Source organism: Lissotriton vulgaris, chromosome 2_1 (genome assembly GCF_964263255.1).
Source record: "Lissotriton vulgaris chromosome 2_1, aLisVul1.2, whole genome shotgun sequence".
In the NCBI taxonomy this organism is placed as follows: Eukaryota; Metazoa; Chordata; class Amphibia; order Caudata; family Salamandridae; genus Lissotriton; species Lissotriton vulgaris.
Genome location: NC_141687.1, coordinates 78,679,223 through 78,823,401, shown reverse-complemented (window position 1 = coordinate 78,823,401; position 144,179 = coordinate 78,679,223). Strand labels below are relative to the sequence as shown.

The window sequence follows — 144,179 nt, the reverse complement described above, 5'->3', positions numbered from 1 at the left end:
TTTATTCGGTTTGTTTGTACAAAACCATCAAAGTATACAAAGGATAAAAACATTGTCAATTCACAAGTTAAAAAAAGTAAAAACAAGTACATTTTCGGATAGCTTATTAAAAGGGGCGATTGAAATGGACAGTCAAACGTACATTATATTACATTAAGAGACAGATATGGGTACATAAGGTGCATATTCTACGAGGCAACTCATAATACAGTACAATCTATGATAAAAGCTCCAAATATCTCACATGAAGTGATTCTGATTCAAATGCCCAATTATTACACCCGCCAAAGCAGCAGGATGCCTTTAATATGTCAATAATGCCCACTATTATATTAGGGCCATCATTGTGCCTAGGCTGGACTCCATAGCAGCCAGAAAGCCCACCATATATCAGTCATGGCAATTATTATGTGAGGGGCGAACACTATTATATCAAGGATGGCTATAAATAGGGTGCTCATGCTCTTAATATGTCAATGATGTCTGCCTGTATGCCACAACTATCAACAAATGCCCGACATAGTCAGGGATGACAATTGTTATGCCATTGCCACTGTTAAGCCATAAACAAACACAAGCGCACCACAGTTGAACCCGTTATGATTCAGGAGTGCATTTACTATTAGTGGTCCTTGACACAGGCATCGTTTGCAAGGAGCTACACTGGTCATTAGGGAGGGAGGAAACCTTCTCTTTGTGCGGTTTTGTTTACATTAGTTCTAGGAACTGTTAGAACATTTGCCACGGGTGTTTGTGTATGTAAAAGTACCAAGCCAATTAAAACACGCACTTGCAAAGCCAATAAGTCTCAGCAGTGAAACCTATTGGCTTTGCCAATGCTTTTTTGCTAGCCAGCCGAGGCCGAGTAACAATATTAAAAGTGGTGGCTCTGCTGCCAGGCAGGAATAAAGCTGCCGAGAATGATTCATCACTGACTTTCATTCGGCTCACACACTAAGTACACATCGGCCTTTCTAAGCTTCAAGGATGGAGCCCACATGCAGAGCTCTCTTCTTCCCCTCATCCCAGCAAACTCTTCCACCTCCGAATCCTGGCAAGGCTGACTAAGCTGTTAATCCTTTGGGGGTCGCTATCATGAGTGCCATATCATGAGATGAATAAAAATATCACAAGGTGAATAATCCTATCATGAGATGAATACAAATATCATGTGAATAAATATGAGATGCACAAGGTGAGGTACTATGAGATTAATAAAAATGAACACATCAAATCATCATATTCAGATATACAGATCCCCTACGGGTAAGTGGCGTAACGATAGTCCCCGCGGTGCAGGGGGGTACCCTGAGCTCAAGGTGTCCAGGTTTGAATGGGTCCGGAGGATGGGGGCCCCCTCCATGTAACTTGCAGGGGGGCCCCCTCGAGTTTCGTTACGCCACTGCACTGAAGTACAATGAGATGAATGTATTTAAACTGTTGTGTCTGACCTGCTGATGAGGGAAGCCAAAAGAGATCACATTATCCCCTTTCACGTCTTTCCACTATTTCGAGGTGTCAGAAATAAGAGACTATTTTCAAACTCCTGGGGCCATATTGATGGCCAAATCACGCAGCGCAGCAGGAAAACTTGCTGAGCTGCCTGACTGGAAAAGATAGGAATATGCCGTATTTAAGTCAATATGGTGAATTCCTGCCTTTTGCACCTTCCTGCACAAAAACAATCCCTTCAGGCCTTTTTCCTCTTTCTATGTCTGCTGCGGAATGCACAAACATAGAAAGAGGAAAAAAGGAGGAAAAATAAACATATTTCTCCTTGTTACACCTCACCTGGGGTAGCGTAGGTTTTTGACGCATTCCCAGGTATACCACTTATGGAAAATCGTGGAGTGTGTCAAAATCCATGGATGTTGCATAGAAACACCCACCAACACCCACGGAAATGCCTCCCTGGTGCACAGTAATGCATAGTAGCGATTTGCGCTGTGTTGCATTAATTGAATTGTATAAAGCCACTCTGAGCTGCACTAGGTGGCCTTGCGCGGCTTTATAAATCTCATTTTTAGTTTGCAACGCACTCGCACCACGTTGTGGTGGTACAAGAGCGACGCAAAGGAGCTCATAAATATGCCCCTTAGTTTCTTTCACTGATCCATAAGTAGATTACCTCTATGCTCTGAACATCTACATTACAAGACGGAGAAGTGTGGAACAGCGGCCAGAGCGTCTGACTCCGGAGTGCGGGGCTCACAGTTCGATCGCCGGCAGCAGCTCAGCTCAGCATCATGTGACTCTGGGCAATAGCTCACATAATCTCCCTGGCGGCTACCCTGCACCAGGATACCCCAAGGGGTGATACATTTGCACTTTACAAATGTGGAATTATTAAGCTGAGGCAGTAAAAGCCAGCAGGTCTGTTGAAATTGATCAACAGTAGAATGTTAGGTCGTACCACATTTGAAAGAACATTAGAGGTGAAGACTCATCGCTAACTTTGTTCTTAACTCCTAGAACTCTCAGCAGAGAAGGACTAGAGGAAATGCTATCCGTAACTGAGAAAGTGCATTAGAACTCGTCGCCATATCTTAGTAAACATAGCTCACCGTTGATGGCTCATCGTAGCACAACACAGAAAGATGTGTGTATTTTCCGGAACTGATATCCTGATGAAGACAAGCGGTTGCAATTCTAACACACATTTGAAGCTTGATAGTTGAATAATAGTTCAAGGTGAGTTGGGTTGAGCTATTGCTGTGGTTATGTCCTTTGTGCCAGCCGGAGTGCAACACTTTGGCTGTTCATTCATTAGTTGAGGAGAAGGTATTTAATACTGATCAGTTTTTCAATGGCATTTCTGCTGGTAACCTTGCCAGAAATGCTTGGGTAATCACTAATGATAATTCTGGTTAGGTTGGTCATAGAGTAATGCTAGCAAATGTGCTCAGTATATTGAGGTGATTAAAATTTGCTAGTAGGGGGGAGTGCTAGCAAGAAGCACCGCTCTCGCTTATGTTACAGGGGGCCGGTATGGCAGCATTGTTGCTAAAGGGGGCCGGTATTGCAGCACATTTGCAAAATTAGCACCCAGTGACAAAACTGGCTCCCACCGGCCCAAAACCTGCCCCCATCCCTCCAGCCCACAAGGGAAATGCCCGGTGCCCGCTATGGCCAGTTCGGCCCTGATAGTGTGACATGAATTGCTATATAAAAATGGGCTTCTAATGTTATTTAGAATTATTAGGCGATAGTGTATGTCTGCCACTAGGCCAAAAAATAAGGTTCCACAATACTCACCGTTTTATGTTGGACAAAATATTTTAACTTAGTAAAATAGCCCTATGGATTTCACGTTTGTCAGACCCAGACACCGATCTATATTTGCAAGTATTGGGTTAGTGTGTTGCTTATGACAATAGGGTACTTCTCATTTGTTATCCCACATCGCGGTTCTCAGAAATCTTCAATATACTAATCACAATCATTTTGGGTAAATATTGAAGTTTTCCAATATATTACAGTGCAATCTTCACTAACTCTGCTGGTTTCTAGTTTTTGAATGAGCAGGTTTATTCCACCTATCTGAAGCCCTCCCTGATCTCTGACAAAACAGTCAAGTCTGTGATCTTGAGCATTTTTCAAATCAGAAACAAAACTCAGCTGAGTTGATGGCCATTCAGCTTTATGATTGTGCTACCTGTTCTTGGTCACTGACTCACAGACATGACAAAGCTTAGTCCACTGACTTCTTTTAAAGGGCTGGGTTAAGTAGAGAAGGTATTGACCTAGCCACAAACCACTGCATGACAGATCCCTTTAGGACTGTTTGATAGGTCTGTGATGAAGTTCTCGACTGGTGGATGAAAAGGGACAGTTAAACCTGCACACAACTACTTGTTCCTGAGGCTAGACACATCTCAAAGTGATAACATTTTAGTCTAAAAATTAAAGCAAACTATGAATTGGCCAGTGTTCTGTAAACGTTTTATGGGTTCTGGAATTGCCACTGAGAGCGAGGGGGGAGGATTCTCCCCTGAACAACACAGGCTCAAGACTTCCTTGATATTAGCTACAGTACGAAATGAGAATTACCCGATAACCCATTTGTTCTCATCTGTTTAAATATTATAGGAAGATCAAATATATCCACCCTGTTTCTATCTCCTGTCTGGCCTCATTCTACCTCACCTCCGAAGGACATAAAAACAGATCAAAAATGAAGTAGAGCCCTTACAAATTATGTGTTTGGCTTTATGTGTTACTGTCCGCTTTTTTCCAAAATTAGGAGCTCAACAATGTAATCTTATTCTTTTCAACTGGCCATTAGCGTAGTAGTTGCAATCACTCTTTTTCCACTTGTGTTTACCAAGCCTCCTAATCATCAAGCACTGTATCTTATCTTAAGATCTTTTATTCAATCCAAAACATCACTTTACTTTGGCAGACCCAGCCAACACGTTTCATCCCTTATAGGGACTTCATCAGGACCAATGTCTGAGGTTTCATTTCTCCATGGCCATTGTTTTAATTCCAGTCACTTTGATTAATTGATCTCACGTCTTGCTTGACGTGCTGCGGGTTCCTGTATTGCATCTGATAGCTCGAGCTACAGATCAGATACAACGCTTGATGATTTACGAAGAGGCTTGGTATACACATGTGGAAAAAGAGTGTTAATGTTCGCTATTTTTAAAGCTGTGATTTATTTTTAAAGTATGGATTGACAAGAATCTTTCAAAACTCCACTATTAAATCATTTGATAATGGAGCAGCTCGGGAGCATTAACCCCTTCCATGCTGATGACGGACCCCAGCCGTCATGCACTATGGTGCTCGTGTGCTGATGACGGCTGGGGCCATCATGAACCGGTCCACTCGCGATTCTGCCGCACAGGCGCAGAATCGCGGCCGCATGGAAGGCGTTAAGGCAACGCAAAAAAGATCTCCGGTGAAAGTTGCTTAAATTAATTTTATTAATCCTTGGCAGCTCTGGTATCTTAATTTACTTAATGTTTTATGAGCTCTTTCCAATTATTTTACCCTTTCCTGAAAGCTGTGGGCAAAAATGCCTGGGCAGCCTAAAGACGTCACACTTGACATGTGCGCCCTACAAGCATGGAAAACAAGACTATAATGAATGGATAGGAAGTTCAACCACAGTATTGATGTGACTTTGTCACGTCCTGTGCTCTCACCCTCCGAGTCTCCCCAAAATGGCTAGCCAAGGCTTAAATAAAGTACCCCTGACAAGCTCACTACTTCAAAACCAACAGCTGTATACAGAGATCAACCAAAACTAAGCACAGACTTGTCAATCTCCATCAACACAGCATCAGTGATATCCAGATGTGCCCATTACCTTAAGAAGACCTTTCTTGATACTTGTTCCCACTTTATTTTGAGAGCCTAGTAATTATGCACTGTTTTGTGTTTGGCTGCCAATCGGTTTAAACACACACTGATCCTCATTAGGTGCGATACAGTCAATTTTGGTATGTGTGTAACTGCTTCTACAAAACATATCTCAATTAACCGAAGGAAAATCGTGGCAATTTTTATGGGGCACAGAATGTCCTGTATTGACTGGATTATGCAGATTTTGTTGCCGTAGGCACCGAAATCGATTCAGAAAAGGGGGTGGTGATGAACAGAGTGTCTGAATTAAGCAGACCACTCTTACCCAGTCCAAAGATCAGGGCTTGATCCATCACCGTTATTTAGCTCACTGCACCATCCCAGCTCAGAACCTGGCTATATGCAAATTAGTCTGTCCCTGGCCCAGTGCATCTTGGGAACAGGGCAGACCAAACTACCAAGCCAATTCTTCACCAGAAAGGAGACAAGCTTCCGGGGACCGGTTTCTGGCATTTCAGCCGTCGTCGGCCCGGCTTGCTTGAATCCTGATGGCGCAGTGAGCAAGGGACTCATGTCTGAGTAGGCACCGAAATCTGCATGTTATTTTCCAAAGACTTATAAACAGGTGACATGTATTGCACCAGAAAAAGTCAGACTTTGCGGAGTCCGATTTTATCAGATGCAGTAAGTACCACACCATTTACTAGGCTGCTCATAATGAGCACCAATATGTATTCAAAAATATTAATGTACATTTAAAAGGGTGCTTCTGAAACGGATGATAGACTTACAGAGGAACGTTCTAGATGTGGGTGAGCCGCTGAAAACTCGAACTAGATGTCTGGCTCTGGTTTAGCTCAAGGTCCTTAGAGATTCTTGGTCCTCCAGCCCAAAGCAAGCCGAGCTTTCTTGCAGCTTTCGTTTGCCACCCATGCTCTAACCTCATGTGCCAAGAAGTAAAGAAAAAGTATTTACATTTCAGAAGTGAAAAAGAGATACCCATCTGGTGGCTGCATTGCACAATGTGAAAATACAACGTGTGGGATCAATTCTAGCTTCTCTACAAGACCAAAGTGTGTGATCCTAAGCAAATATTTTTTGGGGCCCTTTTCTTCATTATCACATATGAGAGCACCTTGAAATGTATAAAATCAGAATCCTTTTACGTGTTTGATTTAATGTATTATAATGTTGTTCCATTTATAATATGAATCTGTGGCACATGTAAGGTGCTTATCACAATTGACCTGTCTCTTAGGTTACTAACGGCATTGCCCTTGAGATGGAAAGTCATCAATGTTCCTAAATTCATGTTTAAAAACAATCAAATGCTCCTAAAGGCAGCGATATAATCCAATGTACTAACATGAAAGGCTTCTGCACGTTAAATACACTTTTTTGAACTTTAAAGAGTATCGTATTTTTACGTGATGTTTGTTGCACAGTTTACATGCTTCAGTCCCTGCATAATCTCGGAAGGCCATAACTAACCCTATGATCTGCTTTGGCTGGGCTGTCCTGTTCAACTTGAACCCGAGGGTGTCCAGTATTAGGCTTGTGCTCACATAACAGAGGACCAGAAATGATTCCTCAAAGGCAACAGACCCCAAAATAATTACGGCGTTATTGTGTTCTTTAAACATGAAAACGAAAGTAAGTTTCCATCAAGGTATTTCTGTCTAATTTGTCAGAAAAACAGACATACCTAATATGAAAGCCATGGCGTCCACTTGGAGCCAATTTAACATGCCACCAGATGCCATTATTTAATGCTAACCTATTTAGTATGTACAAAAGCTAGCGTTAGTTGGATTCGCTTACCTGTCTGTACTTAAAGGGCGGTCTAGGTTTGCTGCTTCAACTCTGCTGATATGGCAATGAACAAGATGCGAGCATGAAATATGCCAGTCCAGCGCTTGCACTTTGAATTTGCAGAGGTGGGCGTGCCCTTGAAAGCTCGATCTGGATGCCACTTTGACGGTCCTTCTTGTTGTGATGCTAAATGCCAATAAGGCGCTGCACTATGGTTGTGGATAAATGCTTCTTTATTGATAATTTATACTTTCCTAAAGAGCGCCGAGCCGGCGCTGATCTCCGTATGCGTTCGTGCCTCCTAATAAGCTGCGCGCGCATCCCGCCAACATGGCCGCCCGCAAGTCACGTAATGACGTGACGTGCAACAACTAGTGCGTGCCACTACATATCTCCCTTTTTTTCAAACAATGGATAAATCACTTACAGTTTGCTGTCCATATCGTAGTCTCGAAACCTAGAGGGTCTCACCACAGTCCTTCCGCTCCGGGTTACCCTGGGCGGGGTCACCGGGGCCCCCCTGCTCCGTATCTCTGTGCTTCTTCCCTCTCTCAGTGCAGCCGCGCTCTCATCAGTGCTCCTCCTTCGCATGTCCATTTCGGTTCCTTGGTCATTGTCAGTGCTTCTCTCCTCCGATCGTTCACTTCTCTCGCTTCTCTCTTCTTGCAGCTCTCCTGCCGGAGGTTCCAGGTCCACATTGGGTTCCTCCATGTCCTCCCATTCAGTTCCATCTTGCTGCCATCGCAAGATTTTGTTGCATCTGGCCATGCGATCTTGGGACCAGACGTTCCCATCACTCAGCAAGGCTGCTCGGTCGTACACTTCCTTAACTTGCATGGGTTTACTATATTTGCTGGCTCCTTTCTTCTGGAGTATAGCCAATTTTACTCGTACCCACTCGCCTTTTTCCAGCTCTGTCCCTTTAACGTTCCTGCGTTTGTTGTAGTGGTTGGCATAGATGGACTGTGCCCTTTCCAAGTTGGCTTGTACTACTGCGGGAGACCATTCACTAGTAATGATTTTTTCTTTCCAAACACGGTTGTCGTGCGTGAAGGGTTCACGGCCTCTCAATATCTGGAATGGGCTGTATCCTGTTCCGGTGGGGGCAATTCTGTTCGCCCATACCATGTTAAATATGGCTCTTTCCCAGTCCTTGTTGCTGAAGATCGCTGCTTGTACAGCTCCCATCACGACTCTATTAAATCGCTCCACTAAGCCGTTGCCAGCTGGATGGTAGATCGATGTATGTTTGACTGTGATACCATTCATCTGCATGAATTTGTTCCATCTTTCAGACGTAAATTGGGGCCCATTATCACTCAGGATGGACTCAGGGATGCCCTCTCTTACGAATGTGTCCGACAGAAATTTCAATATGTTTTCAGCATCCATAGCCTCATCTACTTTTACCTCCGGCCATTTGGAGTATCTATCTATGAGGACACATACGTACTTCTGGATGCCTTGGCCATCAAGGATTGGCCCCAAAATGTCTATCAACAGTTCTTCCCACGGGTTCTGCGGGGGGTCGAACTTTCCCAGAGCCGGGCGCAAGGGTTTGAGCGTCTTGTCGGCTCCTTGGCACTGTGGACAATCTCTGACGTGTCTCTCTGCCCGTATATCCATACCTGGCCACCAGTAGTTTTGTTTAGTTCTTAGCTTCATTTTTTCCTATACCCAGGTGGCCCTCATGTAGGATGTCTAGTAGCTTGGGGATGATGCTTCTTGGTGGGACAACTTTGTCTCCTCTGTACGTGAATACTCCCTTGTCACCTAACGATAATTCTTCCCTAACCTCATAGTAGGGCTTGAGGTTTTCACTCATTTGTCTTTTGTCTGGCCAACCCTTGACAATGTGCATCTTCACTTCCTGCATGACGCTGTCCTCTTTGTATGCCTCTGTCCACTCTTGTTATCTGATGGTTCTCTCTTGGTCCTCTATGAGAGCTACCATCTCCTCCTTACCGGTTGGGTCTTCCTCTCCTGGCTCCATGGCTGCTGCTCTGCTCAGGTAGTCTGCTACTCTGTTCCGATTTCCTGGAATGTACTCTACGTCGTACCTGAACTCGAGTAATTTCAGAGTCATTTGGGATATTCTGGGGGTGGCGTTGGCATGCACCTTCACCAAGGGCTTGTGATCTGTCTTTAGATGGAATCGGGTTCCCCACAGGAATTGTCGGAATCTGGTCATGGCCCACATTACAGCCAACATTTCCTTTTCGATTACACTGTATTTTCTTTCGGTGTCGTTCAATGCACGGGAGGCAAAACTGATCGTCTCCATCTTCCCTTGCCCCGATCTTGCATGAGCACCGCACCTAGCCCCTTGTCGCTGGCATCGGTCGTGAGCACTGTTGTGCCCTGTGGGTCATATCCTTGGAGCAGTACCGCTCCTGCGACATCTTTCTTGATTGTCTCGAATTCTCTTTGAGTCTCTGGTGTCCACTGGAAGGTGGTGCTCTCCCTAGTCAGCATCCTCATATGGTGTGTTTTTGAGGCGAAGTGTACCACAAATTTGCTGTAGTACTCCACCATGCCCAAAAATGACCTGACCTCCTCATTGTTGGTGGGGGGCGGAGCTTCGGATATTGCCTTCACATTTTCTGCCTTAGGTGTGATTCCTTGCACCCCTATCTCGTGGCCTAGGTGGGTCACTGACTCCAGGCCCAGTCGGCACTTTGTCCATTCTGCCGTGAGGCCCTTGACCTCCAGGGTTTCCAGAACTTTGCCAAGCTTCACGTCATGGTCCATTTTGTCACGCCCCATTACCAGGATGTCATCCTGGAAGTATTGGACGCCTTCCATGTACCTAAACAGCTTGTGCATTAGCTTCTGGAACACTGCGGCTGCCGAGGCCAGTCCAAACGGCATGCGGCAGAACTGATAGCATCCGAATGGGGTGATGAATGACGTGAGTTTTCTGCTGTCCGGGTGCAAGACTATTTGGTGGTAGGCAGAGGCTAAATCGATGGTGGAGTACCACTTGACTCCCAAGGTTTTCGCCAACATTTCGTCAATCCTTGGGAGAGGGAATTTCTCCACCACTATGTTCTTATTTAGTTCTCTCAGGTCAACACAGAGCCTGACCTTCCCGTTTGGCTTCATAACTACCACCAATGGCGCAAGCCACTCTGCACACGTGATGGGTTCAATTATCCCTTTTTTCTCCAAGTCTTGTAGTTCCGTTTGAACCGCCTCTTTCACCGCTATGGGCACGTTTCTTACTTTGTGGGCGATTGGAATTGCTCCCTCCTTAAGTACTATCTTATATAGGAATCTCTCCAGTTTTCCCGCTGTGCCTCCGAACACCTTTGGGTAGTCTTCTTTCCACTTGGCTAGATTTGGCCACACTTCTGGTTCCGTGAGCAGTATCTGTTCCTTTCCTCCTGGGTCCAATTTGATTCCCAGGTCGCCCTGGTCCAGCCATCCCAAGACTGACGGTCCCTTCTCTGAGATATACAGCTTGCAGAACGCTGACCGGCCTCTGAACTCGAACTTCAAGGGTCAGAATCCCGCCATTGGTATGCGGTCGCCGTTATATGTGACTGGTCGGATGTCCAGTTTCTCTAGTTCTGGCCCCAAGTGCAGTCTGAATGTTTCGTCCCACACCGCTCTCTGAACGATGGTGTAGGGAGAGCCAGTATCCGCTACAACACTTATGGGTATTCCGCCAATCGTCATTTCCAGAACAGGTTTAGTTGTCCTTTTTCCGTCCACACATAGCACCTGGTCGTATATGCACAGGACTGTGACTACCTCTTCTTCTGCGTTTTCTTCCTTGTCTTCCTCACCCTGGTCGATGTATTTCACCACGCTCTTGGACAATTTCTTCCGGCACACTTTCTCATAGTGGCCGATGATACCACAGTACATACATTTGGCCCGGAACGCTGGGCATTTCCTGTCGTGTGCCTCATGGGACCAACTTCCACATCTGTAGCAGGTTTTCTTATTGTCATTGCTTGCTTGTTTCCCTGGGGGTCCGGTGTTGCCTTGCCATTTGTTGGGTCCCTTTGGGGTGGAACCCTTGTACTTATGGTCTCTGCGCGGCTCCTCATCGTATACCCTGTTTACCATGGTATTAGGCGTCGTTTCTTTCTTGGTTGCGTCTGCGCACCTGCGCGCCAGTTCTGCCCTTTTGACGATGACCATTACTTCCTTGAGTGTGGTGTCCCCACTTGCCCACAGCTTGTCCTGAACGTTCGTGCTGGTAGTGTGCATCACTATCTGGTCTTTGATGAACTCCTCTTCCCATGCTCCGTACCTGTACTTGGTCGCCAGCTTCTTCAGGGCCGCCACATGCTCTTCTACCGACTCTCCCAGACGTTGTCTCCTCTGCTGGAAGTTGAATCTGTCGACTGACACACATACCGTGGGCCGGTAGTGTTCGTTCAGGTCATCAATGGCATGGGCATATACATCATCGTCTGTGCGTCCTCTTTGTTTGGGTACCAGGCTTTTGTATATTCTGAGTCCTTCTGGTCCCAGATTGAGTAGTAGTATGCGTTTTTTCCTTTTGGGGTTAAATTGTTCCTCATTCTCGTCTTCCAGAACCCCTATGAAATTGTCTATATATTCTCTCCAGTCTTCCCACTTCATTAGTGGTTCCCCTGGCTTGGGCAGGAATTGGACTGGCGCAATTGCGTATCCTGCTGGTGTGCTCATTTTCTCCTCCTTAACTGTGGGTGTTGTGTTCCCTTTGCTACTGGGGCTACCTGGGGTGCTGTCCGTTTCTTCTTTCCCTGGTTGCAATTGGGGACTCTCAGAGTCAGCCCCCTCCCCCTCCTTTATGGTAGCCAGCGTTATTTCTCACTTTAGTGTGGTCGATTTGTTTTGGCGCGCTTTTGTTTCCTGACTCCTCTTGGGTCTTTATGCCTCCTTGCCTGCTGCTTTCCCTTCCCAGGATGTCTATGGGCTCTGCTGCGCTCTTTAGGGTCCAGTACCTTAATTGGAGACTTCTGTGCGAGCTCTGTCCGCCTTGTGCTCTTCTTGGCCGCTTGTCCGTGCTGAACTGACCTCTGTCAGGGTCTGGGCACTGGGGTGCTGCTGTCTCCCTCAGTGTGCCCTCGTGGTGGGTCCGTTTTTTTTCCTTCTATTGGGTGCCTGGTGGTGGCTTCCCGACCTCGTCGCCACAGTTGTGATGCTAAATGCCAATAAGACGCTGCACTATGGTTGTGGGTAAATGCTTCTTTATTGATAATTTGTACTTTCCTAAAGAGCGCCGAGCCGGCGCTGATCTCCGTATGCGTTCGCGCATCCTAATGAGCTGCGCGTGCATCCCGCCAACATGGCCGCCCGCACGTCACGTAATGATGTGACGTGCAACAACTAGTGCGCGCCACTACACTTCTCAGTACTGTAGTTTCTGGCTGGGTCCTGGGATGCCTCACAAGGCAGGATAGTGAGTCCGGAAGTAGTGAAAGCTCACGCAAGGGGTAATAGTGTGTCTGGAACTAGTGAAAGCTTGCGCGAGGGCTCATAGTGAGACAGGTAAAAGTGAAAGCTCACGCGAGGGGTCACTTGTGTATCCGGAGCTACTGAAAGCTCACAGGGTCATAGTGAGTCCGGAAGTAGTGAAAGCTCAAGTGGTGAAGGCAAATGCGAAGGTTCCGAGTGTGACTGGAACTAGTGAAAGCTCACACGAGGGTAAGTCATAGTGAGCAGAGGCGCAACTAGAGCCAAATTTCGGGGGGGGGCTAAGAAAAAATTTCGGGGGGGGCTGAACCTTTAATCAGTAGGCAGAGTGGAGCTGCAGGGCCTCTTAGAAGGGGTGAAACAACTGCAAGGCCTAATTAACATTCAAATGGTCTTTTAAAGACCTGTGAAACGTTCGGGCGCGGCTCTGTGGGTGCCCGGGATCTGTCTCATCCCGGGCTGCCACACACGACGGGGGGGGGGCTGAAGCCCGGTGAGTCCAATGGGTGTTGCGCGTCTGATAGTGAGTCTGGGACTAGCAGAGAGGGTAAACCCGAAGGGCTATAGTGTGTCAAGAACTAGTGAAAGCTCGAGGGGGCCATAGTGAATCCTGAACTAGTAGTGAAGGCAAACGTGAGGTGAGGTGATCCTGTGGGGGAGGCCCCCCCTCCCCCGCAGGATCGGCGCCGGCGGCCGGAAGAGGCCCGCGGGGCGAGAGACGAGCCCCGGGCCTGGACAGTAAAGAGACGGTGACCGGGAGCCCACCCGCACCTCTCAAGCCTGCCAAACAAGAAGCTGACCGACCGGAGCCCATCCGCGTCGGCCGCCAGCAAGCCTGCACTGCCCCCATCGTGGATGAAGAGGTCTGAGAGAAGTGCGGACAGGCCAGAGCCCACCTGCGCCGGCCACGTCAAAGTGACCCCACCAGAGAGGAGTGCTGGCCGGGCGGAGCCCACTCGCCACGGCCGCAGCTAAGGGAGAGGCCCGTTGGCCAGAGGTGATCCCGGACGCTGAGGATTGCCAAGGGGGCCGCGCAAGCGAGAAGCGACCCCCTCATGACTGTCTACACAAGCGGAGCCCACCCGCATAGTCGTGGCGCCCTGCTGGGCGCGAGAAGGCCGACAATAAACATATAACAAAGCAAGGCCAGCGGAGCCCACCCGCGGCCTGCCAGCAGCGCCTCCTGTCCCCCGCTGCGCAGCATGTGTGTTGCGAGGCCGCCGGTAAAAGAACCTCTAAGGGGAGCGGAGCCCACCCGCACTGCAGCACCGACTCTTGCCCCCACCGCGCAGCGCGTCACCAAGGCAGCTGCGGCGGCGGGGCGAAAGTGCCTCAGAAGAGTGCCCGCAGCGTGTGGAGAGCTGCAGGGCATGAATAAGGAAGCGGAGCCCACCCGCGAACAACCGCAACCACTGCCCGAGAGAGACAGCAGTCTCCGGGAGCTGCATTGACCCCTCCCCCGCACCGCGCAGTTTGTGTGAATATAAAAGCTGCGGTGGCAGGGGTAGGCGAGAGGAGGAAGCGTGTGGCCCGGCGAAGCAGCACAAGCCCCCCCCCCCGAGCGCTGCACCGTGGGGCGGAGAGTGAATAAAAATGACCGCATGCGGCCAGCACCGTGAACTGCACTGCAAAGACCCCACCACTGACAGCACTGAACGTGCGCTGTGCCTCACTCCAACGGCCCAGGCAAAATAATTATAAGAAACTCACCGGGTTTGAGGAGGAGCCATTCGGTGGTGCTCGGGTGGGTCCCTGGGAGCTGACACCTCATCGCCTAGTCCTGACTCACTACATGAGTGTCACGAGCAGCAGCCACTGGGAAGGGAGCCCCGTCCACCGAGCAGGAGAGGTCCCAGAGGCCTACACGAGGCCTGGAGCACTACAAAACCCAGCGAGGTTCCAGTAGAAACTGTAAACCAAGCAAAGCAACGCTGCCACCTAGTGGCCAGTCCCCTGCATAGCAAAAAACAAAAAACAAATAAACAAGTCCCAGCAAGTCAAGGGAAGGGACGCCAGAGTACAACGAGATGGGGACACGTATTGGAAGTGAACAGGTCACAGCAGCCCAAAGGAAGTGTCAAGGGGATGCCTGCAACAACGCAGGGTCTGCAAGAGAGGCCTACCAAGACCGGGTAGCATGCACTAGCATCGTGAAAGGCAGGCGGCAAAAGACAGTGCAAGGACTCTACACAGGTACCCGGACTAGCACAGCACTGCGATGCACAGAAAGGCGCAAGGAGTGAAGGTACTCCACGCACCAGGAGAAACACGACGGAGCAGAAGCGCAGTCCGCCAGAAGCACTGAAGCCACACCGACGGAAAGCACGGTGACGCCTAGTGGCCACAGGCTGTCACCGCTGCCGGAACAAAGGAAAGGAGCACCACCACACAAAGGTACAGTGGTTCCAAGACTCCCCACCAGGCAAGTGCGACACTGAGGAAGCGCGACAACTGCAGACACTGCTCCAGTGTCCCAGAAAGAAAGCAAGCACACCCCGTGAAGCAACAGGAAGTGACCTGAACACAGAGAAACAAGAAGCACAGCCATCAGCACATGAAAAGAAAAGGTCAACGGAGCGGTGACGCAACCCTCCTGAAGCACCACATGGACACCAAAGCCTGGAACCCCATACGGAAACACCAGCGAAAGTCACAGGAGCGGTGGCGCAACCCTCCAGACACAGCGAAGCACATGGAGAGCGCAGACAAAAGCACGCCAACGTAGAAGCACTGCAACGGAATCAAGTGACGATCCGAGGGATCACGGACGGCATGAAGACGCAAGACCACGCAAAGCCAGAAGCGCGCAGGAGGTCGCGCCAGTGACCCTGACTGCACAGTCAGCACCCAGGAAAACCTCTCCACACAGAAACACGGCTGAACGCAGGTCGGAGAGCACACACATCTCCACCGCCACAGTGAAGCCCTACAGTAGGCCGAAGACCACCCATTGTGTCCTCCCTCACTCTGCCTTAAGACGGAGTCGGCCACAACCCAAGATCGGAAAGAGAGGAGTCACACACCCCACGTGGCAGACCGCCACAGCACCATGTGCTCCAACGAATAGCGACACAAGACCGGACGTCACGTCGCCCAGCAAGCAAGGAGCACCTCAGTAAGTGACTAGCCAGCCAAACACTCCCGAGCAAAGGCAGAAGCCAGCGCCGCCTCGAGGTCCAAACGCAACGCCCTCGAAGAAAAGAAGAGCACAGGTGGGCTGAACAAGCCAGCAAAGGGAGACGACCGAGGACTCACAGCCAGCCAAGAAGCACACCCTGACACGCCAGACAGCCACCAAGGCAGACCGACGTCCCAGGACACAGCCCCACAGATGAACCAAACATAAGCCGCAGCAAGCGCAGTCCACGTCTCATCCCAACGCTTCCCCAGGCGACCGTCCATCCCCGAGCGTCGGCAGTCTGAGTCAGTCAGCATCCCTGCTCCTGTCCACAGATGCCACGGGCGAAGATCAGCACTGAGTGGCCGCCCTCTCACCGCCTCAAGATGGAGTCGGCAGTGGCCCCACAACAAGCAAGAGAGGAACCGTACACTCTACGTGTCAAGCCGCCACCCAAGGTCAACATCAACAAAGCGGAGGCACATGGCTGCCAAATCTCTCCAAACATCCAACACTCCCAGCAAGTCACCAACACCTATCATCCCGAGTCTCTACATGGCTGGCAACCACCATCACCCCAGCCATCAGCACCTGCGCCAATCAACACCACTGCCAGAGATCGGCAGTGTGGACTGGCAAGAGGTTCAAGAAGTTCAAGTAAGACGTGGTCCGCGACCAAGAAACCAACGAACTTCGACACCCTCAAGAACCAGAAGTATAACCATTATCAGGAGAAAGACGCGGCGACTGGTCCAGTCACAGAGTGAAAAAGAAGACAGTGTCCTAGAGCCAGGACAAGACCAGAGGGAAACGGGCGGCCTGCACGCCGCTCGGAGAAGCCTGGTCAGGAGGCCAAGAGCAGCGAGATGACCAGACCACGTTGTGAAAAGGAAAACGGATAAGAAGGGCACGACGCCATGAAGAAAGGAGAAGAAGAAAAGTCATGTGGCACGACGCCAGCAAGAACAACAACATCCAGAAAGGTGAGGAGAGGTGTGACAAGTCTACACACCCACCAGAAGAAGAGGTGACACGCACCACAACACCGCGTACAGTGACCCACATGTCCAGGAGAACATTGGTGGCACGAGAAACAGAAGAGGCATCTACTTACAAGTTCCCCAAACAACCCGTCGACTGCAGGAATGGACAGGCTGGACCATTGGCAACACCCACCTTTGGGATTGAGCGGAAGCCTGGATGCAGAGAGTGTTCAGACGTCCGGCAGAAGGAGAACTGACCACTCCACACCAGCCTGTGGATATCCAAGGGGCAAAGGCCTCAGGGACCCCGGTGGCAGACGGTCCCGACACAAGAGATGGATCCGTCGCCGTCTGTTTACCTCAGACGCGGTCGCTCCTCCACGCTGCTCCCCGACCTGCCTCCCCTCACAGCCTGGTATCGTTGCACTCCCCAGCTGCTTGTACTCATCGCTATTAATAACTCATCTCGCATTGCAGGACCGCCTTAATTGTTTACATCGCTGCTATTTATTTAATTATCCCGCATTGTAGGACCGCTTTAATTGTATACATCGCTGCTATCTATTTAATTATACCGCATTGCAAGACCGCTTTAATTGTATACATCACTGCTATTTATTTAATTTTCTCGCATTGCAGGACCGCATTTATTGCAAACATCGGTGTTATTCATTTATTCTACTGACATAGCAGGATCGTTTTTTAATTAGTGTGCCTTATAGCGCTGAACCACCTCGCCTGCTAAGTAGCTGCTTATATTATTGTGCCATCGCTGTGTTGCCTTGACTGACATTTCATTCAGTGTTTTCTGCACACTTTGCATTACTTTGGCTGTTTGCTCCGTCCCGCGCTGCCGGCCATTTTGTTGTTGACATTGTTGTTGTGTCGCCCTGCACGAGTCTCCACCCCGCTCCCGCCTTCCTAGCTGACCCTCCCTCGCCCCTCCCCTTCCACTATCCACTTATGACAGATGCATTAGCGCGCAGCGGTTACGCGCAGCGGGCGCGTCCCATGCGCGCCGAAGGTGCGCCAAAGGTAAGCCCGTCTACGCCCGTCCGCGCCTGGACCGTGCCCAGCGCCATACCCCCTGCTTTCCGCCTCCCCCCACCCACTAGAGCCACATATGACGCCGCTACTCTCCTCGCCCTCAACCCCGGTCGCACAGAACTATGCTGCAAGGCTACCCCAGGACGTACCCACGGCCCATTCGCCTGCCTCTCCTGCAAGTTCAACTGCCTCAGGACCCTCACCAAATCCACTTCCTCCACACACAGATCCGACTCCAACCACTTAAAGTGCATCCTGTTGAACACCCGCTCGATCCATAGACACGCTACCGAACTCTGGAACCTACTCGACACTGCGTCACCGGACATCGCCTTCCTTACAGAAACATGGATGAACAAATCATCAGCACCCGACATCGCCATAGCCATACCAGACGCATACAAGATTATCCGGAAAGACCGCACCAATCAAACAGGAGGAGGAATCGCCATCATCCACAGGAACACCATCAAAATCACTACCAGCTCCGACGACAACCTTGCAACAGCCGAACATCTCCACTTTCAGATCCACACCGACCCCAGGACCACACTCAGAGGCACCCTCATCTACAGACCTCCAGGTACCCGCACTCATTTCAATGATGACATCACTGACTTCGTCAGCCCACATGCCCTCGCCTCAGAGAACTACATTCTTCTAGGAGACCTCAACTACCACCTGGAAAACAAACAAGACAACAACACCACCACCCTTCTGGACAACATGGCCAATTTCGGACTCAAACAACTTGTTGACACCCCCACCCACACAGCCGGACATACGCTCGATACTATCTTCACCTCCAGCAAGCACATCTCCTTTGATCGCACATCAGCTCTCCACTGGACAGACCACAGCTGCGTTCACTTCAGCTACAAAACCACCCTAACCCACAACCGTCCACAACCTATTCCTCGGAGAAACTGGAACAAAATCACCTCAGACCAACTCCTCACTTCACTCAGCCAAAACCCTCCCACCCTCTTAATGGACCCAAACCAAGCGGCCACCAACTTCAGGCAATGAATCACCCACAGTGCTGACGAATTAGCACCCCTGAAAAAGCACCAGATGAAATCAGCCAGCAAAAAGGCCCCCTGGTTCAACGACGAACTTAAAAAATCCAAGAAACTATGCCGATCCCTGGAGAAGATATGGAGAAAAAACCCAACTCCCGATAACATGGCCTCCCTCAAGACAGCCACCCGCAAACACCACCAACTGATTCGATCCGCCAAAAAATCAGCATTCAAAGATCGTCTCGACAACAACACCCATAACAGCAAGGAACTCTTCAACATCGTCAAAGAATTCACCAACCCCACCTCAGCATCCAACGACATCACGCCCTCCCAAGACCTCTGCGATGCGTTATCCTCCTTCTTCTACAAAAAAATTGCCGACATCCACAACAGCTTCGAGAATACCCCCAGCGATCAACACTCCCCACCGCCCTCAGATGCTACTCCACCAAAAAACAACCTCAGCGCCTGGAACCCAATCACCACTGAAGACACCATTCGCCTCATGAAATCAATCCACTCTGGTTCGCCAACTGACCCCTGCCCACACCACATCTTCAACAAAGCTGACTCCATCATCGCACCCCATCTCCGTGATGTCATCAACTGCTCATTCAACTCTGCCACTTTTCCAGAAAGCTGGAAACACGCCGAACTCAGCGCCCTTCTGAAGAAACCCACAGCAGATCCCTCTGAACTTAAAAACTACCGTCCCATATCCCTCCACCCATTCACGGCCAAAGTTATCGAGAAAGCCATCAACAGCCAGCTCGCCGCCTTCCTTGAATCCAACAACTCCCTTGATCCATCTCAATCCGGGTTTCAAGCCAAACACAGCACCGAAACCGCCCTCATTGCAGCGACCGACGACATCCGAACACTCCTGGACAACGGAGAAACAGTGGCCCTCATCCTACTCGACCTATCCGCCGCTTTCGACACAGTCTGCCACAGCACCCTTATACATCGCCTCAGAAACATCGGTATACAAGGAAAAGCCTTGAACTGGATCATCTCATTCCTCGCTGGGAGAACTCAAAGAGTCCGACTCCCCCCATTCACCTCTGAGGCCACTGAAGTCATCTGTGGCGTACCACAAGGATCTTCACTCAGTCCCACCCTTTTCAACGTTTACATGAGCCCACTCGCATCCATCGCGCGCCAACACAACCTCAACATCATCTCTTACGCCGACGACACCCAGTTAATCCTTTCCCTCACCAAAGACCCCTACACCGCCAAAACTAATCTTCACGAAGGCATGAAAGAAGTAGCTGAATGGATGAAACACAGCCGCCTAAAACTCAACTCAGACAAAACGGAGGTGCTCATCCTAGGATCTTCCCCCTCAGCTTGGGACGACTCCTGGTGGCCCTCCGCTCTGGGCTCAGCACCCACGACCACCGACCACGCACGCAACCTTGGCTTCATCCTGGACTCATCTCTCTCGATGTCCAGGCAGGTCAGCGCAGTCTCGTCCTCCTGCTTCAACATACTCCGCATTCTAAAAAAGATCTTCCGATGGATCCCCCTCGAAACAAGAAAGACTGTCACCCACGCACTAGTCACGAGTCGACTGGATTATGGTAACACACTATACGCCGGAATCGCAGCAAAATCACAGAAAAAACTCCAGCGCATCCAAAACGCGTCAGCAAGACTCATATTAGACATCCCTCGCCAAGATCACATCACCAGACATCTAAAAGACCTCCACTGGCTCCCCGTCAACAAAAGAATCACTTTCCGCCTTCTCACCCACGCACACAAAGCCCTCTACAACCTAGGACCCGAATGCCTCAACACTCGACTGTCCTTCTACAAACCCACCCGCCAACTGAGATCGTCCAACCAAGCCCTCGCCACAGTCCCGCGCATCTGAAAATCCAGCATGGGTGGCAGATCCTTCTCCTTCCTGGCTGCCAAGACCTGGAACTCACTCCCCACCCACCTGCGCCTCACTCAGAACCACATCTCCTTCAGAAAAGAACTTAAAACCTGGCTGTTCGACAAATAATGGACCCCTTCCCCCAGCGCCTTGAGACCCTCTGGGTGAGCAGTGCGCTATACAAATTCCCGAACTTGAACTTGCACGTCGCAGGAAGAAGAGGAACTTGTGCGCAAAGGAAAGAGTCAACAACCACCCTCCAGGCGGAGCTACGGATGCATGGTAGTAATCTCATCGCCTCCTCCATTCACACCGGCTTGTGGAGTTGGAGCAACGCTGCAGAGAACACCCTGCCCAGCGGAAACCTGAAGAAGAATGCCTCCAAGACAACTCGTGGCAGGAGAACACCCGCGAGAGGGGCGTCTCAGTGAGAGGGATACCCTTCAACCTCTCCCTCCTTTGCAATGTGAAGCCAAGCTGCCTACCGTGAAGAAAACAGACGGACTAGTAGAAGATAACATCCCTCATGGCTACCATCGGGTCATCCTGTTCGGCGTCAGCCCCAAGAGCAAGATCTCAGTGGACTGAAGAACACACTGCCATGGCGCAAGTCCAGAAGAGCATGCCCACTGAGGACCAGGATGCCGAGCCCAAGGGAACGAACACTTCAGCTGAAAAATTTCCACCTTCGTCATCTAGCAAGCAGCTGAAGAGACTACTTCCAAAGTTAGGAGATTGCATATTTTTGTATTTTCCTCCCACAGGTTCGGACTTTGTTTTGCCTCAGCTTTTATTAAGTTGGGGAGGAATGTAGTGTCCTGTTGGACACGTTCTAGTCTTTAATATTTTGTAACCCACACTGATACACCCACCCACCACTAGCGTCACGGGTCAGGTGACCTGGTTAATAAAGGGGGCCAAGCGCTCGTGCTCGAGGCCAATTTACCAAGCTACTACCCTGTGTCTGCGCCTCCATGGTTTAGCATAATGAGGGCCTAGGGCCCGACACCACAGGGGGTGGGAGGGGTTTTTGTTTGTCGCGGATTAGAGACACCTGTCTTCAGTGGAAACACCTTCCTGTGAAGGCTTGGAGTGCATGTGTGGGAGGGAAAGCTCTTCTTAGAGGAACCATCGGCCCCACAGGGGCATTTGTTTATCCAGTCTGGAGAGAACAGAGTGTGGTGAGAAAACTCCCGCCCACAGGATCTTGTATTGTGTCGAGGCCTCCAGAAAGCTGATTTCCGGTGACAGAAGCCATGTCTAGAACATTCGACATCCTTACCAGTACGGTGAAAGATATGTGGAGGTGGAAACGAAAATAGTGCGCTTCCTATGAGCCACCTCTGTAGTGTTGTGCCAGATTCTAGGGCCATTCTGCAAATGTGCACAGATAGTCCCGGTCGCTGCCCACAAGATAGGTGCCAAGCTGGTGCAGACAGAGGTGCAGGCAGGTAGATATTACTATAATCAGTTAAAATAGTTCTTCATTTTTAATCCATCTCTGCTTGGTTAGTCTTAAGCGCTGGGATGCTCCCGAGTGGCCATGCGCTATAGAAGAGCCTTTTAATAATAATAATAATAATAATCTGGAGAAACACTGGAGCACCCCAGGGGCAGAAGCGGTGAACATTTTCCAGGCTATAGGAGTCCATCCTCAGTGGTAAACGACGAACGTTCTTTATGGAAAGGGGGTAACCGGAGAGCCTGCCTCCTGCCTTTTGTTTCATTTCAACTGTTGAATTCATAATCTTGGCACTCGGCGCGTGCGGCAAGAAGTGAAAGTCCCTGGTGGCCCCACCCGGCCGGGGCCCGGGCGTGCGCACCAACACCCCCCCCCCCCCCCCCATTTCCAACCAATTGGAGGCCACAGCACCATTTAAATAATGAAGAGGCTGTGCGGCTGGCCATGCCGTGCACGGTGCACACCTTTTAGTTTAGGATTGAACTTCAATCATGAATTAAATGATGCGCGTGCACGCACACACTTGAGGCTTGCTTGGCGGAGTGAGGGGCCCTTGGAGCGCAGGAGCCCCCGCACTGCGGGGGTTGCAGGGGTCTGTGTAACGCCCCTGGTTCAACCACCAGAAAATTCACATAAGTTGTCACAAATAATTGCAAGATATACCAAACAAGCATTAAAAATGCAATAGGTCTCGCCTTAATTAAGTTAAAGCCATTTGCTTTGCTATACAATACCATTAGAAAAGCAAATGGCTTTAACTTAATCAAAGGCAAGACCTATTGCATTTTCAATGCTTGTTTTTTAAAGCCATGCTGCCGAGCAGCCGCGATACTGTACATCATCGCTAAAAAGCATTGCCAAAACCAATAGGTCTCATGGGTGAGACCTATTGGCTTTACCAATTCTTGTTTTTGAAGTGATCAGTAATTTTGCAAGCGGAATACGTTTAAGAGGTTCATTTGAGTGGTTTGTAGCTTTCAAGACCACAAAGGCTGCAGTCCTAAAACTGAATACGGAATAAATATTTTTTTAAGGCACTTCATATAAGTATCCCATATTTGCCCATTAATAGAAAGGAACTATGAGGGAAAACAATGTAATCTTCATTTTCTAAAGTGTTGCTGCCATCTCGTGTAAAGCAATGGCATAACCACTGCTGCCAGCGGCATTTTTAGGTCTCAGCTAGGCAGCACATTGCCTGTCTCTTCAAGACGTGTTCTTCACTGCAGCCAGCTGTATTTTTGAGGTCTTGGCGAGACAGAGCATGCGCTGGATCTTCAAGACATGCTGGTTATAGTTAGTGGGCCACAGCCGGCCCACATGCGTACCATTTCTTAGCTGCAATGTTGCTCTCCTATCCTTCCTTGTAGTTTGCCAAGAGATGCATGTTTCATGCCTCTGTTTTCTATGTTGCTTCCCTCAGCCCCCCGCCCTCCTTCCAATCGCTGCTGTTGTTTCCTTTCGAACGTGAAAGCGAGAGAAGCTGCAATGTTTTGCAGGCTGACTGAGCCACAGCAAAATCGTATGGCACGCTATATGAAGCCATAACTTGAAAAGTGTTTAAAGTGAGATTGGTTTTTAAAAAATAGGGCATACGGCCCATGCACTCTGCGCCGTGTACTGGTAACTTACAAACGTTTTGCTGGTGTGGCTAAAAGGCCATTAAAAAGGAGGAAGCTGCATAAATCGGCAATTAGAGCTCATGGCATTATGGGCCTGAAAATAAACCCTGGAACAGTTTCTCGACAATGCAGTTACGGACTAGTAAGAAATTCAACTGATCAGCAGTGAAACAGAATTTGTCAACGCTGCAGTTGTTCACCTGGAGTAATACAATGTTTATGCAGACAAAAAATGACACAAAACAAATGGTTTATTAACAAAATACCTACATTTAAAACAGCTCCCTAGTATCTGAAACTGAATAGTTTGGTTTTTCTTTGTGCACCTGCAATGGTGTAAATGAGTCCTGGGCCGGATAAGTCTTTTTTTCACTTTTCAAAACAAATTGCCTACACAGCTATTGATAATAGAGGGACGTGCACTTCCAGAATAATGCTCCCACTCCCTCATGGCACTGCTTCCCCTCACACTTCTTCGCACTACTGCTGCTGCCCTTTGCTCCACGTACTACTACTCCTCGTGTTCATTGCATTGCACTCCACCCCACTTCAATCTACTCTGCTCCACCCTACGTCAGTCTGTCTCCATCTAGCCCACTCCAATTCACCCCATCCATCCTACCCCAATCTACCCCACTCCAATATACCCCATCTATCCCACTCCAATCCACCACAATCTTCCCCACTCCAATATACCCCCATCTATCCCTCTCCAATCCACCACAATCTTCCCCATTCCAATGTACCCCAATCAACTGTACCCCGATTTTTACAACAATCTACCCCACTCCAATATACCCCATCTATCCCACTCCAATCCACCACAATCTTCCCCACTCCAATATACCCCATCTATCCCACTCCAATCCACCACAATCTTCCCCACTCCAATATACCCCATCTATCCCACTTAAATCCACCAATCTTCCCCACTCCAATCTACCCCATCTATCCCACTCCAATCCACCACAATCTTCCCCACTCCAATATACCCCATCTATCCCACTTAAATCCACCAATCTTCCCCACTCCAATCTACCCCATCTATCCCACTCCAATCCACCACAATCTTCCCCACTCCAATCTACCCCATTCAACTGTACCCCGCTTTTTTCAACAATCTACCCCACTCCAACGTAGCCCACCCATTCTACACTAATATACCCCACCTGAATCTACCTCCCAATATGTCCCAGTTTACAACACCCCAATCTGCCCACCCCACCTCCATCTACCCTAATCTACAACAATCCAATCTTGCCCACTCTAATCTACCCTAATCTAGCCCACTCATCTACTCCACTCCAATCTACCCCACTCCAATGTAACCCAATCTCCCCCACCCAAACTACTCCAATATACCCCACTCTAGTTTACCACACCAGATGTACCCTACTCCAATTTATCCCAACCTACCCCACTCCACTCAACCACACTCCAAAATACTCCACGACAATCTACCCAACTCACATCTAACCTTTTTTCAGAGACGATACAGGACCATTCAAATAGAGGAGTTTCACCTTTTTGGGGTTTTCTTCAAGGGTGAGCAGTTCCTTGGACTCGCCACACATTTTTATGCTTAGTACTTACAGGAGGGAAGCAGTTTTTCAACTGATTTTGCTTCGTGTTTCGAGTGCTGTTGACTCAATATTAGTTTTTGTTTATTATACTTTATTTTGCACGGATTTGCGAATCTTGTCTTCATTAATGTTTTGTTTTGGGCACTGCGAAAAGCTACTTTCATGACGCTGGGTTGCAGCCCCTTTGGGTAAGGATGGGACGAGGGAGACGAATGAAGAGGTAATCAACCTTTTATAGCTACCTGTGATCACCATTACTCCGAGTCCAAATCTTCCTCGTCACAGTTCTAAGTTTTGCTCCCTTCTCTCCAACTACAAACTTTGTTCAGGCCTCATTTTATGCTCGGTAGAACAGGAAGAGCCTCTGAATTACGCTTCTTTATGCTTGTGGCGTGATCAGTGTCATTGTTAGGCATCTAAAACAAATTATGTTTTTCTTTCAAAGTGGCATTTTTACCAGGGCAGGCAAACCTCAAAGCTGTGACCAAAGCCGGAACCTCTTCGGGTACGGTTTGTGACAAGGAAGGCTTGGACTCAAAGTAATCAAGATTACTGTTAAGTAACCAGGTCACTACAGTACTCTCCATCAATTCCAATGAAACATCTTCCACCTATATTATCTGTTTGTTGCTAATCTATACAGTCAAAGTGCTGCCTGTTTGAGCCGCTGTTGTTTCTAAAAGTCCACCTTCTGTATTTTCCAGTTCTGTTGTTATCTTTAGTTATTGATACTTATCCGCGCCCACGTGATGCGCCTTGCGTCTCCATTGTAGTGACCAACTTTCTTACCCCTCTATTAGGGCCACAACCACGTACTGTTGCCTTTCACCCAAACTTAAACCAACCCTTTCATGACTGTTCCTAAAAATGTCTTCAGTCCTGCTCCTAAAAGCTTCCTTTCTTTATTTTTGATGTTTTTCTTGGGTCTGGCTAGACAGCGCAGCTGGCTGCTCACCTATTGTTCCCAAGTCTTAAATATACTTCGATTGGGCTTCCTCCGCTCTGCCAAAAAAGTATCACCTTTTCACGTTATGCAACTGTTCGGCGTTTGCTACTGGTAGTTTTGCTTTGCAATCCATCAGCAGGGCTCGAGTCGGGGTACCACGCGGGTGGACGGCGTCCCCCCACTTATTTTACCGGGGGGACACCATCCCCCCTGCCAAACAGCTGGACTTCACTCTTTGGCCTCTCTGGGCCTTTCGTGACGTCACTTCCTGTCGTGACGTCACTCCCGGTGACAGCGTCCCCCCACTACTTTTTTTACGACTTGTGCCCTGTCCATGAGGGACTATTTTATATCTCAAAAATATACAGAATCATGCCACATTAAATGCATTACCCCGTAGATACATTGCATCCAGAAAGGAATCGTTTCCTTCACTGCAGCTGACTTTTTAAAAGAACACATTTTATCGAGGAGTTAAAATGCAAGCCAAGCCTACTGGCTTTGAAAGCTTATTTTAAACTTAAAAATAATAATCTATTTTAAATCTCGACAACTTCCTTTAGGGCAGCAACACATCCTCTTTCTGCAGGTGGTTTCCCTTTACAGATGTCCAGTCATCATTCCCCTCATGAGATGGACTTATTCCAGTCACGAGTTGCAATTCTAAATCAACTCATAATGGCAATAGGGTTCTAAAGGCAGAATCTGTATAGACAAAACAAAACTTCACCCCAAGAATAACTTGAATACATAAACTTTATTAAATAAATGCTTCGTCATGACAAAAAAGTCAAAGATCAGAGAGTAACATAAATTATAAGTTGAATAAATAGTTTACAACAATTCTCACTGTTTTAATAAAATGTGAGACTTACTTTCATAGTACAAAATGCTAAACAGAGCGCTACACTCTTCTGTGCTGATTTACACAAACTGCTTTTGTTTTTACCAGTAAGATATGAATAGTTGTCTTGCCCAGAAAAATAAAAAATAAAATTAAAATAAAAAAATACCAGGACTATGCGTGAAAAGCGATCATGATCTACTGTACAAATGTGTAGTGATTATTAGAACAAAACAAAAAATATCAGGCAGGAAATAATGAATTGAATACGATGTCAACTGCTCTAGAGTGGTGACTGATTGTAATGCAGACGGTGTGTACATAGTGAACGGATATGGTGTGTCTGGGTGGACGGCGTGGTGCGCATCCCGGCTGGAGGGTAAGCTTGGTTCCCTGGTACGGACACCAACTTGAGCTGCGAAGTGCTGCAATGTAGAGTTTACTTATGGAAGCAAAAATTCAAAACAAAAGTGGAGGAAATAGTGCAAATTGCTCCTGTAGTAGTGGTTTCAAAGCATGATGTGCGACACAGGGAGTCGTTAAACCTAGCTAGAACCCCCTTGTCCCCTCTTCTGAGGTTATGTTACAGTTTTAAGATGCAAATGGCCGCCCCCTTCCCACCAGGGGCCATATTATGTGCCGACATGTTTCTACTCTCTGGTAGGCCTTGGCACAGAGTCAGGCTTTTTATCAATCGTGGACGGAGAACTCTTTACAGCCAAATATGCCCTTTAGTGGTTGCCTGCTGCAGCTGCTATTCACAATGTAAAAAGGAGTTCTGAAAGAGAAGTGTGCCAACATATTTAAAGTGTGGTTTACCACGATAATATGGAGGGAGGAAACACCATTTTGGAATCCACAAATTCTAGCCATACATCGGTGGAAAGGAAAGATGGGTTAAAAAGGAATTTTCCAAAAGAATTATTCTTCGCAAGACAATGATAGCTCCTGGTTGGGTTTGAATGATGCACTTGGACCAACCACCTTATCCTGGATGATTTTAACTGGTAACAAGGCGTCCAACAGGAGTCGTAAATTAATTCTCCTATCAAAGTGTTATCCGTCAGAAATGCAGGGTACCTTCCTAGGTCATTAAGATGCCTCACAGTGAAACAACATTGTAGAACTGGAATTGGGTCCATCCAGTGTCAAAACCAGCAAGATTTTTTAAGGTATGTCATCTAAGAGCTCCCAGAAATTTAAGCTCACTAAATTAAACTCTCCTTTAAACAGGTCCAAGGACAACATGCCTAACCTTGCCAGATATTCAAGTAGTACAGACCATGACTAGAAGGTTTGCTGGAGGAAGTTTATTGAGAACATGAAGTTAGCCCCAGCCAATGGCAACCAGACCAAACCCTTTGGAACCAAGCATTGACCCCCACACTCTAAACAGAGGTCCTTCTAGTGAAACTGAGCAGGAAATAAACAAATGTTATAGACTTTACAGAGTGGATGGGCTGAGAGTCAACGAGTAAAACACCGCCAACGAGCAATACCAGTGTTCCACTGAGCCATCTCTTTAAACCTACACACACATCAACATGTGCAGTTGATGCATGCAGTGAATGTTCACAAACGTACACATTCAGCAAAGCCAAAATCTAGGACTGAAGATAGGCTGTGCCTGGAAGCAGCATGTAGCATTCACGTGGCACTTCTTTTCTAAAATGTACCTTTTTGATCAAGAGCACGACTTGGCATTTGGTAAGTGCAGGCACTTTGTAGACTGCAAATGTGTGACTTGTGTCGCTGCTTTGTTCATATAGACAGATCATTTGATAACACAACATGATTTGGACTTCACTGGTCCTGATGTGGTGAGGGTGATGGGGTTTAAACTGGAAGTATATGCAAACAGAAGCCTTTTACTGCTGGCGCTAAGATTGATGGATGCAGGACTTCCGCTTGGGCTGAAGAGGATTTGTTGATGGTAGGTAGCCACACTGCCTCCTCACTGCTGTAAACCTTTTATTAAAAAGTTGAAGTGAAGCAGTTGGGTTCCAGGATTCCAGCTATCAAATCCCTGCTTATCTTTCCCCCCCAAAGAATTAGAAAGGTCAGAAAAAGAAGGATCCATCATTTTGTTCTGGGTGGATAAAGGCAACAACGCTCCCCCGGCCCAATAACAACTCCAAAGATATCTTCAATTGCCTACTGATCTAATTTTTATTGAACAAGATCATTGCTTCGTTCCAACCCACTAGGCAGAATCTTTTGCCGCAGATATGTCAAAGATATGTTCATTGTTGTCCTCCAGTGGTCAATGGGACATGGCTGAGTACAGACAAGTCGTAGAGCAGACATTTTGCTCTCTCAATATATTGAGTAGTTTACAAATGGGGATGGTGACTCTTTAAGCAGGGTGCAATATCAGTATAGGCGAACAAAAGAGAGAGACATGCATGTAACTGCAGAACAGCAAGATGACAAGACATTAGTGCTGGAGAGTTGCGCGTTGTAGACAAAGCCTGTGACCTTGGAGTAGGATTGGAATTAAGGCATGGCTTGGGCTTAAAGTGCTTGATTGTTAAGCAAGAGCTTGACTACGTAGTCTTTTATGTGGGACAATTCATATTCCTTATTATGTAGGGTATATATGCCCCGACTGGTGCTTACCCCGGATTCTTCTCCATTTCCACACTTGTTCCAAACAGTCACCTGAGCTTTGCTGGTTGGTGCAAACTGAAGCAGCTCTACAGTTTCCTTCAGATCACCCTGAGCTCTATCAGCACAAGGCCACACGAGCAGGTCGAAGCGAGCAAGGGACTCCCAACAGGCTCGCCAACAATTCTACTCCAATGACCCATATCATGGTATCCATGTCTCAAAGTCTGCTCCTTGTGCATCTTGTCTCTGTTATGACTTTACAACGTCCACTACCACTATCTAAACATGCTTAGCAGCCGGAGCAAAGTAACAAACTCCTCACAAGCTTAGGGGGGTGAGTACACAATGCAGAAATTCAGCTCTCAGCCTGAAACTGTCAAACTTTGCTATGTGCTTTTTATGGGAGGTTCTTCAGAAGTTCTTTGAGAATACAAGTCAGGGATAGTACACATGGTATGCAGATAACCAAATGGATACATTCTTTTGCGTTAGAAAGACTTGCTGCGCGAGCAAGCATCATTTGCAATTGATTATGAAGGCATGTTCATGGTTGTTAGCCCAACTTCTCCTGAAATGCATCTCAGACCAGTACAAGCCGTTGCACATGGGCTTCTAACCATCTGTCGAGACTACAAATAAACTTGCACTTGTGCGTTTTACTCGGGTGATCGCTGAAATGAATCTGCAAACTTTTGTCAGGGGCAGACAACGCACACTGTCTCGACTGAGCCAATACCATTATATGGTTTGAGTGCGAGTCGGATTACTTTTCAAACTTCCTGAACATTTTCCGAGGCCACCTCCCATTACAGCGCTCAACTGACTAGCGCCCCTTTTCAAGAGATAACTTGCAATATTTCATCTAGGGGGAACAGCAGGTATTAGGAATAGTACACTCAGCCTGCTCCTCACGTGACCTGAGGCAAGACATTTTTCCTCCATGACACATCCTTATAACAGACACTACTTTCTCTAACCCATTCAGCAAGTCCTCGGCTGCGACTTTGTAGGCTTCCAACCTTCAACACTGGCTGACACCACTCATTCTGACGCGTTTACGGAGTCAGTAAGATGTGGTCGCACAACCATTGTTGAAGAAGATGGTCTTGCTTCCAGATGTGCCTGCATCGATCTTCAAAAGTTACCTCCCGCCTCTCCATAAAGAGAGCCGAAACCAATCCAAGCATTTGACACAAGTCCATTTTGCAGACATGCGCGCTAACACTTCCCAGGATTAAACTAAAGGAAGCTGTATCTGAAGAAACCCAGAAGTGGGTCATTGCATTGGGTGATTTGCTTCTCATCATGTGCTGGGACCATCAGAGAGTCAACAGGGCCTGTCAATCAAAGGGCTTTCATTGGCATAGAATAGTCACTTGGAAGGGGAAGCTCCCTCACGAATGCAAAGCAACTTTTAACATTTTTGGGAGGACTAAAAAAAGAGTAAGATTAAGAAGAAGAGATTAAGGCTCATTTACAGGACGATTTGCAGGCTAGTACACCCTCAACAAGTGGCAGATATGGCAGTGTCAGGAAAACAATCACTGTAACCCTGACACAAGAGCAATCAGCATCATCATTAGATCCTGGTCAGAGCTGCTGCTGCATACCTTTGCAGGGGTGATCGTACTCACGAGAGGGGTAACTTGCGCCTTACAACAGCAGAGAGTGTGCGACAAACACTGAAATTAATCATCAAAACAGAGAGCAGGCAAAGGAAAGCGTGACCTCAAAACAACACAAGCAGGAGCAACAATGGCTAGAACTTACAGAGCAAGAATGAAACCAATACGATCAAGAGGAGAGGCAGTAAGGCATTAGTACAGTTGATATTACCAAGCAGACCTGAAGTGTCCTAGACCTGTCTTAGTTAGTAGAGGAAATCTGAATATAAGGCAGATATTTGGGGCAACCATGTGGTAATACCAGATGACTTGTGTGGTAGTGGGCAGATCCGGTCTTTACAATTTTGACCAGGTACAGGGAGCAGGCATGGGTTTCCGTCAAGGCATATCATTTCCCACCTTCTTCTTTGCTAGTGGCAATGAGCTACAGGTACTGTTCCAGGAATGACCTTAGAAGGTTACTCCACGGTCAAAGCCCTTTGGCCTTTTCTTTCCAGGAAGGAATGGTCAAGCCCCACCTTCATATATACAGCAACTTCTTTTTTTTATAAAATAACAAAAATACGTACAAGTTTCTAAACTCTTTCCAAAGCAGGGATTGAACGCACGTTCCTTTGTCAGGCTCAGCCTGAACCAAGCTGACGCGAACTACAAAGACCTTTGTCCAGAACAAATAAAAATACAAAACTGCAAAGAGGGAGAAAGGTAGGACGAGGGCTCGAATGAGATCAATGCATTTTGAGAAAAAGGTCAACTGCTTAAGTAACTGGTACGTTTTTTTTAAACTTTTACACAGCTATAAGGGAACCCCTCACCCTCTATCTAGGGACAGGAGTTCACAAATTAATTTTGAAAAAACATTTCAACAAATATGAAAAGGAAACAAATATTTATTATCTTTTCTATAGCGCTGGCCAAGCTGCCAGAGAATTGTCAATAACTGGGCTGAAAAAACAAGGTGATGGGAGGTCACAATGGGAGTCCCTGATTGATCCCAAAGAGCAGAGGTTACAAGCCACCATTGTTTCAGAGGTCACGGAAGGGGGAGGGGGCAAGAAAAAGAGTGTTGCAAACAATGATGAAAATGTTGAACATTTCACACCCCTTTCCACCCTAGTGGTTTCTAAATGCCTTTTTAAAAATGTTCTGCAGTTGCGGATAAGGTAATATATTTAGGTATTTCTGTTTCAGCATTTCTATCTACATAGCATGTTTTTCTTTCAAAGATTTGTAAAAAAGAAAAAATGGTGAAGGTTTGCATTCATTTGTTTTAACATGAAACCTGATGGGTGGGGGAGACTGAAATTGTAGGACGGGTATTGCAAAAATTGCATTAACTAAATGCAAAAAATCATTGTCTTTGACAAAGTCGAGCAATAATCATATTAACACAAAACAAATATCTTACAGTCAGCCGTCGGCATGACAAAAATGGTCACATAAAACCTTCCAAAATGTGACTGCTACTTCCTGGCAAGTGGTCTGAGTTTGTGCACACCCAGAATACAATGGACGAAAAATCCTAGTTTATTTTCTATTTACATTGTAGTTTTTTGCAGACCGGATAGAGATAGTGACTGGAGTGGAAAGGGCGTGGCTTTCTGTGCGTATTCGTTTCCCTCAGTACAACCACCAAAGATTAAACACAGGTATTCAGACGACTTTTACAAGCCACAGTAAAAACCAGTTTACACGGGTGGACTTTTTTTTATATTAGACTGTTGGAGAACGGAAGGATACCGCTAATGGGTGATAGATAGGGTCACCGTGTGTCACTACCCCTTCTCGACTACCACAAAAATAAAAATAAAAGAAGATCGAATGTTTTGAAATCACAGCTTTTTAGCAAATAATACTCCAGACTTACTGTTTGGGCAGGCCCAACCGGATTTGAAGGTTTTTTTTTGCTCTGGAAAAATAAAAGATATGTGACCGGCATTTTTTGTCTACAGCGTTTTTGTGTGTTTGAAAGAAGACAAGGTATTGGCATTCCAGGCCAATGCCGATTCCTGCTTGTTTAAAGGACGCAAAAATTCCAAAGTTAATGCACACCATTAAAAAAAATATATTTATATACAAAACACTATCTATGCTTGCTTGCAGCACTGTATAAAAAAAAGGAACACGCATGTTCAGTGGACATCTTACAAAGACGGCCATGCAAAAAAAAAGGGAAAAATTAACTGAGGAATAAGCTTCAGCAATCACATTAACATCTGTAATTATCAGGGAGGTTTAGTAAGTGGGGAGGAGATTGGTTCCGTTTTGCGAAAACCAAGTGCCTGCAATGAATTCACATCCTGCCATCGTTAAAAGTCAAAGTAAAGTTTCACAGTTCCTCTGTGCACTTGCGATGTGGCTATGCTCAGTCCTCATTTTGTGTTTGTTTTTTGCATTTGTCAGTTTTTTTTACTCCTCTTTCCTTGTCCATTTCCTTTAGTTTAAATTTCTTTTTTCTCGGAAAGTTGAGAACTCGCTTAAAATTTCAAGGTCCTCTCAGTTGGTTTTTTATGAGATGAAAGAAAAGAAAAAAAATCCTTCCCACACGCATCAACCTTCTCCGTCCGCTGTTCAGGGCGACGATTCGCTCCTCATTCGGCATTACCGCTGTCGAAGTTGTGACACTGTACGTCACCGGATACAAACTCTGACCCTGGAAGCCTGGTTCCATAGCGATCCACGCACCAGCAGATGCCTCGCTTCCGGCCGCGGGAGGGTTTGCACTAGAGGGAAGGGGGGAGAAGCAAAATCAGTTTTGGTCACAGCTCAGGAAAAGCAGAAGATTACAGAAACAGCACAATTACAAGTACTAGCACTAACAGAACTAAAGATATTTATAAACTCTGCCATATTAACTTTATACACTTTAGAAGGATGATAGGTTGAGTCAGTCATACTGGAGCAAGCCCAATACATAAAGGTTGTGCACATGTCTCTACAGGGTCGGCTTTCAGGAAAAGACCAGCACCCATATCACCCCACTTCCTAGTATTTTTGACAGGCACATTTAAGTGGGAGGTGAAGTAGTGTGGCTCACTGGTTAGAGGCGGCAGACCCGAGAGCAGAGGACGGCCCGGGACCAGGGTTCGATTCCCGGCGTGGCAGGTTTCTGGACCAGGGTCAGCGGACTCGATAATTCTCTCGCCTCGGTGCCCACTCTGATCAGCGATCACACTCGGCAACTCTGGGCATTAGCTTGCCTCATCTTCACTAACGGCCCCACCAGACCGCCGGGGATGCCTGGTCTCACCCTGGAGATACCCATTAAGGGACCATCTCTCAGGAAAGCCAGGAAGGGTTTCGCAGCGGTCGAAGCGCCTTGGGACCCTACGGGTAAGTAGTGCGCTATATAAATGCCTATACATACATACATACATACGGAGGGTGTTACGGTCTGCTTAACATTTCAGAGTGTATAGGCCTATGGCACAGCTTTCCAAACGTTTCATGTTGGTGACACACTTTTTGGAGATGCATAATTTGGGACACAGTAAGACAGCGTAGCGAGCGGGCCCAAACCATCTAAGGGGGCTTCGGGGGGTTCTCCCCCCCCGGAAGAAAATTTGACACAAAGTGGGCAAATGGTGCATTTTCATGCAAATTTGAGAAAGCAGGATGGTTAGTTACTAAAGCAATTGTGAATCTGTTTTAACAAAGACAGTGACTGGCAAAACTAGGTGTAAGGTTAGGTTTGTGCCTGAAACAAGAATATAATCATGCACACCTTGACACATGCCCCAGGGATTTAGGGCACAAAGAAGGCTGGTTCACGCACTGCCAACCCTTTTAACCATGCACAAAGTCCACCTGCTGGCGAGCGAGCCCAAACCACCCAAGAGGGGTTCGGGGGTGATCTCCTCCCGGAGAAAAATTTGGAAAAAAAGTGGACAAATGGTGCATTTTCAAGCAAATTTGAGAACGCAGCAAGGGTAATAAAGCAATTGTGAACCTGTTCTAACAAAGACAGTGACTGGCAAAACTAGGTGTAAGGTTAGGTTTGTGCCTGAAGCAAGAATATAATCATGCACACCTGGACAAGTGCCCCAAGGATTTAGTGAACCACCATTAATAAAACAAAATGGACTATTGCTGGGGACTTCTTCCTGGTGCTTGGTCTTTTGAAGTTGTGCAACCTCAATGGCTATGTGCCAAGCACATACAAACAGGTAGTAAGAATCATACTACAAGAGATTAAATTCCAGCAACTCACAAGTTGTATACTCTGTTAGAATATGTACATTTACAAGTACTTGACAGTTGCAGCAAACAAAATTGAGACCTGGATGTTGAGTCCCATATTACCTCTAATATTTAACCCCTGCTACTTTTAATGATCACTAATCAGGTTGTTCTGTTTGAAAATTGGAAGCCAAGGAGTTTTGATCTGGGTGGTTGGGACATATTTTTATGTTCTCCTTTCTTTGCGAGATTAAATGAGGGGCTTATCCCTGATGACTCTGAGAATGACATTCTAATTCCCCTGCGACTAAGGCTTTCATTAAATTATTTACAGCAACCAACTGCGAGGCGACGCGTTATCACAGAGCGCTGCCTGATCGTGGCCGGGACACACCGTCACAACAGCTACGCACTGTGTTGCGTTATAGCATGGGTACTCACAAACTTCTCGGGCCAAATTTGCAGTGTGGTTTGTGGCCGAGGGCCGCACTGGTAGGGGTGGGGTCAGTGGGGAGGGGGCGGAGCTAGCGCAAAAAAACTGTGACCATGAGGTTGAACACAGGCCCCTGAAGCTGATGCCATCATCCACTGAGCCACCAGACCCGGCATACACACATCTTTCTCTCTCTCTCGGTCTCCCTCCCTCTCTCTCTCCCTCTCTCTGTCTCTGTCTCCCTCTGTCTCACTCACTCTGTCTGTCTCCCTCGCGCTCTCTCACTGTCTCCCTCACTCGCTCTCCCTCCCCCTTTTTTCCCTCTCCCTCCCTGTCTCCCTCCCTCTGTCTGTCGCTCTTTGTCTCCATCTCTCTGCCTCTCTCTCGGTCTCCCTCTCTCTGTGTCTCCCTCCCTCTCTGTCTCTCTCGCTCGCTGTCTCCCTCTGTCTGTCTCCCACGGTTTCCCTCTCTCTGTCTCCCTCTTTCTCTGGCTTCCTCTGTCTCTCTCCCTTCCTCTGTCACCCTCCTGCCTCTGTCTGTTGCCCTTTGCCTCCCTCTCTGTCTCTGTCCCTCTGTCTCCCCCACTCTCTCCCACTGTCTCCCTCCCCCGTCTTCCTCTGTTTGTCTCTATTTCCCTCTACCTGTCTCCCTCCCTCTGTCTCTCTCCCTCTGTCTGTCTCCCTCTCCTTCCTGCTGTCTCTCCCTAACTCCCTCCCTCAGTCTCCATCTGCCTCCCTCCCTCTGTCCCTCTCTCACTCCTTCTCCCTCCCTCTGTCCATCCTGTCTCCCTCTCTCTCCCTCCCTCTCCCTCTCTGCCTCAGTCTCTGCCTCTATCGGTCTGTCCGTTTGTCCCTCTCCCTCTGTCTCTGCCTCTATCTGTCTCTGTCCCTGTCTCTATCTCGGGCTGTCTGTCTCCCTCCCTCTCTCTGTATCTCTCTCTCTGTCTCCCTCCCTCTCTCTGTGTCTCCCTCCCTCTCTCTGTCTCCCTCTGTCTCACTCACTCTGTCTCCCTCTGTCTCACTCACTCTGTCTCCCTCTCTCTCTTTCCCTCCCTCGTTCTGTCTCCGTCTGTCTCCCTCTTGTCTGTTTCCCTATGTCTCCCTCCATCTGTCTCCCTCCCTCTGTCTCCATCCCTCTGTCGCTCTCCTCCCTCTGTCTCCCTCTGTCGGTCTTCCTCCCTCTGTCTGTCTCCCTCGGTCGGTCTTCCTCCCTCTGTCTGTCGCCCTCTGGTTCCCTCTCTCTGTCTCCGTCCTTCTGTTTCCTTCCCTCTGTCTCCCTCCCTCTTTCTCCCTGCCTCTGTCTCCCTGCCTCTGTCTCCCTGCCTCTGTCTGTCTCCCTCTCTTTCTGTCTCCCTCCCTCCCACGGTTTCCTTCTCTCTGTCTCCCTCTCTCTGTATTCCTCTGTCTCTCTCCCTCCCTCTGTCTGTCTCCCTCACTCTGTCTGTCTCCCTCCCTCTGTCACCCTCCTCCCTCTGTCTGTCTCCCTCCCTTTGTTGCCCTCCTCCCTCTGGCTGTGGCCCTCTCCCACTCTCTGTCTCCCTCCCTCGATCGCCCTCTGCCTCCCTCCCTGTCTCCCTCCCTCTGTCTCCCTCCCTCTGTCTCTCTCCCTCCCTCTGTCTGTCTCCCTCACTCTGTCTGTCTCCCTCCCTCTATCACCCTCTTCCCTCTGTCGCCCTCCCTTTGTCACCCTCCTCCCTCTGGCTGTCGCCCTCTGCCTCTCTCTCTGTCTCCCTCCCTCTGTCTCCCTCCCTCTGTCACCTAACCTCAGCTTCCCGGGCACACACACAGCCACACCCGAGAACTTCACAGGTCTTTAAAAGACCATTTACTCATTACTGAGGCTTTGTTGTGAATCTTCCGGACCCCATAGACGAGAGTGTCTAGGAATGACTCGTAATTAGCAACAGTTATGTGCTAAGTGGCCGCGAGACACCCACCATTTGCAGGTGACACAGTACTGTGTTGGGACACACAGTTTGGAAAGCTCTGGCCTATGGGGACAGGGCCATTTTGGTTGCCGCTGAAGGTTGGCACTGTTTCCCCTTTTCTTTCCGGGCAGAGCAGCTGCAGGCACTCTGTAAGCGCAGAGGAGCGACGCCGAGGACAGCAGCAAGTATGAAGGAGGAGCACTGGGCACTGCAAGTGCGCATGACGGTTTGGCCGGTTGTATTAGGATGGCCATACCGACATGCGCACTTAGTTTACTCCAGACTCCAACCCGAGTTGTGGTGCACAGCCGGGTGGAGAACAGCAGGCCAAGGCTCTAATTCCGTGTGGGAACAACAAAATCCACATGCTCAGACCAATCCCGGCGCTTTTTTCATGCTGGGTAGCAGTATTACCAACATGAGAGCAGCGTCTGGATTGGCGCAGGAGAATCTGGGAGCCTGTGCACCAGGAGCAGAAGAGCACACAGGCGGCGGGTAGCAGGCTAGTTTTCTTTTATTTTTTTTCTTATTGCCCCCCCATGTTGCCCAGCCCTTTTCCCTGATTGCAGCAGCCGCCACTAGGGTAGAGAAAAGCTTGATCAGGTTCAGGAGAGGTATTAAATTCAGTTTTTTTTTAGTGTTTGCCTTTCCCTTGCCTTCCTCCTCCTGCACGGTTTGTGGTGACATCTTTCATACCTACATTTTGTCGCTATTTTGAGTTGCCCCACCACCTCCTCTAAATGTCTGATTAAAGACCTTCTATTACAGCCTTGAAAACAGTGGTAACAATGTATAAACATGAGACACCAACATTTCCTAGAACCAACTCATTTTACGTTCACCATAACCTAACCAGTGAACAAACACTGGAGCAACCACACATAACTAAACACCACCAGTAACATACACTTTAAAAAGCATTGGCAAAGCCAATATGCCTCAACTCACCCACATAATAGTTTTAATAAAGTTTTTGCCGATGCTGTTCAATATCAGAAAAAATAAATGCTTAATGCCTATGCTGCGTGTATCGTCAAAATAAAATGAAAGAAGATAGTGCAATGACTTGTTTGCACGCATGCATAATGACGCTTGTGTACATAAGCATCATGATCAGATCTGTGCAAAGGCACACATGACTTTTAATAGTGTTTGCTACAAAACATCTAAATAACCATTTAAAAAAAAAACTGACGCAATGAATTCACCCTCAGAATGCACATCAAAGTTTACAAACTGGTCTTCACAACTGCACTGAAAAACCACCACTTATTTAACATGCCGCCTCCTCTTCTTTATCTAGGTTTAAGGCAACTCAATCTCAGTTCGGCACTCCACTCAGAAATTTGTTTTTAATTAGGGTGAGCCCCTCACTCCAGCTCGTTTTGGACACTGCATCAAGACCTCAACTTTTCACTTAGAAGTTAATCATTTCTGGTGTAAAAGTCTAATTAATTCAAGGAAAGAAAAAAAAGACTACAATGCCCAGAATGCATTAGGATATCGCAGAAACGGCTGGAAACAGTGGCCCAAATTACTTAGAGCAGGGCTCGAAAAATCCAAAAAAATGGTACTTGTCCTGCAGGACTAATACCTTAAAAAATGTCCTCGACCTAACTTTCAGAGACCTCCGTCTCTGAAATCGGAGCAAATGTGACAAGATAACAAGATTTGAAGGCATCTTTATTGCTCATTTACTTTGTGAGCAATAAAAAGGCCTTTAAATCTTGTTATCTTGTCACATTTGCTATGTTTTCACAGACAGGGGACAAAAGTTGGTTTGCTTTCCTACTCGCCAGAAAAGGCCAGTAAGACCTAGAGACAGTTCGACCTAGTTGAATTTAGCTCGACTGACTACGCGAGCGGTCGAGTGGAATTTTCGAGCCCTGTAGAGGGAGGTGCTCACCCTTTTAAATAATGGCAACTGACTGAAACTGGTTCAGAAAGCTCAGAGTTGAGCGCCTGCTCCAGAGTTTGGTTGATGAAACCTAAATTGCAGTTCTGAATCCTGGTCGTGCTGGCTCAGCATTTCATCCTTTCAATATTGACCCTGGAGTACTTTTGAGCTAGGGAACAAATACTGTAATTTAAGCACAGGGCAACAAATTATGAAATGCATATGGGGACTGTATTATTATGACTGTCTGGAGCCCAAGGCCCTATATCGTCCAACCCACAGGGGCCTTGGCCTGCCTTGCAGGACCTGCTGTCTGCCTTGTTCACTCCTCTCACCTGCTTCCGCTTGTAGAACCCCTTCCGGTCGCAGTTGGGCAGATAGATCTTGCGGGTGATGATACGGTGTGTGGCTTTAATCTCCTGCAGCTGGGTCTCCATCTGTATGCGGCAGGGTCCCTGTGAAGAAGAGGAGGGACAGTCAAGAGCTGAAAAAAGGAGGAGGCGAGAAGGAAGAAAAAGCCAGAAGCGACCAGTTCCTCCCCTGCAACCTTCTAACTGGCAAGGCAGGGACATTCAAAAGGGAAGAGAGCAGCCATGGGTGGCCACACTGAAAACTTGCACCCAACCTCTTTATGACTCTGGAATTACCAAACTGGAACACAACACACAACAGGGAATGCAGTACAAACATGAGGAGTCTACTGGAAGTTCAACAGATCTCATGTTCATCAAGGGGTTTACTGATTCAGATGTTTATCCTTGTTGAACAAACAAATAGTTTCTTCCTTTTCAATCCATCATGAAGCGGGAGCCATAATGTAGTATCCAAAACAATTGAATCGTTGCCCTTTAGATATCACAATTCTGATCTACTGAACTTTGAGTAAGGCCCTCGTGTTCATACAGCCTTCCCTGGTGCGTTGTATTTGGCAAAGCAGGGAGGAGAAGGCTCACAGGACAGTAACTATCCCCCAGGTCTAATCAACAGAGTGATTTGTGGCAAGTCAGAAGACCTCTATTGCTTTTTGTGGCCCGGCTTCAAAAGAAAAAGATAGCATTGTTCTTTTCCCCTGTATCCTGTTTAGCAACTGTGCTAAAGTGTAAACAGAACAGCGAATGATATGATTTCTCAATCCAGAGAGAGCTGCACACAGGGAGAGAGCTGAAGGTAAAAATGTCTCTATTCAGGATTGATGGTGTCATATACCATGAAGAGAAAATTAAACCACATGTATGTCATCTTAAAACTAAGAGGTACTATCATAATAATAAAAGCTTCTTTAAATGTATGTGCGCATAACACTTTATTTTGTAGCCAATCAACCTCATTATTTATTCCCTTAATACGCCTTTGCGAAGATGAAGAGGAGAAGCTCCCATGGTATTTTGCCCCCTCAAGTACTTGTAGTTTGCATGTAAAACTTCAAATCGCAATCGTTCTCGAAAAGGGGATGACTGAAGGTTGACTTTAAACCTCATGGAGACATGGTGTGCTGTTGTTACAGGTGTGTAACCTTCCATGTCCAGCACAAGCATTCACTTGAATTCTGGAATCCAGTAGTGGAAACTGAAATAGCCTCTGTGGCCAGAGACAGTGGGAGCATCTTCATTCACCTGTAACCAAACCTTAAAAGGAACAGGTACCAATTCAGAGGGTGCGGCTTCAGATGCAAGGTGTGAAAGTTAAGAGTTCTGGTCTTCAGCGTAAGGCTGTGGGGCGCCTGCTGTGACTATTAAAAGAATGTGTACCCCTGTTCTCTAGAATGAAGATAAACTGAAGATTCGAGTCACAAGCAGTGTCTGCAGAAGTGGGCGAGGGACTGTGCTGACGCGGGACAGAGTGACGGTGAAAGAGGCGCATACACAGAGGGTCTACTCACCAGCTCCGACTCATGTCTGTGGTCTGGTGGCATCCGGGGGTGTGCTGTGTTTTCCACGGGGAAGACCTTGGATTTGGATTCCTTCTTTCGACGTTCCTTCTTCAGAGCCTCCGCCTTGTGGTCAGGAATGCGCGGAAACACTGGCCGGTACTTGGGGGCGTAGGCCTCATCCACCATCTCAGAAGTGGTTGGGTCTTCGAGCTCCTTGGATTCACGCTCTAAAAAGAGGATGGAGAGCGAGAGTCAGTTATGGTCAGTCTGAAGCGCCCTTGTAGCCGTCACCAAAAGAGACCCCAGCGTTCATACAGAAAGCAGCCGCGCGCGCCCTACATCTGGCAAAACTCTGACACGCTAGTTGCATCATGCATTATGCTGGTCTCCCAGCCGACTCAAAACTGAGCCTGTACCAACATCAACAGACATACAGGACTCTAAGAATACTTTGATGGTACACCTAGGTGCAAACACAAAAACTGTGACGGGGTAAAGATCCCAGTTGTTACAAGGCAACACAGGTACACCGAGTGTTAGAAAGGAGATCTGCATTCTGGGAGGTCTGTGACGAGGTACTCTTACCAGACTATTGTGCCATCAATACTGGCTACATACAAAAAAAGTGACGGATGGAATGCTTGAATCCAATTACTTGGGCTGCATCCATTGCATGGTTATTATGCGGTCTGTGCCCCCTCAGTTCCGACCTAGCCAAATGCAAACCGGTCTTCACCCTGCTCCAATGGAAACAGTCCAGCCTGATCTGTCAGGCCAAGTCCACCTTGAACGGAGACACAAGCCACGTAGGACTGGTTTCAGGAAACACAAGCCACGTAGGACTGGTTTCAGGAAACACAAGCCACTTAGGACTGGTTTCGCTCTAATCAGGACTCATCAGTCTTGTATAGCTTGGTTCCAGTAGCACAGTGTACAAATATTGTCTGACAAAAATCTAGTGTCCGAAATATCTTTAACAAAAATGTGTCTCTATTGGAGGTGATCCTAGAAAATCTACTCTTAATGGAGCAAGATTTTTGTCAACCATATTTAGGTCAAAACGACATTTTTGTTATCGATACTCTGAAGTGCAACCCTGTGAGGAGGTAAAAGGATGCGGGGATAATGGCCTCCCTCTGATAACCATTGCACGGCTGGAGGACAATATGGGGCTTTAACCAAAATCTATCAACCAATCAGCACCTGGAGACCACGCCAGCAGCCAATCCTCAGTTCTGAAGTTCAGCAGATAACCAATGCACGACTGGAGAGGATCATATGGTGCTTTAACCAAAATCTATTAACCAACCAGCCTCCGGAGCCCACGCCAACAACCAATCCTCCGTTCTGAAGTTCAGCAGATAACCAATGCACGACTGGAGAGGATCATATGGTACTTTAACCAAAATCTATTAACCAACCAGCCTCCGGAGCCCACGCCAGCAGCCAATCCTCAGTTCTGAAGTTCAGCAGATAACCAATGCACGACTGGAGAGGATCATATGGTGCTTTAACCAAAATCTATTAACCAACCAGCCTCCGGAGCCCACGCCAGCAGCCAATCCTCAGTTCTGAAGTTCAGCACATAACCACTCATCCTTCCGCAAAAAATATCTGAAATGGTGAGAATGAGCATAGCAGGCATAGCACGACTGTGATTTGGAGCAGTATGTGCTTAGCAGATGGCGCGCGTCTGCAGTTATATATATAGGCATGCGCTGTTGACAGCCTAAACTTAGCTGCCCGGTGACCTTTCCTGCAGCGAGGGGTGTGAACTATTTTATTTCCACTTCTTCCCGTCTGGTCTCAAAGCACTTCAAATCCCTGGGGAAAGCCCTGGCCGCGTGGCAGCCCGCGGTGACTAAGGGTATTTCTCTTGTGTAATGGAGGGGCCTTGGGTGGGGAAAACACCAAAGAACCCTGTTGTGGGGGTAATGGCCAAGACGCTTCCAAGAGTATGGAGCACTTTCACAAGTGCTCGTGGTTTGGTGAAGCACTGCTTCCTAGTACTCCGTGTAACGTGGGGAAAAATACAGGAAAATGCGGAGACAGCAGAGACCTCGTTTTCACAGCAGGAAGTGACATCACGATCAGCTACACACTGGGTGATTGGTTCGAAGATGTGTCGGCTCCGAGAAACAAGAAGCTTCTCCACTCGGCTATATCCCGTAGAAAATGAGATAGGGAAGTTTTCAGTTTCCTATTACCAAGACCTTTCAGCTGTACTGGTTGTGTGAAAGCTGTTAACTATCACATTGAAAGGATAGCATGGTGTGTTAAGCGCTTGCTGCAGTTTGTGTATGGGTAAACTACAAGTCATTGGTCGAATTCTTGTATAGCACTCAACTTTCATCCTTTTGAGGTCGACAATAAAGTAAATACCATCAGGATGACTATAACTAGCACAATTAGACACTTCTGCCTTACAGGCCGCTGGATAAATGGCGGCAATATATCTGAATACTTCTGGCCTTGTAGCCACGAGCCTTGAGCTTTATCCCCGCTTTGTTATTAGAGCTGCTCAGGACCCTGCTTCAGGTGACACGGACTGTCGTTTCTGGCGCCCTCTGCTGGTCGCTGCTCCCTTTGCGCTCTAGCACTCAAGACACATGGTGTGAACAGAGAGGTCCTCTTGTATTTCACACCTTCATTGGCTGAATGGAACAGCAGCGGCTTCCAATCATGTTGGGCCTTTCTATTAAGCAGACACATTCTTAAAGCTGGCCTCATCACTAATCGTAGGTCAAAACATAATAAGACCGGCCTAAGAGGGTGTAATGATCACAGGTAACCAGTAGGTGGTACTAAAGGATTATAATTGCATGGACAGTCAGTACAATCTAGCGTGACAGGCGGTTTGGCTAAATAATTTTGCATTGTCTGCATATTGACGAGGACTGTCCAGCGCCTAGAGAAGTCCTGGTGTTTAGTGCGCTAGGTAACTATCAATTCACGTCATATCGAAGACCAGGAGCACCATGCATCCATTCGAGAATGCAGACTGTGCAATTAATGTCTTCACGACCAAACCCAACTCAGCTAGCCTGTAAGATTCAGCACCTGTGTGTGCATGGGTGTGAATGCGGGCAAGGGGGCAATGCTTAATTTATATTAGAACATTGGAATATTGAGAGCTCAGGGCTAATAAAGGCTGGTATAAGCATTCCGCTCCAAAATTCAAATGTTGGTCTTTTTGCCAACCTCTTTTTAATTTAGAACATTTTACCCTAAGAAGGTGGAAAGTTCTAATAACCTTAGAGCCCTTCTGCCTCAGGCTATACCCGTTGTTAAAGACCTTCTATCTTGGTATAGGCCCTCGCCGGTGGCTTTGGGCTATAACTCTGGTTCAGGGCCTTTAACAACTGGTATAGCCCTCGGCAGCGGGCTATAAAATATATGTGCAGGGCACAAATTCTTTTTTACGCAGCTGCTGCTGAAGTCGACCACTTCCACTACTGACCCCTCCCGCTACCACTGCATACCGCGCCAGCACCCCAATACTCTCCAAGCAAATGAGATCGTACAGCCAATGTCTGTGAGGGTTGCAGGAATTCTGGCACGCAAACACACTTGCTGGTGAAAAGGGTCTGCAATCCCCTCTGCCTCACTAACTTTCCGCACCATTTAGCAGGCCAGACACAGAAGGACCTAGCCTGGTCTTTCAATGCCTAGAAAAATAGAGGATTGCAGCCAAGGTTGAGAATGTACGTATATTAAAAGCACATGACTGGAATCATGTCTGCAGAGGGAATGCCAGCTTCAGCACCAATGTGTTGGTTTTATGTGCACTGCACAGAAAATGGAAAATGTTTCTTCTCCCACTCGCATCACACGAGCTAGGCTGTGTTGTCAACCACAGTCTCCGATCAAGACTGTCTTTGTGCGATAAGAAAGTACAACCGAGTTTGGATAATAATATCGGACAGTGAAGCACACAATCATTTGGTGTATCACTGCCTTTCCTGGCAGAAAGAAACAGCCCTAACACTGGGTTGGTGCTATATTGAGGGTTTGTTGAGGCCCACAGTCATCTTTACCCTTCATAATACCAGTCATATGTTTTATACTGCACTCAATTCAGAAGTTTTAAGTAATGTAAATAACAGATAATAGTTTGTCGACCTTGGAAGGATGAAATACTTTGTAGGCCTTGCCACCATTTCAGTTGGCTGAAAGATCAAGAAAGTCAATAGATTCTCTTTTGGAGACTTTATAAACATGCTCACTGTAGTTAGAGCTAGACGTCTACATCGGAGTGATATATAAACACTTCTTGATGTTTGCACTGCCCACACGATAAACTAAATTGTCACTGCAATTAAATAATAGGTTTTATTATCTAGCTTATTTTATCAACCTCAGAAAGGTGCAAAGTTTGAGGTGGTGATGGAACTTGAGCCCAATAATGTTAGACAAAGATTTATAAAATAGAAACATCAGCTCACTGAGCTAACCTATTATTCATTGTAGGACTAAGAAAATAAATTAAAAGTAATAGAATACAAAGCAAAGAAGCATTGGCAAAGCCAACAGGTCTGGCATTGTTTTGTCATAGGCCTTTACCTATCTGAAGAAAGAAAAACTGCCTAAAAGTAACATTTTTATTTCAATAAGCACATAGTGCCAAAGTAACCTTTGACACGAAACTACTTTGTGACTGGGCTCCTTGCCTAAGGACAGAATGGAGCCACCCGCAGTGAAGCTAGTCAATAGCTGGGCTGAACCATTGCCCCACGCTGCAGTGAAATATGTGAACAATACAATAACAGACCAATAGATGAATAGGAATGGCTGAAAGCCTGTGTAAGTGAGTAAACATATTAAACATGCATCTTTAACAACGAAATAACATCAAGAGCGGGTGAACCCATCCATGCATGGAATGTGGAATGGGAGAAGTCGAAATGCATGCCACAAACGGATTTCAATACTGCAACTACTCCACAGCCGACCGAGCCCCGAGTATGAAATATTGTGATATATCCAAACAGTTTTGGTAGAACCTTACCACACAGTTTTACGCATTCGGCGGATTTTCAGAATAATCAAGACAGAGGACAAACGTTTAAAGGCTGTAGTACACGGTTTCTGCCACGAGGGAGCGCCAGTGGAGAAGATTTGGATCTCGGTGTAACGCCCTGTCCCTGCTGCTATGACTTATAAAGGAAGTGCGTTCTAAAACAAGTCGAGTGGAATGTAGGTGCTTCACAAAAAGGACATCACTGGAGTCAAACTCGGCGGTATTAAGGGATAGCTGCTTGGTGGGAACAAGCCGGCCACACCAAGAGTTAATTTTTAGACCTTCACGGTACACATCTATCTCTACCACTACCACTCAAACCACTGAGCTACCCGACTGGCTGCTTATGCCCAGTCCTAGCAGGCAGGGGAACTGCCTTGCTGCCACCTCCTACCGGAATGACATTAAATTCAGTACAGGAACCTGCTGAAAACTGAACTTTTCAAGTAGAGTGCCACATCTGTGGGAGTGAACACAAGTCAGATCTAGGTTCACCCCACACATGCAGCTGTGTTCTCTAACGCTCGCGTTTTCACAACTTTTGCTGACATTTGTTTACATGTTTTCCATTTCTTTCTTTGGTAAGGGTTCAGAAGTTGCCTAACTCGCATGCATCACTTATAAAACTCTTAACTAAATAAGTAAATGGCGCCCCTACGGTACATCCACAGGTTCTGGACACATGCCACCCCTCTGGTTTCTGCATCAGAGCAGAGACTGGAGCTCAGTACACTTGGAGCCAAGCAAATCCCCAAGGTCTGTTCCAACGAGAGATTTAATATCTGCTGGTCAGAATGCCCTCCAGGCGGGGCGGTATCCGGTGCCGCGCGTCCCCTTGGCCTTGACCGTCGCCGATACACCCCATGCTGCGTTATCCTGCCATGCCCTGTGCTTATTTCAGAGTTCGATGAGATGAACCCTCCCTTCATCGATTTAAACCTGGAAACCAGCTGGGACTCACTCCCTGCCAATAGACACACAGGCTGGCTGGTTGCAGGTTGCGCAGCCGTTTAATCCGATATCACCAAGGGGCTATTTCAGTCCGAGCAAGTGCACGCCCCATCAGCCAGCCACCATCATGGAGTCTGTTGTGACAAGAGCATTCTGGAATCCTGGAAGTAAGATGGAAGAACAAAATATTTACTTAAAGTTTCATATAGTGCTGTATGTCTTCAATGTGACTGCACAGCGCTAGAGAATGCAGACATGGGACTGAACATTGAGCAGTTATGAGTGCAGGTGGTTAGAGTCCAGACAGGTCTGACATGATTCAGTTGCTCCCATACAGCAATGAGAATTAGTCAAATGCCAATATAAAATGTTTTTCAGGAGTTTCCTGAGTCAACAGTTAAGGCTGTTCCACAGTCTCAGTCCATGGATCCGCGGGGACCTTTGCCCAAACTTTGTTCTCTTGAAAGGACGTTCTTGGGTCAAATTAGTGGAGCAGAAATGCAGAGTCCAGGCTGGAGCATAGTGCAATGCCAGTTTCTGAAGGTATATTAGTTATAATGGGGTGGCCCTGTGACCCTCAGAACCTGGGTTCTAAGATAGTATATACAACAGTTGTATATACATAGTTTCTTCAGGTAGCCAGGTCGTTTGGTCCATGACACTTTGTGCATAATGCATAGTGTTCTGGGTTGTAGCCTTAATTGTGTCTTAAAGCCAAACATAAGCTTACAGGGCTGGCTTAATACGGTCATGTTTTCGTAACTGCAAGCACCTTCTGGTCGCCTGATTCTGCATTTGTTGCAGTCTGGGTAGTTCTTTTTCTATCAAAAATTTGCATCTATCCTCCAAATCTTCCTACCTGGGCGAAGGTAGATGCGAAATATAGTCTGGTATTATTTTTTATGAAAAGAAATAGAATATGTTTGTCCTCTTAATGTACAGTAATTAATATGAGGCATTAGCTTATTTTTGAGTGCTCCTAATTTTGGCAAATCACAGAACAGCGCCACAGAGGGATGAACTCAGGTGATCAGAAATATAATCTTGTTGGGAAACTAGAATGAGAGATTTGGTTCCCTTCACTGTCAAAAGCTGAGCTCTTATACCATAATCCCTTCTTGTTTTTCTACCACTATGATGAGAGGAAGCAATAAGTGTTAGTAGCCCGACTCTAAATGAAAAGTATATTATTTCTGATTAACAAGATAAAAGGTGCAAAGTGTCGGAGGGCTGTGTTTAAGGGGCAGGTGTCAAAACAAAACGAGATCTGGAGGACAGAGCAGCAGATGAGTAAATGAAAGTGCAAAGGCATTCCAGAAGAGGGTGAAATGAAGTCACTGAGGGAAAGGTTGGGGTTAAACGAGGCAGCAAGCGGACGGAGACATGGAAGGCCAATCCAACTGTGGTAAATACATTTATGGGGGGAAAAGGCTTCTCCGTCTGCCTCTCACTATTTGGTTAAAACTTGGATGTCCCTGTCTATAGACAAATCAAGTGGCGAACATCCTATGCCCAGACTGTTCTCTCTGGCAACCTCAAATAAACGCCTCAAGTCTGTCTCTTCAAAAATACATGAGACAGCACAAAGAAGTCCTAACAGTTTAAATGGAAATAACAACTGAAGACAAAGCAGGGGTCATCAGGAGGAACATGGGCAGTTCAGGAAGGTGAATCATCTTTCCTAACTAATTATGTGTCTAAACTATGGCGGAGGGGACGGGCTAGTGAGTTGGAACATCAACTGCTTGAAGATATCAGACACATCCAATGTAGAGCCAGCTGAATTTGCTGACTGTTGCACTTGATGCTCACAGGGTTATGCGGGCACGTCATATTGACAGCACGTACAACATACCTGCACACCTCTGCAAGTGCCAACTATAGTAGTCAGCAGCCAACATCACACCTGCACAATGCAGGCTGGCATCTGTAGAGCGGTCGGGGGCGCGAGCCAACGAGTTGAGATGTTCCAAGATATGCTATTTTTGCTCTACCAGTGTTGTCATAAAAATGAAGGGTCAGCACGGGTATGCCTGGGCGCATTTTCCGATATGGGAGAAGCCAGCCCTCATGTTGTTCGCCCCTGAGATCTGCCATGCAAGCATCACACAAGGAGCTGATGGAAACAGGTGGTGAATATTAGATTCCTGATTTTGAGAGCATTTGTGGTGTATTAATTCAAGCACATTAGATCAGTATCTAAACCTGGGACAAGTGTGAATGGGCTGCTGCGTTTCTGGGAGAAATACCCCAGGTCTGGTTTTCCCCTTTAAATTCAACTAAATGAAAGTTTTGCAGTTATGATGGGAAAAAGCAAAACTATAAGTATACTGCGGGAGCACAGACTGATGTCTGCCTGTGTCGGAGTCACTGGAGGGGAGGGGGGGGGGGGGGGTGGGGGTCAGGCGGTCGAGGGGTAAAAAAGGGTGAGGATGCAAGTGATGTACTCATCATGCCTTGAGGATGAATGTGATGTTGTACTCCCACTCGTGCCTTGAGGATGCAGGCGTTGTTGTATATGTGCTCATGCCTCGAGGATGCAAGCGTTGCTGTTCATCTACTCCTGTCTCTGGTAAGCAAGTGATGTGCTCGTCTACTCATGGCACACGAGTAGCCTTAAGGTCTTATTAAAGGGCGTGTTACCATATGGGGAGCTAGAGGTTGTTGTGGTGTTAACCCTCTGAGCTATCTTGTGAACACCCTTCGGCCGTGGTTACACCTGGAGACACAGGCTCTGGCCGGGCTCGGGTGCAGCCGTCCCTCCGGGTGGAGGGCGCTGCCCCGCTCCGAGCCCCGACAGGTTTCCATCCAGCCTTGGAAGCCCCGCTTCCTGTAGGTGTCCACCGCAGCGCAGCCTCATAAAATATTTATAACGAGCCCCGGATGTTTCCACTCGGAAAAGGAAATCCCGTTTTATGGGAAGGCGCGGAGCCTTTGCACCTGCGGGACGCAGCCTCCGTGACGCCGCGCACCTGGGGTCACAGCCGCCCTGACCCCAAGCACCTGCGCAGCTGGAGTCACAGCCGCTATGACCCCTGGGTACAGCGCCTTCCTCTGCTGGTTTACCCCTGGCCGGCCGGCCGCCGCTTCCTCCCTGTCCACCGCAGGAGTCCTGGCTTGGAGAGGCCCTGGGCCTGTCGAGGAGGGGCAGATGCAAGGTCCAGCGCGAGGAAGCCTGGACATCGAGGCTCCCTCCAGGTGGTTTCGGGGGGCGAGGGTCCTGTATCTCAGTTAGCAGCTCTATGCATGCTAGGACTTGTAGTTTCACTTCTGTCACAAGTGGCGACCAATCGCCCCAGCATGCCTAGGGCAGCGGATGCTCAAGACTGGCCTACAAACCTCAGTTTTCAAGTCTTCCTGAACTTGGGGATGTTTCCCTGCCTGGTAATCAGGGCTTTAAGTAGGCCAGGTCTAACTGGTTTCGAGCACCGGCAGTTTTTTAAAGGGGGCCTCAAAACGGGTCTCTATCGGGCTCTGTTTTGTGACTTGGCACAGGCGGTCCTTTTTTTTCAAACTGCAGTGACCACAGGCACATCCATGTGCGCTGATCACACTGCTCACTAGTGGAGAAGTGAAGGCATGACGTCATGCCAGGTGAGTGTTGTAGGGGAAGGGAAATCCTCTAAAGAGAGTCATTTTCTCTCTGGATTTCTCTTCTATTTTTGAAACGCAGGAGCAGCAACATGGTTGTGGTGTCACCAGGGCTTCAAGTGGAAGCTTTTTTCAATATTATATATAACAAGCAATAGTTGCTACTTATTTATCTTACGCAACAAACAACCATTGACAAAGCCAATAGTCCTGACTTGAATGTATGATGGTGGGGCACTAAACCTGTTTTGCTGACCTGTGCACCCACATCAGTTTTCCATTTAGGGTGGTTTCCGCACGTGCCAGTGTTTTCCTGGCCCTTTACTCCTGGTGAATAATGGCAGGTTTGAGCACCCAGTCACTCGAGCAGCAATAAGCCACTGGAGGCCCAACCTATAAGTATTTTTTCCCAACACCTGCAAAAAGCAAGAAAAAATACAGGTGTTGGTGACTGCAAAATACCTTTTAGTAATGCACAGAAAAGCCTTTCTGACTTGCAACTAGGATGTGCATTTTTTTCGAATCATAAGTAGGAAACGGCATGAAAGCGGCGTTCGTCTCCTCTATTTGAATCGCAAATGTCTGCATTCGTGATACCGTCTCACTGATACGTCACCGCTGTTGCCTCCCACCGAGCCGATGACTGAGGTGACAAATATTCAGCAGACGAGAAGCTGCCTCAAAAAGGACAGCTTTCCCTCTGGGAATGATGTCTGGCAGCCTCAAGGGGAATAGACGGTGAGCTGAGGACCAATGGCTGCTCGCCTCCCCACACCCACCATCATGCTCTCCAAGTCAACATTTGTCTTTAAGAGCAGCCTGTGTTCCTTTAAGGAATGTGGGCTGCTTTAAAAAGACACTTGGAACTCGGGAAGCAATTCCACACTGTCCCTTGCAGGCCTCCATCCCTGAGTTCGAAGGCATTCATGGGGAAGCGGGTCGAAGAATGCCTGCAGCCTTATTAATTTACAGTAGGAAGGAGATTTTGCAAACTCCATAGACTTCATAGTCTGCACTGCGTCCTCTTTGTGCGTAGGTCGCATGATAAAAAGCAAGCCCAGGCCACACGCCAGCCAGCTTGCGACTGCCAATGCTTTTTTGCAACTTCGAACACGGAGCCCTAGATTATCATTCGTGGGCTTTCCTTTTATAAATCATTGTTTTTTTGGGCGGAAGCATAAAAAAAATAATGTTCAGTTAAGTGCATACCTTCTGTTACTTGAAACCAATGCTCTAAAGCAGTACTGTGGGCCTCTACAAGAATGGAAAAGGGTGCACGTTGATAAACAGCCCCCCACCCTCTCCTTTTCCCAGCCCCACTTGTCTGGCAGAAACGAACGCACAGCTTGGGGGCACTGGGAGAGAGTACAGATGTTGTCGAGTCACCTGTTGACCCCAGGGCTAGGCCCTGAGCTCTGTTTGTTCTGGCCTTCCCATGTTTACACTGGGAGTGCCTGGGCAGCCCTGGGGTAAACACAGATCGAGCCAGGTCTGGTGCGGGGTGACGAGAGCCACATCTGCCAGAAATGGGGTGCTGCTGGCCAGGAGGCAGGACTGCAGAAGTGTCACACATGATATGAATTAACAGGAAGCAAGAGAACCCCAGCTGCCTAATGGAGGCAAGGTGTGCAATACTAGCAAAGTAACAAAGAGCACTGAAGCTGGGTTAAAAAAGAGGGCTGTGGCCGAGCAGGGAGCCGCGGCCCGGCCTCTTTACAACACCCTGTGATTCTGGGCAAATCACTAGCAATATTATGGGTTTTAACCAGATCCGTGGGGGATGGGGAGGGAGGGATTTCAATCTGGTGTGGTCAGTTTTCCACCTTGAGTATTGCCGTTGCCCTTAAATTGGATTAAGCACTGAATGTTAGTGCCTCGAGGCCACTCTAGTGCCTAAGTGCACTCTTTAAGGTTAATATGAGACTGTTTAGCATAAATGAAAACACATGGTATGAGAAAGCTCTGCTGGAAGGCAGGCAGAACTCTTAGGGGCATATTTTCAGATAAATGTCGGAGCGCGGTGCTAGGCCAAGATAGGTAACGCCGCACTCTGACATTTTTTTTTAACCACAGGGATGCTCCGTATGTTGCACCCCTGTGTTTCCCCTAGCACTGGTGCAAATAAAGCTGTCTAGCGCCAGCGCAGACACCCTTCCGCCATGTTACAAGGGTGCCTGCGCTGCAGGGGCGATTGTTTATGTGCAGGGTGTAGAAGTAAATGTAAAAGTTTCCAAAGGTTTTATGTGCAGTGACTTCAAGGCTGCCTACCAGATGCAGAGGGTGGATGTTACCCTTCTACTGCTCACTGCTTTTGATGTTTAGACAGGACACACTCTCCATTTTCTGGGAATCAAGCTTGAACAGTTTCCTACAGACCAAAGTGCACATATATTCTGTGTTATTCTACATTCTACAGTGTTTTATTTCATTGACTAATTTATCAAATAGCCGCAGTAATTGTTTGCTGTTTCCATGTTTGGTCTATATACACTGTTAATGTTTAATTTTAATTCCGCTTCTTTTACAATGTTTATAGCTGGCAGTTCGAGTGCACAGCAGTGCTTATTTTGGGGGCGGTGGTTTCCAGTGCTCGGCACTTAGTTGTCAACATTGGCACTTCCAACATTCTACCACATGGTGGCGCTGTCAATCGAATTTAAATATCAATCAATCGCTGCATTTGTATGAGCACAACAGCAGTTGTTTATTAACCCCTTTGCTGCGGCCGCGATTTTGCGGCAATGCGGCACTTGTGCAAAATGGGCAGGGCCGCGTCGGCTGACGGCAGCACTAGCGAGGGGTTTGGAGGCCTGGAATAGTCTGAATTGTCACACTTGTAGGAGTGTGTTAGTATTTGTGTTGATACTGTCTTTGACAGCTCCGGCAGGGGCAATGGATGGTGCAAGGTGCAAAGGCCTCCTGACAAGGGCCCTGGCACTTATTGCTTTACAAATTAAGCTATGTCTGCACAGGTCTATGCAGTGGGTGCATTAACCTGTGTTACTTTACCATATTTACATGCTTTAATCTAAACGTCCTCATTGCACAGGCTTTGCAATGATATGAGCATGATGGCTTCGGGATAAAATCGGGTGTGGGGGAGGGGTGCGAAGAGAAGAAAAAAAACGTGAGTTCTAGCGGTTCCGCGTGTCAGATGCAGATGGCGGACACTAGGGGGAGCCCGAGACACACCATAACAGAGCCTCAGAGGGGGTGAGGCAACGCTTTTTTATTAATTAGGTAATTTTATAAAGGTGCCACAAGCTGCCATAGGCCGCTTCTGGGCGCAGGGATTGGCCGCCTTCCTGTGGCCTTTTCAGTTTACTGGGTTAACAGAAAGAGAAGACGAAGTGGCGACTTTAACCTCTTGGGGCTTTCATGACCTGTAGTTGCAGCATATGGATTTTGGACGCAGGAGAATGAAATAACAAATTCGCGCATTTCTGCTCGTAAAATGTAACCACTGAGTGGTTGCAGTGGCCAGCAACGACCAGTTCAAGGCGCAAGTGGAATCTGCTCCTCAGAAGCCCAGGAGATGCCATTCTAGTGTTCGCCATGTTTTGGGGTGCCCTCTTTCGCGCCCCTTGAACGGGATTTACAGGGTGGGGGGGGAATGCCGCAGCCGTGCCTGTGAACTTGGCACGCGTAAAGTGCCTGACGCCTGCCACACATTCCTTTATGAAATCCTGGCAGACATACAAAGGTAAATTTAGTCACAAGCTTACATTTGCTATCAAATTTGGTAATTGTGAATAGGGCCCTTGGTGCGTTTGCGTCGACTGCATGGCTTGGGGGTCTCTTAAAGCCAGCTTCAGCTGGGCCCAACACGGGCCCCTCTCTTAAAGGGCCACGAGTCCCATCCTGGCCGCGTGCCAGCTGGCGCCTGACACCTTGATACCAGTGCCCCCGGGGAACAGAGATACTCCGCTCGCTGTCAACTTCACAAGTGCTTAAACGTGAGTTGGAGGCAGGTTTTCGACTTTTCCAAGCTTTGTTTGTAAGAGAAATCAATGCACGCTCTGTAACAATGCCAGATGTACCGAGGCAATCACAGTAATAGCTCTATATAGAATACTTATTAATGTGTTTATTACTACCCAAAGCTATCCTTCCAGCAACCCTAGAGTAATTAAAGACTGAAAAAGAAACAGCAAGGCTGTACATCTGCGCCTGGTAGCTTGCACACTGCTCCCTGAGGGGGGTAATACCTCACTTAGAGATATCTGTGGGATTGTAGCGTGTGGCCTGCAACTAATGCAAAGATCCCCGAAACAAAATATTTAACCCACCAAACTTTCTAAATAAACTACAAATCTGTGACCTGCATGACACACGCTGTGGGTTACGGAAGGCCTGCTATCCCGCTAGGCTGCATTAAAATGAGTCTAGCATGTGGCTAGACTGCACACACCTCTCTGCAGCAAGTGCAACAACCACCAGAGTTATCTTACGGCTGTCACACCCTTCAGCTAGCTGGGTGCACAGTGGTCTCCGCAGCCATGCTGGCTGTACTTTTGGGGAAGAGTTCTTTACGTTGCAAATAAATGTATAGATTGAGACACTCGGTTTCTCAGGCCTGCACCTCGCGAACCCACCTTTCTGCTGCCACCCCTTTGACTCCCAATATATGGGGTCTTGGAGTTAGTCCTGGACAACTCACTCAGATGTGATTTTTTTGTGTGCGAGGTCTAGATTCTAGTTGTGTTTTCCAGGGCGACCCATAGTGAACATTCCCTGCTCGTGGCTGTGCGCAGCTCCTGCCTGCACAACCCCTCCCCCCGCCCTACCCCATAAAACCCCGCTGCTCTGGCTTGTATGTTATGCTCAAGTCTCAGATAACACACACTGCCCTCCAAATGCAGCAAGCAGAGTGCTGTGTAGTCCCATGACCCTTGCCCTCTGCCCTGCAACCTCTGCACCGACCCTAATTCACCCCAATTCTGCAGGTCACAGCTGCACACCTGACCCCCACCACCCTGCTTTCTACCCACACTCAAACCACTGTTAGCTAAAAAAAAAAAAAAAAGTCCAGGCTCAGGCAATAAAAGATAGCAGAGCTGAATGGTGGGCGGGGGGGGGGGGGGGAGGAGAGGCATAATGTGTGGGGGGAGGGAAAGGTAGGGTGACCAGATTCTCAAAACAAAAAACAGGGACCGGTCATAGACATAGAAGTAGGACTACAGTTTGCAGTAACCATCGACATAAAAGTACGATTATTTGACAGCTGTCATAGACATAGAAAAGGGACAACAACGACCGCTCCTTCCACAGATCGAGATGAAGCATTACAGACAACAAATCTGAGGTCTTTTATTGGCAACCCTCTCCTTTACACACAGCATTAGTACTTCTTATTACATTTACACTTGTAAGGACTACAGCATATATTTGCCAAAAATCCATAAAACATCACAGGCTAGCAAATGCTAGTGCAAAGAGAGCATGCGTGGGCATGCTCTACCTGAACAATGAAAAACAGGGACATTTCTGTGTTTACCTGGGACACTGGTTGAAAACGGGGACATTTGAGTCACTTGGAGAAAAGTGTCGGGACACGGGGACACTTCTCAAAAAACGGGGACCGTCCTGGGAAAACGGGGACGTCTGGTCACCCTAGGGAAAGGGAACAAGAGAGGTGGGGGACTGGGCTCGCAGCTCCCTGCAGCTCTCTGCCTGCAGCCGCCTCAGTTCTCTCGGCTGACACAGCAGATTTCAAGGCAGCCCACCCCATGCCTCGGGCTAAACATAGCACGGCCCTGCCTGTTTCTATAAGTATCAATAGTAATGAAAAAAATCTGCAAATGGGGAAAAAAGAGAGCTACTGTTTTTATTCGGTGGCTTCGCGAAGTTATTTATAACCTATAACTTCTCAGAAAGATACATAAACGTGAAAAAAAAATCCGAGGGCTTATAGGGAGCGAGAAGCCTGTCGCACTCACTACAGCGCACACAGAAAATGCCCTAGCGATAACACGTAATAAGAATCAAAGCAATGGTAGCGTATGTACCGCGAAAAGATGAACGGCTGAGTTGGCCCTCCGGGGTATACAAAGATGTCAAAGGGATAGCAAAAAACATGATGGCTGTAAAGGCACGAATCAATGATTTATAACTAGTCGGCAATCCACTGGCAGCATTCCGCTCCATCATTTTTAGCTCGAATGAGTCATTAAAGTAGGCTTGGAAGGAGAGAACCAATCATATGCAAATCAGCCGTGGCATCAAAAGTTTTGGTGCTGGCCCGGGTTGCTAGGAGCCATCCTCTGGGAAAAGAAACACGTTTTACTGGGCCCCCCATTCATTGGTGAAAAAGAAGGTCTGAGCACAGCAGAGCACACACCTGGCACTTAGGCAGACTCGCAGCAGGGCCAAGAATGGCGTGCCCGCGGGGCCTAGACAGGGCTACTGGAAAGAGGCACTGTGTGCAGCTGCGGCGTTTTCAACATAAAGACGAATTTACCACACTTAACTACAAAATCCAATTCCTACAATTAATTTGAAACTCACTATTTCCCTCGTTTTCTTGCACCCAGAACGCCACAGCCGGCACACTTCCTGCCACTTCCAATCATGATAAAGATGCCGATTGAGTCCCATTCGCTTTGTTGCCCCTCAACTGAGAGGCCAACAGGGGTTGCCTTTAAAAGTTAAGACACTGTGACGGTTGTATACTGTGATAATGCCCGCTTATATTACCCACCCCATTATGTGTCCATAAAGTTTAATCTTGGTGTTTTTGATGTAACTACCCATTTCAGTGACATGTGCGAGATAAGCCAGCATCAAGGAGGATTCTGGTCCTCCTGTGAGACTCCCAGGAGTGGAGGGAGAGGTGCGCCTGACAACACTGATGGACCTGCAGGAATGTGACAAAACTTATAAGCCCCAGAAACACCTCTGCAGCAGACGCGCAGCCGACTGAGTTATCAGGCCAAGGCCTGACATGGCCCCCACTAAATTCGGTAAAATTGAAAATTCACATTGTCTGGCTACTAAGTAGGAGGGGTTTTAGGATATAACCCCCTCTCTCAGTAACCCTTTACGCGTATTAACCCCTTCACTGCGGTTCTATCCAAGTCACACAGTATTTACCCGACAAAAGCAGTCCCTGGGAAGAAGCACACGCGAGCTGTCAGTTGTGGGGGCGCGGGGCACGGCGACTGACGTCAGACGAGGACCTGCATGGGAAATAGCGCGCGGGACGCGGCTGGTTTACTGCGAAAGGTGTGGAACTAAGGGCCTGGTTTAATAGCACCAGTGATACAATGCGATAGGACGGCGGGGGCAACTTGTCTAATGGCACACTTTGCTTAACTGCACCAGAGGGGGTGCTGTGTGAGAGTTAGGGGAGCACCTTGTTTATTGTACCAGACGGGGGTGCACGTTGTTTCTGCCATGGCAAGGGTACTGTTCGAGGTCAAGGGGTGCCACGTGTTTACCGATCTCTGTGCGGCACTGTAAGGGCGGAGCTAGCTGGCGGTGATCAGGGTGGCACTGTTGAGGAGGTACTGGCAGCGCGGAGGTAGTGGGCAGGAGGTGAAGACGTGACTTGTTTCGAGGCGCTGTGCAGTGCAAGAGATACGCGGCGATTGAGGGGCACAGTGCAAGAAATCCACTAGGGGTTGAGGGATCCCTACGTAGAGTGAGAAGGGGTGTGCAGGGTTCCGACACCGAGGGACCCAGAAGGGAGGCTGCACGTCATTTAGTGCCATAACTCCTGCACACTCTTGGGGTCTACAGTAGCTGCTGGCATCATAGGAGGTCTCGCTGAACAGAGCGCCCCTGGGAGGATCTAGGGAGGGACAGGCTGTCATAGGTGTGGACAGGTGGGCAGGGCAAAAGGTGGGTACAAAAAAAGGTGTGTGCAGGTGGGATAGAACAGAAAGTGAGTACAGTACAGGTGGGTAGAACAGAGAGCGAGTGCAGTTGGGTAGACTACGAGGCATACACAGGTGGGTAAAACAGAAAGTTGGTATAGGTAGGGAAGAACAGAAGGTGGGTACAGGTGGGACAGAACAGAAGGCATGTCAATATGTGGAAGAACAGAAGGCCTGTACAGATGGGATAGAACGTAAGGCTTATACAGGTGGATAGACCAGAAGGCATGTACAGGTGCGCAGAGCAGAAGCTGAGTACAGGTGGGTAGACTAGAAGGCGTGTCTAGGTGGAATAGAACAGAAGGCGTGTCCAGGTGGGTAGAACAGAAGGTGGGTATAGGTAGGATAGAACAGAAGGTTTATGCAGGTGGGTAGAACAGAAGGTGGGACAGGTGGATAGAGTAGAAGACATGAACAGGTGTGTAGAGCAGAAGACATGTACAGGGGGGATAAAACATAAGTTATGTACAGGTGGGTAGACCAGAAGGGTTTTACAGGTGGGTAGAGAAAAAGGTGTGTGCAGGTGATGGGTAAAAAAGAAGGTGGGTACAGGTGGGTAGAACACGCCCACTGCCCCAAGTAAAGTGCACGGGCAAGAAGCTAATGCACTGTTCTCCGGGGTGCAGTAGCAGACAGTCTTACACTGCCATCATATGAAGGGTACACACTGCCACCGTAAGAAGGGTACAGCAGAGACACTGTCATGACATGAGGCTACAGCAGAGACACTGTCATACACTGGCATATGAAGGGTACACACTGCCATCATATGAAGGGTACACACTGCCACCATATGAAGGGTACAGCAGAGACACTGTCATGACATGAGGCTACAGCAGAGACATTGTCATACACTGGCATATGAAGGGTACACACTGCCATCATATGAAGGGTACACACTGCCACCATATGAAGGGTACAGCAGACACTGTCATACACTGCCATCATATGAAGGGCACAGCAGCACACATTGCCCTCACATCACAGGTATCTCACTATAGCAACTCACTACTAATCCTTTAGGGGTTCCGGGGTAGCGTGCTACTCGCCGAAAAAGCGATTCGACGCCTCACCAGGGATAGTAAGTGCTATGTAGATGCAAATACAATACAATGCTGGGGCAGGGCACGCTAACATCACACCGAGGGCAGTCAGAATACAATAGCACACCCTGCCATCACAAGAAGGGTGCCATGTGTGCAACACACACTGCTATAACACACTGAGGGTTTAGCAGCAATACCGTGCTTTTTTTGCAAGCATGCTGTTGCAGAGGTGCACTTTATCACGAGATTGAAGGTTTTTGCTTGTAGAGGGACTCCGATGGGGCACTGTGTAAGAGGTGTGTCCTGATACAAACGGCGAACCACATTTAGCACAAGGAGAGCAGAGGAGTTTGCACGTACAAGAATGGAGGGAGCGCTGTATGATAAGCGCACAGGTGCCCGGTGACCACAAGATTAGTACAACACTTTGCTGCACTTTATGAACACGTTCTGTGTAGCCCAGATGTTCATGGGGATGGTTGTGGCGTGTGTTCACACGGGGGAAGGTTGAAGACGGACGGTGTTAATGGTGAGGGCTGAGATGTCAGCATGTGACACAGGGCAATGACAGTGTTTAATTCTCAGGGAGATAGGGGTGTGTGTAACAGGGAAGGGCGAAGTTAAAGATTGAGAGGAAAGGGTGAGGGAGTCGTCACTTCCTAAAGACCATTGCTTGGTGTTTTGGACTTTTCATGAATGCCAACATTTTATAACAGGAAAGTGGGGAATTTTCCCCCCAAAAATCGGAGGAATATATTTTCCACAATTAATTCTAGTGAAGCAGAAGCAGTTTTAGACCGGAGACAAGTAAAAAAAGAAGCCATTGTTTACTTTTAAGGTAGAGAGATCCCCGCCTGTTGGGATGTGTGACTTGTAGCGGAATTAATTTCTGGAATATGTAAGAACTTGAGGGTCAGGGATGGAGACAAAACAGGCAGAAGGTCACACGCAGGACATTTGGTAACGAGCACAGGGTGAGACAGTGGCACACAGGGAATAGAAACAATGTTTAACACACGGGATTGATACCATACACTGCCTAGGCATACCTCGCGCCTTCTGTGTTTATCGCACGGTAGTGACGTCACACCCAGCGCACGGAAGTTAAGCTCGCTCTGCGCTGGAGAGGTGAGTAGTGCAGAAGGCGCTGTGTTTAGCACAGTGACGCATCTCAAACTCACAGTCAGAGCATCCCTGTGCGTGATGTCACGCCCAACGCCTGTGACGTCACGCTTGCACAGCGCTTGGAAGGAGGGTACTGCCCTAGGCGCTGTCCTTAGCACAGTGGCGCGTCGCTCAAACTCTGTCGTAGCAACCCTGCGCGTGACGTAACGCTTGTAAAACGCTGGGGAGGAGGGTACTGCACTAGCGCTAGACTTAGCACAGTGGCGCGTACCTCAAAATCAGACAGAGCAACCCTGCGCGTGACGTCACCCCAACGCAGTGACGTCACGCTCACACAGCGCTGGGGAAGAGCGTAACGCACAGGAGTTTTGTTACGCACACAGCATCGCCTCTCACAATATTACATTCAGACAACAGCGTGGCACGCTTTAACGCACAGCGCGTGACGTCACACCCAACGCAATGACGCCACGCTCACAGCGCAGCCTGGCCAGGCGCTGCTTTGTTTTTAGGCAGTCATTCGCACTAGGGCAGCCAAGCACGTCCGCTTCCACAACGGTCGTGACGTCTCACCCAGCGCGATGACGGCACGCGTACACAGCGCAGCTGAGGCGCTTTGTTTAGCCAGTCGGACTGGGGCAGGCAGGAGAAGCAGCACGTCAGAATCAAGCACAGCGATGAGGTCGCACCCAACGCGATGACGCCACGCGCACCCTGGTGAGGCGTTCGCTTCAGTCGCAGCGGCGCTCGCTGGCCCGGCGGGGCCGTCACTCACCCTTGGTGGCCTCCCGGTAGCTCTTCTCGGGCAGACAGGCTCCTCGGCCGTGCAGCATGGCGTGCAGGGGCTTGTCCTCGCCCTGGCGGGGCAGGCAGCGCAGGCCCTGGGCGCAGCGCTCCGTGTAGACCCCGCAGGCTTGGCCCTCGGCCAGGGCGCAGGTCAGGCAGCAGCCGCAGCCCGGCTCCTTCACCAGCTCGCAGGCGTTGGGGGTGGGCGGGCACATGGACAGGGCCTTGTCGTCACACTGCTCGCAGTGCACGAAGGAGCCCAGGGCCCGGCACAGGCCCACGGTCAGGGAGAGCAGCAGGCAGAGTCCCGGCAGCATGGCTGCGGCCCGGGGTGCAGCGTGAGGTGGGGGGAAGTGCACACCGACAGATGAATGCCAAGCGAGATCTGAGCCCAAGAGCTGAGCGAAATGCACCCCAATAAATAAAGACCTACCCCCAAAGAACTGAGGGAACTGCGCCCCCAAAAGTTAGAAATATGTAATGTACCCCAAGAATGTTACTCCACAGTATTCTAACTGGAGCCCTTAGCTCAGAAGAGACCCCTGGACGTGCAGTTTCTTTTTTTGTGTGTCCCTGTCCCCCTGTTCCCTGAATACTCTGTGCAGAAAAGCCCGAACCTTATGTACCCCGAAAAAGTGTGCTGAATGTTTTAAAGAGACTCCCTGCTGTCAGAAGGCCAACAGCTGCCCAGAGGAGCCTTAAGCAGGGTCACATATGGGTAGTGCCTGTGTGCGGTCTTCAAGGCGCTCTTGGTGCTTTGCACCCCACAAAGTTTACAGGCGACCTCATGCACCGCCAGAAGACTTCAAACGTGCTCTTAGAACGAGAGTCCATGGGGCGCTGTATGCAGAAATCCTGTCTCTTGTTGCCCCAACACTGCTGCGTGGGTCAACCACACAATGTCTCGTCGCTTGTCCCTGCCGCAGCGGTGCCCTCCGCAACAGGTTGCACTAGGTGGTGGGGTCGAAAAGCCTTGGTTTCTTTATTTCTAGTCTTTGATTTTGAGGCAGAAGCCCCCTCCAACACTTATAATGTCCAGGCAATGAACAAATCCACCTGATTTGCACGTTCAGGAGTCGCAGAATAACTTCTTAATTCCCAAAGCTGTCTCGTTTGGAAACGGCACGGAAGGTCTGCAGCAAAACTTTCTGACGCACACAACAAAGTGCGCAGTTTTTCCTCTAAGCCTTTTGCAGAGATGTCGAAAATGAAAATTCGTCGTGGAAAAAAATTCACTCGTTTTTGCAAAAATCGCTGCTGTGAAAATAAGAATAGCAGGACGTGTCTCTGGTGCGAGCGAGGTGCTCAGAGGCGCTCTTCCCCCTGGAAAAGGTCCTGCAGAGACTGCTGGCTGCAGAGCTTGGGCTGTCTTTCTTAAATACACTGGCCCTGGCTGTCTGCCAGCCCTCCGAGCTCAGATGCAATCTGAGCTGTGAGTGACACCCCCCTTCTCTGGATGCCTGCAGTAACCAGGGCGATATCAGTGCACATTCAAACAAGTGGGGGCTGGGGCACCTCCCCGCCGCTCTTCCCCCACCACCTTCAGCATCAGCCAGCCCGCGTCCTAGGGTTCTGGCAGAGCAGGCGCTCGTCGCCGCCCCGAGTCCGTTTAAAGCACTATCCTCCCGAGTGGAGTATCGGGTGTTGCGACCAAGGGTTTGGGGTGGTCAGTGCGTTGGTGTGCAGGAGAGCCTGCGTGTGGATGGAAGCTTGCAGTAGTCTGGCACCACTGTGCAGCGAGATTAGGGACGTGTGTGGTAGAGCGCAGGAGTAATGAAGTTTCCAGTAGCTAAGCTTTCAACAAGAGTGCAAGCGAGCGTGCACCAGACAAGCTTTCAATCGGAGAGTGCAAGCAAACCTGCCCCACTTAAGGCTTTCGACCAGAGAGTGCAAGCTTGCAGCAGGCAAGCTTTCAATCAGCGAGTGCAAGCAAAGTAAAACTTGCAACAGCCAACCAGAGTGTAAGGAATTTGACGCTTGCAACAGGAAAGCTTTTACCAGCGAGTGCCAACAAAAGGAAGCTTGCAATGGCAACGTGTTTGCATATAGAGTGCAGGAGAAAGGGAGATCGCAGGTGCGAATATTCAATAAGGAGCGTGCAAGGTAGGAGCGCCCTTAATGCTAACACGCTAAAGGAAGCTTGTAGGAGGCTGGTCCCGTAGGCAGCGAGAAAACACGAGTCTTGCCTATAACCTGTTTCTTTCTGGAATAGAGTTTGGGGGAGGGGGGAGGCAGCTTCTTTGGGCCAGGTAGGCATGCTACGAGAGGGGAAATGTGACTCTGCAGATCGGGAGATGGCAGTACCCCGAGCTTCAAAAGTGTGGTTGGGGGAGAGGGAGGGGGATAACGGGTTGTACGTAAAAGGGGTACTTGAGCCTGTCAGACTCGTCCGATAAAAAAAGTATGAGGCAACGGAGACTGAGAAAAAAAACTCTGTAAACTCTGTAACCATTAGGGTTGTGGGGGGTGTTGGGTTCAGGGGAAGTGGGGAAAGGAAAAAGCTGCAACAAAGTATCCGCAGCTGGGAGGGTGGGGGAGGCGGCCGCAGACGCAATTAACTCAGACTTTCTGCCAGTGTGCACTGCAGGCTGGACCGCTGAATAGGACGAGCGTCCCTGGGCAGTGAGAGGCGCTCGGGTCGTTCTTTAACTCCTCTCCGAGCCCACACACTCCAGTGTCCACGTTTTCCTCTTGTAATTTTCTCAAACATTTCCGCCCAGTGCCTTGTCTTCGCCCGTGAGATGGCGGTTACACCCCATCACGCCATTTCCTTTCACCTGTGAGATGAAGCTTGCACCTCGTTCTGCCAATGCCTGTCACCTGCACCTCATCTTCACTTCTGAGATGAAGCTAGCAAATATCTGTCAGCTGCGAGTTCATTGCACCCCGGGGGGGGGGGGGGAATCTTGCATCTCATCCTGCCCATGCCTCTAACCTGGGGGGAGGGGGGAAATCTTGCATCTCATCCTGCCCATGCCTCTGACCTGGGAGTTGAAACGCTAAGATCATTCCGCCAAACTTTACCTGGGAAGTGAACTCTGTGCTTCGACCCTACCCTTTCAGCGGGCGAGGAAGCTTGCACCTCCTCCTGCCACTGCCTTTCAGCTGGGAGGTGAGGTCTATAGGAGTCTGCAGCTTGCACCTCAGCACCTCCATTCTGCCCGCGTATTTCAGCGGGGAAGTAAGAGCCCGTGCTGAGATTCACCCCGCCCAGTGTATTTCTGCCGGGGTTTGACCCCTGCCCCATCTTCTGTCCTACACTTTCAGCTGGGGTGTGAAGCTGCACCTCGTCCTGCCCAGCGTGTTTTAGTGGGAGGGGGGGGGGGGGAGAGCCTGCCCACCTTGTGTCAACTGCATTTGGATGGACAGAGGGCAATGTTGGATAAAATTCGCACATCAAGTACATATTTTTTCAGCTTGGGGGAGGGGGCGGGCGACCCTCTTTGGTCAACTTTATCTGTTTCCATATGGTGGGGGAGGGGCAGAGGTCGTCATCATGGCTACGTCCCATCCAAACTGTTGTTTTGATCTGTTAGTGTTACGATGTTTGCGTTGGATCAGGATATTGTATAGCGCCTAAAACTGCCAGGGTAGACACTTCAATGCGCTTTTGTAACCTTGTAGTGAGCTTCCTTGCGTGTCAATAATTACGTCTCTGATAACTGACGCAGCTCAAGTTCCCTGCGCGATATGATACAACCAGGGAACCAACGAAGGGTTAAAACCCACTCCTGGTTATTAATCATCCCATAATGCACTAGAGGTCAGGAGACTCTGGGATTCAGGAAGACTGGGGCTGCCGGTAGCTTTGGTGCAGCGTGTGCACACATGTACCGAGAAATCGTGTAAAACAAGGCGCAGGCCCGAGCGGGGCGCGCGCTGTGCCCGCGCGCCCGCCTCTGCTTCGGTTCATGTTGGAGTGCGCTGCTCTCTCCCTGTTGAAATAAAAATGCCAATCTCTAAACCATGGCAATGGAAAGCCTGGGACACGCCGCCCCAACATTATGTTCAAAAGACGCCAGGCTAAGACGGGGAGGCCATATGTTTCCCCAACGCCCTGCATTCCCCCACTCCTGAAAGAATGCCCAAATCTGCCTACAAATGCAGCAGACCGAGAGGGAAGAGTCGAATAAGCACATAGAAGTGTAAACCCGAAAGTGCAGGTCCTGCAACAAATAGCTGCAAAAACTCTCTCTAAAGAGACCTTTGCTACATTTAGCAAAGGTCTGCCCCATATACCCAAGCAGACCTTGCCTTGTGACCTTGGGGTTCTTAAGGGGTCTTGCAGGTCTGCGGCGTTACCACAGCTGTCGGTGTTTTTCCGCCAGCGAGATTTGCATGTGAGCGCGGGCTCCTAACCTGGGTTTCTGCTGGCTCATTCTCCCTGCCTGTGCGCCAGGCTGCAGTGCATCCAATCGGCCGCTAAGAGGCGCGCTGAGCTATGCTATAAATGTTGATCCTATTCTGGCTAAAATATTTTAACTGTTTCCTTCCCTCGGATACTGACTATTTCCCCAGAAAAGCTGAAGTTTGGAGCGCTGCCTTCACATTGTCTGACAGGGAAGGGTTACATTCTATTTTCAAACACTGTGTTGAGTTCTGTTCTCTTTTTATCTTGAGTTTGCGGGCGCTTTTAGTCTTTAAGCTTGCCCATCCCCTGGATAGTTCAGTAGGGTAATGCAACAGTTACGTGAATCTCTGCGAACTAAACCTTTTCTAGCGCTATAAATATTAAACTAGTACTGTTTAGTCGGACAATGGCTGCACACGTCATCTAAAGCGCCCTAAAGTTGCACGGCTGCATCTAACGATGACGGAACAGCTTTCTGTTTGGGGTATTATCTACATTTGCTACTGACTTTCTGTTATGATGTTGGTTTAATCTCGAGCAGGGGAGTTTGTCGAGCAGCCACAGAGGTTTTGTCTCTGGCAAAGTATTTCTGTAAAGGTTTTGCTGGTCGGAGGGAGGGGGCTGGGCGGGGGATCTTGTTACTCAAGGGGGCACACGGTCTATGCTTTCACGCCGTGGCAGCAGAGAAGTCACACCCTCAATTACACATTGAGTTGTCAGACACATGTCCTTTTCTCTGCCTATAATGCAGGCAGAGGTCTCCCAGCATTGAAGGGAGTCTCCGAGCCGGGACTCTTGGCTAACTTCGGAGACCGCTTTCAGTTCAGGTAGACGCTGCCCGGCTGCGCGCACCGTGTACCAGATTTACTGCTTCTGGCGCATCTCTGCTAATCAGCAGGGATGCGCTATAAGAGTGCGATGCATCTGCCCACCCGTGCGCCACCACTGATGCACCGCATTTACAATGCGGAGCACCGTGGCGCCCGGATAGGCAGATGCGTGTCGCATCCCACGTTGGAAAGCCGGCGCATTGCTGGAGTTGCGTCCCAAGCGCAACGCAGCTGCAGCAAGGCTCGGGGGTGCCCTAACCCTAACATGCTGCTTCAATCCCTACGACTGCTTCAAGCAGGCACAGGGTTTTGACTAAGCATGGCCTTAAAAGTGACTGAGTGAAATCTGGTACATTTCACTCAGCCACTTTTAGAGGCGTTCCTGTGCCGACACCACTCCTTCCCCCCTAGCCCCCCACGCCGCAACGCTTACATGTGGCGCCTGATTTTACAACATGATGCATCTCCCAGATGCAAAATACCCCGCAGCATGGCACTGGCTTTGCGCCGCCGCTGAGTCACAAAAGTGACGCAACATCGGCATAAAAGAGGCGCAAGGGGCTTGTAAATCTTCCCACTTGTGCAGACGCGGGCAGAGGAACATGGTGCACGTTTGTAAATGCCAGAAACTTAAACATGCCTCACATGTAGAGTAGCCCAGAGTCTGCCTGAACTGGACGAGTTCTCCCCGGTGGGCGAAGACCCTCCCCAGAGGTGGGTTTGAGGGGGTTGAAATGGAGGGTAAGCACAGCTGCACCGAAACCTCAAAACAGGGATCCGATTAACAGCATGATCATCAAGGCGTATGTATGCATCAATGGTGCAACGGGTGCTGTGACACCGAGACACAGTGGTCACTCACTGGCATATTCAGTACCAAGACAGCCGCTGGAGACTAATTCTGCTCAAGGCACCCTTGCTATACCATTTGTTGAACAGGAGACATTTTAGTGGGGGGTGCGCTTGGGAAATCTCAAACGTAGAATACATATGGAATAATTACATATGTTGTTATGCTGCACTTTCGGCATTCGTATAGCACGGAGCTTGCCATTAGTGTGACTTCTTAGCACTGTATATAGTATATATTTTCCTATCCGCTGTTTTTGAACCCGCCTCCAATTTTTTAAAAGCGGAGCAGATACTGTCAGTTGGGTCATTACCATGTGCCCTGCATAGCAGGGCGGGCCTGAGCCCACTCCGCTGCCTTATCAGCATGCCGTGCAAAGTCGTGCAAAGCATGAACATTACAGGAGCTCTAAATTAACAGACTGTCTCACCTTTGGAATTGGGGCCAGAAAGTCGAGCAAGCACAGTCCAGGGCAGAGCAAAGGCATCACCCGGTCTCCCTCCCGCCGCTGCAGCTTGTCATCAACGGCCGCCGAGCGGAGGGAGACTACAACTCCCAGCAAGCTTAGCGGCGGAAGCCGCTACGAGCAGTTCCGCGCCAGGAGGCGCCATGAAAAAAAACAGGCAAATTTGTAAAGCCCCGAAGTGGAGAGGAAACGTACTATAAGTTACGTATATTATATTAAAAGATACACAACTCCCTCCCATCCGTTCTGTACAGGATCCATTCTCTCGCAGTTTGGTTTCGGAGGGGGCTGGAGCCATTGCGTTTAGGGCCAGGCTTAAACTGAGATTTTGAACAGCGGTGTCTGAGCCTTGTGTGACAGGTTGGCTGGAGGTAGCATGACAACCACTCATTAAAAAAAGAGGGCATGGGTGGCGTCTTGAAAATGGGGCTTCCTGGCCATGAGCTAAGGTCTTAATGTTCATTTGTCCTTCACTCTCCAGGGGGCTGCAGGTCTGACCCCAGAACCCACCAGTGGTGCCCAGGGCGTCAGCAGTCACCCTCTGCTGCCCATTTTGACCCGAGGGGTTGCAGTCGGGCACACCCACCCACCGGTACCCAGCCCTACCACCGTCTAGCATCCATGCCTTAAAGCAAAGTCTAGGCCCACCAGTCATTAATACCCAGCCCCACTGCCCACTATTGCCCTTGGTTAGCAGAACAGTAAGGAACAATAGCACCCAGGAACCCTAGTGCAGTCTGGCTCCAGCACCCGCTAACCCAGATGCTGGAGTGCACCCAGGCCTATCGCCCATCAGGACCCAGGTCCAGGAGCACAGTCTGGGCTCATCACCTACTGTAACCAGGGCCACTGGAATTATGTAGCAGGAGACTGTCAAATTATTCGGCAGGGTTGAGTAAATGATGGGGTAAGAAAAGGCAAATAGTGTGGCACAATTTTTAGTAGTATTCATTATTGTGTCACTTGAAAACTTAGCAACACTGGGCATTGGTTGCACCTCATATGTACCAGTTTAATACCCAAATATAGCCAGAAGCAACAGATAGATGACAAGCCTAGCTTCGCAAATGGCCTGCCACTGCTTTATCAACAAGTATCGCTGCATTTTTAGTATCTTTTGAACCGTTTGAGCTAGAAACCTTTTTATGCTAATATCTGCAGATTATGTGGCATATGATGGATTATGTGGCAAATGCAACAAATATATAATCATGCGAAAATCACTGCAGCTGCGCAATCACGCAATTCCAATGGCCCTGATTATAGCCACCTTAGCTTTAGAGCAGTTCGGATCCATCATGCACAAGCACCCTAGGAATTGTGTGCAGTCTGAGGCAACTTTCCACTAGCCCTGAGGACGTTGAGTGCAGTCTTTACCCCTTCTACATTAGCATTTAAGAACTTGAGTGCATTCAGCAGTTCCAACCACCCCCTTCACATCCATGGGCTTCAGAACAGTCTGACTCTCAAACTCGTCAATGTGGTCTGTTGTCACTCTCCATTCATTAGCACCCAGGTGCTTGAGCAACATGTGCCCTAAGGTCTTAGGCACAGCTTACCTCCACCATCACCCATTGTCTAGCACTGCCTTCGCCCCCACACACTCATACAGCACCCACAGGATTGACACTAGGCTTTCTCCTTCCCACTAGCACTCAGGGACACTAGAACACATGAAACTAGAAGCAGACTAGTACTGCAACCCACAGAGAACGAGGCAGGTCCCAGCCACACTCTACCACCAAGGGATTAAGAGCAGCCTGCTCGACCACCAGTACTATTCAAGAAACCGAGAGCAGGCGAAAACACTCCCACCTAAAATAACCCATTTAAAAAAAAATGAATTTTAGACCGGTTCCCCCGGCACCTGTGTTCCTGCAATTTTTGAAAGAGGAGTGTATATCTTTTTATAGTAGGGTTTTTAAAAGCCGTGGTTAAATCTAGGAGTTGTATGGATGTGTAAAGATTGTTTCCTCAGTGTTTTTTTTAACAAATTTTAACTAATTGATTCAACTGTAACTGCGGTACTGGATGTCATTTTAACTTGTGCACTTTTAATTACATTGTTTTTATGTCTATAACTTTTATGGTTTGAAAGCAAAAACTGAATGTTTTTCTGGTTGACTCTTTTTTTTCATTTTTTTTATTATTCATCATCAGATAATACAATTCCACACAGTTCCAACCAATTATTTCGTTCCATATACATATTCCACACAGCAGATATACATCATTGAATAATTAAAATTTTCAAGACACATAAATCATTACACAAATACAATCACGAAAAAGAACTGATCAAGAGACAAAAATAATAATTATTATAATACTATAGGTTACCCCTCTATTCTTAATTTCCAGAGCTCTACTGGTGCCCAGATCCGTTTACCGGACTGCATCGCTTTGCGACCTTATTTTTCATACAGAGATTTCTCCAAGCTATACATTGATAACATTCTTTAGAGCTATTGGTTAAATGACGGGGGATTAGGATCATTCCACAGGGTTGCTATACAAAGTCGGATTATGGCCATTGCAATAAATATAAATTCTTGATGGGGGATATCCAGTCCTTCTCTCCCAACACCCAATATCATAATCTCGTTTGTTAAACTAATAGATATCCCTAGTTCATCATTAAAGAATCTTTCAATCACCTGTTTAAGAGGGTTTAAATTTGGGCATGCTGCGAACATATGAATAGTGTCCGCCTGTATACTTTGGCACCTCGGACAGGATATCCCGCCAGTCCCCCCCCCCGCACCCCCCATCGTGCTATTCTGTGCGGTGTGTAATATAATTCATGAAAAGTTTTATAACATTTTGCCTGCAAATTAGCAACCTTGACAATAGAATTAGTAAGCTGCAACGATTTTCCCCCTCATTTCCCACTAAATTTAGCTTCCTTCTCCATTTATCAAAAACTTTAATCCTGTCATCTTCTTTTCATTGATCCAACACCTCATACAATTGTGAAATTGAGCAGCCCTTCTCATCTTGAATGTGTTCCATCAGATCCTCTCTTTTAAAATTAACTCCCCCTAACATTTTCCTTTGCATTACTGATCTAATCTGCAGGAATTTAAAAAAGTCTCTACGATCTAGCTTGTATAATTGGCATGCCCTTTCAAAAGAGATTATACCAGAGTCATCTATAATATCTCCTATAGTGCACACCCCAGAGTTATCCCATCTTTTCATAACTTGATCATGAAACACTTCTGGGAGAAGCTCATTCTTATATAGAGGTGTGTAAAAACTCATCCATCCTAACTTAATTTTTTTCCGGACCATAGACCACACTGATATAGCAGCAGCGAAGACCTTAAACATTGTTCTTTTGTAGTAATTTTACTCCTTAAATGTAAGTAATCCCTTGTTAGAATCTCGAACCAATAAATCATATATATCTGGTATACCAATACCGTCCCGCTACCTATCCTTAGTGTTTCCCCCGGGAAGTCCTCTAAGATACTGCAAGGTTGCTGCCAAATAATATCCCTTAAAATCTGGAACAGCCAAACCTCCCTTTTCCTTAGAAAGTGCTAACAGTTTTATGGCCCTCCGAGTTTTACTTTTTCCCATATAAATCGATTGCAGACCCCGTCAATGTCCTTAAACCAATTGTTATGAAAAATTAAAGGAATAGTTCGGAAAAAATATAAAATTTTGGGAAGAAGTAGCATCTTAATTACATTGCAGCGTCCAATTATTGTAAGATGTGAGTTATCCATCCTATCCAAATCTTGTTTGGCCTTCCTAATCACAGGAGTCAGATTTGCCTCAACCAACTTGGATAAATTAGATGTTATCGTAATACCCAAGTAGACAGCTGAATCTGTAACCCTTTCATCATTTATTGCGGCAAATTGGTTAGTAACTATCTGTGTTTTAGTCTGGTTCAGTTTATATCCAGACATAAGCCCATATTTTTTTGCCTCTTTTTCTATTTCCGCTATCGCTGTTGCTGGAGAAGGTGACACAATTGCGAGGTCATCTGCGTAACCCAAAATTTTTGTCTCAGAACCATTAAGAACGATAGGACAGATAAGCCTATTTATTTCTATATGCCTTATTAAAGAATCGATATAACAGGCAAAGAGCAATGGTGAGCAGGGGCACCCCTGCCTAGTTCCGCGCTTAATGTTAATATTTTCGCTCTGTTCCCCCGCTACTCTGACCCTTATAACCGGGCATCAATCCCCTATACATCTTTGCCCAAAATTGAGTTTACACATTGTTGCCCAAAGAGAACCCCACGAGACCCTATCGAAAGCTTTTTCTGCGTTCAAGAGTATTAAGGACATAGGGTCTCGTGAGGCTGTCGTTCCGTCAAACAAAGTAATTACCCTTCTGATATGATCAACTGTACCTCTGCCTGGAATAAACCTGTGTTGACGGGGCGAGACCACCTTTCCGATTACCCAGCTCAGCCTATTGGCTAATATTTTAGAATAAGCCTTGGTATCGCTATTCATCAGGTTGATCGGTCTGTATGACCTGGGATCAGTGGACATTTTATTCTTCTTTAAGAGAACCACCATTGCTGCTTCACTCCAGGATCCAGGAGGCTCAGTTCCATCCTGAATCGAGACCATAAGTGTGTTAATGTCCCCCTCTAGTATTGCAAAGAATTTCTAATAAAATTCTAAAGGTATAAGATCAGGTCCTACAGCTTTTCCTGATGGTAGACCATTAAAAGCCATTTGAATCTCTTCTCGGGTGAACTTTGCCTCCAGACTAATCCTATCTTCCTCTACAATTTTATCTAATAAGGCCTCTTCCAAATACCTCTCTATTTCCCTCATTCCTGGATCTTCCCCCTCTTGACTGTATAGCTTCTTGTAAAAATTCTGAAACACTGCACAAATTTCTTTTGGATTTTTAACTACCACCCCTCTCTCCGTAACCATTTCTGTTATCTGTCCCTTAGTAACTGCTTGTTGAGTTCTTACCGCCAAAATCTGTCCAACTTGCTCACTATACTCATATTGCTCTTCCCTCCTTGCTAAGAACTTTCCGGCTGCTCTTGCACTGTATACTTCCCCTACGGCTGCTTTAGCCAAGGCTACATTTTGAGTCACCCCTGTCACATCCCCTTTAGCTCTTAAAATCTCTACCAGGTCTTCCTCCAGATTCACCACAGCTTTTATCTTCTCTATTTGTTCTTTTTGCAATTTATTACGCCTGAGAGAGTAACTTAAGGTTTCTCCCCTTATGCCAGCCTTCAACGCATCCCAGACAATTGGAGGTCGTGCCGTGCCCCTATTATGCCCCAAAAATTCTTTTAACCAATTTTCCATAAGGGCAACATATTCTGCATCCTGTAATAGTGCTCTCTCAAATGACCAAGAGGTTGAATTTATCCGTGCATTTACCAGAGCAATCTCCAGGGCTACTAGGTTGTGGTCCAACATTAGTCTTGGTAGCTTTTTAACTTTAACCATCGGTAACAGTGCGGGAGAGATCAAAAAATAATCAAGCCTGGCTACTATTTTGTGAGGAGCAGAATAATATGTGCTACCTCCCTCTTCAATCAGCTGCTCCCAAGTGTCAATTAAGCCATTATCTACCATAAGATTGACCAAGGCTCTATGACTTTTTTTCTTTCGTCCTTTAAACTTGTCCGGATCATCCTTCCACAGCCCTTCGAGACTGAAGGACTGGGTTCTTTAAGACCCAGCGGTGCCAGGGGACAACACCTGAAACCTTCGTGGGTTACCTGTTCCGGCGTACCAAAGACAGAGACACGGGACACTTCCTTCGGCGTCAAAGATTCAAGCTTTATTTACTGCAGGGAACACAGAAGTCACGACAAGTACAACACGTGCAACTTGGGGAGACTGCTTCAAATTGGTTCTGTGGATCGCTCCTTTTATACAGAATTTACCCATAGGACATCATGACACACAAAGGTTTACAACCCGGTTCCCATAATTATCCCCCAGAGGGGTCGCTTTGGTCACTTTGACACACACAACGTCCGGAACATAAGTGCGGAAACATTTGGCGGTTCCCAACTGTAAAAACCCATCTTCCCAACATTAGTGCATTCCAATCGGCAGTAAAACAGATCGAAATAGGAACAAAGACAGGTGCAGAGGAAGACGGTGACAGTGGGGAAATCGGAAAGGGTGTAAAAGGGGAGGTATCGGGAAACATGAGATACAGGCATCAAAGGGACGTGCCTAATGAGATGCACGGCTGAGACAATAAGTCCGTGCGGCAAGATGAGCCTCGAGCGGCGCCATCTGCCTTACAGTATCATCCCCCTCGTCATAAAGACACTTATAAAGAACATGTGTTTTCCGCAAATATCTTGAGAGTCCCAGGGTCGCGAAGCGGACAGCATCCGTTCGCTGGCTACTTGAGGGCAAGAGACAAAATGGATGCCGTATCTAAGATGGAACCCGTGGGTACAGATGAACAACCCACATAACAAACGAACGGTTTAAGTTAGCACAGCGAAACTGCGCACACTTACCAAACTCGTCATTTGCGGTTCATAGATACCAGACTCGACCATATTCGTGCGAGTCGAAAACACCACTTATAATTGTCACGGAACCTCAGACGCTCCTTTTGCCCTCATGTAGGCAAGCACTAGTCAGAATCATATTCGATATTCATCAGACCATTGAGATGTTGTTGTAGCATAGCTCTGTCCAACCGAGTCCCCTTAGTAGCAGGTGGCTGTCTCATACACGTTGTAGCACAGAGGCCACATAAGGCAGGACCGCACTGCACACAAAGGCAACACGTGAACAGGAACGCCACAACGACTCCGATGATCATCAGAATCTTCCAACCCCAAGTCGACATCAGGCCCCAAAACCACCCAAGTAGCGTCCAATCCCCTACATCCACGTGTATGGATTCGGAGATCTTATGCAACTTCGAGATGGCTTGATAGACAGTTGGAGCGTTATCTGGAATGAAAATGCAGCAGCTCGAATGGATCACCTTACATACCCCACCTCGATCTGCTAAGATGACATCTAAAACCATACGGTTTTGTAACGTCATAAGCCTATCCGCCTGAAGTTCAGTGGTGATATTACCAAGGGCACTGGCAGTAATATTAGCTGTCGATTCTACCACTCGAGTCAACTGTCTCAGGGTCCTACTATTAACCATAGGTCCCCAAAACGGGAGGAAACCCTTGAAAAAGTCTCCTGCCTCTTGACCGGCAGTATCCTCTTCGCTAATTACGCCTCTCACAACTCTAGTCTTGTGATAATCTGCATCTACAGTAAACGTCGGAGGCAACAAGTTTGCGATAAAACATGAGCCCATGAAGTCAGAGGGCAACCATGCATACGCACGATCATGACAGATAAAGTATGTACCCTTGGCAGCCAAAAACACAGGGGACGAGACCATCGGCAGAATGTAATTTTCAGTGCAAGCACTCTCTCCAAGTCGGGCTTTCGATCTCCGGCCACGACCTATTAGACAAAAATTACCAATGTGGGGTACGACCCATATCGGAGGCGAGCTTTTAAGCTGTTTTTCACTAGTGAACACACTATATTCGCCTCTACTTAGGACCCTATAGGCTTGTACCTCTTCTTCAGGAATCAGCGAGGGATCATAGATATCGCTATCTAAATCCTCTATTGCTATAGACAAAGGTTTTTGGTACGAGGTAGGACCAGAGTAGGGGGAACGTGGTTCTCGAATGGGGTGGAAACCCAGTGCGCTTCGAAACATTGTTTGAAATGCTCGAGCAGACCCTTGGGAACTATACGGTAACACCAGATATGGAATTCCCTTATCCGTAGTATGTGGCATCAACCCACACACCCAACAATTAGTAGTGTTAACCACTAACTGATGCTGGTGAAGGAGCTGAATAAAGGAATTGTTGCGGAATTCTGCACGTCTAGCCTGCTCGTGTTCAGGTAAGATATGAAAAGAATGAGGAGATACAGTGGAGGTAAGTTTAGGGTCAGGGGTAGGAGTGGGTGTAACAGAAGGTAAGAAGTAAAACATCGTGTAATACACCCCACCCGCCAGTAATGCAGAAACAGTCAAAAACAATACAAATATTTGGAATTTAAAACATTTGGTACAACTGAGTTGCCGCAGCTTGAATCTTTGCTCTTGAGCTCCTTCCAAGTCCGTCAGCTTCGAAAAGGTCATTCCCTATGACCGTCCGCAACGTTTCTTGACGCACTTCGTTCTGTGTAGCGGTAGTCAATCCCTAGGAGTTCCCAGGAACCGACGGTCTTTAACCTAGCGTCAAGACCTACTAACCAGAAGGAAGTACGCGCGCGGCCCTACGGTCTTTATTTCACATATATATATGCGAAACCAATGTTTCTTAGCTGTGGAAGCAAAAATATGAGGAACGAAACTCAATGAATATATATACAAAATAATTACAGTAATACGAGTGTTCAAACTGATCATGGAAAACGGGATAATGCAATTGTCAGGGGACCGAACAGGATCTTTTATTAGTCTCTGGTGCTAGATCGCAAAAAGTATCGGGTTTTCCCAGGACGTGTCTGTTCGTCAAACAAAGAATCGGTTGAAGGGACAACGTCCTGTTGATCAGCTGAATGTTCTGGTCTTGAGTCTTTTGCTGTCAAATGTTCAACAGTGCCTTTCTGCTGCACTGAGGATTCTCCGACAGGTTGTGCGTCACTGAAAGGTACAAACGCCGGCAATCCTTCGGTTTGAGTTGATGCAATGCCTTTCCTCACCCACGAGTCTGCTGGCAACGGGATAGGGACTTTTTTCGTATGGGTGGCATGCACCCAATTCTTCCGCCCCTCAAGACGAACTGCAGTTCTCGTGGCAAGGAGGACCTGGTAGGGTCCAGTGAACCTCGGGTCCAAGTTGTTCTTGCGCGAAAAGTTGCGCGTCACCACCCAATCTCCGGGCTGGAGCTGGTGGCCTGGACCCTCCGTCTGCGTCGGCAATGCTTCGTGAACCTGTTGGTGAATTAACCTCAGTTTAGCAGTCAAGTCATGAAGATAATCGATCAACATTGGGTACTCAAGATCACAGAAAATACCCGGTCTAGGGACCCCCCAAACATTAGCAGGACGACCGAACACTATTTCATAGGGACTGAGCCCTACTCGGGAGTGTACAGTTGCCCTTGTTGACAGTAATGCTAGGGGTAAAGCGTCAGGCCACGAGAGACCAGTCGTAGCCTGAATCTTTGCTAGTTTTAGTTTAAGGGTGCCGTTATACCCTTCAACCAAACCAGCTGACTGGGGATGATTGGCGCTATGGAATTTCTGATTAATTCCAAGGCCCTTACACACACTCTTCATCACACTACCCACAAACTCACTTCCGTTATCTGACCACACGACTCTAGGCATTCCATACCGAGGAAAATATTCCTTCAGTAGGATTTTCGCAGTAGACAAAGCAGTATTGTCTTTGAGAGGATAAGCCTCGATCCATCGGGAGAATGCGCAAACCACAACTAAGACGTATTTCAGGTTATTGCATCGCTCCATATGGATGAAGTCCAATTGGATCACTTCAAAGGGACATGAAGGGGGAGCAAAACTGCCAGGAGGAGTTGGGGTTCCCTTACCAGGATTGTACAACATACATACCATACAATTCTTAACCAAGCGTTCAGCACATTTCGTAATACCATCATTCTTCCACACAGGAGACAGTAATTTACAAATACCTTTCGCACTAATATGTGCTACCCCATGCGCCATAGTCACAACAGCCAGCACATACGCATCCGGTAACATCCATCTTTTCTGATCAGACAGATCAATCCAACAACCATTCGTATCCAACTTTCCCGTACTTTCTTTCCACTTCGTCTTTTCAGTCTCGGTGGCCTCATTCTGAATTGCTTTCACACTCTCGATAGTGTCCTCAAACATACTCGATTCTGTAGGCCACCTAACCGAACTCGTCACATACATTCGTGTGCTAAGGTTCCGGGCAGTCTCCTTAGCAGTCTCATCCGCAAAAGCATTACCACGACCAACATCATCCGTCACCTTACGATGCGCACTACATTTAACAATTGCCACTTGTTTAGGCAACGTAAGCGCATCCAAAAGATCATTCACAAGCTGGCCATGCTGAATCTTCGTACCATGCGATGTTAGAAAACCTCTCTCTCTCCACAACCGTCCAAAACTATGTGCGACGCCAAAGGCATATTGGCTATCGGTAAACACATTCACACGTTTCCCTTTTGCTAACACACATGCTCTAGTAAGAGCGATCAGCTCTGCAGCTTGGGCAGAATTCTGATTTAATCTCGCAGTCTCAACAACAGTATTCAACGTTACAACAGCATATGCAGTAGTCACATCGCCATTCGGCAAGTTGAAACATGAACCATCCACATACAGTGTACCGTCTGGGTCTTCCAATGGGGTGTTTTTAAGGTCCACTCGACCTTTTGTTTCCTCCTCTGTCCTCAAATAACAGTCGTGTTCTGTTATTTCATCTGACTCTGAGCTAATTGGTAACAAAGTTGCCGGGTTCAGAACATTACAACGTTTTATTCGAATGTGGCTTGCCAACAGCGTCAACTCGTACCCAGACAACCTCGCACTCGTCAAGTGCTGAGTTTTCGTACGATTTAAAAGAGTATCGACTGCATGCGGAACCATCACCGTAAGCATATTATCCATGACCAATCCTGCTGATTGTCGGATGGAGACCGCGGCTGCCGCCGTCGCTCGCAAACAACTCGGCAATGCTCTAGCTACCGGGTTCAAAGTCGAGGAAAAATATGCACATGCACATGGACGTTGCTTACCACCAAAAGGTTGCGTTAAAACACTCAACGCACAACCTTCCCTCTCGTGAACATATAATGTGAACGGCTTGCTATAGTCAGGAGTACCTAGCACAGGAGCCAAACACAATGAATCACGTAATTCAGAAAAACTTCTCTGACATTCTTCCGTCCATGGTAAAGGAGTCGAAACATCCTTGCACGTAAGAGCCACTAATGGTTTCGCTAGCAATGAAAAATTAGGAATCCACTGCCTGCAGTACGACGTAATACCTAAAAAGGCACGCACATCTCTTTGGGTTGTTGGCACAGCCATTCGCGCAATCGCCGCAATTCTCTCTGGGGTCAACCTCCTTCCCTCCTTCGACAATAAGTGACCTAAATAGGTTACTTCTTGACAACAATATTGGAGTTTAGAAGACGACACCTTGTGATTTAACTCGCAGAGATGTTGCAGCAGCGATACTGTAGCAATTTTGCAAATGTCCTGAGTATCGGCAGCTACCAATAGGTCATCGACGTATTGGATTAAGGCCGCACCAACCGGCAGCGTGAACGCATCCAGTTGACCCTTCAAGGCTTGACTGTAAATCGATGGACTTTCACAGTAGCCCTGAGGAGCGCGTTTAAACCGGAAGCTGCGTCCACCAAGAGAGAAACCGAAAAGGTCTCTACTCTCTTCTGCAATCGGGATGCTGAAGAACGCATTCTTCAAGTCAATCACCGAAAACCACGATGCAGAAGCTGGAATCAGAGTCAGTAGCGCCGTGATGTCAGGCACAACAGGGAACTGAGGAATCACAATTTTATTCACTTCCCGTAAATCGATAAAACGATAAACAGGTGGTTTCGAAGGATCAGTACGTTTTAGAATGGGTAGTACAGGGCTGTTGCACACATTTCCCCGTGTTTCCTCAATAACGTCTTTCTCGTTCAAATCATAGATGATCGCTAACAGCGCTCGTTCACCATCAAGAGAGATACGATACTGGGGAATACGTGGCAACCGCACATTAGATTTCAACTGAACAACATATGGTGAAATATCAAGCAGGCCCACATCATTGGGACCTGTTGCCCACAAAGACGCAGGAAGAGAACTCAATTCCGGTGGAAGCTTATCGAGAGACAAGTACATAGGAGAGACAACCCTCTCTCCCAACGTAAGCTTTACACCCGCAGGAGAACAATACAAAGTCGCATACAAACGTTTAAGCAAATCCAGGCCCAAAAGATTTTCACCACAACCCGTGGTTAAAATCAACGGAGCTTCGAGCTCACGAGGCTCTATTTTAAGGGGCAAAGGGCGCGAAACTGGATTGCTAACGGGGGCGCCAGAGAATCCAACGGAAACATTTGTTAAGCCAGACAAAGGTGCGCCAGGGAGTTTCGAATGCTTTATGGGACTTTTCGCTGCACCAGTGTCCAACAGAAAAGGCTCAACGACGCCCGATGTAGCAACTGCGACGTAAGGCCCTCTCTGATCAACCGGAACTGATACCACTCCCTCTCCTTGTCTTTGGCTGTCCTAGTAATTACTGTCGTCAGTTCCCTGATCGACGTAATAATCGTCTACATTGTATTGCGCAGATCGTCCTTGCGACGATCCACGTTGATCAAAACAATTATCGGAGTTGGATGAATTATCCGAGCGATCATTCTGAGCACCACGACCTCTGCCACGTGGAGCCTGTTGCGAACCACCACGACCTCCTCTAGATGGATTACCACTATTACGTTCGTTTAGAACAGGACAATTAAATTTGATATGTCCCTCCTGTCTACAATAAGCACATTGATTGTACCCTAACGAGGATCTTGGGGAAGAAGAGTCATTGCGAGATTGTGATCGGTTCGATTGCGGCTGCGATCGATTTTGTTGCGAAGTAGTCTGATTAGAACGTGGAGGATACGCTTGCTGAAGCAACACTTTAGTTTTAAGCTCTTTCGTCTTTTTATCAACACGGTCGTTCTCTTCTTTCTCTCTGTTCTCATAATATTGTGCCGTGGCCAATATCTGAGCTGAAGTAGAAACGGCCCATGCACTTTCTGAATTCTTCAATTTATTGCTCAAATCGGGCAATAAGTTCGAAACGAATTTATCTACGAACAACCTTTGACCACCCTCAGTGCCCATATCCTGACCACTATGGTCAATGAATGACTCCTCAAACCTCGTAAAGAAGTCGGAAACACTCTCGTCCTTCTTTTGCTTACAAGCTGACAATTTGTCCCAGTTCACCCTCATAGCTGGCATAAGAGTTTTCATTAATGTTATAATTCTTTGAGGAAGGTCAACAATCAGCTGGTCGGGTTTAGCAGCAGCCGTTTGTCCGGCATCTGCTGCTACAATGGCAGCCCAAGCACCACCTAATTCATTCGGATGGTTTTCATGACGAATCTTAGCCCATACCGGTTGCGGTACGACATTGCCGAACAACATATCAATATCGGCAAGATTCATTACCGTAGCATCTACGAGCTGCGATAATTCTTTGTAATACCCTGTAGGATTCTTGCGTGGGTCAGGCAAAGATTGCTTCACCTGCAATACTTCCGAGCGTTTCCATGGGAGATGTATCCATACTCTCTGGAAGTGCGCCAATACCGGGGGTTGAGCATTAGGATCAGCTGGTATCCAAACCGGTGGAACTTCTCGCATAGGAAATTGACCAGACTCGTCTGGCTGTCTTTCAATATCCTCAACAAACAAGGCTTGAGGTATAGGAGTGGGACGAAAAGATAGCAACCGTTCAACGGCTCGTCGTACGTTGGTATCCACTATCAATCCAGCCGAAAACTGAAGCTGTAAATCAGACAACGCGGTCAGCACCTCGTCAGGTGCGTCGGCCGATATCTGATCACGAAGGACCTTGCACATTTCCTCGAATACAAATCTCTGGGTTGGTATATTGAACTGACAAAACGTGTCGAGTACAATACGGGGTGGATTTCTAAGGGGGTGCGTCATCCAACCCATCGCCATATTATATAGCGAAGCACGTTCCCTATTACCTGGAAGCTGGCTACGTTTCTGAGGACCATCTGAACCAGCGGACCCAAGAACAGGTCCGAGCGAATGAAAGAAGCTAGCCGCAAGAGGAGAATTACGACTACGAGTAGAGGGAGAAGTATAGGACACAGGACTAACAAGTGAAGGAGTAGAAACAGAAGCAACAGCAGGAGTTAACAGAGCAGGAGCAGTAGCATGAGCAGGAGAATGTGGAAGCGGAGGAGCAGTAGGGATAGCAACAGACAAAGAAGCAGGAACAGTCGGAAAAACGGGTGCAGGTTGAGGAACAGGCGGAGGAAGAATAGGTGCAGGAACAGGTACAGGGGGAATCACAGGGGCTGTGGTACCCTGTACGTACGGAGGTGGCGACTTCATAAGATAGGACATTAAGGAATCCTCAACTGACTCATCCTTCTTTTCCGACTCCGTAGGCAAAGTAGGATAGCATTTATCTATAGTCATACGCTGTAATCTGTCAAACACTTCCTTTTCCCTAATCTCCTTATCATGCTGAAACTGCTCTGCTTTCTTTACAATGGTACCAGCACTATCTCTCTGATTTCGCTTAGTCTGTCTGATTTCTTTCTGTCGGGCTTCTTTGCGCCACAACCGAAAGGCATCAAACATGGCCGGCCTTGACTTTTTCGCAAACAATTTAACCTCTAGATTATCTAAGATCGGGGCCTCGAAGCTACCATGTGGTGGCCAACGAAGGTCACCATCTTTCTTTGTGTATTTGATCCAGTATTCATTAAAAGTAATCGGGCCTAGCCCATGTTTACTGTACAGTTCATAAGTCGGGGTTCCAACCGGAGGTATCGGACACGAGTCCTCCAGTCGGGAATCCGTACCACAAGGTCTGAAACAACTAAACAAAGTACTGCGACCGGGCATCTTGCACACTAGCCGAGTTTCACAAACTTCAAGGGTTACGGGATTTACCAAGTCCCAGCAAAGGACAAAACCCTCGGTTTTTGGCGGCTGCAGTCGTCAAATAACACAACAAAGTACGCTAGCAAAGTGTCACCGACAAAAACACTCACACAGCGTTAACAACAAAAACACCCGCTAAAGTGTCAACAACTAAGGACTCTGGGAGCGACCCACAAATACTTAACTCAAAGATCGATGGCGTCACCAGGAAGGCCCGTCAATCGTCTCGCTATACCAAGGTCTACGCCAGGCGCCAAAACAGGTCTACAGTCAGGGCAGCAGTCCGTCGCAGCCGTCAGGAGGCGGGAATCTTCGCGGGAAAAGTCTTCGGGCCACTTGTTTCGACAACAGGATCGATGAAGCGGAGTGCACTTTCCCTCGGAGATTTCACACGACGTTCCTCACGATCGTCGGGCTTGGACCGGTACCACTGATGCAGCCCCACGTTGGGCGCCAACTGAAGGACTGGGTTCTTTAAGACCCAGCGGTGCCAGGGGACAACACCTGAAACCTTCGTGGGTTACCTGTTCCGGCGTACCAAAGACAGAGACACGGGACACTTCCTTCGGCGTCAAAGATTCAAGCTTTATTTACTGCAGGGAACACAGAAGTCACGACAAGTACAACACGTGCAACTTGGGGAGACTGCTTCAAATTGGTTCTGTGGATCGCTCCTTTTATACAGAATTTACCCATAGGACATCATGACACACAAAGGTTTACAACCCGGTTCCCATAATTATCCCCCAGAGGGGTCGCTTTGGTCACTTTGACACACACAACGTCCGGAACATAAGTGCGGAAACATTTGGCGGTTCCCAACTGTAAAAACCCATCTTCCCAACATTAGTGCATTCCAATCGGCAGTAAAACAGATCGAAATAGGAACAAAGACAGGTGCAGAGGAAGACGGTGACAGTGGGGAAATCGGAAAGGGTGTAAAAGGGGAGGTATCGGGAAACATGAGATACAGGCATCAAAGGGACGTGCCTAATGAGATGCACGGCTGAGACAATAAGTCCGTGCGGCAAGATGAGCCTCGAGCGGCGCCATCTGCCTTACAGTATCATCCCCCTCGTCATAAAGACACTTATAAAGAACATGTGTTTTCCGCAAATATCTTGAGAGTCCCAGGGTCGCGAAGCGGACAGCATCCGTTCGCTGGCTACTTGAGGGCAAGAGACAAAATGGATGCCGTATCTAAGATGGAACCCGTGGGTACAGATGAACAACCCACATAACAAACGAACGGTTTAAGTTAGCACAGCGAAACTGCGCACACTTACCAAACTCGTCATTTGCGGTTCATAGATACCAGACTCGACCATATTCGTGCGAGTCGAAAACACCACTTATAATTGTCACGGAACCTCAAGACCATTTCTATTTAAGTCGCCACATATTATAATCGGGAGTGGCCAGCTAGGTAGCTGTGCATTTATTTGGATGAGAGTCACAGGATCATCAACTATGGGTGCATAAATAGAACATAAAGTAAAATTCAAATTTTGTACTTGAAGTTCGGCCAAGACCCATCGACCATACTTATCTACCTGCTGTTTTTTCAACTTAACACTATTTCCTCGTGCCAATATTGCTACCCCACGTGTCCTCGTGCCCTGTGTAGTGCAGACCAGTACCGAGTAACCCAGTTGCTCCAGTAAAAATTTCTGCGAAAACTCTACATGCGTTTCTTGCAAGCAAATTAAGTCTGCTTGCAGTGTTTTTAAAATATTCTTTCAGCTCTTATTTTTCTAGCATCGTTTAAACCACAAACGTTAATTGTGACTATCCGCATACATCTTTAGATTTTTTTTATCCCTACTCAGTTTGATAAACCATCTCCATTTTCTCTTTAGCATCTGCAATACTCTCCAACCACAACAATACATAGATTTCTTCTTTTTCTGATGATGAATTTTTCCCCTTTTTTTTCCACCCCCCCCCTGCAGTAGCAAACCCAACCCCCCCTCTCACCCCTTCACCCTCCCCCTCCTCCACCCAACAAGGCAAGTAGGCTTAAGGCCTCTGTGAAAGTGTCTGGCTGTCGCATTCCCTCCGTCACCGGGTTTAAAAGAAAACAAAATTCACCCGATGTTTTTCTATACCAATACACATTCGTATCCACCAACCTAACAGTGCTACCCCTACCCAATAAGCCACGACCCCTTGATCTATGAAATACTACTACAAAATGTAAATCCAATCACAATATTAGATTTACTAGTGCATACAGAGGTTATATACTTCTAAGCAATTATTCATCCGACTCTAGCACTAGTGTCTGATTTTAACGAGTTCATGTACTCTCTAGCTTGAATCTCTGAGGTGAAAACTCGGGTAGTGTTCTTATAGATAATCTTAAGTCTGGCAGGGTTCATTAGGTAAGCCTGAAGACCCATCTGATGACACGGTTCTATCAATTCACGTAACCTCCACCGCCTTTCAACTGTAGAATGACAGAAGTCCGGGGTAGTAAAAAAAGAATGATAATCAAAAGAACGTTTGGCGTATGGCCGTGCTTTAGAGTACACTTCCTCTCTCAAAAGGAAGTTCCCAAAATAAATTAAAATAGCGCGAGGTCTAGTGATTCCGTCTTGTGAGGTATGTTGGTTCTTTTTCAACATAATTGGGAATCTATGCACCCTCCTGTATTTCTTTCTCCCAGTCCTAATGATTTAATTCTGGAAAAGCCCCTCATCAGCTTCGCAACGAAAGCCTTAATGTCATCTCCTTCCGCCTTTTCCTCTATGCCTAGAACCTGCAAATTATTGCGGCGCTGCTGATTCTCCAACTCTTCCAGCTTCCATTGCACATCTGTCATCAATTTCTCCCCCCACTCCTCGAAGTTGAATCTTTCTCGCGTATCTTCCAATGTGCTAACACTCTCCTCCAATTGGGCCACTCTGGCATTTGTATCTGTGCATATTTTAGCCACTTTCCGAATTGTCCCCTGCAGGTTTTTACTCGCCAGTCTATTCTTCTTTCCTTCTGTCTTGATTTCCTCCTGTACCTTCCTGATTGACCCAAGAATAAGTTGTAGTGAAGAGGCCTCTCTAGGATCCCTATGGCCCCCTCCCTGTGATGTTTGTTCTGAGTAAACATTTTGAGTATCTGAGTAGTCCCATCTTAAAAGTGGTTCATGACTTAACCCACTTATTGACTTTTGACTGACCCCTGCTTTCTCCTGGGAATGTGTCTCTTTATCTACGTGACAATCTCTTCTTTCTTATTACAGTCTCTCTCTCCAGAGAAGATCCTCTCCTTTCCTCTGAGCTTGAAATAAAGCTTAGGTCTGGGCTGTCTCTATTTTCACTATCTTCTAACTTCTCTTGCTCTTCTGTCTCCGAGGATATATTTTCCGAGCCCTCTGAGTCGTCAGTGACTGTGTAAACATTTTCCATAGTCTCCTTGGGAACGCCGTTGTTCACTGTAATTTCTTGAATTAATGATTCTGTTGTGATTGCATCCTCTTTTAGTTCTTCTTCTTGGCCTTCCGCCCCTTTATCTGGAGGTTTCATTGTTGCTACAATATTAGGGGGCACACACAAATTTTGGTCAGGAGCCTCTGTGCCAGAGTTGTGATCGCTAGCTCCGTCTCGACCATCTCGCTCCACTGGGTATTCCACCCCTATAGCACCCCCTCCAGTAGCATCCTCCATTACTGTGTTTTTCTTGAGTGCTTCGGTCTGACTCATTGGGGTGAAAAATGCTGTTGTTGTGTGTCCCTGAATTCGGAGCCACATTTTTTTTACCCCTTGTATTATGTCCAGTGTTAGGATTAGCCTTTTTCTTTTTACCGCCATCCTCCACCTGGTTCTTCTCCCCTATGTCTTTTCTAGACTCCCCACCTCCTTCATTCTCCTAAACCTGTAATTGCGCTTGTCCAGGTACTTGCTGTCCATCAGGGGTTTTACCTTTGCCTGCACGTGTGATTTTTGGTGCCATTTCCACTAGCAGTCTCTTCCCCCAGTGCTCCGAGTATTTTAAAGAAGCTGTCTTTTTTATACCGTTTCCTGCTTACCCGATATGTTGCTGCTGCTGTTATTGATGTTATAGCCAGAGATTAGTTTCTCCCCCCTGCCCAGCTTCTTCCCAGTCTTTTTCCAAAGAGGCTCCAGGGGCAATTCGAAGAACAGCCTGATGGTTCTTGTAGTTCACTGTCTCCTCTGCTGGATACACCAGCTGCTGTTGCCGGCTCCGAGAATTCCGACCTCGCTGCCTTGGTTTGTTTCACCTGCCCGGCAGAATTATCCACTCCACCGATTTCGCAGGTAGCTCCGCAGTCGTCTCTCGTCCCGGAGTCGCCGCCCCCTGCTTCTCCACCGATACCAGCAATCGGCTCCGTCTGACGTTCCCGCCGCTCCCCAGCCTCGATGAACGGCAGCAGGGCTTCCACAATCAGCTCCGCTGTCGAAATCAAATTGTTGTTCTCTCTGCAGAATTCCATATGTTTTCCACTCTTTCGGTGCTTATCAGGTATGGGTTTTTATGAGCTACACATCACTTTTCTGAAGCCTTTCACCCGGTGACTTCGGGAGCGTTCTCCCGACACGACTAGCCAGACGCCATCTTGCCTCCCGTATGCTTCTTTTCTGACTGACTCTGAACCCAGTCAATTAAAACAGCGAACTGCTGCCAGTTTTCAGCTAGGCGCAGGGGCAGCTGACTCTGCTGCCCCTTATTCCCCCCAGGGATTCAGGAGTAGTATATCCCCTGGGCCCATTGTCTGCACTGCGTCTCTACTCAAAGCATGGACTGTCATCAATGGCAGGGTCGCTGGTTTTATGCAAAGCTGCAGATTTCTTCACATAATTATGGATTTGCCATATAATCTACTGCGTAATTTAAAGATTTTAACAAAAATATTTTGTTTTGAGCTGAAACGGACTAAAAGTTACTAAAAACGTAACTACGTATTTGCATGGAGTGGAACTCCCTTTGCAAAGGTTAGCTGGTCATCTTTCAGTTGCTTATTTCTGAATTTGATTGTTAGAAATCCTTGCGAAGACAGTATTATCTTGAGTACAAGGAAAAAAGAAATAATGAAGTAATACTATAAAAAGGCGTCACATAATGCAACATATTTTGGCTTTTCTTGACTCATAATTTAGTGCTTCCCTGTTGCGTAATACACTAGCTCTGATGTGAGGTAAATGAGAACTCTGCCGCCATTGGTTCTCTTTTCTGCCAGTGTCCGTAAAGTGACTCTCCATCGTGTACTGCTGTGTCTATTAGGTGTGGTTCGGTCCTCCCAACTCCAGTATCCCAGAGCAGCGTTCTGTGGATGTCCGTTTCACCAGGCACTGGTTCCCTCTCGGTGCTGAGAACACACAGTTTCCCCACCTTATGCGATCCATATTCATTAAGTCTGCAGTATTTGAGCAGAGGCCTGCTGCTACAGCCTACTGGTGAAGTGAGACTGTTCTGCTTCATCCCTTCCAGGGTCAGACTGGACTACAGGGCAGTCTGGCAATGCCTAGAGGGCTAGTCGGAGGGGTTAATCTGTGGGCCTTGTTTTGGCTGTTTGTGGGCCTGTGTGTGGTCTGTCGGCCATCTTTTACTGTTGATTTCCCTGATAGTACCATAAACAATGCCTGTCGCAAGCACAAATGCATGCAGTCTCCTATAACTTGCAAAGAAGTTTTACAGTGTGTCTTTACAAGATCAAAAATGTTTTGATTTGCAACCATGTGTTACTCTTTCTTTAGCTAAATCAAGCACAAAATGTGATGGGAGGAAATCTTGCAATTTGTCTAACTTTTGAAAATTGCTCGTGTAGCATTTCAACCTATCGTTCTTTTGCCCACCTTGTTTCCTCAAGTTAGACCTAGCCGTATACAAATCGGCCTTGCCCCTGCTCCAATAGAAACAGTGCAGCCTGAAATGCTAAGCCAGGTCCTCTCTGAACCGTAACACAAAGAACCGTAGACTGGTCACCCTCTTTGGGGTTTGTCATTCAGGTGGAGCTTGGTTCCTAAAGTGGTCTGGAGTGTGTTGTGTTCCATTTCATAGGGGACTTGGTCTGGCAGGTCGGGCTGGACTTTTCCTATTAGAACAGAGTCAATACAGATTTGCACATGGCTGGGTCAAACAGAGGTAGCGTGGTTGTCAAAAGAATGATGGATTGGAATGCTAACCTGAGTTATTTCTAGTGGGTAATGATAATGATAATGAAATTTATAAAGCGCACGAATACCAAAAATGGTGTCTCGGCGCTAGAACCATGAACAGACACCCAGCCAGCCCCCCTCACTGAAACAACCAGGTTTTCATTTTTTTTCTGAAGCCCAAAAGGGAGCTAGCCTTCCTAATTTCTGGTGGCAGCAGGTTCCACAGCTTAGAGGTGCCGTGTTGGAAACTCCGTCCTCCCCAGTGCAGAGTTCGGATCTTTGGCACTGCAAGGAATTTTGCCCCTGAGGAACGGAGAGATCTGCCTGGCTGATACCAAGCAAAAAGCTCCCTCATAAACAGTGGACCCTTCTGTGTCAAGGCTTTAAAAGCCACACAGAGTGCTTTTAAATTTGATACGCTGCTTCTCTGGGAGCCAATGAAGCTTCCGAATCTCTTCTGAGATGGATTTGTGCCGGGGTAAACTGAGCAGTAAACGAGCTGCCGAATTTTGGACAGCCTGAAGTTTTCTCAGGCACTGCATTTGGGCATTCAAATACAGCCCGTTGCAGTAATCCAACTTGGACTGTATCAGGGAGGCAATGACCACTTTCCTGGTTTCCTCCGGTATATAGGGAAGTACCTTCCTGATTTTTTTATTTATCAGGAAGTGAGAGGCAGACACAATGGCATTTGTTTGAGGAGTAAATGTAAGCCTATTGTCTATCTAAATGCCCAGGTTTTTTGTCTTTGCCGTAGGAACAGGCGGGAGGCCCATTTCCACAGGCCAGCAGGGCCTACTCCAGGAAGGTTGCAAGTTGCCAAAAATCAACACTACTGTCTTCTCAGAATTTAATTTAAGGCAGTGACTGCTCATCCAGATGTTAATGGCGGCCATGCATTTGTGAACCTGCACCGCAGGGGAGCTCTGTTTTTAATGAGCTGCAACCACAATCTGTGAATCATCTGCATATGATAACTCGCTAGTTACGGTTCGCTACTATCAAATTCGTAACAAAACCATGACATTTATAAACCAGGTTCAGAATTCACGGAACCTCAGACCCTCCTTTTGCCCTTACATAGGCAATCACTCAGTCTACGTCTGAATCAATGTCAATATTCATCAGATAATCAAGATGCTGCTGGAGCATCATCCTATTACTCAGTAATTCTCTCGAGACAGGTCTCCTTACACACGTAGCAGCACAAAGGCCACATATGGCAGGACCACACTGAACACAGAGACAACATGAGAAAAGAATCGCAAAAACCATCCCGATGATCATCGGAATCTTCCATCCCCAAGTGGATAACAGTCCCCAAAACCATCCAGTCAACGACCAATCTCCTTCGTCCACATGTATAGACTCAGAGACCTTATGTAGCCTGGAAATGGCCTGGTATACTGTTGGAGCATTGTCTGGTATGAAAACGCAGCAACTCGATAGGATCAATTTACATACTCCACCTCGATCTGCAAGTATGACATCTAAAACCATACGATTCTGTAATGTCATAAGGCAATCCGCTTGAAACCCAGCAGTCAAATTACTAAGGGCACCGGCAGTTTCGTTAACCTCTTCAATGCTAATGACAAGGGTAACTCGTCATGCACTGCCCATTCATTTCAATGGAAATCTCATTAGATGGGCCTGATTCCAATAGCGTCCAAGTGGTTAATGGTGGACTCAACCACTCTCGTCAATTGCCGTATGTTTCTACTATTTGCCATAGGTCCCCAAAACGGTAGGAAACCCTTGAGAAAGTCTCCCACTTCTTGTCCCGTGGTATCTTCCTGATCGAAGACACCTCCTAACAACTCTCATTCTGTGGTAATCTGCAGCAGCAGTATACGTAGGGGGTAACAAATATGCAACATAACAGGTTCCCGAAAAATCAGGGGGCAACCATGTGTATGCTCTGTCATAGCAAACAAAATACGTGCCCTTAGCTGCTAAAAACGGTGGGGAAGTCTGGGACGCAAAGACATACGTCAGAGTACAAACACTCTTCCCTAACTGAGCTCTCGGATTCTTGCCATTAACTTGCAGACAAAAATGACCACGATGGGGTACGTTCTTAATCGGAGGTGACCTCTTTCGTCTCTGCTTTTCACTCAGACTAACACTATATCCAGTCACGTTCCATCCGATATAAGCTAATGCCTCATCCTTAGAAATAGTCTCCTATGTATCAATATCTCTGATCATATCCGTTATTCCCTTCACTAAGGCACTATTACTCGAGTTATCTTTCATGGAACGCAGGTAATAGACTTAGTTGGCATAAATAAACATCGTCTGATATGCCCATACAGACCCATTGTAACTGAATGGCAGAACCAAATAGGGAATACCTCTATCCGTAGTATGTAGCATAAGACCACACACCCAACAGTTAGTGGTGTTCACTACCAACTGGTGTTGATGCAGAAGTTGTACAAAGGAATTATTAATAAACTCTGAACTTCTAATCAGTTCAGGTAAAGTATGGAAAGAATGCAAAGAAGTAGTAGTAGGAAAATACATAGGTTGTGAGGTGGGTGCAGTTGTCAATTGGGTAGCAAAAACAATCCATCCCACCAGAGACAACGTCATACTAAACACTAGAAGACACGTTATTAAAAACCGTTTGCTACGAATTAATTTACACAATTTTGTCTTAAAGTTCATTTCTGCAATAATTCTCTCAATCTCAAAAAACTCCATCCTCTAACCGTGCTGTTCACGGCGGTTGGTTTTCGTCGCTCAGGTGTGCGTCTGTAAGACCAGGGAACGCCCTAGAACAAACCAGAACCGTCGACCTTGCATCTACACGGTTTGCCACTCCAAGTCTTGATATCGCGACCCTATAGCTGAACCCGGATGACGGTTCGAAAAAGAAAAAAAATAGAACAAACCAGCTTCTTGGATGAGAGTGTAGTTTTCAAAAAAGTAAGGATTTATTTCTTTATTAGTTCATTGTTTCTTGGTCGCAAATTATAGTGGCCTTTACCAGGCACCGTCTGATTTCGGACCAACAATTCAGGCTCAGTAGTGTCCAACCTCAAAGGTGGAGGCACAGCTGCTTGCAAGATATCGTCGTCATCTCGCTCAGACCTTGTCCATACCAGATGCGCGTCGCTAAACTGCATAAATTTCGGCACTCTTTCTGTCTCTGAATCACCAATACCCTCACGGATCCACTGGTCGTACGGCAGAGGTAAAGGTACCCTCTTACAATGTACGCCTTGGATCCAATTTTTCTTGCCGTGAACTCTCACTGCTGTTCGAGTCGATAAAAGTACTTGATGTGGTCTGGTCCAACGGAGCTGAACGTTCTTGGTCCGCTGGAAGTTGCGCACTAGTACCCAATCTCCAGGATTATTGGTGTGACCTGGATCTTCAGATGCTTGTGGGAGGTTATCATGAACCTGTTGATGTAAGACACGCAATTTAGCCGTTAGGTCATACAAGTAATCAACCAACACAGGGTATTCGGTATCGCTAAACTTCGTTGGTCTCGGCACTCCCCACAACACATTAGCCGGGCGACCACACACAATCTCGTATGGACTCAGTCCTATTCGAGAATGCACTGTAGTTCTAGTTGACAAAAGTGCCAAAGGCAACGCATCGGGCCATTGGTGACCAGAACTCACCTGAATCTTGGCTAACTTAAGCTTCAGAGTGCCATTATAGCGCTCGACTAAACCAGCTGATTGGGGGTGATTCGCAGCATGGAATTTCTGCCTTCTGCCCAAACCCTCACACACTCTCTTCATGATCTGGCCCACAAACTCACTTCCGTTATCACTCCACACCATCCTTGGCAAACCAAACCTAGGGAAAAATTCCTTGAGCAAAACTTTAGCTGTGGATAAGGCAGTATTATCTTTTAGGGGGGTAAGCCTCTACCCATCTTGAAAAGGCACAGACAACCACAAGGACGTATTTCAGATTGTTACATCTCTCCATGTGGATAAAATCCAATTGCAACACCTCGAACGGATACGTCTGAGACGCGAAATGACCAGCTGGAGTTGGGGTTCCCTTGCCAGGATTATACATCAGACAAACCATGCAATTCTTGACCAGATTCTCCGCACACTTAGGAATTCCACCATTCTCCCACACTGGAGCCAACAGCTTACAAATCCCTTTCACACTGATGTGAGCCATTCCATGTGCCATCGTAACCACTGCAAGCACATACGCATCAGGTAACAACCATCACTGGTGTTCTGACAATTCAATCCAACAACCAGTCGAATCCAACATTCCCGTACTCTCTCTCCACACACTCAATTCTTTCTCAGTAGCTTAAGCCTGAATCAATGTCACGCTCTATTGTGTCTTCACACATTCACCTATCCGGAACCCATCTCGCTGGACCTGCAACATACATTCGACTCGTCACATCTTTCGCCGTTTCTCTCGCTACTTCATCCGCAAATGCATTACCATGACCAACGTCATCTGTAACCTTCTTATGTGCACTGCATTTCACAATCGCAACTAGCGTCGGCAACGTAAGTGACTCAAGAAGTTCATTCACCAGCAACACATGCTGAATCTTCGTACCATGGGAAGTAAGGAATCCACGTTCCTTCCACAAACGCCCAAAGCTATGGGCAACACCAAACGCATATTGACTATCTGTATACACAGTCACTCTCTTTCCTTTCGACAACGCACTCGCTCTCATCAGTGCAATCAACTCTGCTGCTTGAGCTGAATTCTGTGGAATACGTGAAGCTTCAACAATCGTGTGCAAAGTCGTAACCGCATACGCTGCAGTCATATCGCCATTCGGAAGCTTAAAGCATGAACTATCAACCCATAAGGTACCATCAGAATTCAAAAGAGGAGTATCTTTCAGATCAATTCTACCCTTTGTTTCTTCCACTGTCCTGAGAAATCAATCATGCTGTTCTTGAACATCTATCTCTTCAGAAATCGGCAACAACGTAGCTGGATTCAACGTGTTGCATCGCTTTATGTGCACATGACTCGCCAAAAGCGTCAATTCATAACCTGACAACCGCGCACTAGTCAAATGCTGAGTCTTCGTTCTGTTCAATAAAGTATCCACTGCATGTGGAACCATCACAAACAATGTATTATCCAGCAACAAACCAGCAGACTGTCGAATAGACCCAGCCGCTGCCGCTGTAGCTCTCAAGCAACGCTCTAGCTACCGGATCCAAAGTAGACGAGAAATACGCACATAGACGCTGCTTGTCACCAAACTGTTGCGTCAAAACTGACAATGCACAACCCTCTCTCTCGTGAACATAGAGTGTAAAAAGCTTATTGTAGTTGGGAGTACCCAATACCGGAGCAGAACACAATGCATCACGTAAATCAGAAAAACTTTTCTGACATTCGTCAGACCAAGGAAGAGGATTCGGAGTATCCTTAAGAGTAAGTGCCAACAGAGGGTTCGCAGGTAATGAAAATTCGGAATTCATTGTCTACAGTACGAGGTGATACCCAAGAAAGCACGCACTTCTCTCTGTGTGGTTGGCACAGTCATTTGCGCAATCACTTGAATTCGTTCTGGGGTCAACCTTCTTCCCTCCTTCGACAAGAGATGACCTAAGTAGGTCACTTCGTGTCGACAATACTGCAACTTCGAAGGTGACACTTTATGATGATCAGACAAATGTTGCAACAAAGAAAGAGTAGCTTCTTTACAAGTTTCCTCATCAGCAGCAACTAACAGGTCGTCCACATACTAAATAAGAGCAGCACCAGCAGGCAAAACAATCGTATCAAGCTGTGTTTTCAAAGCCTGACTATAGATGGAGAGACTTTCACAATAACCTTGTGGAGCGCGCTTAAACCGGAAACTTCGGCCTCCTAAAGAGAAGCCAAAAATATCTCTACTCTCCTCGGGATTTGGGATACTGAAGAAAGCATTCTTCAGATCTGTAACCGAAAACGAGGCAGCTGAAGCAGGGATCATAGTCAGAAAAGCAGTAATGTCCGGAACAACAGGAAACTGTGGCACAACAATCTTATTAACCTCTCGAAGATCGATCACAAACCTATACACAGGCGGCTGAGAAGAGTCAGTACGCTTCAGGACAGGCAAAACAGGACTGTTACACACATTACCTCTCGTTTCTTCAATCACACCTTTCTCTTTTCTTCAATCACACCTTTCTCGTTTCTTCAATCACACCTTTCTCATTTCTTCAATCACACCTTTCTCAATCAGATCATAGATGATCGCTAAAAGCGCTCTTTCACCATCGCTAGAAATCCTATATTGAGGAATACGTGGCAATTTAGCATTTGCTTTAAGCGTCACAACATAAGGTGGAATCTCCAAAAGACCCACGTCATTAGGACCAGTAGCCCAAAGAGTATCAGGGAGAGAACGCAATTCCAGTGGAAGCCGATCCTTAGACAAATACATCGGAGAGATCACTTTCTTACCCAATGTAAGCTGTACTCCTGAAGGAGAACAATGCAATGTCGCATGCAATCTCTTCAACAAATCCAAACCCAACAAATTCTCACCACAACCTGTCGTTAAAATGAGGGGTGCTTCCAATTCACAAGGCCAGATAGAAAGAGACCAGGGACTAGAAACTGGATTACGAACTGGGGCGCCAGAGAATCCTACTGAAACATTTGTTAAGCCAGACAAAGGTGCGCCAGGGAGTTTAGAGTGCATGATCAAACTCTTCGCTGCACCAGTATCCAAAAGAAAAGGCTCTACCACACCTGATGTAACTACTGCAACATAGGGTCTACTCTGGTCTACTGGAACTGACACTACTCCCTCCCTTTGTCCTCGGCTGTCCTAGCAATCATTATAACCAGTACTCTCACTCTCAACATAATAATCACCCGCATAATATTGAGCAGATCTGCCAGTTGGAACATTCTGCTGATCAAAATAATTCATAGAATTCTGTGGGGGAAAGGAACGCTCGTTCTGAGGAAACGCACCACGCCCTCTACCCCTTGATTCTTGCTGGAAACCACCACAACCTCTCGGACCCGACATACCACTCGCACGTTGTCGTAAAACAGGACAATCCTTCTTGAAATTACCTTCCTCCCTACAATACGCACACTGATTCAGACCCAACGGTGGCCTCGGAGGAAAATACTCAGGCTTCTGTGATATTCTCTGAAACTGTGGCTGTTGCTGAAACTGCGAACGTTGCTGTGATTCTTGCTGAGTCGGGCGAGGCGGATACGCCTGCTGCAACAGAACCTTTTTGTCTTTAAATCTTTAGTCTTTTTCTCTACTCTATCTTTCTCATCCTTATCCCTATTCTCGTAGAACTGTGCAGTCGCCAATATCTGGGCCGACGAAGAAACGGCCCATGAACTCTCAGAATCTTTCAACTTGTTACAAAGCTCGGGTAGTAAATTAAAGACAAACTTGTCCACAAACAACCTTTGACCACCTTCCGTACTCGTATCCTGACCACTATGATCTATGAATATCTCCTCAAACCTAGTGAAGAAATCAGACACACTTTCATCTTTCTTCTGCTTGCATGCAGCTAACTTATCCCAATTCACTCGTAGAGCTGGCATCATCGTCTTCATAAGATTGATAATCCTGCCAGGTAATTCTGCAACTAAAGGCTCCGGCTTAGCTCCACCAACCTGTCTACCATCCGCAGCAACAATATTCAACCATGTATCACCTAGCTCTTGCGCATGATCCTCATGACGAATCTTTGCCCACAAAGGTTGAGGAACCACATTACCCAACAACATGTCTGTCAGCTAAATTCATGATGCATGCGTCAACTTTCTGAGACAACTCCTTGTAATATCCAGCCGGATTCTTACAGGGATCAGGTAAAGACTGTTTAAGAGCCAAGACCTCAACTCTCTTCCACGGAACATGTACCCACACTCTTTGGAAATGTGCCTCTACAGCTGGGGGTTTATTATTCACACCAGCAGCTACCGCATCGCGCCATACTGGAGGAACTTCTCTCATTGGATACTGTCTCACTTTTCTCCTAACGGAAAGATCAGGCTCAAACAGTGGCTGAGGAGGAAACTCGCTCCTAAACGCAAGTATTGTTGCAACTGCTTTCTCAACACCGAAACCCACTATCGTCCCTTTCGCAAACTCGGACTGTATATTAAGTAATTCCAATGGGATCTGACCCAACTCATTATCTTCCCATTCCTCACGGAGGAAAGTACACATAACATCAAAAACGTACCTTTGCTTCGGTGCTTCCCACTGCTGGAAGACATCCATAACTGACTCTAGATCATAACTCGAGACATTCGAAACCCAACTACGAGCCAAAAGATCTAACACTGCCCGTTCTTCAGGACCAGGAAGCTGGCTACGTAATTGTTTACGTGCAGAAACAGGGGTCGCACTCAATGGGCCAAAGAAAGGAGACAAAAGACCAGTAACAGTATCAGTCATTCTTTGTCGAACAGAAGGAGAAGCTGTCATAAGGACAGGAGACAAAGTATTTTGAGGTGATAGAAATGTAGGAGTAGTAGCAGGAGAAGTTGAAGGTACAGGAGAGTAAGACAAAGAAGTTTGAGGCAGAACTGATAGCAAAGTCGGCGGCCCCAAATGAGGCTGTGCTGTAGGAGGAGGAACCAGCTGAGGAGGAGCTGGCGGCTGAGCAACAACAAGAGGTTGAGCAGCTGGAGGTTGCGGAGGTGCTGTAGCATTCTGCACATAAGGGGGTGGTAATCTCAACAAATGTGACCTCAAAGGATCCTTTTCAGGGTCCTTCGTTGCAGCTTGTAGAAGAGGTGGCAAAGCTGGATAACATTTATCGATGGCCATATTATGTTGCCTATGCAACTCCTCAATCGCTTGATCTTCTTCATTTTCTTTAAACTGCCTAGCAGCTTGCATTATCAATAGACCCTTTTCGCTCTTATCTCTTTTTGCTTGTTTAATATCTCGTTGTTTGGCTTCCTTACGCCAAAGGCGGAAAGAGTCAAACATTGCCGGCCGGGCTTTCTTCTTAAATAATACAGCTTCCAAATTATTTAAAATCTCGGTATCGAAAATACCATGTTGGGGCCATCGTAAGACTCCATCTTTCCTAGTATAGCGGACCCATACTTCATTAAACGTAATGGGACCCATGCCATGTTTAGAATAGATTCAGAAAAGGGGGTGGTGATGAACAGAGTGTCTGAATTAAGCAGACCACTCTTACCCAGTCCAAAGATCAGGGCTTGATCCATCACCATTATTTATCTCACTGCACCATCCCAGCTCAGAACCTGGCTAAATGCAAATCAGTCCGTCCCTGGCGCAGTGCATCATGGGAACAGGGCAGACTAAACTACCAAGCCAATTCTTCACCAGAAAGGAGACAAGCTACCGGGGACCGGTTTCTGGCATTTCAGCCGTCTTCGGCCCGGCTTGCTTGAATCCTGATGGTGCAGTGAGAAAGGGACTCATGTCTGAGTATACCCTGCCACACCTATAGTGGCCAAAAACGATTCAGAAAAGGGGGTGGTGATGACCCCCTTTTATGAATCATTTTTGTCCACCATAAGCGTATACTCAGATGTGAGTCCCTAGCTCATTGCACCATCAGGATTCAAGCAAGCCGGGCCGAAGACGGCTGAAATGCCAGAAACCGGTCCCCGGTAGCTTGTTTCCTTCCCAGTATAAGAATTGGCTTGGTAGTTTGGTCTGCCCTGTTCCCATGATGCACTGGGCCAGGGTCAGACTAATTTGCATATAGCCAAGTTCTGAGCTGGGATGGTGCAGTGAGCTAAGAAACGGTGATGGATCAAGCCCTGATCTTTGGACTGGGTAAGAGTGGTCTGCTTAATTCAGACACTGTTCATCACCACCCCCTTTTCTGAATCATGTTTAGAATAGAGCTCATAAGTCGGAGTTCCAATCGGGGGTATCGGACATGAGTCCTCCAATCGGAAATCCCTGTTACAACCACAACAAAATATCTTCCTAATTTCGCTAAGGCCAGGCATCTTCGCTCACTAATCTAGCTTCAAACTTCAAGGGATTATCAAAAGTGATAGTCTCGTAAATGTACGAGTCCCTCGGCTTTGGTTTTTGCAAGAACCAAATCAAAGACCCAAAGAAACCCAAAAGAAAGGACTGGGAGCGACCCACTTATACTTAACTAAGGTATCGGCCACGCCACCAGAAGACCCGTCTATCGTCTCGCCGTACAAATCATCACAAAGGGGGGGGGGGGTCCAAGACAGGGCGACAGTCAGGGCAGCAGTCCTTCGTAGCAGTCAGGAAAGCGGGAAGCCTCGCAGCAAAAACCTTCAGTCCACATTCGACATACCGGGGTCGATGGAGTGGGGGCCCTCTTCCGGAATTTCCTCACGATCTTCAGGCTTGGACCAGTATCGCTGAAGTTGCCCCACCGTGGGCGCCAACTGAAGAACCGGGTTTAGGAACCCAGTACTAACCTGATGGCCTTCAGGAAAAATATTAAAACCTGGCTCTTTGGCCTTCGAAACCGATAAACATCTTAGGGGAGATATCATATCATTTCAGCGCCAGGACTCCGCTTGGTAACAGCGCACTCTATAAATGGTATAAATAAAGCGGCGCCAGGGGCACGCCCAAAGTCTTCAGGTTCACCTGGCTTAGAATACAGAGACACGGGATACTTCTCGTTGGCGTCAAAGATCGAATTTATTGGCTTCAACCAGGAACAGAAGTCCACGAAGTACAACACAGGTATATTCGTAGGAGACTGCTCAAATTTGTAGGGCGAGTCATCCTCTTTTATGCCAAAAATCACATTCCGGACAAACACCCCCTATTTACAATTTGTCCAATCGGAGGTATTATTACAAAAGGTATCGCATGACGAAAAACCCACATTTCAGTTGTCCGGCCCACCATTAATTATACAGGAAAGCCCAACATTCCTTCTTACACAGGCCGGACAAACCCATAATAAAAGGACCACAACCCATATCATAAAAGAGGCCATAAAAGAAGAAACAGAAACAGATACGAAGCAGGATAAGGGGGGTGTGTGTGTGTACTAAACTTTACAATGTCCTGTGCTCTGATCCTCAATCTTGATCAGCTATCGGGCAAGGAACTGGCTAAGCAAGGTCGGCTTCAGGCAATGAGGTCAGTTCACTCGGTTCATCCAAAAGTCAGCACGAACTCGAGCTAACGTGTACGTGCACTAAGGACTCGTTCGGCCGCAGTCATCGGCCTATGTGAGGGCAGAACTCGAGCTAACTTGTACGTGCACTAAGGACTCGTTCGGCTGCAGTCATCGGCCTATGTGAGGGCAACCACAAAATGGCTGCCATGCACAAAATGGAACCCATGGTTCGGAATACATAGTGAATCAGTCGGTCTAACATGACAAAATCACTCGTACTTGCCGAACTCACTAGTTACGGTTCGCTACTCTCAAATTCGTAACAATACCATGACATTTATAAAACTGGTTCAGAATTCACGGAACCTCAGACATCGATATTATGGCAAAGACTAACTGGACAAAAATCGCTACAGAAACTAGCAAACTTCTAAAACTCTGGTCCCATTTTCCTCTATCGATTTATAGGTAGAACTAATTTAATAAAAATTAATTTGCTTCCGAAATATACCTTCCTGTTCAACGCGCTCCCCTTATATTTGCTGTCCAAATGGATGAGGACTGCATAGGGCAAGATAAGTAGGTTTATCTGGAATAATAAAGCCATTTGAATCTCCTGGAAAAAGTTGCAGAAAAAGAAATGCGATGGAGGACTAAATTTGCCAGACCTTCAGATATATTGTTGGGCTTTCCACTTAAAACATTTTAAAGCATTATTATCGGATAACTATCATCCAAGGAGGTCTTGCTATGAAGCTCTAACTGGGGGCAGACCAGAGCTCTGGTTTCCTTTTCAAGTTTGGGCATCCCAAATATTTTAAAAAGGTGTGCCTTAGGGTTCTGATTACAGCATGCAGACTATGGTCACAGGTCAGAAGACTTCTTGGAATTCCTTATTATTGTCAGCTGGCCCTAATTTGGAATTCACTGGGAGCCCCAGCATACCTTTTTAGACTCTTTGTCATCGCCTCTTATTCAAGCCGGGATAGAGAAATGGGGCCATGTGTTAGGGGAAAAAACATTATCTCTTGGGACCACCTTGCTCAGGAAACAAACATGCTATCAAGGTTCAAATATGTACAACTAACGAGTTGGGCCTGTGATCAACCACACGCAGGACAGGCCATGGACTTAGTCAGAAAAATCTGCAATACCAATACACAAAAAAAGAGATCTCAACCTGGTATTGGATGCTGATACAAGCAGAAAACGGCCCCAATACCCTACCAGAAGAAAGATGGAGGAGAGATCTTCCTACTGCCGATATACCTTCCCTGTGGCAAGTATCAATGGCTACTTTATGGTCTCTTGTCAGGTACGCTCCATTAAGAAAGAACCATTTGTATACCTCCTACAGGGTATATTGGTCGCCTCTGAAGCTGTCCAAAATAGGAGAAGGGAACAAGCTCTGTTCAAAGTGTGACAGCGACATGGCTGATGACATACACATGTTTTGGCAATGTCCAGGATTTTCACTCTTTTGGCAAGAAGTGGGTAACATACTGTCCATGCTATTGAAAAGAAGAATTAAGGTAAGCCTACCACTTATTGTTTTTGGGGCTTTAGAAGATAATGACTTTGTGGGGAGAGTCAGGAAACTCCAAGAACAACTTTTACTTACTTTAATAATTATAGCACGCTGGGAAATTTGTACAAAGTGGGTCTCAAAATACTTCCGACCTGTGCTAAATGGTTAGCAACCGCAGAACGCATAAGTAACTTTGATCGGCTTAGTGGGTCATCAAACAGAATTAAAACTTGGGAGCCATTAGCAACATATATAAGGGGACTAGCACACACATAGTTGTGGTAGGATCGTGGTCCAATGATTGACACTCGCCTCCAGAAAGATCATAGGTGGGTGACCCTTATATCTTTCGCAATGGAGCAGAAGGTACATCAGGAGTAAATCTGTCTTGCAGGATGCAGGTATGTGGTGCTGGTACCATTTAACACCTGATCACATACCTTGTAAGATGTAGCATATGAGGACCTAAAAAAAAACATTTCTCATTCCTTCATGTAGGCTTCCCACGGCTGCATTGTGCTAACATATCCTCCTGGTTCCTCCATAGCATCCTTTTCTCTGCTGGGGACCAGCCTGTTTCTCTGATTCATGGCAGCCTTCATGGACCCACTGCTTGTGGTCTCAAACAGTATGCTCTACTGGCACATCTCACAAATTCTATGTTTTATAATGATTCAAACTGTGATTCGCAATGTTCCCAACCTCAGGGAAAGGGAGTGCACACCCTTGGAGACATCAAATACTCAGCGGGCTTGCACACAGTTTGCTGCACTGTTGTATTTGGATTGCTTCCATGTCTTTTTATGTGCTTTGTTCACCGGTGTGTACTGAACCAAGATGTTGTCTTCCCTTTCAGGTGTCCGTGTGTTCATTTATCCCCAACTCCTCCATCTCTGTAGGAGCTTTGAGTTCAATTTGAGTTGGCGGATGTGGTGATCACCAAATTTACAAAAATGTTTCTATTCCAAAAGCAATATCCTAAAGCAGGAGTTTACTGTTGGAAGAAAGAGCCAACGGCAGAGACACCATGAAAGTTTTGTCCCATTAAGTATTAATAACCATATTAAACTTCTACCCTGATTATAAATATATTATCATGGGCGACTTCAACATAGATTTTTAAAGTGTCGCAAGACACAACACTACTATTACAATATATGCAAAGCCAATATAACTGTAACCAAAAAATACCAAACTACACAACAGACTACAATTATATACCAGATTATTTATATACTAATGAATATTTACAACACTATGGTACATTAGAGTCATATTGCAGTTATCATAAAGCTGTATGGTTAGCAGTTTAATGTGCAATATGTATTATTTAATATGCTTTTCTCATTTCAGATAAATAGTATGGTTGGCAATTTAATGTGCAAAATGTACAACCAAATATGCTTTTTTCATTACAGATGATTTCTATAGAAGAGCTAAAAAATCAAAACACGAAGAAAGTAAACCTTATCAGAAGGCAATACGTGCAAACATAATTACATGTTAAAGCAAAACCTGCTACAGGAAGGCAAAACAGGAAAACAAAATCTTATATCATCTTGCTCTGGCAGACACAAGTGGATCAATAAAAGCTACCTGCTACAATGATGATTATTACAGCCAGACAAACAACATTGAATTATCATCAGAAACGTTATTATAAAGAACAATATTCTGATCCTAACAAAGCAGACACAAATCTCTAGAATGCCAGCATTAACAATACCACAGGCAATAATACAAGAAGCTGAATATATTCTGCAACCACCTGCTCCACCAGTTCAGCAATAAAACCATCTGAGAAGCAAATCTAAAATTGCTAATGAGCATTTCAGGGACAATATCAGAGATATGTTGAATTCAAAGTAAATATCCCGGAAACGGACAGTGATGCAAGGAAACTCTTGGGTGTGTGTTAAGAACGGTGTGACGTGCTCCTTGGCAGTAGACCTAGCTGTCAGAGGAATGGCTCACCTGCTCAGTTGTCCTGCCGTGAGGGGAACGGCTACCGGGCACTATATTTCCCAGCAGGCGTGAGTAGTTTTCTGCTGAAGATGTCACCACCAGCGCCCGGAGGCGCGATGAGGAGCTCCCCCGCCTCCTGCAGCGCGGGCCCGTCAGCGACTGGAAGAGGCTGGGCCACCCCCCTTGGCTGTTTAATCGAGCTACAACACTCATGGTTCTCAGTAATGGAAGAGGTCCTGTGAACATCTGGAGGGCAAGATGGTGAGACTCAATCCTTATCCCTAATTTTCTGTTCCCATAAGCCATTTGCCCTTGTGATTATTCACGCCACCAATATTGCCAAAAAACACAGACTGCCCAATTAGAGGGGGCAACCTTCTGCAGGGCAGACTAAAAGAAACTGCTAAGTAAGGTTTTGTTTTTAACCATTTATTGAGAGTTAACGGCCAAGCATTAGACAGCACATTTTATTCTAGTTCTTCGGGTATTTTAGCCATGTAGGACTTTCAAAGGATTCTATGGTCTTCTGTTATCCTGTACTGGCAAGGTCCCTAGTTTAAAAAGAGTTTAGGTTTCAAACTGAATTTCAATTAATCTGATCATAGTACTGAATGCTCCCAGTGATTGGTATGTAGGCAGATCTCCCTAAATCAGTCACTCTCGCCTGGTACTCCAGCATTTCCTGTGTAAATCTACACTGTAGCCTGTTTTTACCTGTACTCCCGCACTTTGCTTTCTGCATTCTTGCACTCTATGTTTTGCATATTTGAACCAGCATCTCGCACCTTGCACTTTACGACTGAGCACCGACGCACTTTGCTTCTTGCGCTTGCTGGTTTCTAATCTGTTTTCACTTCTTCCCGTGCCCTGAGTCAACCAGTAGTGCCCCAATAAAATTACCCTTCGTATATAAGATAAACTGCAAAATCAAAGGATAATGGGCAAACGTGTGTGTGCTGAAAAGAAACAACCGGCACCTCCCAAGTCGAAAATTAAAGCTCAACCAACCTCTACAGATAGGATGCTAGAAAAGGCAATAGGAGCGGTGGCACTGAAATTGAATGGGCAGAGAGACGATTGTCACTTACCCCATATCTGGAATTCCCTCTGGTAGATTCAGATAACTCGCACACTTCAGGAGCGCTGCCATTGGATACCTCCAGGACCAAACATCCATAGCAGAAGCAACTAATTCTGAGCAATCCAGGGTGCAATCATCCATACAGCCCCTACAAAAGGGAGAGCCAAAACTTGAGTGAAAACAGTGGCAAGAAGGAAGAAGGTTATGGGAGAGAAGATAGATGATAGGAATACTGGGCTGAGAGGAATAGTAAACAGAATTGAAACAGTCATCGTACAGCCAGTTTGGGTTACAAAGTTAGTGGTGGATCTGCAAATCCAAGTAAGGGCTATAGTAAAGGACGAGGTTTAATTACTTCTAGAAAGGGTTGACAAGCTGACCTCGCTGCTCAATGACTGGACAAGTGACAGGGGGTAGTCGATGGGAATGCTGGGCTCGACATTGGACCAAAAGACCAGGCTGCTTCCAACATCATTAGGGCCATCCCGTCCCTTATACATAATGATCGCCCGGCTACTCACGCACCAAATTTAGAGAGACCACAATCTTCAGCCCCCAATAGAGCCAATATAGATAGACAACCCTCCTTAACTGCTAGCAGAGTCAAGTCAAGTCAGAGAATTTATATAGCGCACTACATACCCAGAGGGTCTCAAGGCGCTTAAGGAGGGATATCCACCTTTTAAGTTGCTTTCTGAATGCTAGGTGGTTCTGGGTAAGGCGAAGGTAGGTGGGAAGTGAGTTCCAGGTTTTAGCTGCCAGGTAGGAGAAGGATCTACCTCCCATGGTGGTCTTGTTGATGCGAGGTACATTGGCAAGGGATTGGTTGGAAGATCGAAGCTGGCGGGAGCGGGCGTAGAAGGACAGTCGTGTGTTGAGGCATTCTGGTCCGATTTCGTAGAGTGCTTTGTGTGCGTGGGTAAGGAGCCGGAAAGTGATTCTCTTATTGACGGGAAGCCAGTGGAGGTTTTTCAGGTGACCAGAGATATGTTCTTTACGCGGGATGTCTAATATGAGCCTGGCTGAGGCGTTTTGGATTCGTTGGAGTTTTTTCTGGAGTTTAGCGGTAGTCCCGGCGTAGAGGGTGTTTCCATAGTCCAGTCGGCTCGTGACCAGAGCGTGGGTGACCGTTTTCCTAGTTTCGGTGGGGATCCAACGAAATGTTTTTTTGAGCATGCGAAGAATGTTGAAGCAGGATGAGGAGACGGCGTTGACTTGTCTGTTCATTGAAAGTGAGGAATCCAGGATGACGCCCAGGTTCCGTGCATGGTCTGTCGGGATGGGTGCTTTTCCAAGGGCTTCTGGCCACCAAGTAAACCCACCGCCTCCACGCCGACATCCCATTAGGCAATGGCAGCCGAATAAATAACGGGTAGGGGTACAATCTAACTACAGCATAGAAGCCATCAAAGTAAATCCTCCCCTCCCAGTTATAAATCTTCCACCCGCTTCAACCCCATATGTTCTAGTTCTCGCAGGCATCTCTGAGCTTGGAGCGGGCCAAAATGAACTACACCAAGAATTAAAAAAACAAATGCATGCACTGGTTAGCCAACCATAGGCACTTCCGGTATGATGATGCAGGAGAGATCTTAACAGCATGTATAGTTGGTTGGCTAGGATGGAGACCCAAGGACAAGCAAGGAGACTGTATAGTGATACATTTTAGAAACCCTTGTGTTGTTCAAGACATTTTAACTAGAGATGATGGGAGACAACCAGGTACTATCGGAGCCCTTCCATTAGGTTATTTTTATCCCCAGAGAGGATCTATCAAGACATAAGGCAATTGGGGTGGGATTGGAGACCCGAGAACCAAAGCTACAAATCAGCTGCTTTGGACCACCAATGGTCTATACATCCAATCTATAATATATCCACAGCAAATAGATTTAGCCATCAAGAAGGATTAGATTGACTCGAGACTCGGGCCACAGGTCCCGAGGCGCAGCTGGGTGAGTCCCAGTTGGAATTTTTTAAATCCAAAGGGGATGTAGGGCTCTGCTCGATATGAGGGGATGGAGCATAAGCGGCTCCCCAGGAAACAAACATGAGGGCCATAATACGACCCAGAACAGCAACCATTCACCACTATCGAATAGTGGGACTTCCATGAGAGCTGATTATGGGTTTTGTGGGACTCTGCCCCTAACTACCCCTCCAGTAGTTGCCAAAACCCACAACCCGGATTGCCCAAGGCTAGGAGTCCTATCCTGGAACATAGCCGGTTTAAACACCACCATAGATACCCCAGAATGGGGCTACTTTATTGACCAACATGAGTTCTGTATGTTTCAGGACACATGGGCAAGAGGGGATGTCCAAAATGTAGGCTTTGCCAGCTACAACATTCCTCGTGGATCAGGTGGAAAAGGGAGACTCCCGGGTGGACTAAGCACATGGGTGGGAGTTCACCTAAGCTGTTCAGCCAAACAGATCGAAACCTTTTCAAACGACATTGTGTGTGTCCTCCTTCACTTCCTGCCGAAGACCACTATAGCCCTAATAAACGTGTACTCAAGACCAGTCAGCCAGGGCCAGAAGTCAAAAACCCTCGAGGAACTAATGTTCTTCCTAGCTACCATCTCAGACAATTATATGGTGATCATCGGAGGGGACTTTAATTGCCAGTTTGAGCCATTAAAAGGTATGCCCAAGGATAGTACCTATGAAGAAGTTAAGTATTGGGCCATTCCGGAGACTACTTGTCCATCAGTAAAAATCTTGTCCCCTCTGGTGATCCTGATGAATTGCCTTGCTCTAAAATACTCTTTAAGCATATGCAATGGAAGAACAAAGTCAGACACATCCAGCAACTTTACTTTCATTAGAAACCGGAGGGGCGCTCTACTGGACTACATTTTAATCGACTCAAAATCCTGGCATAGGGTATCTGACTTCAAGGCCATGACGTGGCACGATAGAGACCATAACACCTTTATACTAGAACTATGAGTTAAACCCCAGGATTGTCACAGGGGCATACTCCCCAACTGATGACCGGCGGTGTCTCACAAACTGCAGGAAGAGAGTACGTTGGGTGGACATAATCCAGTCACAAGATAGGCTAGGCTCCCTATATGAAGCCATTATTCCGGTCCTCTTGACTGCAACCAAATCTATCCCCACTAATGGCACCAGAATTGATCTCCAGATGGTTACCCTGAATCATACTAGGCTAACGTCAATCACGGTTGACTTCTCTCCCACAAAAAACATCAGGCCAAATAGGAAACCTCTTCACCCCTGGTACAATGACCAATGCCGAAAGGCTTTACCAGCCTTGATTATATCCATCAAGGCCAACAATCGCCCTTTAATCAAAATAATCAGAGCAGCCTACAAGGCCAGTGTCATCAAGGCAAAAAAGGGTGGGGAAGCAATTAAGGGACACTTTGGAAAGCTCTCTTGGCACCCATGATATGAGGACTTTTTGGAAGGTGGTCGATACAGATGGCTCTCAGGCTAAATCAAAGATAGAGCCAAACTTATAGGCAGACGTGTGGAGGGATCATTTCGAGTCCCTCTACTCAAGGGCAGAGACACTGAACAACCCAGCAGCTAAAGGCCACTCCCAACCAGTTGATTGCCCGATTGCATCTATGATTACCTCCAGGACCATGGATGACGCCCCAACAATAACTCTCAAAGAGATAACGGGTGCCCTCTCTAAAATCGCTCGGGGCAAAGCGCCAGGATCGTGTGTCTGGAGGGTGGCAGCCTCTACCTAATATTTGTACACTTGAAATCCACGTTCGACCTGGTCTCAAGAGACCAGCTGTGGGCAGTTCTCCATGAGATGGGGGTTCCATCATACCTGTGCCAAATCATAAAGCGGTTACATGAGGGAAACTAAGCGCACATTAGATTTGTCAAGGAAGGAAAACTCTCGGCCCCCATTACTGTAAGCAGAGGTGTCTGCCAGGGATGTGTCCTTGCCCAGAGTCTTTTCAGCCTATTTATACATTTTTACTTGGTGAGAAAGATCTGGACGTCCCGAAGTTATAATTCCAGCCATGATGTTTGCCGATGACACCCTATTATCAAAATCGCCCATAGGGCTACAGAGGGTACTAAATAGATTTGAGGCATTTTGCAGAGAAAGAGAGCTTGATATTAACCTCCAAAAACGAAATGTATGGCATTTAACTCAGTCGGAATTAACCGACCAAACCCAAGCTTAAATGGTAAGAGGGTATCTGCTTTTGATTATCTCTGCATAATTATCACAGAAACAATGGACTGGGGGGCACAAATTAAAAAATTAACCTTGAAACTGGCACAAACATCGGGGGGCTTGACGAAAGTTTTCCAAAAATCCAGCCACAAACCTGTGAGCCCAGCAATAGAAATATACAAGGTCCAAGCCAGGGCAGCGGCGGTGTATGGAGCAGAATTATGGGGCCACCGCAGTTCTGAGAGTCTTACACAGACAGAAAACACCTCTCAGGCAACTGTTCGGTCTCCCACGGAGCACCCCAATAGCGCCGCTCCGACATGGGGGGGTAAGGGCTATCGCTGAAGAAGTTAATCTTAGACACCTTTTATTTTGGTGACATCTGTGGGTTACCCCAGAACTCTTAGACTACAGGGACGAACTAAGAGAGGTGATGAGTTTACCGGGGGTGGGTAAATTACCCTGGCTCTCTTATATTCGACACATCTCAGAGTATTTGGGACTGAGCAATCTCTGGGTTGACCCAGAAGAGGCATGTGCCACAGTGTCCCGGAAAGAGTGTAAACACTGCTATTGGTAGTTTAAAATAGCCCAACTCCAGAGCAATCCTTTAATGGGTAAGCTAACTGCAGTACTCTTAGAAACTTAGGACTGGTACAGCCTAGCCCCGGCACTGAACGACATCTTGCCACCAACTGCCAGAAAGCTCTATCTGCAGTAAAGACACAGAGTTTTGCCACTCCGCACCTTTACAAATAGATAGGCAAGCTCGCAAACCCTGGGGTGTTCGACATGTGACTGTGTGTGAACAAACACCCTAGGCAGTCAATGGCAGTGGCAAAACAAGTATTATCAACTCACAGTAAGAACTATAGGTAAAGAAAAAAGGTTTTAAAAATAATCAAAACTTTAATGTGGTCAGTTAAAAATCATATACATACATGACATAATCATAACCGTACAATATAGACATGAGGCTTAAAAAACATACATTTCATTAGTTTATAAACATACATATGAAAATCAATAAAATTAAATTTATAAAAATCACACTGTGGCGAGTGCAACTCAACGCACGTTTCGGCGTAAAGACGCCTTCTTCAGGAGACACACAAATGTGATATCTGAAATACACATTGAAAATTATCAAAACGATTTATTTTACCTTCTTATATCATCATGTAAAAAGGACATAAAAACATCAAAAACAATTCCACGTTGAATCCTAAACCCAAGTATTCACTGCCAAAAGAAAATGTAATATCATGTTGCCACAACAATTTGATATAATAATAAACACGATTGTACCGTACTCAAAAACTAAGGGGGTGGGGGGGTAGGGTTTTTTTTAACAAGGATTTTTTGTGTTGTCATTCCAAGAGTAAACAGACCTACTTTATAAGGCACTTAGAAATATATTACCTCAATTCATGAAATCGAAAGAAATTGATACAGGATTTTTTGTATGAGAAAATACAGTATACAGGAAAATACAGTCATGATGGTAATAGGGACAGTTCCCTTTATATGTATACATTCATTCTATTTATACACTCTTATATTCATATATACTCACTATTCTCTGTAAAATGGCCCAAGCTGTATAAACTGGGGAAGCGATAAGTCTCTTGAGCAATCAATGGATACAGAGGTCATCAAACCGAATATGTTTCTAAAGCGTACAAATCATCAAACAATCAATTTGAGTGTAGTTTCTGGGCTGATAGAGCAAAAGGTAATTAAATAACAGGTGGACATATTACATGATGAGACAGACACTTTTAGGATACTAAAACCTGATACTAGCCTCCCTATAGCATATTCGGTAGCAGGCTGCTTATTCTCCATGTGGTGCACTCGCAGATATTTCTAAAACCAACTCAATAAATAAGATCTATATTCTTCTACAACATTTGCCAAATGAAGGAATTTTAAAGTGATATGTTTTATCCCCCAATTGATAACTATCTTAATGATGTAGCATATTAATACCTCAAATTTATTGTTATATTGGTTTGTTATTTCTGAGAATTGACCGCCTTTAGCTGCGAAGATAAAGCTCTGACCTCGCAAATTTTTACTGATGACTTGCTCACATATATTGCCTATGCACTTTGAATTGTTAATATTGCTTCCATCTCTGATCGATACAGCGACCCACATGAATAGAGCTCTCTCTCATTAAGTCGCTACTATAGATTGCACTTTATTTTATAATGCTCCAGGTTACACCTGGGTATGTTTTAATCAATCGCTTCTATTGTATGTGCCCGATCTTGTTTTTTTCGTTCTTTTTTTTTTTTATATTGATCTTAAAGTAAATGAATTGTATGTTATTTCACATGTGCTTTTAAGGTCAAATTGGCCATAATAAATAAAGTTCTTTTTTAATTGAATTGCATTTAAAAGTAATCACTATTGGGTTTTATTAACGTAAATACAATAGAAATATCTTACACAAATTGCTATAGTTGCATATTTAAATATCTATATGTACATATAGATATTTAAATATCTATGTGTGTGTGTGTGTGTATATATATATATATATATATATATATATATATTGCATACGGATCCCTTTTACCAAGAGAATGAGTCGGCACTCACAGGACAGGTTACTTTACCAGTTGTTTTATTCTTTTGTCAATACTCCAGCATAAATACAAACCAACGCGTTTCGCAACAGCAGTTGCTTGTTCACGGACACTGAGCCATTTTGTTGGATATATATATATATATATATATATATATATATATATATATATATATATATATAATGTATGTATATATTCATTCATCAAATGCCCTGAAGCTTTCACAGGACGCACACGACAGTGAGCCCACCTTCCGGTTGTGGAATGACAACTCTCCTTTTCATTCAAACTCAATTAATTAGCCTAACGCGTTTCAATACACTTCCTCTCTTTGTCAAAGGCAGCTTTGCAAGTGAGTGTAGTTTGCTCTCCTTTTATTTAAAACTCTCTTCTTTTTCATTGGTTGTTCGCCCGCAGTGGGCTGCTCTGAAACAATAAGCATGATGGAACATGTAGTTTAAGAAGCGCCGTACTCACTTAAATTACAAGCATATTTTCTTCCTATAGTAGGATGCTGGATGCCAAGGAAAGTTCAGTATGTCTGGCTCACTGTAACGACGTGGGGCCTTCACAATTACAGAGAGATAGAAAAGATTCACGTAACCAGATGTCGACTACTACCTCGCATTCATTGTACTCTCCACAGAACATCGACACCGAGTTGGAAATACAATCAGGACAATGGCCCTTTAATTCAGACTGGAACTACGACTGGGAGGAGTCACCACAAGACGCAGAGACGTCTTATACCAGGAACAACGAATCGGAGGTGTGTTTATTCACCCGGATGGAGCGAGCGGGAGAGCGGAGCGGAGAGGAAGGAGGAAGCGAAGCAGAGCAGAGTTTGGCGGAGTACGAGGAGAAGAGATCGCCAACCGGAGAAAAGGACGTAACTAAGGAGAAGCCAGGAGGCCACCGACACCACGAGCCGCCCAGCCATACACCCGCGGGAGGTGTATGGCTCACACAGGTACGGGACAAACTCAAGGGTATCCACTATCCCTGGTATTCTTTCCCCACCCTGAGCACTGAACCCTCACTTCGGCATTTAGTTGTATGTGTGTCACGGGTTGTTTGATCCCCACTCCCTTTCCCTTAATGCGATAAACATCGCAAACAAACAACGGATATCCTGTTGTCTCCCTCTGTTTACATCGAGCGGCAAGACGGAACCTGAAGAGCAAACACCCCGACGGAAACCTGACAGAGGTCGCAGAACCGAGTCTGCAGAATCCGGCATCAGAAAGGCTGCGAGAAGTAGATCACCGAGAGGATCTGTATCCACCAGGAAGAAGAGCTCGGACTCTTTGTATATAAAAATAAAACCCTCGAAGACTAAAATTAAGGTGTTGCCTATTCATCCCGCGCCCGTAACACTCACTGTGCTGATTCAGCCAGAAATAGTTTCACACACAGCCTCTTAGTCTTAACAGATGGTGCAGTCCTGTCACGACGGGGGCCGCCGTGTAAAATGTCTATTCATCAAATGCCCTGAAGCTTTCACAGGACGCACACGACAGTGAGCCCACCTTCCGGTTCTTGAATGACAACGCTTCTTTTCATTCAAACTCAATTAATTAGCCTAACGCTTTTATTGTATGTGCCCGATCTTGCTTTTTTCGTTCTTTTTATATTGATCTTAAAGTAAATGAATTGTATGTTATTTCACATGTGCTTTTAAGGTCAAATTGGCCGAAATAAAGTTCTTTTTTTAATTGAATTGCATTTAAAAGTAATCACTATTGGGTTTTATTAACGTAAATACAATAGAAATATCTTACACAAATTGCTATAGTTGCATATTTAAATATGTATATATACATATATTTAAATATCTATATGCACATATATATATGTGTGTGTGTATGTGTATATATGTATATATATATATATATATATATATATCCTTGTTACCGAAAAGACCAAAGGACACAGCGGGGGTATCAGGTAACCATTTATTTATCGCAGATTCTTGGCATAGTGCATTTCTCATTTCGGCGTTTGGTTGTACCTTCCTCAGATGCCTTTCCTGCCCTGGGATATGCTTGCTCCCTCTTTGAGATGTCATGCGGTGCTCCAAATGGTTGGAGTATTCCTTGCCCCACCTTTATTGACTGCAGCTGTGGTTCAATGCTGAACGGGTTAGGCTTCCCAGCATGCAATGCAACAGGAGTCCAAAATGCGGAGCAGCGCTTCAATGCGCCCTGCTGAGCCTTGTCCAATGAAGGAAAAAGACTAATTTGAGCCAGTCGAGAGTCCCAGAAATAAAGCTGCAAATGGTCACCTCGGGTCCCCAACGCCTCAACCCCCGGAGCAGTTCCAAACCGGGCCGTGTCGATGAGATTCCGTGATCCAGCGTCCCCGTGCAGTCACGGACTGCATGTTGCAGCAGCCCTTGTCCATATCGCTCCCGAGGTGGGCCAACAAGCTACCAATACCTTGGTGTATCCTTGCCACATATATATACGCTCCAACTCCACTTTTCAACGAAGCACTCTTGGGCGCATGCAGATTTGCGGCTGTGGCCTCTGCAATGTATTCTCGCACCGTTCCTTTGCTTTCAAAAGAAATTCCACACTCTCGGGGGTGTTTCGAAAAAAACTTTATTCCTCGATGACCAGCAGCAACAAACTCGTTTCGGCAAACTGTTTTCTTCGGTGTTGATGACACACCGGAAAAGGCCATGTTTTAAAGACATTGCATTTGTGCAAGTTTCATATAAACCAGTATTGCGGCAGCTCCATCACGGCAACCTTGTTTATGGATTCATTAGTGACTGGCTCGGTCGCGGAGCTGCCCCGCTTCTTTTGGGCGGATCCCGAGTGCTGTTATTGACGGCCTCCCTAGGGAACTGTAGGGACCTCAACCACAGGCAGATACTGGCGAGGGACCAGTGGTGCATTCAGTGCTCTTCACCTAACAAGGACACATATTATTCAAGACGAAGACAGCAGCACACTTGTTTTGTGAAAACTGGGAGTCTTTTGGCATCATTTTGGGACTATTGCAACCAGAATACCTATCGGTATGACGCCCACTGGGGCGGGACTCGCTACTCAAATAAATCAGCTATTTTCAAAGAGCCTGCTCCTTCCATCTTTTTTTCAGCCACTGAACAAGAGCGGCAAACACGCTCGAAATGCGTATGGCATTTCTGGAAGAGCTTTGCGGCATGCTGTCTACTAAGCTACCTGTGGTGATTTGTGTTTTAACTCCACTGTGCGCTGCAGCTCCATCAGGGCAACCTTGTGTATGGATATATATATATATATATAGATCTGGTTAAGATCAAAGAGGTACAAATTCAGGAGGGAGATTGGCTGATAGCACTGGATGTAACAGCACTATACACCAGTATCTCACATAGCGATGGTTTGGAGGCAATACGATACTATCTCTCCAGAAGGGAACCAGGCAATGAAAAACACACCAAAATGCTGCTAGATATGTTAAGTTTCTGTCTTAACAACAATGTTTTTTTGTTCAATCAACAATTGTACCGCCAAAAGCAGGGGGTAGCAATGGGGGCCAGCTTTTCTCCAAGCTACGCATGTTTGCACATGGGGGCTTGGGAGGAGCTGGTCCTCGGCTACGGGTATCAACACATCATCAGGAACAATCTAGTGGCTTGGTTCCGCTTTATAGACGATCTGTTCGTCATATGGAGGGGAAGCTATGAAGATGCCCTTAAATTTGTGGAGGAAATCAATGACAATCCCCTTAACCTCAGATTCACGGCAACTCTGAGCCAAGAGAAAGTCACATTTCTTGATGCCGAACTCTACATCAAGGGGGGTTGTTTGGAATCTAAGGTATTCAGAAAAAAGACAGCTGGTAACAGCATTCTCCATGCTGCGAGTGCCCATCCAGCACATCTTATCTCAAGTATCCCATATGGGGAGATGCTGCGTTTAAGACGTATATGCAGCAACCCCATAGATCTGGAGCAGGCACAAAGCGAAAGCAGGAATAGATTCCTTGAGAGAGGCTACTCCAGAAAAGCGATTGACCAAGCGATACAGAAATCCATGAATCTAAGCAGAGAGGAGCTCCTTATCAGGAAAGCAGACAGGGAGCCTGACATTAGACAAGACACAGCCATACCTGGAAAGACGGAGCCTGAATGTTTTAGGTTAATAACGGGGTTCACTAAGCAACATCATCAAATTAGAAAAATAGTGAACAAGCACTGGCCTATAGTGCTAAAAGACAATGTGATAGGCAATAATCTGCCTAAGCAAATTTCATTAACCTTTAGCAGGGCCCCCTCTTTGAGGGATCACATTGTTAAAACTAATCCTGATCCCTTTGCTAAAACAGAGTGGTGGCAAAAAAACAAAGGCTTCTATAACTGTAAGGTTTGTAAGGCTTGTACACATGGTGAAAACACCAAAACATTCAAGGATGGATTCACTGGGAAAAATCATATGATAACCCAAGTCTTAACATGTAAGACAGAATACACCATTTATGTCCTACGCTGCCCATGTGGATTACAGTATGTGGGCAGCACAAGGAATGCTGTCCATAAACGCATATTACAACATTTGCGAGCAATAACGAATGTGGACAGCACATACCCAGTGGCGCGCCATTTCAGAGATCATCACCAGAGTAATAATAATGGTCTCAGATATTGGGTTATCGATGCGGTCATCAACAACAGAAGGGGAGGAGATAGGGAAACCAGGGTCAGGAAGCTAGAAACAAAGTATATTCTTCTGCTTAACACGAAGGTGCCTTTCGGGCTTAACGTGACAGAAGATCTCCACACTTGCTTGCTCTGAATAAGAATGTCAGGTGGTGGGCTCTCCCCCCCGTGGGTAATGTCCATGGCAGTCACCAGGCTGGGCGATTGCTGGGACAGACCTCGAGGGGGCTGCGAGCACACACCAAGTAAAATTGATTGATATGCTGCTATAGAAAAACCATTTATTTAGATCATTTTTTTCACTGTGCACTGTTTTAACCAGGTTAGGAATCAATATGAAGAAATACACTACAGAGATCCTAACATTGGATATTTTGTTATTTTGCTTTTTATTTAGGGCAGGGTTTTTGGGTCTTCATGACCCGTTTTTCTCACGCATTCACACTTAACATTTAGACATAGCAACAATGGCACCCATGCAATGATATATGTTGCAAATTATATGTATATTGTTTGAACTGTGATGTGATTTTGGAATCCGTTATAATAATAGAAAATACAGTATTTACGGTTAATTTGAAACAGTATACAGTTGAGAACCTTTTTGAACTCCCTACCACTTTTACATTAGGTAGAAAAATATTTAATTTGTAAATATTTCTAAGATGGACCGAGGAATTGTCAAGTACGCATATTTGCACAGTATTGCTAGATTTGCACATTTGTTTAGATGATGCACTTTAAGCACGAATTTGCACTTTATAATGTTGGCACATAGCACTTTACAATTACTTCCATTTTTAATCCTAGGTCCTAATTCAAACTTACCAATATTTAGAGTTTAGTGGTAGACAAACCGTGCATTTTGTAAATAAGGTCATTTTTAAACTGATTTGTTCATTTTAACTGTTCAGGGTATTTTACAACGATTGTCGAAAGAACCATTTACGGATTCTAGTTAACATTGAAAACATTATTTTAGCGTATTTTACATGTTAATTTTTAAATGTATTTTACATCTATTAAGAACATGGTATTAATACTGTTGGGTGCCCAGCCTAGTATGTCTTTCATGTCTATACACATATTTGCACAGGTGATTTTAGTTAATCACACACTAGCACTTTAAAAGGTGTACCTTGCATTGTAATCGCTGTCATGTGATCAAGGCTCCGTTGAGCCGAAACGTCTGTGACTCTTTCTGCGAAATAAATTTGTAAAGTACCTCGAGGTCCGTGTCCGGTGTCTACTTGCTGGCTGAGGAAAACAGCGCGAGCTTGTGTGGAAACGGAGTTCAGGATATATATATATATATATATATATATATATATATATATATATATATATACCAAATCCTGCTCCGGGTGAAGAAGGCACGTACACAAGGCTGTCGAGATACGGCAATATTTATTTTCTTGGGTCTCCCCCGACCCTGCGACCAGAGAGACGCATTTCGGCAGCCTTTATCAATCTACTTGGCGCCAAAACTCAGTAAGTATTTATGTTGTTTTCCACTCTAGATAAGCATGGACATGAAAGACATACTGTGGTTTGGAGGCAGTATCCTGACAAACACATTGTTATGTAAAAGCACTAATGTGAACAAAGAGAATTTGACTAAAACAATAATGCAACACAATATAGTGCACACATCAGCATAATACTGAAAACTGCCTTCATCTGCCAAAGAGTGTCTGTGATGAACCTGTTGCGCTTAATGCACAAAATTAAAAGTCGCCAGCCATGTAAATAATTCAACGTTATACTGAGCTAGATCAGATGGAATCTGGCGCTAATGCCCTCAAATAATAAAGCCCTCGTGAAAAAGACATATGATAAAAAGCACGCTGTGTAAATTGCTCGGAGCATTTTGAAAGGACAACATTGACCCGTGGTAATTGACACAGATGGAATATTCGGCCTGTATCGACTTGCAAGATGGACAGCAGGAACAGAGTTACTCATTGTTAAGCCCAAATAAGAATTCTCACTGAATGCACTAAAATGGACAAGACGCCTGGGGATCGTATGTTTCTCAGTTAACCAAGGGGGCTATTGAACACCACGTGTGTGCAATCACGGCTTACATGCCTGCTGTGACCTTTGGAAAGACTATTAATCCCATAATGCGTCCGGACTCTCTATTGAGCGTCGAAGTCCCCTGCAGGAATCAGAGTCAGCAATGTTCCTTGATTTGGCCAAAACTGGAGAAAGTCATTAATGTGCAAGTCGAATTCACAAGCAGGGGAAATGATTTAATGTCTTCATGTCCTATATCTATCTCTATCTCTATCTATATATATATATATATATTCCGAACACATTAGCATCCATTCCGATGTTGAGAAAGCAAAGCACACAGGTCTCCGATTTCCAAAGTGTTTAGTACCGACCCCATACCCCTCCAACAGATGCGTTTTGCCTCACGGCTTCTCGGTGTTGGCGTGTGCAAAAAGAAACAACCATTTTATTTTGTGTAGTTCCATGGACGTCCAGTAAACAGTGAAAGTGGAGTACTAGCATGAATGCCACTATGGCGGCCATCTTACAACATGTTTTTACTGGGTCATTGTGTTATATAAAATGATCGAAAAAGTGCAAGTATTTAAAAATTTCAAAAAACAATTTCATTATGGGAAGAGAAAAAGAAAAAAGCTTTTGATTTTCTTTACACAACATTGAGATTTACGTCTTTATGCACTAGTAATACCAATCCAATCGATATAAACAATTATAATAAACAATGCATAAAAGACTAAGGGTCAGATTTATGACGGACTTGCGGCACCGATGCGTCACGTATCATGACGCATCGTGTTTTTTTTTTATTGCGCCAGATCAACAAAGTGACGCATCCATGAGAATGCGTCACGCAACATGAGATGCGACGGCATCAAACTGCGCAAGATTTGGCTGCGTCACGTAAGAATAAATATATGCAAGGTAGGCGTTCCCACGTACAAAGACACGCATTTCCGTCGAATCCATATTTACGACATTCCGTCACGTTGACGCATATACAAAATGCGAAATGCAAATCAGAAAAAACGCTCGCAAGCCTACGCCACAGAAACCCACGCGCAGAAAATATCGCAAGTCTGAAGTGTTGCAGAGTATTTTTTTCACAGTCTGAAGAAATATGGATCTCTTAATTTTGCAATTGGGAGTTGCAGAACCACCTGCACAGGTAATACCACAACCTCCTCTACAACCATTAGTCCCAAGGCAGCGCAGGAGAAAGGAGCGCGTTTTCCATGTGAGGACCACACTGGTTGGATTACGCAATGAGCAAATTATAAAACTGTACCGCCTCAAGAAAGTTTCCATTTTGACCCTCCTGCGGCAGATCAAACCGCAGTTGCTGTCTGAAAATGAAAGGGGAAACATCCCACCAATGACCAAGCTACTCGCAGTATTGCACATGTTGGCGTCTGGTTCATTCCAAACAACTGCAGCTACATTGGCAGGGGTTTCTCAGGCTTCTTTCTCGGCCTTCCTGCCATCAGTTTTGGATACAATTCTTGAGCTAACGCCACAGTACATCCATTTCCCAAGCACCCACCAGCAGCAGATGGACATCAAACAGGGCTTCTATGCCATTGCTGGATTTCCACATGTGCTAGGAGCAATAGACTGCACACATGTCCAGTTTGTACCACCTGCTGCAACTGAACACCTATATAGAAATCGGAAGCATACCCACTCCAATAATGTGCAAGCCATTGTGGACCACCGTGGACTATATATCAATGTACTGGCAAAGTATCCAGGGAGTGTCCATGATGCGTACATATTCAGAAATTGCATCATTAATGACCGTTTTCAGAATGGACAATATGGCAATGGGCTCCTTTTAGGTAAGCCAAATTTGTTGAACATTTAAGTATACTATGCAGTAATACTTCGCACTTTGCCACACCATATGTCGGCGTGTCACCATGATGTAATAAGTCAATGTGGGTGGGGGTTGGGGGGGTATTGGACAGGGATGTCCCATAAAAGTGGCTGAGTCAATTCCACTGGATTGCATGTGCTCACTTTAGTGCGAATGTTGAGGCAAATCCTGTGCCTGCTTTAAGCAGGTGTAAGGACTGATGTTGCATTGTAACAATCATGCCCCCCCAGAGCATTTTTTGTTGCTGTGTTGCGGTTGCAATTACATTTCTGCAATGTACCACTGTCATGGCACAGATTCCTCACACATCAGTCAAGTCATTCCATCATGGTGTGCTGCATTGTAAATGCTGTGCATAAATGTTTGTAGAAGGGTGGTGCAGAGTAACTGGTGCATCTTAGTTGATATGTAGGGATGCGCAAGTCAATGTCAAAAAGTCCCATGCCAACTAACACAAACTAAATATAGAAATGTGCATTGCTTAGTAAGAAATGCATGTATAATTTTTTTGGGTGACACATATAATTTGGTTTGAAGGAAACATTTACTTTCACTTTATGGCCCAGAATCACAATTAGTGGATCATCCCTGCTAATCTGCAGGGATGCAGCAGTAAATGTGCACAGCATCTCCACCACCCATGATGCCCTGCCATTACAATGTGATGCACCATGGTGCCAATTCTGCCCAGATGTCTCATGCTTCTGGCCTGTAACAGTGGGGCTTTGCTGGAGTTGCGATGCAAGTGTGACGTAGCTCCAGCAATGCTTTGTGGTGGCCTCATTGTTCTAATGCTGCCCCAAGCCGTATGCCTGCTTTAAGCTGCCACAGGGTTTTAATGCAGCAGGGGCTCTACATCATAACACTTATGGTTTGCATTTGAAGTACAGTATTGCCTGCATATAAACTGTCACCGCAACCCTTCCCTCTCCTTCCCTGTCTACTGGCTATATTTTTTCCATATGGGGCGTTATTTATGAAGGTCTTGCGCCGCCGGTGCGTCACTTTCAAAATGTGAAAGTGACGTACCAGTGGCGCAAGGCCTTCATACATGAGGCCCATAGTCTGTAAGTTGGATATATCAGCTTTGATTGTTCGCAAGAGGATGCTTCAGTCGATAGGCATGGCTACCGTTGTACCCAGGCCAGGTAGCTGCTCGTGCAGGCACAACACATAGCACTTGTGTGATCAGTCAGTATCTCCTTGTGCTATTTATGAGTCTATATCTCACAACTCTATTAACGTTTGTTCTCAGTCCTGCGCAATAGGGTATATACGTAGTCTTTTCTCTTCCTCCCTACGCAGTGCCGCAGTCTCTGCTTTGGCCTACTTCAACATATCAGACTGCCATACTTCTACATTAGGGGGTCTGTGCGACTTCCATCTAATTTTCAGTGCTTGGAGTGCCAACAGGAGGGCCAGGTCTACAAATTTCAGTTGTGCCATACATGTCTTACTGTTACCTATCAGGCAGGGTAGTGCACCTTCAGGGATCTGCTGAGCTCTTACAGTGTATATTGTGTTTGTGATCTCCCACCCAGTAGTTGCGTAGTCTTGGGTATGCCCATAGTATGTGAAGAATATTTGCGTCATCTTCATGACATCTAGGGTAATTGTGGGGAGTGGCAGGAAACATGCTGTGTAGCCTTTGGGGAGTGAAATTAGCTCTATGCAAAAGCAAGGCCTGTATAAATTTGAATTTCATGTTCCTGGACACCGTCCTAGGGTGGGCCAGGATGATTGTCCATTCGCCCTCTGTTATGGCCTCCCCTGTGTCTGCTATCCAAGCCTCCCTGAGTGTGGTGAGGGGCAAACATGCATGTTCCCTAATGCCCACATATACCCACTTTACTAGGTGTCCACCCGTCACCATATAGTGGAGGATTTGCACCACTTCGTGTTGGTTTGGCTTGGTGCGTTGTGGAGCCCAGGTGTGTCATACATAGTGGGTCACCGAGGCGTGTACAACGTACAGTCGTTGCAGGGCCTCTGTGGATTGTAGGAAGGTAGCATGATCTAGTATGGTGTTGTTTACAAACAAATCTCCGACTCTGTCCATCCCAGCATCTGTCCAGGGTAGTAATCTGCATTGTCAGGTTCCCTTGTGGAGTCGGGAGTCCAAGCAGGGGGATGTTGTCTCCGCACTCTCATAACTCATACAATATTCACATCACTTTGTTCTTCCTGGGTATGGTAAACATGTGTCCCCCAGTAAGAGAGATGTGTCCAAACCTGTGTTGGAGAGCACGCACCCCCTCCAATGCCTCCCCATCCTCCGCATTCAGTGAGACGAAGTGCGTGTGATCAGAGAGCCTCAGGCCACAAACCACCCTACACAATTGATCACAAGTTGCTCATGTTTCGACAGCCAGAGCAAATAACTGAGGGGAGAGCAGGCAACCCTCTTGCCCTACTGGGTATGAGGAGGACATGATTATTCACACCTTTACTGTGGGGATGCCTGACAAATACAAATTTACAATCCAGTGGACACTTCCCTCTCCCAGCCCAAAAACCCTCCTAACAGCTAACAAGTAGGGCCACTCTGAGCAATCAAATGACTTGGCTATATCCAATAAAGGACCTCCGCACAATAGTCCACCACATGGTCTGTGGTCAACATTTATATCAACTTCCATAGACTAACGGCCATATTGCTGGTAGGGATGAAACCAGCCTGATCAGGGTGTACCAAGTGTAACGTGTGCGGGAATACTCGGGCAGACAGGATGAGATTTGTCATCACATCATCCATGGTAAGCATGGTTAGGGGACAGTACCCAGAAAACTCACTTTGGGCTTTACACAGTATGAGCAAAGGGATTATAATAGCTTCCCTAGTCGTAGACAGCAGCATCCCCAATTGGCCAGCCTCCATAAACATCAATAGCATCAGAGGTGAGAGAATGTTGACATTACCCAAGTCAAACTTGATGGTGAGACCATCAGCCCCCAGGGGTTTTGTTCAAGCCCACTTCATTAACAGCGCACCGGACTTCCCCAACCATTATATCCCTACCAAGAGAGTACACCTGCTCCTCGTACACGGTGTTCAAAGAAAGCCTGTGCCTCTGCTTCCCAAACCTGTAACTGGCCATTATATGAATCCAAATGAGATGAGACAGTGTGCACACATACCTATCTGCTTTGCCTTTCATATGCTTACATTTATATCCCACATGGAGATTTGACCCTTAACAACGTGCACCTCCTGTGTATTCTGCTTTATATTGTCCCACTTCAGACTGCGTGCTCTTCCATTACAATGTATCCATGCCTCACCCAATGTGATCTCTCCCATCCTCACAACTTGCATTCCTTCCCCTCAAGGATGCATGGCGCTATGATACCCTCACAAGTATCTTTTGCTAAATGAAAACCTAAGACAAGATAGTACAACATAAACCAGCGTGGGATACCAAGACCCCGCATGAGCAGACAAGCACATCTGTCATACTTGACAGTATGTATGTGGCCAGATGCTGGTGTGTCATTTAATGGCAGTCATTCCGCTTGGGCACCACCTAGCGGCCCGTGGTCATGTGAGTTTGGTTGCATATGCTAGATGACAATTTTGCAGTGTCATCACACAAGTGTTGGTCATATTTTCATGACACTTTCCATTCACTCTTTTGATTGTACAACTTATGTCATGCTGATGTCCATCATGTACTGCTTGCCTTACACATGTTCCCTCTTTTCATACAGTTAACATGAATGCGGAGGAGGAGCGTGCTTTCCGCATCAGGAAAGCTCGCTATGGACATATCTTGGCAGTGGCCAAGGGATTTCGGTGGTCCGGTCGCCAATATCACAAGAGAAAGTTGGCAAAAACCTGGATAATTAAGTCCCCAACCCACAAAAGTGCAACTGATGGACAATTACATGTTGGTTTGAGTAATGCAGGTAGTGCTGCAGCACCACAACCATCCACATCCGTTGCAGCCAGCGCTGCAAGAGTTGATCCCACTATGTTTGCAGCCATGGAGAGGAAAATCGACAATTTGGAGGGAAAAATTTCTTCATTGGAGCAAAAAATAGACAGGGTTCAACAGACCTTGGAGCAAATAATCTCCATGATTTAAGGACTATGTGGACAATGTGTGGACAATGGTTTTTTGTTACACTACAATGTTATTTCATAGTTGGTTTTAAGATTTTATATAGCTTTACATAGTTAGATTAGGTAGTTAGTTAGGTTTTCTATATCTTCATTTTCCTTACGTTCTTGCTGGGTTTTACGTTTACATTTTGGGTGGGTGGGGTTTCTTAGATGTGTTATATGTGTTTATTTCTAAAAAAAAAATATATATATATATTTATTTGTGGTTTGATTAGATTAGTCTGTAGTTTATGTTTAGAATAAGTATGTCTATTGTACATTTATGTGTTAAGGGGGGTGGGGTGCTGATGTTTACTTGTCCTGCGTCAACATAGTTTATTTTAGGCTAAGTAAGTTAGGGCATAGTAATGTAAGTTAGATCGGTTAAGATAAGTTAGGTTAGGTTAAGTTTAGATAGTATAGATAGTGTTAGTTTTTTATGACTTTAGGAAATTTTATAGTAATGTACATATTTTAGAAAGTGTGCTTGTGAAGTAAATGTTATTTAAATTTTCTACTTACTTACTTTGTGATCTCTTCTTTTACGTACAGCATTTACTATGTTATAAGTGTGAGTAAGTGGACACATTGAATGGATACAGTTTCATGTTGGAGTGCATGTCATTATTATATTTTGCTATGTTTAAGCTCCATCTGCGAGTACATGTGCTGGCAATCCCTCTGATGTCAAATCTTGTCCAAGATGGCAGGCAGCTTTGTGCATACATTAGAACTTCAAGCAGGTGGCCTCAAACCATGTTTTTCGGGTCTCTCCCCTCATTTTCCAAAACAGACTCTACCGCCTTGCCAGTGTTGACCATGTCCCCCGGAATACATACGGTGCCTCAGGGCACAATTCCCAGGAATGTTGTCACCGCTATCACTCACCAGGGCAGCAAGTTCATTGGGCCAAGGTATATGGGGACCTCACTTAGGTCTGCACTTCCAATTTGAAGGGAGATTGTGAGGTCATCTCTGCCACCTCCTCACACCGCTCAGCCAAAGTGATAGAGGAATGTCCAGCACTTATCCTGTAGTCATTCAGTATTGTGCAGTGGGGTGGAGCTCAGCTACATTGCAACTAACGCACCCCTTCCAAGGCATACTCCGCATCCATCATATACATCTACAGATCCTCAGCATACAGTGATATTATATGCATGGTGACAACAGTTCTATGTCAATAGGAAACAACAGCGTGGACAAGGGACAACCCTGACGAGTACTCTGCCCCACTGGATATTTATTTATTTTGAAAGTTTTATATAGCGCAAACAAGATCTTTGCAGATATCAGAGCGCTTTACAAGGACAAGGGGGTGATAGAGTAAAAGAATGTAATAGTTGAGGTAGTTAGGTACAAGGTGCATAGTTACATAGGTAGGTCAAAATACAAGAGGTAGGTTACAGGTGAGGTAGTGTCGGTACAAGGTACAAGGTGCATAGTCAATCAATTGGATATCACAAGGAGACCCCCGCCTAACCCCCACCCTTGTGCTTGCCTATGAATACAACCTCTCTTTGCATCTCAGATGACCCTCCCCAAGTCCTAAGGCCCTCATTATTCAGAATAGATGAGGCCACTAAAGGCTTTTGAAACATCCACTTAGAGGATCACTGCCATCCTCTCCTCATCATAGGTCTCCCAGAATTCTTAACAAATGCCATACATTGCCAGCAGTGTAACGGGTGGAAATAAATCATGCCTGATCTGGATGAATATAAGGCACAATCCCCCACATGCATCAAGCACTTTTTCATTCGCAAACGGTGCGATTCCTTAAAATCGGCCGTTTGCGAATGCAAAAGTGCTTTTTGGGATGCATGAAGCAATTTTAGAATTCGCAACATTGTTGCGAGTTCTAAAATTGCGGGTGCTTTTAAGAAGTCGCAGATGTGCGACTTCTTAAAAGCAATGCATCATCACTTTTGACAAGTGAAAATTCGCACTTAGGGTTCCAAATTTACCGAGTGGTTGAACCACTCGGTAAATTTGGAAAAAGTGTTTAAAATGCTTTAAATGTTTTTTTTTCAACATTCATGTTACGGACACACATGTCCTTAGGACATGTGTGTGTGCAACATGATGCGAAAAACACATTTCAGGGGTGCAGGGGGAGGTCCTTTGGACCCCCCCCTGCACCCATGAAATTTTCTAAGTGCCACTCGCAATTTGCATTGACTCCTATGGGCCTTTTGGCCCATAGGAATCAATGGAAATTGCGAAAATTAACTTAAGAATTCGGTATTTCTTTGGGATTCGGTAAAAAATGCGATTTTTACCGAATCACAAAGAAATACCGAAAAAAATGATGCATAGCATTTTGCATTTCCTAAATAGCGATTCCTTAATTTTCGCTATTTCAGAAATGCAAAATCCTACATTGATGCATGTGGGGGAATATGCAAGAGGAGTCAAGTGGGCAGTATACAGATCAATCATTGTAAATCCATCATGAGCATGGACTTTCTGCAATCTAGTGAGTTGTCCTCAGAGGCCATCCCCAGCTTAAGTAGGGGGCCGATCACCGCCTCTCTAGCAGAGGCTTGCAATACTCAAAAGATCTCTGGCCTAACAATAGATTAACAGCAGTGTAGGGGCTAGGACATCAAACGAGGTCAAATTATGTAGACTTACTAGCATTGACCTGGTGCAGTTGGCAGTGAGCCACCCATCTATCCTGAGCTAATGTGCATCCTGCACACAGTGATTTCAGAGTGAAGCTTACAAGTGTGTATAACAATACTTTCATCCATCACATCACACACATTGCAGCTAATGTTTTCAAATATGATTAAAATGGTGTTGTTGTGAGAATTGCACCATGTTACACAACCAGTTTATGTTAGTGAAACATGGAGGTTGAAGAGTGTATGCATTAAATGAAAGGTTGTGGCAGGTAAGAAACAGTTGGACCATTCCAGTGCTATGTCCACTATGCCTGCGTAGTGTAACATTGGTAGTGTAGTGTCTTTGATGGATGTGTGGAACACAGCACAGATATCAACTGAGACCACTTGCAACATACATCCCTCAACCAATGCTGCCCTTGTCAGTCCAGCATTATCATTGCAATATTGTATTTGAGAATGTATCATTACATGTGAGTTACTGTGTGTGTTGACTCCACTAAACCCAGGCACTACACAGATAGCAAGCTTTACAATGAGATCTTCATCCTGCTATTCCATCTGCATGGTGCAGCACACTAGGGGTTACAGAGAGTGGCACATTGATCACGTTTGCCTACTACACATTTCATTGTGTAAGAGGTTGTGCTTCAGTGTACAGCATGTTTGGTTTGGGTGCACAGCCAGTTGTGACACTTCTTGTGTGGTGATGGTGAACATTCATGTTCTACTCTTATTCCATGTATTACTCAGGCTACCATGAGTAATGCCATTTTGGTGCCTACACAGGCACATGACCAATGTTGTAGCATTACCACAGGGTAGAGCACATGAATGCAACATGCACTTGTATATGGGCCAATTAATGTCTTTGCAAAGGAGTTTTTGCAATACCCAGCTGTACATTTTGAAAAAACTGCAATTTTTTTCTACATATGTCACCATAAACTTTAGCATTACAAGATTATCACAGTGTAAGACCTTTTGCAATTTTTTCTATCTCTCTTCCACATGTGTCTACTTTTCTCACCAGACAATGTACACAGTACAATCATTAAATGTTACACACTTGACACAATTGAACAGTGTTATAGACACACAGGTGGTGATGAAGAACTTGTTGACAAGTTTGACAGTGTTTATCCAACGACATTTTATTTGAGGGATGACATTGTGATTTATACATTCTTAATTTCAGAATGTGTATTGGTTGAGTGTTTCATGCAAAAACATTGATGTGTGACACTTTTTTGGAGACAGGTGTGTAATGTCAGACATTATTCTCCTCTGTGAAATGTTTAGTGTGTTGTCCAGGGACACCTGTGTGCAATTGTAATTTACAGTTCTCTCTTCCTTTGTATTTTTATGGCAAATTCATCCTCAGAGTCTTCACTTTGTTGAGTAACTGCAGGGCATGTTGTGCTACTGCTACCACCAGCAATACCAGAGGATGTTTGAGGGTACACATGTTCCCTCGAGTTTAAATTATCCCTTTGTTCATTCAGCATCATTTGCTGGTTTTTGATGACCGTCAGCAAGTCTGCATAAAAAGCTGTCATGGCTGACAGGAAGAGGTCTTGACGTTGCTGCATGTCTCATTTGATTCACAATATCTTGCAGGTGCTGGGCTATGTCCCTGTTCGCATTTTGTGGTGGCATTTGAACATGCCTCTCACTCATGATCTTGGAAATGTTTCCCAAAGATTGTGATAATCCTGGTGTTTGTGTGGAGGTGGCTTCATCAGTGGCAATGTTTGCCAAATCTGGATTGATACTTTGTAGTATGGATCGCAGGATGGTAGCGATACTTGGCAATGCCACATGTACCTCACTGAGGAGTTCCCGCTGAACACTTACAGCAGATCTTTGGAACTCACGTTGTGTGTTCTGCCACTCATTAATAATGTTTGTTGAGGACGGTACAGGTGGTGGTGGTGTTAAAGTTTCGACTTCAGCAGCAACCACATCGTTGTCACACTGTGGAGGGGGTGTGGGGGACTGTATGGTGCTTCTTTCCACCTCATGTGTGTCAGTGTCAATGTTAGGAGGATTTTCTTCCATATCATCCGAAACAATGTTGTCATCCAGTTGTTGTGCAGTTGATGCAGCATCCACTATGAAAAAATTTGCAAATCTGTTAGTAGTGTTGGCATGTTTAATTGTAGAAATGTTTTATCAGAGCCATGACGTGTGCACTCATTGGCCAACACTGCAATTGTAATTTGGTGTGTGATTACAGGGTGTTTGTCTACTGCCAATACATAGAATTGATATGTATAATTGTACACATTATCTACATTACGGCCCATGGGTACAGGTACTCACTCACAGTATCACACACTCTATTTATCTCATGTTTTTTGTGTGCCAGCCTATCACAAGCAAAGGACACACTGTTTGGGATATTGTCAGAATATTTTCTGTCAAGACTGGATTTACATTAGTCTGCAATTGAGACTGACAGACACACTGCTTTGTACACATTGTTCATTACATTGCATTCAAGCAATGACTGACTACAATACACATTTCCAACATATTGTATGCCATTATCCAACACAATCTCTTATGTCACTACCATTTTATGAATGATTGTATGAGTCAACCTACAATGATGACAAGGTAACTGACATTGGGTGTTGTTGAAAATGAACTACCCATGCCCCAAATCCTCAACAAACAACAGTTGACACTGATCCAACAAATGCCATGGCCATACAGACACAAATTCAAAGGAAGATATCTGGTCTACAGTACTGAGTGCATGATCTTTCATGAGCAATAGCAGTGTGCATGTCATATCATTGTACACACATAGTACACAATGGCATACCAAACATTTTTTGTACACACTATTTCAAAACTCATGGTAGCAAAGCTTGTCTGCCATTTTTAATCCAACATGGGATGCTGTGATGCAGGGTTGTTGCTGTAATGTGCTGTGAGGCATTGAGGTACACCCAAACCCAATGTAGGAGATGCGTCACGTTGTAAAGCCCTGCGCCATAAGTAGTCATTCTTGTGCAGGGGGGGCCTTCCTGCACAGGAGCGGCTCCGAAAAGTGGCTGAGTGTAATCTATAAGATTTCACTCAGTCACTTTCAGCCCAATGCTGCATCAAAACCCTGCGCCTGCTTGAAGCTGGCGTAGGTCTTGACGCAGCATTATGAAAATGCAGCACACCCAAGCCTTGTTGGAGCTGCCTTGCGCTTGCAACGCAACTCCAGCAATGCGCCACCTTTACGGCACAGATGCGTCACGCATCTGTGACATTTTTGCACCGTGGTACACAGCATTGTACATGCCGCGGACCATGGGTGGCGGAGGTGTGGTGCACTGTGGCGCACATTAACTGCTGCATCCCTGGGGATGCGCCAGTTAACATAAGTGTACCCCATGGTGTTTTTGTGGATGTTACATGTTGTGTGGAGTGCATACCTAGGGATTAACACATTGCATACCATGCTGCAACAGTACATCATCGTAGTACACCAAACAAATTTGCTATGTTTGCCTACGCATATCTGCATCCTGTCCAACAGGGTAGGACCCTGCCATACGCTGTGGAGGGTGTTGTCCCTGAGATGCTTATCACTCAAGTTGCACTGCCACTCAAACAACACACAAACATGCATGTTGCATCTCCTTCATGTCATTTCCAAGCTGTCTTAGCAGGGAATGCTATACCCAAGACTCTTTCATTGCACCTACCTATATGTCATGCAGTCAGATTAACCAACTTTGTGAGTATGCTTCACATTGCACCACTGTGTGGATGTCCATTTAAGTGGAAGGAGTGTTCATCACACTCAGTGACAGCTACTTATTTCACACATAGCTCACATTAAGGGTGAGTAATTGCCATATCCAACAGGTAAGGAGGACACTCTGTCTATTCATGCAATTGAATGACCGATCAGTGACAATGGATGCGAGGGGACTGATGTATACGTTGAAGAGGGTGGGACTGAGTGAAGATCCTTGTGGAACGCCGCAGATGACTTCAGAGGCTTCCAATTTGTAAGTGACGAGGTGGACTCTCCGGGTTCTTCCAGCAAGGAACGAGATGATCCAGTCCAAAGCTTTTCCTTGTGTTCCGATGTTGCAGAGGCGTTGTATAAGAGTGCTATGACAGACTTTGTCAAAGGCTGCGGAGAGGTCAAGTAGGATGAGGGCAGCTGTTTCTCCATTGTGCAGTAGAGATCGAATGTCATCTGTTGCTGCGGTGAGGGCGGTCTTGGTGCTGTGTTTGTCTCGGAAGCCAGACTGTGTTGGGTAGAGGGAGCCATTGGATTTGAGGAAGGCGGCAAGCTGACTGATGACGGTTTGCTCAATGACTTTGGCAGGGAAAGGGAGGAGTGAAATGGGGCGGTAAGTTTTAAGTTCAGTGTTGTCTGCTGTGGGTTTCTTCAGGAGGGCGCTGAGTTCCGCATGTTTCCAACTTTCCAGGAAGGTAGCAGAGTTGAGGGAGCAGTTGATGACATCTCGGAGATGGGGTGCGATAATGGAGTCTGCTTTGTTGAAAATGTGGTGTGGACAAGGGTCCGTTGGCGATCCTGAGTGAATTGAGTTCATCAGGTGGATGGTGTCTTCAGTGGTGATAGTGTTCCAGGCGCAAAGGTTGTTGGTGGGGTGTTTTTGTTTGCAGGTGGGTGGGGTGGACTGGTTCCCAAAGCTGTTATTTATGTCAGCAATCTTGTTGTGTAAGAACGAGGCTAGAGAGTCGCAGAGGTCTTGAGAGGGAGTGATGTCATTGGTACCGGCAGTGGGGTTGTAGACTCTGCGACCGGATCGCGCCGGGCGCAGGGCACGCTGTCGGGCTGAAACCCGTCATCAGGTATGATAATAACTATTTACTGTCCCTACGCCCCCCAGCCACCCCCCACTGTCGTGACTGTCCCCATATTGACCCCCTTTCCAGCCCCCTGTTATGTCCTTGCTGTGAATGGACTCCCCTTACACCTACAAACGGCGTCGCCGCCACGCACGAGCCTCCAACGACCCGTCTCACCCTCTTTAAGGGAGGTCTGGTGAATGCCAGGTCTCTAGCCTGCCATTGCCAAGACGTGCATGATTTAATATTAAACCAAGAGCTTGATGCCTTGTTCATCACTGAAAGTTGGCTCAATGAATCCTCCAACCCTGATCTTGCTATTGCCCTCCCCCCTGGTTTCACCATTTTTAGAAGGGATAGACCCTCAGGTCGAGGTGGTGGGATAGCACTAATCATCAAGGATACATTCCCTTGCCACACATTTGACCTATACCATCTTAAGGACGCTGAAAGCTTGGGTTTCTCAATTAAAATCACTGCCTCGTTTTCCCTCTCGGTTGGGCTCCTTTATCGTCCTCCGGGCAACCCTTCCTCATTTCTCAACTCCTTAGATGAGGCCCTCGGAGCACTTATGTTACAATACCCTAATTTCACGCTCCTTGGCGATATGAACTTACACATGGAATCATCCACTGACCCCCACACTATCTCCTTCCTACAGTCCTTGAACATCTTTGGACTCTCCCAACATATCAACACGGCCACTCATAGTGCTGGACATACCATTGACGGCATCTGTTCTAATCTTTCTACCCTTTCCACTTCCCCTCCATTGCCCCAAATCTGGACCGACCACTTTTTCATCCCCTTTGACCTCACAACACCTATTCCTACCCCATCTAGTCCTAGACATACACAAGCCACCTTCACAGTCAACTGGAAGAAAGTGGCTGAACGTATAAAGCTTGAGTCAAAACCACTGCCCTCACCCCCCACGCTAACTGGAGACGTCGAAGTTGACTCCCGCAACTTCCACATCTGGATGCACCAAATAGTTGCGGTTAACACTGAACCCAAAAACAATCAAGGAAAGGGCCCCAAGAAGAAAAAACCTAATGCCCCATGGTACACCCAGACCCTGGCAGATAGCCACCTCCTCTGTCGGAGACTAGAAAGACACTGGAGACAAGCATATGACACGACCTCTAAAACACGTTATGTCCAACAGAGGAAAGTATATCTCTCTGACATTAAAGCAGCAAAAAAAGAATATTTTACTAACCTTATAATGGAAGCGCACCAAAATCAAAAAACCATCTTCAACATAGTCAAGTCCTTCACTCATCCGAAAGCTCTCATCACTGATGTACCTCCCTCAGAGAGTCTTTGTAACCAAATTGCTGACTACTTCATTGACAAAATTGTCAACATTCAGAAAGACTTTCCTCCACCCTCGACAACCACCGTAGAGGTAACAGTTAACTATCCTCCTCTCTCCAGTTTCAAACCAGTATCCTTGCAACAGACAAGCAAGGCAATCCGGGCCTGTAAATCAGGAGCACCCACTGATTCCTGTCCCCCAATCATTCTTCACCATCTGATTGACACAGTCAACCCTTACATTAATGGAATCATTAATGAATCCCTCCAATCCGGAATTGTACCTGCCGAATGGAAGAAGGCTACTGTCAAACCCCTGTTGAAAAAACAGAATAAATCATCTACAGATTTGACTAACATGCGCCCCATCTCCTTACTTCCTATTCTGGGCAAAGTCACGGAGCACTTAGTGCATGAGGAGCTCAAAACTTTTACAGAAGCCCACAACATCTTGCACCCCCAGCAATCGGGCTTCCGCTCCGGTCACTCCACCGAAACAGCTTTGATCGAACTTGCTGATTCCATCAAATTCCTACAGGATGAGGGCAAGCAAGTTGTCCTCATCCTGCTGGATCTCACAGCAGCATTCGACACCATCTCGCATGTTATCCTAATCAATCGAATGCGAGAGATTGGCGTGACAGACTCAGCCCTGGCCTGGATTTCATCATTTCTCTCAAATAGGTCTCAGAATGTGGCGCTAGGACCACACCTATCCTGCGAAAAGCCAATTACATCTGGAGTGCCCCAGGGGTCCATACTAAGCCCTTTATTCTTTAATATCTACATGGCACCTCTCTTACCCGTGATAGAATCACATGGGATCCTGGTCACGTCCTACGCTGACGACACTCAATTGGTCGTTACCATTGACAAACAGCGTACCGACGCAGAGCTCCGGTTCAAAAACTGCCTCTTTGACGTCTTTGAGTGGTTAAATACTAATCATCTTAGATGCAATAGCGCAAAGACAGAGATCATTCCAATAGGTAAGAATCCCTCTTTTTGCCCGAAAGATTGGTGGCCCACAGGATCTGAGGCCCCTCCTAGTGCAGTTACATCAGCTAGAAACTTGGGCGTGCAATTCGATTCTTCCCTTACTTTTGATGACCACGTTAAGATCACTGCCGGTCGATGCTTTGGATTAATAAAATCTTTGAGGAAATTTTTTGACTTCCTCCCAATAGCAGCCAGAAAGTCAGTCGCGGTAGCTCTTTTACTTTTCCGACTTGACTACTGCAACGGCCTCATGGCCGGAGTGAAAAAATCCACCCTCAGAAAGTTGCAGAGCTTACAACATGCTGCAGCTCGACTGGTTCTACAACTCCCCAGAAGGTCATCTGCGTCTGCAGCCCTGAATTTACTTCACTGGATGCCACTGCACAAAAGAATCTTTTTTAAACTGCTTCTTACAGTCCATAAAACCATGCAAAACACAGGACCCCGTTACTTTGTAAACCGTTTCAAGCGCTATAACCCTTCGCGTTGCTTGAGATCCTCTGGGACTAACCTGGTTCAAATTCCCAGATTTAAATATAAGACCAGAGGAGGAAAATCCTTCAATGTTCTGGCAGCTAAAGCCTGGAACACTCTACCCGCCGACCTTAGAGCCATAGACAATGAGAACAATTTCAGAAAACTCCTGAAGACATGGGTCTACAAATTACCAGACTCCTCTGTCCTTGCTGCCATTTAGTCCTCTCTTCCATTCATTCTACCTTCCCAGCCATTTCTCTGCAGCTTGCCCAGCGCCATGATGCTCCCTTGGGAGCGAACGCTTGCGCTTTACAAATGACCATAAATATCAAATATCAAATAAATATCTTTGACGATGTTGAATAGTTCCTGGCTGTTGTGGGCGTTGTTGTTGAGTCAATCCTTGAATGATGATTTCTTGGTGGTTTGGATCAGTTGGTGATGTTTGCGGGTGGCGTTCTTGAAGGTGGGCAGGTTCTCAGTGGTTATTATTTTTTCACAATGCTTTTTTAAGGGTGCAACAGATCTTCTTGAATTTCTTGAGGTCATCATTGAACCAGGGGGCTTTTTTTGCTAGCTTATCTGATTTGATGGTTTTTCAAGGGTGCTAATTTATCACCGCTGTCGGTGATCCATTGTGTGAGGTTGATGGCTGCTTGGTTTGGGTCCAATGATTTGGTAGGAGGGTTTTGGTGAAGCAATGTGAAGAGCTGGTCAGTGGTACTTTTATTCCCGTTTCTGCGGGGGATTGGTTGTGGGTGGTTGTGGGTTATGGTCTTTTTGTAGTTGAAGTGAATGCAGCGGTGGTCAGTCCAATGGAGTCCTGTGGGGTGGATGAAGGAGATGTGCTTGCTGGAGGAGAAGATTGTGTTGAGCGTGTGCCCGGCATAGTGGGTGGGGGTGTCAACAAGTTGTTTAACTCTGAGATTTGCAAGGTTGTCCAGAAGAGTGGCGGAGTTGGTGTTGTTGTTCTTTTCCAGGTGGAAGTTGAGGACTCCCAGTTGGATGTAGTCCTCAGAGGGGAGGGCGTGTGGGCTGATGCAGTCAGTGATGTCTTTGCTGAATTGTGTGCAGGGTCCAGGTGGTCTGTAGATGAGGGTGCCTCTGAGTGTGGTCTTGGGGTCGATGTGCATTTGGAAGTGAAGGTGTTCAGCAGCTGCGAGGGAGTTGTCAGAACTGGTCGTGATGCAGATCGTGTTCTTATGGACAATGGCGATGCCTCCTCCTGTTTGGTTGATGCGGTCCTTTCGGATGATTTTGTAGCCGTTTGTGATGGCTATGGTCATGTTGGGCACTGATGACCGTTCATCCAGGTTTCAGTAAAAAATGCGATGTCTGGCAATGTGGTGTCGAGTAGGTTCCAAAGTTCAGTTGCGTGTGAGTGAACTGAGCGGGTGTTCAGCATGATACACTTCAGGTGGTCAGTTATGGAGCTCTGTTTGAAGTGTGAGGACTTGGTGTGGGTCATGATGCAGTTCAACTTGCAGGAGTGGCAGGTGAGGTCCATGGGTGAGTCCAGGTGTGGCTTGGTAGCTGTCTGGGAGACGGCCGGAGTTCCGTGCAGAGAGGATAGCGGCATTGTACGTAATGCAGGTGGAGTGGGTTTTACAGGGGACAGGGGGTCTGGCGCTGGGCACAGTCCAGGCGCGGACGGGCGTACACAGGCTTACCTTTGGCACACCTTCAGCACACATAGGGCGCTTCCACTGCGCGTGAACCCTGCGCGTAGGCTGTTGTGACATAAGTGGATAGTGGAGGGGGGCAGAGCGAGCGAGGAGCAGCTGGGATGCGGGAGCGGGGTGGAGAGCCGGGCTGGGAGGCACAACAAACAAACAACTAAATGGCAGCAAGCCAAAACTGAAACAGGACGAGATTGTAGGCCAACCTGAAAATCACTATTAAATGGACAGTGTCACCAGCACAATCCGGCACAAAAAAATTGAAGTAGGCAAAGCGACCAGTGCACAGATCAATAATTAATGAAGAGCAGTCTTGCAGTAAAGCGCTATGCAAACAATGTTATCAGGCACAATAAATTGCAGGCAGCAATGCGCAAATAAAATCACAGGCAATGAGCAGTCACGCAGTAAGCGCTACGATACCAATGAAAGGGCATTAATTTATTGTCATTTACATATGTAGATATGAATATGTGTGACTAACTATTGTAGTCATTGTTGAAAAAATACAAGAACTATCGTGGGACTGAGAACATTTATAGCTGCAATAAACACCATCACCCGTCACAGGGATATGCGCACTTATTTGTACTTACCTCTTGTGTGTTCTGTCGTTTCTCTGGCGGCACTGTCCTGACCGGCAATTCCTAGCACTATTTCTTCTGGTATGACTTTTGCCACTTGCTCCTCTAGTTCATCGAGGTCCTCCTGGTCTGCTGGGCTGCCTCCTCCAGTTACAAAGGTTGCCTTGCGGTTTGCCGCAAGTTTTTCTTTTGTGCGGCGCTTACAATCATGCCACCTTTTTTTGCAGTCAATGACAGTCCTCTTGGCCTGAGCTACACTATTTATTTTCAGTACAATTTGCCTCCATATTGCCTCTTTTTTTGCCATGGGGCAACTTTGAATTTATAAACAGCTGATGCTGGTACTTGGTGACCTCTGCCACCAGGATTTCATTTTCCTCATGGCTGAAATTTGACTTCCTTTTCTGTTTGGCGTCAACCTGTGCCTCTGGGCTTCTGCTTGCAAGATTTTCCTGGGGGTCCTGGCTGCTGGTATGTGCTTCTTCCATTTGTGTTTGTCTTCTGTGGTCCACAGCTATCGCAAGAGCAATTTGCGTCACTTATCCTGCTGCCTTTTCACGCATCCCGCACTTTACAGTGTTGCGCCGGCGCCGCAATGGCGTTGCGTGTCGCAAAAGACCTTACGTGACTTTTCCTTACGTTGCGACAGGCTGACTTGCGGCAGTTTTTGCGGCACCTACGTCACTTTGTCTGACGCAGATTGCCAGGTTGCGACACCCTGCGTTAACTCATTGATTTGGCGCTTCACCATTGACTTGCGTTGTCGCAGCGGCGGTGCAAGACTTTTGACGCATCTCTGTGTTGCGGGAGAGTTGCGTCACTCATCATAAATCTGCCCCTAAGTTAGCAAAAATATAGATACCATTGCTGATGTTAAATACCTCTATCTATATATATATATATATAAATATAAATGCTTGTCAACAGTCCATTCCCCACATAATGTATCGCCCTGTATGGGCTTACTCAACTGTTTTCTCGGCCTGTATGGGCTTTCTCATATTTGAATATTGTGCAGAAGAGAGATATTAATTAAGCACTTCTAAGAGGGCAGCCCCACTTGGAGTAGTGGGAAGTTGTTTCTACATTTCCTGAATCTATTATATTATGGTCGTTTCTACTGTAGGTGTCCTCTCCTCCTTTCTGTATTAGCATCCTAATTTCATTTGTTTATTGGAACCCATTTACAGATGGATCCATAGCTCTTCATCATTATTAAGCCCTATGGGCCATTTACTTTGCAAGTCAATGATGTATTTTGATTCTAACACCCTTAGAGCTTTCACACGATCACCCCCTCTTTCTCTTTTGTCTACCTGGTCCTGACAGAAGAATGTAAGAAGGTCCCTGTCACTTTTTTGATGTGTCTCAAAGTAGCGTGCCACTGGATATGCTTTGTCCCGATTTTGTTATTGCACGCATGTGCTCTAATATGCGTTTCTTTGTTGGGTGGATAGTACTCCCGATGTATCTCTTGGAGCATGGACATTCCAAGCAGTACACCGTGAAGTCTGAATTGCAATTAAGAAATTTCGAAATTTCTCTTGTGGGACGTGGATCATTTGGTCTTCCCTCATAGTTAATTTTTTTTTTTGCTGTATTTACAAGCCTTACAGCGCAGGCATGGATAAAAACCTTTTATATTTTTCCTCGCTGTTGGTTTGGCTGGACTCTCAAAGTGGCTTCATACAAGATGATCACCTAGTGATTGATAAAGTCTATATGTTATGGACGGATGTGCTGGTAGGACTTTTTTCAGGGTGGCATCTGTTTGTAAGATATGCCAATTTTTATTGAACACCTATACTAGTTCCCCTGATCTGATGTTAAAATTGGTAATCATCCATGTAGGACCCTCCATTTCCTGTTTCACTTTGTCCACCAGTAGATCTTTCCTCTCTATTTTCTATACCCTTTCGGCAGCATCAGTAAATATTGCTTTCGAACAGCCCCTTTCTTGGAATCTTGCAGAGGCGTCATCCTTGGCTTTTTTGAAGTCCCCGCCTGAGCAATTGCGCTTAAGACGGAGCAGTTCTCCAAAAGGTATGTTTCGTATCAAACCTTTAGGATGGTGACTTGCTGTATGCAGCGCAGAGTTTCCCGCTGTGGGCTTTCTGTATAGTCGTGTCTGTAGAGTATTTCCTGTCACATAAACCTCCAAGTCCAGATAGTTCACTGAGCTGTTGCTTATGGTGCTGGTAAATCTCAAATTGAACTCCTTGTCGTTCAGCGTGGCAACATATTCCTCAGCAGAGGCCCGGTCACCACGACAGAGATCATCAATGTACCTTGCCCAATTCATAATCTTGTCCAAACAGCCTTCATTGGCCTCGCCACAGGCCACGTGCTTCTCCCACCAGCCAACGAAAAGGTTCGCGTAACTGGGGGTGAAGCACGTGCCCATGGCTGTCCCACATGTCTGTCTGTACAGAGTTCCTGAGAATAGAAAAATATTATTTTCAAGGCAGAATTCTGTCATCTTTATGAGCATACGATTGTGTTGATGGTACTTTAAGGGTTTGCTGCTCAGAAACCAGGTAACGGCTGAAATGCCATCCTTGTGGCCTATGCATGTATATAAATTGGCTACATCTGAGGTTATTAGAAGCATATCTGACTACCATGTGATGTCGTTAATCAGCCTTCGGAAGTCCTGGGTGTCCCTAACATAAGAGGATAAATCTTTTACAAATGGAGCTAGGTAAGTGTCTATAATCCTGGAAATATTCTCCAGGAGGCTGATGATTGAGGAGACTATGGGTCTCCCCAGGGAATTTTTTGAATCTTTATGAACCGTAGGAAGGAGGTAGAAAGTAGGGATCACTGGTGTCTCACAGCATAGATATTCAAATTCATTTTTATTCAGCATCCCTTCATCCCTCCAACAGATTCTGATATTTCAGGATACATTTCACATAGTCTGTCCTTGATATTGTTTCGTAACAGTCCCTATTAATTAGCTGTCTCATTGCCTCTTCCTTATATTTTTCTTTATTGAACTCCACCACGTTTCCCCCTTTGTCCGAAGGTTTTATTTCGATGTTTGGGTCAGACTTGAGGGATTTAATGGCCTCCCATTCTTTCCTTGTGATGTTTGAATTCTTTATGTCCATTTCAGTTGTTTTTTGTATCAGTTTCTGTAAGTCCATTAGGACCGCATCATTAAATACATCCTCCGCATCGTGAGGAGTTTGGGGTAGAACCCTTGATTTTTTTTGCTTGGGTCTCTTTGTTGTTGAATTCCTGCAACTCTCAAACCCTTAATGGAGTTTGGAATATCCTCTGTAACAGCCAGTGTCTGTACCGTCAATAAGGTCTCTATGTCACTGTCCCTTAATCCATCTTGGTCATCATTTACTCCATCTCCAGTTGTAGCTTCATTTTTGGGCTGTAGTGCGAAAATTTTCTGGAGTTTAAGCTTTCGAACATGTTTGAATAAATCTATTCTTGTCTGGACTAAATCAAATTTGGCCGTGGGGCAAAATGTCAAACCTTTTTTTAAGTACTTTTTCTTCATTGGATGTTAATTTTCTATCCGAGAGATTGATGATCGTTTGTCACTGTTCACCAATGCCCCCTCCTGCCTTTGCTGCGGGTGACCATTGGTGTGACTGCCATTGCGTTTCCCTCTTCTCGGTTTGTGTTTCTTTTTTTGATTTGTTCCAATTTCGAGGAAAAAATTAATATATATAATATATCACAAGTTCATTCCAATGGAAGAGCCTCCAGGTAGGTTCATTACTGCACTTGTTTTAATAAAGGCTGCAGACAAATTTGGCAGGAAAGCGACCTCCTGTATCACTTAGTCAGTTTCGTTTCAGGTGTCCCCGTTATGAATGGCATACATAGTGAAACACGAAGTAGAATGCGCTCTAGCTTTGTATCACACAAACCAGCCTCAGTGGGCGTGGCCACTCACGTGACCTCTTGGTGGTTGTAGTTGTGCATCGTATTCCTCAAGTGAGTCTGCTCAATGTTCACAGTTCATCTTTGAAAATGAAACCCCAGCGGGTGGAAGCACAGTCTTGCTAGGAATCAGCTGCCTCTTGAAGCTTTTATCAGGCACTACCTCCCGTTCCAACTGGTGACCCTGTTTAAGTTCTCCACGGGTCTGCCTCAGCAGTGTGGCTCTCCCGCGGCCGGACAAGCTGCTTAACATCTATAGATCTATATGTATAGCTTGTCCAGGAATATTTTTTAAATGCATACAACCATAAATGTATATGCATGTATACATTATCAATGTGCTAACATTCATTATTACAAATGCGGTTTTTTATAATTCATTTAAATGAAATTATTATGCAAATAACGTACAAATTACAAAACATAGGCAAGAACAACATATTATAAACAATTGCAACAATTCAACAATGTTATTATATTTCGCAGGAAGAAGAAACTAAAAAAATATTTATTGGGGGCCAAGAAACAAAACTAAAATCCATCACAGTAAATGATACAACGGGCTCCGTTAAGATAACTTTGTTGAGAGAAGCAACAGACTTTGCTATACAACTTGGAACATACATGACTCATTTAACTGTGCATGAGTTCAATGGACAAAAAATATTAAATTCAACTCGCAGCACACAATTTCAAGTAAGTGCAAGAAGCAAAAACTAACTGTATTAACAAAAACAAAAGTTAGTGCTACATACGTTACTAAACACATTTTCTTTCCTTCACATGTAATAGAACCACCACAGGAAAAAATAACAATCTCAATATATGGACTTGAAAACACAAATCAAGAAAAGAGTACTACAATAGTACAAGTCCAAGACATAGAACTTTTCAAATCAATGGACATCAGTAATAACATTTTAATGGACTTTCTGGAAATAGGTGCATTGATGATTTTTGAGATGCTCTGATGCCACACTTGCCCAAAACATTAAATGTACTGTTTTCCAATGGGTGCATAACAGAAATAATTGAAAAACATTAACATCTATCTTAAGCAAGCAGCCTAAAAGTTAAAATAAACAATTGTAATACTACAATAAATAAAAATGCTACACATGTAATCTTAATAAACACATTTTAAAACACATATTCGACTACTGGTTATTAATGTAAACATAAATATTCATCTTCATATCTATAAAAATGCAGATATATACAGACATGCATATCTATGCATACATATGCATCTATCTTCACACATATACATATATATATGTGCGTGCACAAGGCTCGGCCGAGCCGAAAAGTTATGGCAACATACAGCAAATAAAAATGTCTGCACTTACCTGCTGGTCCGTGTCCGTACTTGCTGTGGTTGTGGCGAGGAGAAATTGCCTACTACCTTGTTGCGGAATCCTGGATATATATATGCATATATATATTCATGAAAATATGCATACATATATATGAAGATATATAGAAACACCAAATCCGCAGTTCAGTGCAAAACACTGTGGTCGCCCTATCCCCTTCCTCTCACAACGGCGGTCCGCAGCTAAGAGGTGAGCCTCTCAACACCGACACGCTGTCACCTCGTAACACCATTTAAATAAACATGTGACTTTGTTCATCATAGACAGTGAAAACAGACTTCAGTGAAAAAGAAGCAAACTCACTCCTCCATCAACATAATGTGTCTGCGTGTTACATTGTACATAATTATTACAATTATCGCAATCAATAATGCTGTACAAAGCAGTTGGTAAAAATCAGATTGTAGGTTACTTTCAGCACAATTGCGCTTACATGAAAGTGATCATGAAATGCAAGAACAGACTTCCACAGAGAGTGAATTCGCTCTACAATTATAAAACATTTCCCTCGTGCTCTTTAATCCTAGTCACACTTAATTTTGCCTGACGTGAACATAATGTATATACATTCTAGCCACATGTGGTATTTTGAATTCTTCGCATTTCACAAATCAATGTTGTATTGGATGATGTCTCCACTACCTCACTTCGTCCCAGTGGACTGTCAAACAGCTCATAATTTAATATTGATCAACAATGTGGCAGAATAGATCTATTTGTCAAACTAAAGCTCCGCGTTCGGAGGCATTAGTGCAGTTGCATGCGATTTAACTGCATGGCATCTGCGCCCAAGTGGGCATAATTATGTCAACATATATGCCATTCAGTTCAGTTAGTCTTTATTCAATGTTTTTCAATCATAAATGACACAACAAGTGTCAACTAAAACAATAAAAAACATAAGAGCACACCTACTCACCGAATTTAATATCAACATTATCGAATATTCCTAACAATTAAAAAGAGAAATCATAATTTTAAAATTGTTACTTTAAGAACAGTTAATATTGCAATAAAAATAAGAGAGAAAAAAATACATCCCATAGGCCTACCTAACGGGGGGATAATCGTTGAGCACATAGTACGCTCTAACTAGCCTTCAGGGTTTTCCGTCTCAAGGCCCAGAACCAACTTAAAAGTTTTGCCACAGCAATAACTATATCTGGGCGAGTATTCGAGACCAAGGTACGAAAGGCTGTTAAACATGACCTAGTGCTTAGTTTAGAGCAAAAGGGCTTTCGCCACCTACAACGAGGACCCTTGTAAGCAGGGCAGACAGAGTATGTGTGTTATCGTTTCTTCTCTTAAATTACAAGAGGGGCAAACAGTGTCTGAGAGTTTATTCCATTTGGCAGTAAAAGATCTTATGGGGAGAGTGCCTACTCTAAATTGGTGATAGAGTTTCCTATCACCTGGAATAGTAATCAGATTCCAATAATCCTCTAGTTCCGTCATAAGTTTATGTTCCATTAAAAAGTCTGTAAGCGAACCACTAACTGCCAACTACAGAGTTTTCCTTGTAATCATAGCCCAGTATAGTTTTTTATACTCCTTTTTACTGGGGAATGAATTCCCTCTCGGGTCTTCCCACAAATAGCAAATCCCCATATCAATCAAATTGCTTTTAATCTTCTGTAGCCATTTGATTTTAAAGGGCTGGGCAGCTTGTCTGATATGCTTAAGGGCGCTGGCATAGGATGCCAGTTCTGGTGTAGTCCAGATCCGCCTCCAATAAGCTAGGTGTCTAAACCCCGCCACTTCATCAATGGATACACATCCTAAATCTAACAAAAAAGACTTGATGGGGTAGATTGGGGGAAAGAAGTCAGTGATCTCAGGAATTTATTTTGTGCAGATACAAGGGGAGTTAAGTTTTCATACCTCTATAATTCTGTGCCATATATAATGAAGGCTCTAACCTTAACATTATAGATCGCTATAGCTGGGCCTACCGGTGTAGTCCCAGAAAGTCTATATTCTTTAAGTAGGACTCCAGCTAACTGATTATGCCTGAGTACTAA

General features: G+C 46.2%; 1 protein-coding gene and 1 long non-coding RNA gene across 2 annotated transcripts; one reads left to right on the top strand and one right to left on the bottom strand.

Annotated features, from left to right (window-relative positions):
• Positions 1 to 26,952: 26,952 nt before the first annotated feature.
• IGFBP5 (insulin like growth factor binding protein 5) lies at positions 26,953 to 63,444 on the bottom strand. The gene is made up of 4 exons (XM_086954488.1): positions 61,985 to 63,444; positions 41,609 to 41,826; positions 40,065 to 40,184; positions 26,953 to 34,016 (listed from the first exon to the last, which is right to left on the bottom strand). Exons 1-4 carry the CDS (start codon positions 62,310 to 62,312, stop codon positions 33,885 to 33,887), a joined length of 798 nt encoding a protein of 265 aa, XP_086810614.1. The 5' UTR covers positions 62,313 to 63,444; the 3' UTR covers positions 26,953 to 33,884.
• Positions 61,837 to 124,442, top strand: LOC147729593 (uncharacterized). Its single transcript, XR_015308334.1, has 3 exons — positions 61,837 to 61,926; positions 103,305 to 104,112; positions 123,961 to 124,442. It is a non-coding gene; the product is annotated as an uncharacterized LOC147729593 (long non-coding RNA).
• The last annotated feature ends 19,737 nt before the right edge of the window (positions 124,443 to 144,179 follow it).

Excerpts from the sequence above, each read along its gene's own strand:
- IGFBP5 (XM_086954488.1), bottom strand. The coding sequence starts at position 62,312 with ATGCTGCCGGGACTCTGCCTGCTGCTCTCCCTGACCGTGGGCCTGTGC. Across the intron at positions 41,827-61,984 it reads CTACCGGGAGGCCACCAAGG|AGCGTGAATCCAAGGAGCTC; the intron begins GTGAGTGACGGC and ends TCCTCTTTTTAG. Across the intron at positions 40,185-41,608 it reads ACAGACATGAGTCGGAGCTG|GGACCCTGCCGCATACAGAT; the intron begins GTGAGTAGACCC and ends TCTTCTTCACAG.